This window comes from Lissotriton helveticus, unplaced genomic scaffold (genome assembly GCF_964261635.1).
Source record: "Lissotriton helveticus unplaced genomic scaffold, aLisHel1.1 SCAFFOLD_610, whole genome shotgun sequence".
Classification (NCBI taxonomy): Eukaryota; Metazoa; Chordata; class Amphibia; order Caudata; family Salamandridae; genus Lissotriton; species Lissotriton helveticus.
The window spans coordinates 172,992-317,170 of NW_027611815.1; the positions used below are offsets into that span (position 1 = coordinate 172,992).

Below are 144,179 nucleotides of genomic sequence, written 5' to 3' on the forward strand. Positions count from 1 at the left end.
GCCCCCACCCTGAGCTACTCCTGAGCCGAAGCTCAGCCCTCCACACTCGACGAGTGCTGCGTGGGGCCCTTTGGCACGATTTGGCTCAACGCGTTGGCCCGGTCACTTGCCAGCTGGCTTGTGGTCCCTGTGCCGACGAACTACAAAAGAAGACTCGTGATTCTGGTTGCTCCAGATCCACACCAGCTCCCCTGAAAGGGAGCTCCGACTCTGACCTTCCTGGTCCGAGTGAGACGCCATCTTCCAATCCCGCGTGGATTGCTCTTACCAAGGCTTGTTTGCTCCAAACCGGAAGCCGACTGCACCGACGGTGAGAGCCTGCGTGGGACAGATCGTGACCTGCTCCTGGACGTCGCAGATGCCCCAGAGCCCACGTGACAGCGAAGAGAAGCGCCTCGACGACCACCTGATTGCGCCCGACATTGCCTGGTTCCGTCTTGGTTCCACCCTGGTCACTGCTGAGTGACCCAGACTCTGTCCCCTCTGCTTTCAGGTACTCTACAACTTGAGTCCACCTTTGGACTCCACCGGACACTTCGTCTTCACCCTGCCTGCAGCCCTTTCAGCTTCAAGCACCAAGAGCCTGCGTGTCAAAACCCGACGCCACTTCGACCCTGGGCACCCACTTCCTGTGGGTGAGGTAACTTTGCTCCGCCGGTGTTCCCACACTGGTGCACACCTCTAGGGTCTGTGTGTTAAGTTTTGTTCCTCTAGGTTCAGCGGAAGTGTCCTTAAACTTTAACTATTTGACTTTTACGCACCATTGGTTAACATTGGTGCATGCGTGCGCTTTCCGCACATCTCCCGAATCCCGAGGGCCATTCCCGACTTCAGCATTGCTTGTCCTGACTGCTCCCAGCGATTCCCTAGGCCCTAGGCCTAACCACTGTTCGAGTGGCCTCTCTTATACCACTTGTTTAGTATATGGTTTGAGTGGCCCCCTGCCCTCATCCATAATTGTGCAACTTTGTATGTTTAAACAGTGCTTTTGATTTAACGCTTGTGCTCCTTTATTCATAAAGAATACTGGGGATTGTTTTTAGTAATAAACACATATATTTTTATAATATATACTTGTGTGGTGTCCTTTCATTTGGTATTACAGGATTGTATGTGGTAAAACAGCTCGCTTAACACGACCTCTTAAGTTAAGCCTTTAGGCTGCTTAGTCCATGCTACCACTAGGATAGCTTGTCTAATAAGGTTGACTTACAACCAGACACCATAAGGGGATTGTTTGGTCAGGTAGTAGGTGGTTCCAGAATTGGAAACATCCCCTACCAGGCCAACTTCTCACATTGGTGAGCAGCGGTGCGGATTTGAGCTTGCTGTTGTTTTACCATTGCAATCTTTATATCAAATTGAAAGATCACATCAAGTACCTCTAGGTACATATAAAATCAAAAGCTTAGCATATTAAGTTCTACTGAACTTAGTAGTTGTAGGTTGAAGGGAGTAGCACACCCCTGACTACAACTCACTAGCAAGGTCCAGTAGGAAAACACTTAGTGTAGGTAAGTGCACCACTTACACCTCACTAGTAACCATGTCCGACACAGGAAAGGCCTCAGGGTCTAGTCCTGTGACAGTTGACCCTACCCAGGCAACTTCTGGATATGACAAACTAACCCGCAGAGACTTGATTGTCTTGTGCAAAGCAAGAGGGTTAAAAAGGGGCAGAAGCCCCACCTGCCTGACCCTGATAGAACTCCTAGAACAGGATGACTTAGAGAGGGCAAAAGCAGCTTCCCTAGATACAGGAACTGGAGGGAACCCCCCTGCAGTTGATCCCCCTGAAGAGGAGGATGATGATGACTTGGATGAGGACTCAGATGCTGGGGACTTAGAAGTACAGGATCAGGGTAGCCAGGTTCCAGTTGGTAGGCTTAGCCAGGCCAACTTGGACCTACTGGGAAATGGAGAGGGCCAGCACCTCCCCAGATCCCAACAAATGATTCTCCCAGGCAACAGAAGAGTGAGATCTCCCTCAGGAGACTCTCATCTTTCTAGTGCCTCCAGGGAATCACAGAGAGACATGAATGCTTCTCAAAAGTTAGAGCATAGGGCCAGAATGAGGGCTGTCAAACTCCAGATAGAGAGGGAGGAGGTAGCCTTGGCTCAAGCTAGACTTGCCTTGGCAAGAGAGCAGAAATTAAGTGGCTTAGATGTCACTGGTGGCAGCAATTTTCCAAGAGAAAAAGACAGGGCCTATGACAATAGAAACCTGACCAAGATTGTGCCCCCCTTTAAAGAAGGGGATGACATCCACAAATGGATGACTGCTCTTGAGAGAGCCTGCATGGTACAGCAGGTTCCTGAGAACCAGTGGGCTGCAATTTTGTGGTACTCCTTTTCTGAGAAAGGGAGAGACAGGCTCCTCACAGTTAGACCTGAGGATGCCAAAAACTACTCTGTTTTGAAGAGTGCTCTCATTGAAGGGTATGGCCTAACCACTGAGCAATACAGGTTGTTGTTCAGAGACACCCAGAAAGCACAGACTCAAGACTGGACTGATTTTGTGGAGTGTGCCACTAAGGCTTTGGAGGGTTGGTTACAGGGAAGTAAAGTTTCAGACTATACAGGATTGTACAATCTTATGATGAGAGAACAGATCCTTAATAACTGTACAAACCAGCTGTTGCATCAATACCTTATTGACTCTGATCTGACCTCTCCCCAAGAATTGGGAAAGAAGGCAGACAAATGGGTCAGAACAAGGATTAAGCAGAAACCCCAGAACCAAGGTGGTGACCAGAAGAAAACAGACCAGAAGGGTGGTAATCAGAATCAGAAAGATAAAGAAAAAGACCAGAAGTCTTCAGGCCCCCAAACTAATAGTAAGGAGGGTGGTTCCCAAAATGGTAACAAGAAGAAGAAGAACAAAGGTCCAAAGACACCTTGGTGTAATACCTGCAAATCAGTTTCACACTGGGGCAGTGAGTGCACCAAGGCAAATCCAGTTCCCACCACTACAGCTCCTAAAGCAACTGCAACCCCAAGTACAGTAAGCAGTGGTGGAACACAGTCCAAGGGTGTAGCTGGGTTGACCCTGGGTATTGAAGTAGGATCTGGCCTAGTCAGAGTCCCTACACAGGCAGTTCTCCTGTATGATGTGGACATTGAGTTGCCCACTGCAGTAAGCCCCACTAACCTGGGCAAATACAGGCAGACTCCCTTAATAAATGAGAAACTGGCTCAAGCCTACAGGGACACATGTGCTAGTGTCACCATGGTGACCCCTGGCTTTGTGGACCCTGGACAGATTGTACTAGGAGAGAGCTACCTAGTAACCAATGCAAGCAACTCCACTACCTCCCATAGTGTGGCAGTTGTGAACTTCTCCTGGGGAGGGGTTGATGGCCTAAAGAAAGTTGTGGTGAGTGCAGACCTACCAGTAGACTGTCTGTTAGGCAATGACCTTGAAAGCTCAGCATGGTCAGAAGTGGAGTACAGGACTCATGCAGAAATGCTAGGGATTTCAGAGCATGTCCTTGCCATGACAAGGGCTCAGGCTAAGAAGTGCCTTCCTGAACCAGTGGTGGATCTTGAGACAATAGACCAGCCACAACCCAAGAGAAGGAGCAAGAGAGGAAAGGCCTCGCCTTCCACCTTGCCCCAGGTTGAGGATCAGGTTTCAGAGGAAACTGATTCTGCAGTCCAAGAGGAGACTGTCTCTGAGGAGCTTGAACCTGACCAGGTTGAGTTTCTGGGGACAGGGGGACCCTCAAGGGCAGACCTGAGGCAGGCTCAATTAGATTGCCCTTCCCTTGAACCCCTCAGACAGCAGGCTGCTGCTGAGGCTGCTGGGGATGCCCAAGGTACCCATACTGTGTATTGGGATGAGGGACTCCTTTACTCAGAGGCTAGAGCCCCCAAGCCTGGCATGACCAGGAGGTTGGTGATACCTCTGCAGTTTAGGGGATTCCTCCTTACCTTGGCCCATGATATTCCCCTTGCAGGACACTTAGGCCAGAACAAGACGTGGGACAGGCTTGTTCCACACTTTCACTGGCCTCACATGTCAGAGGATGTCAAGGAGTTTTGTCGCTCCTGTGTCACTTGCCAAGCCAGTGGTAAGTCAGGTGGCACAACAAAGGCCCCCCTAATACCACTACCTGTGGTGGGGGTCCCCTTTGAGAGAGTTGGAATTGATATTGTGGGTCCAATGGACCCCCAAACAGCATCTGGGAACAGATTCATACTGGTGGTAGTGGATCATGCCACCAGGTACCCAGAGGCTATTCCCCTAAGGACCACCACAGCACCTGTGGTGGCAAAAGCCCTCATTGCAGTTTTCTCAAGAGTGGGCTTTCCTAAGGAGGTACTATCAGATAGAGGGACAAATTTTATGTCCAGCTATCTCAAAGCAATGTGGAAGGAATGTGGAGTAAACTACAAGTTTACCACCCCATATCATCCACAATGCAATGGGCTTGTGGAGAGATTTAACAAGACCCTTAAAGGCATGATAAAAGGATTACCAGAGAAGCTCAGGCGGAAATGGGACATTCTTTTACCCTGCCTGCTCTTTGCTTACAGAGAGGTCCCACAGAAGGGGGTTGGCTACAGCCCTTTTGAACTTTTGTTTGGCCACCCTGTGAGAGGTCCATTGTGTTTGGTGAAGGAAGGATGGGAGTTACCTCTCAAAAAGCCCAAACTTGACATAGTGGACTATGTACTTGGTCTCCGCTCCAGGATGGCTGAGTACATGGAAAGAGCATCCAAAAACCTGGAGGCCAGCCAAGAATTGCAGAAAGCTTGGCATGACCAAAAGGCTGTACTGGTAGAGTTCCAACCAGGACAGAAGGTATGGGTACTGGAGCCAGTGGCTCCAGCAGCACTCCAAGACAAATGGAGTGGACCCTATCCTATTATTGAGAAGAAAGGGGAAGTCACCTACTTGGTAGACTTTGGAACACCCAGGAGCCCTCACAGGGTAATCCATGTGAATCGCTTGAAAGCATTTGTAGACAGGGAGGACATGAGCTTGCTCATGGCCACAGATGGGGAACAGGAGGAAGAGAGTGACCCTCTCCCAGACCTGCTTTCCCAGAACCCTGATGATGGTTCAGTTGATGGAGTAGCCTTGGCAGGCAGCCTCACTGACCAGCAACAGAGGGACTGCAGACAAGTTTTGCAGGCTCACAGGCAAATGTTTTCACTCACACCCAGCCAAACTGACTGGTGTACCCATGTTGTGGACACTGGTGACAGTCTGCCTGTCAAGAATAAGATCTACAGGCAACCTGATCATGTCAGGGATTGCATCAAGGCTGAGGTGCAAAAGATGTTGGAGCTTGGAGTGATTGAGCCATCAGAGAGCCCATGGGCCAGCCCAGTAGTCCTGGTGCCAAAACCTCATACCCAAGATGGTAAGAGAGAAATGAGGTTTTGCGTGGATTACAGGGGTCTCAATGCTGTCACTAGGACAGATGCTCACCCCATTCCAAGAGCAGATGAGCTCATTGACAGATTGGCTTCTGCCAAGTTTCTGAGCACATTTGATCTGACAGCTGGCTACTGGCAAATCAGACTAGCTGAGGAGTCAAAAGCCAAAACAGCATTCTCTACCCCTAGTGGACATTATCAGTTTGTGGTAATGCCCTTTGGTTTGAAGAATGCACCTGCCACTTTTCAAAGGTTGGTGAACCAAGTCCTTACTGGGTTGGATGACTTTTGTGCAGCTTATCTGGATGATATTGCTGTCTTTAGCTCCACCTGGGAGGATCACCTGATCCACCTGAAGAAAGTTTTGGAGGCCCTGCAAAAGGCAGGCCTGACTATCAAGGCCACAAAGTGCCAGATAGGGCAGAGTAAGGTTGTATACCTGGGCCACCTAGTAGGTGGAGGCCAGGTTCAGCCACTGGAAAGCAAAATCCAGGCCATACAGGACTGGGCTCCTCCAGTTACCCAGACACAAGTCAGAGCCTTCTTGGGCCTGACTGGGTATTACAGAAAGTTTGTGAAAAACTATGGGTCTATAGTGACACCATTAAATGACTTGACATCCAAGAAGATGCCAAAAAAGGTTCAGTGGACAGTTAGCTGTCAGAAGGCATTTGAAGACCTGAAGAAGGCCATGTGCTCTGCACCTATCCTAAAGAGTCCTGACTACTCCAAACAGTTCATTGTTCAGACAGATGCTTCTGAGTTGGGGGTGGGAGCTGTACTCTCACAACTTAATCAAGATGGTCAAGACCAGCCAATTGCTTTCATTAGCAGGAGGCTAACCCCAAGAGAAAAACGTTGGTCAGCCATTGAGAGGGAGGCCTTTGCTGTGGTTTGGGCATTAAAGAAGTTGAGGTCCTACTTGTTTGGAACTCACTTCCTAGTGCAAACAGACCATAAGCCCCTCTTATGGCTTAATCAGATGAAGGGTGAAAATCCCAAACTGCTCAGGTGGTCCATTTCCCTACAGGGGATGGACTTTACAGTGGAGCACCGCCCAGGGACTGACCATGGTAATGCAGATGGTCTCTCCAGGTACTTCCACTTAGAACATGAAGACTTATCTGGTCAAGGTTAGTTTAATGTCCCTGCGTTTGGGGGGGGGTTGTGTAGGAGAGTAGGGTCTGCTATCCTATGGTCACCCCAAATTTTTGCTTTTTGCTTCACTGGTTTTCGACTACTGAGGCTGTGGGCCTGCTGATCAGACCCCCAGCCTGCTGTTCTCTCACTAAATTAATGACACATGTGCTATAGGCACATACCAATTGGAACTGGACTCCTTGTCAGCCCCTGTAGAATGCACTATAGGTGCACAGGGCACAGGAGCCACTAAGGCCTACCAGGGGCTGCAGCATATCTTTTGCCACCCCTGGCTGGTTCTTAAATTGACACAACTGGCTGATCACTCAGCTGGGGTAAGGTGGTGTACACACCCCTTGCTTAGATATAGTATACCTATGTCTAACCCTATATCTGGACACATGTAAACCTGTGAGCCACTCCTATAGACAGGCCTCACCAATCCTGGAGGCTGGGTGCATGGTTTTTATGTGAGATGGAGCTCTAGCATGAGCTGAGCCTGTCTGCAGCCGTCGGGAACAAATCCCTAAGCTGTTTCAGGATAATGCCATACCATATACTATTAAGTGCCTTATAATCCTCGCGGTTATTTAGCAACTCTGGTTTGGCTTTATCAAAACATGTCGTGTAAGGTGTCATACGCTTTGGAATACCATCCCCTCGCCAGTTCTGGCGACGGGGATGGCATTCCACCCCTCTAGAGGGGTAAGACATGTTACTTCACTTTAATGCGGTTGATTTCTCCAAAGGCCTTAAGATCCCCAAAATGGATGCCTCTGCCACAGACAAATGTCTGGACCCCTGGAGCTGACCGAAACCCAGTCAAGGGGGTCCTGGACAAAGGGTTTCCTGTCACAGGAGGGTGTCACCGCCCTCCAGACAGGAGATAGTGTATTGTAGCAGGGAGGTTTGAAAGAAACCAGACACTGCCTGGGGCGCACAAGGCTGCCCCTTGCATAATCCGGCCAAACCGGTTCTGGGGCACTCCAGCCCTCGTGCCAGGGCGGCCTGGATCAAAGGAAGGGGGTGTATCCACCCACTTCCTGGGTCCCACCCATAGGAGGGGACCTAGCAGGTAATCACGCCCACCAGATTCGAATAAGAGTGGGAGCAGTGCCAATGCACATCAGATTTCCTGGAAGAAACATTTGAAACGATATTCTGGACCCTTCGCCCTCCATCTCAACGTGGAAGCCCGAAGAATCTCCCTTGTGGTCAAGGAGTGACCACCCTGCAGCAGCAGGCACCATCCAGCCCTCGACGTCTACTTGGTTGCAGTTCCCGCCGGAACTCGAGCGACTGAGATCAACGAGATCAAGCCTGCCCAGCTTCTAACAGCCCGATCCACAGTCCCTGCAAAGCTGAGACCCGTGGAGGCGACCGGAAGCGTGGGGCACGCCATCTTGAAGTGACCACGAGACGCTGACCGTGCAGCCCACGAGTGACCCTCGAAGCTGTACACCGGGGTTTGAGAAGCCCCCACCCTGAGCTACTCCTGAGCCGAAGCTCAGCCCTCCACACTCGACGAGTGCTGCGTGGGGCCCTTTGGCACGATTTGGCTCAACGCGTTGGCCCGGTCACTTGCCAGCTGGCTTGTGGTCCCTGTGCCGACGAACTACAAAAGAAGACTCGTGATTCTGGTTGCTCCAGATCCACACCAGCTCCCCTGAAAGGGAGCTCCGACTCTGACCTTCCTGGTCCGAGTGAGACGCCATCTTCCAATCCCGCGTGGATTGCTCTTACCAAGGCTTGTTTGCTCCAAACCGGAAGCCGACTGCACCGACGGTGAGAGCCTGCGTGGGACAGATCGTGACCTGCTCCTGGACGTCGCAGATGCCCCAGAGCCCACGTGACAGCGAAGAGAAGCGCCTCGACGACCACCTGATTGCGCCCGACATTGCCTGGTTCCGTCTTGGTTCCACCCTGGTCACTGCTGAGTGACCCAGACTCTGTCCCCTCTGCTTTCAGGTACTCTACAACTTGAGTCCACCTTTGGACTCCACCGGACACTTCGTCTTCACCCTGCCTGCAGCCCTTTCAGCTTCAAGCACCAAGAGCCTGCGTGTCAAAACCCGACGCCACTTCGACCCTGGGCACCCACTTCCTGTGGGTGAGGTAACTTTGCTCCGCCGGTGTTCCCACACTGGTGCACACCTCTAGGGTCTGTGTGTTAAGTTTTGTTCCTCTAGGTTCAGCGGAAGTGTCCTTAAACTTTAACTATTTGACTTTTACGCACCATTGGTTAACATTGGTGCATGCGTGCGCTTTCCGCACATCTCCCGAATCCCGAGGGCCATTCCCGACTTCAGCATTGCTTGTCCTGACTGCTCCCAGCGATTCCCTAGGCCCTAGGCCTAACCACTGTTCGAGTGGCCTCTCTTATACCACTTGTTTAGTATATGGTTTGAGTGGCCCCCTGCCCTCATCCATAATTGTGCAACTTTGTATGTTTAAACAGTGCTTTTGATTTAACGCTTGTGCTCCTTTATTCATAAAGAATACTGGGGATTGTTTTTAGTAATAAACACATATATTTTTATAATATATACTTGTGTGGTGTCCTTTCATTTGGTATTACAGGATTGTATGTGGTAAAACAGCTCGCTTAACACGACCTCTTAAGTTAAGCCTTTAGGCTGCTTAGTCCATGCTACCACTAGGATAGCTTGTCTAATAAGGTTGACTTACAACCAGACACCATAAGGGGATTGTTTGGTCAGGTAGTAGGTGGTTCCAGAATTGGAAACATCCCCTACCAGGCCAACTTCTCACAGTGTGTGTCTGGAGGTGTGAGAGAGATGGAGAGAGTGTGTGTGTATGTCGTGTGCGAGTGTGTGCATGTGAGAGAGATAGAGAGAGGTAGAGTGTGTGTGTGGTGAGTGTGAGAGAGAAAAAGGGAGCAAGAGTGTGTTGTGTGTGTGTGTTTGGGTGAGTGGTGTGTGTGTGTGTGTGTGAAAAAGAGAGAGAGAGCATGTGTGTGTGTGTTTGTAGGTGTGTATGTGTTGTGTGTATTTGTCTGAGAGTGTGTGAGTGTGTGTGTGTGAGTGAGAGTGTGTTGTGTGTGTTAGAGAGAGATGAAGAATGTGTGTGTCTTGGTGTGATTGTGAGGGAGTGTGTGTGTGTGCGAGAGAGGGAGAGTGTGTGTATGTGTGTGTGAGAGAGAGAGAGATTCAGGGAGAGCGAGAGTGTGTGTGTTGTGTGTGAGAGAGAGGGAGAGAGAGAGAGTGTGTGTGTGTGTGTGTGTGAGAAAGAGAGAGAGTGTGTGTTTGTGTTTGTAGGTGTGTATGTGTTGTGTGTATGTGTCTGAGAGAGAGTGTGTTGTGTGTGTGTGTTTGGGTGTGTGTTGTGTGTGTGCGTGAGAGAGACAGAGGAGAGAGAGTGTGCGGTGTGTGTGTGTGTCTGAGAGAGAGTGTGTGAGTGTGTGTGTGAGGAAGAGTGTGGTGTGTGTATGTGTGTGTGTGAGAGAGAGGGACAGAGGGAGAGCGAGAGAGTGTGTGTTGTGTGTGAGAGAGAGAGAGTGTGTGTGTGTGTGTGTGTGTGTGTTTGTGTGTGTGTGTGTGTGTGTGTGTGTGTGTGCACTCTTCTGGCACTAACCTCTTCAAGGCGCTCTCTGTTCTCCAGGATGGGTGAATGCTCCCTGACTGGCTCTTGCTGTGGTGACCTGGCCTCTCTTCTAAGCACCAGTGAGTCTCTCTCAGAGCTGGACCTGAGCGACAACGACTTCAAGGACTCTGGAGTGAAGCAGCTGTGTGAGGGGCTGACAGACCCAGGCTGTAAACTACGGAAGCTGGAGTGAGTAGGCTGTGGTGTTGCCAGAATACACCAATCATGTGCTCTGTGTGAAGTCCACACACCTCTCCCTCTCTGTAAACTCTGGTTCAACCTCCCTCATTTCACATGGGTCCCTCGCTGAGCCAGGCTCCGCCTTTCTTCTCAAGCATAGTGGAGGCCAGCTCTGGACCCCAGCCAAGAACACTGCAAGGATTCGCAGTGCCTTCGCTGAGCCAAGCTCCGCCTTTCATCCCAAGCATTGTGGAGGCCAGCTCTGGACCTCAGCCAAGAACAGTGCAAGGATTCTCAGTGCCTTCGCTGAGCCAGGCTCCGCCTTTCATCCCAAGAATTGTGGAGGCCAGCTCTGGACCCCCAGCCAAGAACAGTGCAATGATTCTCAGTGCCCTCGCTGAGCCAGGCTCCGCCTTTCATCCCAAGCGTAGTGGAGGCCAACTCTGGACCCCCAGCCAAGAACAGTGCAAGGATTCTCAGTGCCTTCGCTGAGCCAGGCTCTGCCTTTCATCCCAAGCATTGTGGAGGCCAGCTCTGGACCCCCAGCCAAGAACAGTGCAAGGATTCGCAGTGCCAAAGACAAACTAGGTACTTGCTTTCAGGAACACTCAGCATACACTGAAAACAATCGAGCCCTTTTTCAGTTATTAGGGCTCATCACTAGATGTCGCCCTGAACCTGCTACCTTATTTTACCTGCTCCAGGTGTGCCATTATGAGGCAGCACCTCTGCTCATTTGTAAAAGTTGAGCAGACTCATGCATGACATTGACAGCCTTTCTGTTTTTTTATCCAACAAAGGTGTGGGGAGCCTTTTACCTCATATGGTATCACAGGAAGAGTTCATGTGACCTTTGATCCTAATAATATCTAAGAAAGTGACATCAGTGAAGTGATAGATAACTAGAATAAGTGTAAGATTCATAACAAAAACGAAAGCTGATAATCACCCATTTTAGTTGCCACCCTCATATAAAAAAGGGAGCTTTCATAATACACCAGAGCTGTAGTCATGTTATGCCAGGTACGCAGGGTGCAGTAATGCTATGCGCAGCACAGCCGCGTGTGCCCAGCTTCAGCTGTGTTTGCCCTGGTACAAATGTCAGATGCCCAGATTCAGCCGTACAAATCTAAGGACAGCCTCACATGTCCTTACTGCCCAAGCTCAGCCTCAAAGACCCAAAAGTCACCTCAAATCAGCCAGCAGCCACCTCATGTGCCTAATAACACCTTTAAATGCCCAGGCATAACCACCACATACCTAGGTACAGCCACCACATGCCCAGGTACAGCCACCACATCCCCAGGCACAGCCACTACATGCCCAGGTACAGCAAATGCATTCCCAGGTACAGCCACCACATGCCCAGGTACACCCACCACATGCCAAGGCACAGCCACCACATGCCAAGGCACAGCCACCACATGCCTAGGTACAGCCACCACATCCCCAGGGACATCCACCACATGTCCATGTACAGCCACCATATGCCCAAGTACAGCCACCACATGCCCAAGTACAGCCACCATATGCCCAAGTACAGCCACCATATGCCCAAGTACAGCCACCACATGCCATGGTACAGCCACCACATGCCCTGGTACAGCCACCATATGCCCAAGTACAGTTCAAGTTCAAGTTCAAGTTAGATCATTTATATAGCGCACTACTCACCCAGAGGGTCTCAAGGCGCTTGGGGATGGGGTTCATTATTTGTCGAATAGCCAGGTTTTAAGTTCTTTTCTGAATGAGATGTGGTTTTGAGTAAGGCGGAGGTGAGAGGGGAGTGAGTTCCAGGTCTTGGCAGCCAGGAAGGAGAAGGATCTGCCACCCATGGTGGATTTTCGGATGCGCGGGACTGTGGCGAGGGCTTGATTAGACGATCTTAGTTGACGGGTGGGTTTGTAGAAGGATAGTCGAGTGTTGAGGCATTCGGGTCCTAGGTTGTAGAGGGCCTTGTGTGCGTGGGTGAGAAGACGGAACGTGATTCTTTTGTTGACGGGAAGCCAGTGGAGGTCCTTTAGGTGTCCGGTGATGTGATCTCGGCGAGGGATGTCCAATATGAGTCTCGCTGATGAGTTTTGGATGCGTTGGAGTTTTTTCTGTAGTTTTGCTGTGATTCCGGCGTATAGTGTGTTAGCATAATCCAGCCGACTCGTGACCAGTGCGTGGGTCACAGTCTTTCTTGTTTCGAGGGGGATCCAGCGGAAGATCTTTTTGAGGATGCGAAGTACGTTGAAGCAGGAGGATGAGACTGCGTTGATTTGTCTGGACATCGAGAGAGAGGAGTCTAGGATGAAGCCAAGGTTACGTGCGTGGTCTGTGGGAGTGGGTGCTGTGCCCAGGGCGGAAGGCCACCAGGAGTCGTCCCAGGCAGAGGGTGAGGATCCTAGGATGAGCACTTCAGTTTTGTCTGAATTGAGTTTTAGGCGGCTCTGTTTCATCCATTCGGCTACTTCTTTCATGCCTTCGTGAAGATTGGTTTTGGCGGTGTTCGGGTCTTTGGTGAGGGAAAGGATTGATTAATTGGGTGTCGTCGGCGTAAGAGATGATGTTGAGGTTGTGTTGGCGTGCGATGGATGCGAGTGGGCTCATGTAAACGTTAAAGAGGGTGGGACTGAGTGATGATCCTTGTGGTACTCCGCATATGACTTCTGTGGCTTCTGAGTTGAATGGAGGAAGTCGGACTCTTTGAGTTCTCCCGGCTAGGAACGAAATGATCCAGTCCAAAGCTTTTCCTTGTATGCCGATGTTGCTGAGGCGTTGTATAAGGGTGCTATGGCAGACGGTGTCGAAAGCGGCGGAAAGGTCGAGTAGAATGAGGGCTGCAGTTTCTCTGTTATCCTGTAGTGTTTGGATGTCGTCAGTCGCTGCAATGAGGGCGGTTTCGGTGCTGTGTTTGGCTCGAAATCCGGATTGAGATGGATCGAGGGAGTTGTTGGATTCAAGGAAGGTGGCGAGCTGGCTGTTGACGGCTTTCTCAATGACTTTGGCAGGGAATGGGAGGAGGGATATGGGTCGGTAGTTTTTAAGTTCAGAGGGGTCTGCTGTGGGTTTCTTCAAGAGGGCGCTGAGTTTGGCGTGTTTCCAGCTTTCTGGAAAGGAGGCAGAGTTGAACGAGCAGTTGATGACATCGCGAAGATGGGGTGCGATGATGGAGACAGCTTTGTTGAAGATGTGGTGGGGGCAGGGGTCGGTTGGCGAGCCAGAGTGGATTGAGTTCATTAGGCGGATGGTGTCTTCAGTGGTTATTGTGTTCCATGCGCTAAGGTAGTTAGTTGGTGAAGTGGTATCTGAGGGGTGTGGGGAGGGTTGATCGTTGGGAGTGTTCTCGATGCTGTTGTGGATGTCAGCGATTTTGTTGTGGAAGAAGGAGGATAACGCGTCGCAGAGGTCTTGGGAGGGGGTGATGTCGTTAGATGCTGCGGTGGGGTTGGTGAATTCTTTGACGATGTTGAAAAGTTCCTTGCTGTTGTGGGTGTTGTTGTCGAGACGATCCTTGAATGCTGATTTCTTGGCGGATCGAATCAGTTGGTGGTGGTTGCGGGTGGCTGCCTTGAGGGTGGCCATGTTGTCGGTGGTTGGGTTTTTTCTCCATGTTTTCTCCAGGGTGCGGCATAGTTTCTTGGATTTTTTGAGATCATCATTGAACCAGGAAGCCTTTTTGCTGGCTGATTTTATCTGGTGCTTTTTCAGGGGTGCTAATTCGTCAGCACTGTGGGTGATCCATTGCTTGAGATCGGTGGCCGCTTGGTTAGGGTCCAATGAGGGGGTTGGAGGATTTTGGTTGAGTGATGATAGGAGTTGGTCGGAGGTGATTTTGTTCCAGTTTCTCAGAGGAATGGGTTGTGGTCGGTTGTTGTTCAGGGTGGTTTTGTAGCTGAAGTGAACACAGCTGTGGTCCGTCCAATGGAGAACTGTGGTGCGATCGAAGGAAATGTGCTTGCTGGAGGTGAAGATAAGGTCGAGCGTGTGTCCGGCAACATGAGTGGGGGTGTCAACAAGTTGTTTGAGTCCGAGATTGGCCATGTTTTCCAGCAGGGTGGAGGTGTTGCTGTCGTGTTTGTTTTCAAGGTGGAAGTTGAGGTCTCCCAGCAGAATGTAGTTCTCTGAGGTGAGGGCATGTGGGCTGACGAAGTCGGTGATGTCCTCACTGAATTGAGTGCGGGTTCCTGGAGGCCTGTAGATGAGGGTGCCTCTAAGTGTGGTCCTGGGGTCGGTGTGGATCTGAAAGTGGAGATGTTCGGCGGTTGCGAGATTGTCGTCGGAGCTGGTCGTGATTTTGATGGTGTTCCTATGGGTGATGGCGATGCCTCCTCCTGTTTGGTTGGAGCGGTCTTTGCGGATAATCTTGTAGTCGTCCGGTATGGCTATGGTGATGTCGGGTGCAGATGATGTGTTCATCCATGTTTCTGTAAGGAAGGCGATGTCCGGTGACGCGGTGTCGAGTAGGTCCCAGAGTTCGGTAGCGTGTTTGTGGACCGAGCGGGTGTTAAGCAGGATGCACTTCAGGCGGTTAGAGTCGGAGCTGTGTATGGAGGAAGTGGATTTGGTGAAGGTTCTGAAGCAGTTAAACTTGCAGGAGAGGCAGGCGAATGGGCCGTGGGTACGTCCAGGGGTGGCTTCGCAGCATTGTGTTGTGCGTCCGGGGTTGAGGGCGAGGAGAGTAGCGGCATCGTATGTGAGTCTAGTGGGCTGGGTACGGCAGGGGGCAGGGGGCAGGGGGTCTGGCGCTGGGCGCGGTCCAGGCGCGGACGGGCGTAGACGGGCTTACCTTTGGCGCACCTTCGGCGCGCAAGGGGCGCGATCGCTGCACGTGAATGATGCGCGCTATAACATCTGTCATATATGGATAGTGGAGGGGGCGGGGCGAGGGAGGGTCAGCTGGGAGGCGGGCGGGCTGTGGAGGACGGGCTCTGAGTAAACAACACTGAAGATGGCGGCCAGAAACGAAACTAGAGGTAGGCTGGGTCACAAATGGTTAGCAAGGCTGAGATAGTGTGCCTTGGTAGCGCGATGACAATCTGCACAATAAACAGGCAATGCAGCATAAACAGTACAGCACAAATATCCCCAGTTAATGCGAGCGCGAGTCAAAGCGCCGTGTAATATAATGTTAAAGCGCTATAAATGTTCTTCAAGTCGCCAGTGGCACTCGCACTCTAGCGCTATGTGATTAAGGGGCAGCAGTATCAATGCGATAGTAGGAAGAACAGGAGCGCCGATAACGATACCAGTCAGGAGCTGTGGTGAAGGGAGCGACCGCTTCTGAAAGCGTCAGGGTGGTCACAGCGCTTATGGGTCTGGGAGCAGGCTGTGTAGTCCGTGGGAGGGAGGGTCAGCTGGGAGGCGGGGCGGGCTGTGGAGGACGGGCTCTGAGTAAACAACACTGAAGATGGCGGCCAGAAACGAAACTAGAGGTAGGCTGGGTCACAAATGGTTAGCAAGGCTGAGATAGTGTGCCTTGGTAGCGCGATGACAATCTGCACAATAAACAGGCAATGCAGCATAAACAGTACAGCACAAATATCCCCAGTTAATGCGAGCGCGAGTCAAAGCGCCGTGTAATATAATGTTAAAGCGCTATAAATGTTCTTCAAGTCGCCAGTGGCACTCGCACTCTAGCGCTATGTGATTAAGGGGCAGCAGTATCAATGCGATAGTAGGAAGCACAGGAGCGCCGATAACGATACCAGTCAGGAGCTGTGGTGAAGGGAGCGACCGCTTCTGAAAGCGTCAGGGTGGTCAAGTACAGCCACCCCATGCCCAAGTACAGCCACCACATGCCCTGATACAGCCACCACATGCCCTGGTACAGGCACCACATGCCCTGGCACATCAACCACATGCCAAGTACTGCCACCACATGCCCAAGCCCAGCCTCCACATCCCAAGGCACAGCCACCACATACCTAGGTACAGCCACCACATGCCCAAGTACAGTTACCACATGCCTAGGCTCAGCCACCACATGCCTGGCTACAGTCACCACATGCCAAGGTACAGCCACCACATGCCCAGGTACAGCCACCACATGCCAAGGTACACCCACCACATGCCCAGGCTCAGCCACCCCATGCCGAGGTACAGCCACCACATGCCCAGGTACACCCCCCACATGCCCAGGTACACCCCCCACATGCCCAGGTACACCCACCACATGCCCAGGTACAGCCACCACATGCCCAGGTACAGCCACCACATGCCAAGGTACAGCCACCACATGCCCAGGTACAGCCACCACATGCCCAGGTACAGCCACTACATGCCCAGGTACAGCCACCACATGCCCAAGCACAGCCCCACATGCCAATGTACAGCAAATACATTACCGGGTACAGCCACCACATCTCCAGGCACAGCCACCACATACCTAGGTACACCCACCACATGCCCAAGTACAGCCAACACATGCTGAAGTACACCCACCACATGCCCAGGTAGAGCCACCACATGCCTAGGTACAGCCACCACATGCCCAGGTACAGCCACCACATGCCAGGTACAGCCACCACATGCCCTGGTACTGCCACCACATGCCGAGGTACAGCACCACATGCCCAGGTAGAGCCACCTCATGCAGTGGTATATCCACAACTGTCAAACTGCAGCCACCACATGCCCGGGTACAGCCGCCATGTGCACAGGTTTATCCACCACATGCCCACGTACAGCCACCACATGCCCAAGTACTGCCTCCACATGCCCAAGTACTGCCTCCACATGCCCAGGTACAGCCACCACATGCCCATGTACAGCCACCACATGCCCATGTACAGCTACCACATGCCGAGCTACAGCCACCACATGCCCAGGTACAGCCACCAAATGCCCAAGTACAGCCACTGCATGCCTAAGTACAGCCACCACATGCCTGGCTACAGTCACCACATGCCAAGGTACAGCCACCACATGCCCAGGTACAGCCACCACATGCCTGGCTACAGTCACCACATGCCCAGGTACAGCCACCACATGCCCAGGTACAGCCACCACATACCTAGGTACAGCCACCACATGCCAAGGTACACCCACCACATGCCCAAGTACAGCTACCACATGCTCAGGCTCAGCCACCACATGCCCAGGTACAGCCACCACATGCCCAGGCACAGCCACCACATGCCCAAGTACTGCCTCCACATGCCAAGGTACAGCCACCACATGCCCAGGTACAGCCACCACATGCCCAGGTACAGCCACCAAATGCCTAAGTACAGCCACTGCATGCCTAAGTACAGCCACCACATGCCTGGCTACAGTCACCACATGCCAAGGTACAGCCACCACATGCCCAGGTACAGCCACCACATGCCTGGCTACAGTCACCACATGCCAAGGTACAGCCACCACATGCCCAGGTACAGCCCCCACATGCCCAGGTACAGCCACCACATGCCCATGTACAGCCACCACATGCCCATGTACAGCTACCACATGCCGAGCTACAGCCACCACATGCCCAGGTACAGCCACCAAATGCCCAAGTACAGCCACTGCATGCCTAAGTACAGCCACCACATGCCTAGCTACAGTCACCACATGCCAAGGTACAGCCACCACATGCCCAGGTATAGCCACCACATGCCAAGGTACAGCCACCACATGCCCAGGCTCAGCCACGCCATGCCGAGGTACAGCCACCACTTTCCCAGGCTCAGCCACCCCATGCTGAGGTACAGCCACCACATGCCCAGGCACAGCCACCACATGATGAGGTATAGCCACTTCATGCCAGGCACAGCCACCCCATGCCGAGGTACATCCACCACATGCCCAGGCACAGCCACCACATGCTGAGGTACTGCCACCACATGCCCAATTACAGCCACCACATGTCCACGTACAGGCACCTCATGCCAAAGCACAGCCACCACATGCCCAAGTACAGCCACCACATGCCCAGGTACAGCCACCACATGCCCAGGTACAGCCACCACATGCGCAGGTACAGCCACCACATGCCAAGGTACAGCCACCACATGCCCAGATACAGCCACCATATGCCCAAGTACAGCCACCACATGCCATGGTACAGCCACCACATGCCCAGGTACAGCCACCACATCTCCAGGCACATCCACCACATACCTAGGTACACCCACCACATGCCCAAGTACAGCCACCACATGCTGAAGTACACCCACCACATGCCCAGGTAGAGCACCAAATGCCCAGGTACAGCCACATGCCCAGGTACAGCCACTACATGCCAAGGTACAGCCACCACATGCCGAGGTACAGCCACCACATGCCCAGGTACTGCCACCACATGCCCTGGTACTGCCACCACATGCCGAGGTACAGCCACCACATGCCCAGGTACTGCCACCACATGCCCTGGTACTGCCACCACATGCACTGGTACAGCCACCACAAGCCCAAGTGCAGGCACCAAATGCCCAAGTACATTCACCACTGCCAAGCTGCAGCCACCACATGCCCAGGTAAAGCCGCCAAATGCCTAAGTACAGCCACTGCATGCCTAAGTACAGCCACCACATGCCTGGCTACAGTCACCACATGCCAAGGTACAGCCACCACATGCCCAGGTACAGCCACCACATGCCTGGCTACAGTCACCACATGCCAAGGTACAGCCACCACATGCCCAGGTACAGCCACCAAATGCCCAAGTACAGCCACTGCATGCCTAAGTACAGCCACCACATGCCTAGCTACAGTCACCACATGCCAAGGTACAGCCACCACATGCCCAGGTATAGCCACCACATGCCAAGGTACAGCCACCACATGCCCAGGCTCAGCCACGCCATGCCGAGGTACAGCCACCACTTTCCCAGGCTCAGCCACCCCATGCTGAGGTACAGCCACCACATGCCCAGGCACAGCCACCACATGATGAGGTATAGCCACTTCATGCCAGGCACAGCCACCCCATGCCGAGGTACATCCACCACATGCCCAGGCACAGCCACCACATGCTGAGGTACTGCCACCACATGCCCAATTACAGCCACCACATGTCCACGTACAGGCACCTCATGCCAAAGCACAGCCACCACATGCCCAAGTACAGCCACCACATGCCCAGGTACAGCCACCACATGCCCAGGTACAGCCACCACATGCCCAGATACAGCCACCACATGCGCAGGTACAGCCACCACATGCCAAGGTACAGCCACCACATGCCCAGATACAGCCACCATATGCCCAAGTACAGCCACCACATGCCATGGCACAGCCACCACATGCCCAGGTACAGCCACCACATCTCCAGGCACATCCACCACATACCTAGGTACACCCACCACATGCCCAAGTACAGCCACCACATGCTGAAGTACACCCACCACATGCCCAGGTAGAGCACCAAATGCCCAGGTACAGCCACATGCCCAGGTACAGCCACTACATGCCAAGGTACAGCCACCACATGCCGAGGTACAGCCACCACATGCCCAGGTACTGCCACCACATGCCCTGGTACTGCCACCACATGCCGAGGTACAGCCACCACATGCCCAGGTACTGCCAGCACATGCCCTGGTACTGCCACCACATGCACTGGTACAGCCACCACAAGCCCAAGTGCAGCCACCAAATGCCCAAGTACATTCACCACTGCCAAGCTGCAGCCACCACATGCCCAGGTACAGCCGCCACGTGCACAGGTTTAGCCACCACATGCCCACTTACAGCCACCGCATGCCCAAGTATAGCCACCACATGCCCAGGTACAGCCACCACATGCCCAGGTACAGCCACCACATGCCCAGGTACTGCCTCCACATGCCCAAGTACAGACACCACATGCCCAGGCACAGCCACCACATGCCCAAGTAGTGCCTCCACATGCCCAAGTACAGACACCACATGCCCAATTACAGCCACCACTTTCCCAAGTACACCCACCACATGCTAAAGCACAGCCGCTACATGCCGAGGTACAGCCACCACATGCCCATGTACAGCCATCACATGCCCATGTACAGCCACCACATGCCCAAGTACAGCCACCACATGCCCATATACAGCTACCACATGCCGAGCTACAGCCACCACATGCCCAGGTACAGCCACCAAATGCCCAAGTACAGCCACCAAATGCCCAAGTGCAGCCACCACATGCCAAAGTACAGCCACCACATGCTGAGGTACTGCCACCACATGCTAAGGTACAGCCACCACATGCCCAGGTACAGCCACCACATGCCAAGGTATACCCACCACATGCCCAGGCTCAGCCACCCCATGCCGAGGTACAGCCACCACATGCCCAGGCACAGCCACCACATGCCCAGGCACAGCCACCACATGCTAAGGTACTGCCACCACATGCTAAGGTACAGCCACCACATGTCCAATTACAGCCACCACTTTCCCAAGTACATCCACCACATGCTAAAGCACAGCCACTACATGCCCAGGTACAGCCACCACATTCCCAGGTACAGCCACCACATGCCCACATGCCCAACTACAACCACCACATGCCCAAGTACATCCACCACATGCTAAAGCACAGCCACTACATGCCCAGGTACAGCCACCACATGCCCAAGTACAGCCACCACATGCCCAAGTACATCCACCACATGCTAAAGCACAGCCACTACATGCCCAGGTACAGCCACCACATGCCCAAGTACATCCACCACATGCCCAGGTACATCCACCACATGCCCAGGTACAGCCACCACATGCCCAGGCACAGCCACCACATGCCCTGGTACATCCACCACATGTACAGATACAGCAATAAAGGGCCTGGCACAATCTCAAATCATGACGCTTTGCTCCAAATGCAAAGCAAAAGACACATAAATGATGGTCGGAATAGGGACCAAATTAAACATTCACCCCCAGTCTAGAGATTGGTGTTAAATCCATCATCATTCTTTTGCTCACCATTCCACCCCAGTTTAGACACAGCCATATGCAAATCATTTTTGACCCTTTTTATTATGGGAACAGTCTAGCCCAAACTGTCAATCCAGGTTCCCCTGTACTGGAAACAACCATCCTGGAATTGGTTTCGGTGTATCACCCCTCATCAGCCAGGCTAGATTGAATCTAGTGGCAGAGTGAGCACGGGACCCCCGTCTGGGCATGCCCGGCGCACTTAGTGTGAGGAAGCCAAAGACACACAAAAGATGGATGGAATGCAGAACAAATCAAACATTCACCGCCAGTCGAGATCTGCGTTGAATACTTTGTTATTTTGCTCGCCATGCCACCCTAATTTAGACCCAGCCAAACACAGCAAAGGCAGCCTTAATGCCCAACTACATCCTCACAATCCCACATGCCAAGGCACAGCCTCCTTTGCTTTCTTTCAAATATATTACAGATTTTTTATATGGGGCAATTTTCAGCAATTACTTGGCTTCTTGTCACTTTCATGGCGCTATCAAATACTTCATACAGCATTGGATGCCGAGCCGTGACCTCCATGTGCCCAGGAGGAACCTAGGATGCCAATGGGTAGCCTCGTACACCCAGTGCAGCTTCCTAAGCGCAGCCATGGCCTCCCCTGCTACGGTGCGGCCCCAGCTCTCCTCTGAAACCAAGCTGGCCTCATAGGTTTGGTGCAGCCTTGTAATGTGCAGAGGCAGCCTCACATGCCCAGCAGCACAGAGCCCAGTCAAAGCCTCAAATGCCCAGCAGCAGAGAGCCCTGTCAAAGCCTTAAATGCCCAGAAGCACAGAGCCCTGTCAAAGCCTCAAATGCCCAGCAGCACAGAGCCCTGTGAAAGCCTCAAATGCCCAGCAGCACTGAACCCTGTGAAAGCCTCAAATGCCCAGCAGCACAGAGCCCTGTGAAAGCCTCACATGCCCAGCAGCACAGAGCCCTGTGAAAGCCTCAAATGCCCAGCAGCACAGAGCCCTGTGAAAGCCTCAAATGCCCAGCAGCACACAGCCCTGTGAAAGCCTCAAATGCCCAGCAGCACAGAGCCCTGTGAAAGCCTCACATGCCCAGCAGCACCGAGCCCTGTGAAAGCCTCAAATGCCCAGCAGCACAGAGCCCTGTGAAAGCCTCAAATGCCCAGCAGCACTGAGCCCTGTGAAAGCCTCACATGCCCAGCAGCACAGAGCCCTGTGAAAGCCTCAAATGCCCAGCAGCACTGAGCCCTGTGAAAGCCTCAAATGCCCAGCAGCACAGAGCCCTGTGAAAGCCTCACATGCCCAGCAGCACCGAGCCCTGTCAAAGCCTCAAATGCCCAGCAGCACAGAGCCCTGTGAAAGCCTAACATGCCCAGCAGCACAGAGCCCTGTCAAAGCCTCAAATGCCCAGCAGCACTGAGCCCTGTGAAAGCCTCAAATGCCCAGCAGCACCGAGCCCTGTGAAAGCCTCACATACCCAGCAGCACAGAGCCCTGTCAAAGCCTCAAATGCCCAGCAGCACAGAGCCCTGTGAAAGCCTCAAATGCCCAGCAGCACAGAGCCCTGTCAAAGCCTCAAATGCCCAGCAGCACAGAGCCCTGTGAAAGCCTCAAATGCCCAGCAGCACTGAGCCCTGTGAAAGCCTCAAATGCCCAGCAGCACAGAGCCCTGTGAAAGCCTCACATGCCCAGCAGCACCGAGCCCTGTCAAAGCCTCAAATGCCCAGCAGCACAGAGCCCTGTGAAAGCCTCACATGCCCAGCAGCACAGAGCCCTGTCAAAGCCTCAAATGCCCAGCAGCACTGAGCCCTGTGAAAGCCTCAAATGCCCAGCAGCACCGAGCCCTGTGAAAGCCTCACATACCCAGCAGCACAGAGCCCTGTCAAAGCCTCAAATGCCCAGCAGCACAGAGCCCTGTGAAAGCCTCAAATGCCCAGCAGCACAGAGCCCTGTGAAAGCCTCACATGCCCAGCAGCACTGACCCCTGTGAAAGCCTCACATGCCCAGCAGCACAGAGCCCTGTCAAAGCCTCAAATGCCCAGCAGCACAGAGCCCTTTGAAAGCCTCAAATGCCCAGCAGCACAGAGCCCTGTCAAAGCCTCAAATGCCCCGCAGCACTGAGCCCTGTCAAAGCCTCAAATGCCCAGCAGCACAGAACCCTGTGAAAGCCTCACATGCCCAGCAGCACATAGCCCTGTCAAAGCCTCAAATGCCCAGCAGCACTGAGCCCTGTGAAAGCCTCACATGCCCAGCAGCACAGAGCCCTGTCAAAGCCTCAAATGCCCAGCAGCACTGAGCCCTGTGAAAGCCTCAAATGCTCAGCAGTACAGAGCCCTGTGAAAGCCTCAAATGCCCAGCAGCACTGAGCCCTGTGAAAGCCTCACATGCCCAGCAGCACAGAGCCCTGTGAAAGCCTCAAATGCCCAGCAGCACTAAGCCCTGTGAAAGCCTCAAATGCCCAGCAGCACAGAGCCCTGGGAAAGCCTCTCATGCCCAGCAGCACCGAGCCCTGTGAAAGCCTCAAATGCCCAGCAGCACAGAGCCCTTTGAAAGCCTCAAATGCCCAGCAGCACAGAGCCCTGTGAAAGCCTCAAATGCCCAGCAGCACTGAGCCCTGTGAAAGCCTCAAATGCCCAGCAGCACAGAGCCCTGTGAAAGCCTCACATGCCCAGCAGCACCGAGCCCTGTCAAAGCCTCAAATGCCCAGCAGCACAGAGCCCTGTCAAAGCCTCAAATGCCCAGCAGCACAGAGCCCTGTGAAAGCCTCACATGCCCAGCAGCACAGAGCCCTGTCAAAGCCTCAAATGCCCAGCAGCACAGAGCCCTGTCAAAGCCTCAAATGCCCAGCAGCACAGAGCCCTGTCAAAGCCTCACATGCCCAGCAGCACTGAGCCCTGTGAAAGCCTCAAATGCCCAGCAGCACAGAGCCCTTTGAAAGCCTCACATACCCAGCAGCACAGAGCCCTGTCAAAGCCTCAAATGCCCAGCAGCACAGAGCCCTGTGAAAGCCTCACATGCCCAGCAGCACAGAGCCCTGTGAAAGCCTCACATGCCCAGCAGCACTGAGCCCTGTGAAAGCCTCAAATGCCCAGCAGCACTGAGCCCTGTGAAAGCCTCACATGCCCAGCAGCACAGAGCCCTGTCAAAGCCTCAAATGCCCAGCAGCACTGAGCCCTGTGAAAGCCTCAAATGCTCAGCAGTACAGAGCCCTGTGAAAGCCTCAAATGCCCAGCAGCACTGAGCCCTGTGAAAGCCTCACATGCCCAGCAGCATAGAGCCCTGTGAAAGCCTCAAATGCCCAGCAGCACTGAGCCCTGTGAAAGCCTCAAATGCCCAGCAGCACAGAGCCCTTTGAAAGCCTCACATACCCAGCAGCACAGAGCCCTGTCAAAGCCTCAAATGCCCAGCAGCACAGAGCCCTGTCAAAGCCTCACATGCCCAGCAGCACAGAGCCCTGTGAAAGCCTCACATGCCCAGCAGCACTGAGCCCTGTGAAAGCCTCAAATGCCCAGCAGCACTGAGCCCTGTGAAAGCCTCACATGCCCAGCAGCACAGAGCCCTGTCAAAGCCTCAAATGCCCAGCAGCACTGAGCCCTGTGAAAGCCTCAAATGCTCAGCAGTACAGAGCCCTGTGAAAGCCTCAAATGCCCAGCAGCACTGAGCCCTGTGAAAGCCTCACATGCCCAGCAGCACAGAGCCCTGTGAAAGCCTCAAATGCCCAGCAGCACTGAGCCCTGTGAAAGCCTCAAATGCCCAGCAGCACAGAGCCCTGGGAAAGCCTCTCATGCCCAGCAGCACAGAGCCCTGTGAAAGCCTCAAATGCCCCGCAGCACTGAGCCCTGTCAAAGCCTCAAATGCCCAGCAGCACAGAACCCTGTGAAAGCCTCAAATGCCCAGCAGCACAGAGCCCTGTCAAAGCCTCAAATGCCCAGCAGCACGGAGCCCTGTCAAAGCCTCAAATGCCCAGCAGCACTGAGCCCTGTGAAAGCCTCACATGCCCAGCAGCACAGAGCCCTGTCAAAGCCTCAAATGCCCAGCAGCACTGAGCCCTGTGAAAGCCTCAAACAACCTGTTCTACCTCACCAATGTATGGGTATAACCACATATACCCTGGACGGGAACTACCTTCAATGCCCCAGCAGCCTCCTCACTTACAGTACAACAGAGTGCACTGGATCAGGCTCTATTCACCAGTGCGGCCACAGCTCACAAGTGTCTGCACTTTGGAACAATAAATGCAAAGGACCGATGGACAGGACTGGAGCCATGCGAGTCCCAAAGGACAGGGGCACGAGAACAAATGAAGAAAAACTTTGCAGGACAGTATTCAAAGTCAAAACCATAAAGGCCTAGTCAATCATTACAGAAGCCATAAAATAATTAGTTAATCAGATTTAAATCAGCATCAAAAATATACATAAAGATAAAGCCAATTGCGAGATGTCATAGCATACGTGAATTAGTCGTTACCAAATATAGTTCAATGATGAACTATCATAAATCGACTCAGTTTATAAGCCATAGAAGAGCAATCGACAAGAGGCACAACATCTATTCTGCCTCAGAGGAAACAGATAAAGTCTTGAGAAAGTTTCACACAAGTCAAAGAAAAGTCTTTAAGCATAAATCAAATAAACAGACTATCATTGAATCTGCCTTCTTAGAAATCAGCGAAAGGCCTGGCGCACATCCTAGAAAGGGCACATTTTATAGTTTCAGAAAAGTGAGAAACAACACACTCTGTGAAGTGGTATCTTAGGGCTGTACTAACAAAGAGACATGACTTAAAGCAATGAACATTGTAGAAATTGTGCCACATAAAGTAAGTTACTTTAGGAAACGCGTAAATCATTGAAAAATGTTAAATACTGTTACCCTACAAACAAATTAAACTATTGAAGCAAACTAAACAATAAGCCAAATAAAAATAACGAAATTCAGTTGTGGCTTTTGCAGCAACAGCCTTGTATGTTGCAACATACAAGAGCATCTGAACACGGCTCCCTTCTAAGGCACACAAATAAATACATGGCTTCCTCCTAAGGCACACAAATAAATACATGTTATTCAGTACAAGAAAACAACACCGTGAAATGAATCCTATTGCAACTATTTGAAAAAAAGGAAAAACACAGAACAGAAACATGCACGTAAGAAACTAGTTTGTGCAATTTTAAAATCTACACTTTCTTCAGCAACTTTGAAATGGATGTCATCACTCACTCTCCCAATGGCTGTGTATGGGCAAGGGAGGATTGTGAGACAGTGTCACAGGTTGTGATGTGTGTGGTGTGTTGTTGGAGGTACTCTGGTACCAGACCCATGCTTTCCCAGCACTGACCTAACCTAGTTCCACTTGCTGTGCCACATCCTGCCTTCTAGTGGGTGGGCCAGAATGATATTGTAAAGAATATAACATTGTTCTTTTCCACATCAAGCACCTCTTGCCATACATTCCAGTATCACACATGTGTCCCTCGTGGGGCTCCTATGAGGCCAGTGTTGCCACTTTTTGTTCCAGAGTTACGCTATCCACATCTTGCTATTTATTGGGGCTAGAGGTCGGGCAGTGAGTGAAGTGTTGTTAAAGATGGCCCTGTTTGTTCCAAGCTTGTTGCCCTCTGACCCCTGAGACCAGTGATAGCAAGAGTCAGCAGCAAGCAGGAGCCCGAGCCCCTGAAAACCCCTAAGTGATATCCATAACAAGCACGAATTCCAACTGGAAGGTTGACCGGCCTGGGAAGAAGCAGCATCCACCAGGCATGGGGGTCAGAAAGGATGGCCGCCCATGGAGGTCATTGGCTCATAGTGAGCGCCAGCCCGCCTCCTCGCACGGAGAGAGATGTCTAGTTACTTACAGGACATGAGGGAGACCATTCACCCAACACCAGTTGGGATTCCCCCCCATCAGTGGGGGGGGGGGGGCTGAAGACCCCACTTCCTTCTTTCCCTTAGGAGGGCGGGTGGTTCTGACTTCCAGGAGGCCTCAGCTGCCGGCAGTATCTGGAGTTGGGGAATAGACTGTTGTGAATGAGAGGAGGAGAGGATTATGAGAGAGTGTCACACGTTGTGATGTGTGTGGTGTGTTGTGTCTCCTGCAGGTTAATGCGCTGCTCCCTCACCGGCTCCTGTTGTGAAGATATCGCCTCAGCACTGCTCATAAACCGGTCTCTAAAGGAGCTGGACCTGACCAGTAATGAGCTGGGGGACTCTGGAGTGAGACACCTGTCTGAGGGGCTGAAACATCCAGATTGCGGCCTCCAGAAGCTCCGGTAGGTGGCAGAGTCTGACCACATTGTAGGAGAGTAGGGTCTGCTCCCTATGGTTACCCCCACTTTTTGCTGTGAGTCACTAGTTTTTCAACTTTAGTCTGGCTGTGGCCCTGCTAATCAGGACCACAGCCTAGCTGTTCTCTCTCTAAATTGATACCATGTACTTTAGGTACATACCAGGGGCCTTATTTATGAAGGACTTGCGCCACCGGTGCGTCACTTTTTCCCATGTTAAAAGTGACGCACCGGCGGCGCAAGTCCTTCATAAATAAGGCCCCAGATTGGTTACTGGGTCACCCTTGTGAGCCCCTGTTAGGTACCCAGAGCATAGGTGCACCCAAGGCCTACCAGGGCCTGCAGCATGTATTATGCCACCCCTGGTTAGCCTTCCAAACTGACACCACAGGTCTGCAATTGCAGCCTGGGTAAGGTGGTGTAATGACTCCATACTTAGATACAGTATACCTATATCCATATATATATATATATATATATATATATATATATATATATATATATATATATATATATATATATATATATTACCTACTGGCGGTCGCCAGTAGGTATATATAGTTAGGATTTTTTCTCTATGGGTTTTTTGAAAATTCTATGTCTAATAACTTTGGCGTTTGTGGACGGAATTGGCTGAAATTTTCAGGAAAATGGCACATTTTGTTTCTGAGCAGCCCCTGAAAATTTTGGGGGGGTTCGTCAAGGGGGGGCCGAGAAAAAAGGGGGGTCCCAAAACGCGTTTTTCCCATGTTAATTTCCATAGGGCGGTTGGCCTCACTTTTAGCCCGAACGGCTGAATGGATTTGCACGAAACTTGGCAAAATTGTAGGGACTGGTAGCCCGATGTGCCTTTTGTAGGTCTCAATATATGTGCTCCAGTGGATTTTGAGAAATTAACGTTTAAAAAAAGATATATATCTGTAACAGCGGACTGGGCAGCGGCCCAGGACGCGTACTTGTCGCGCAACGGAGCTTTGTGAAGCGAAGCTGATTGGTTCTCCGGCGTCTGTCAACATTCCAAACAGTCCGTAGCGGCCGCCATCTTGTCTCTCGGTAGGATCGAGAGACAAGAGGAGGTCAAAACAAAGGGGGAAATAACTATAAGGGGGCATAGTAGATCCTCGCTGACCCCCTAGGTTTGATGTGGAGGTTTTAAAAGGGCCCCGCGGGGCAAAAAAAAATAATAATAATAATAATCGAACGGCTGAATGGATTTGCACGAAACTTGGCAAAATATTAGGGACTGGTAGCCCGATGTGCCTTTTGTAGGTCTCAATATATGTGCTTCAGTGGATTTTGAGAAATTAATGTTCAAAAAAAGATATATATCTGTAACAGCGGACTGGGCAGCGCTCCGCTACGCGTACTTTTCGCGCAACGGAGCTTTGTGAAGCGAAGCTGATTGGTTCTCCGGCGTCTGTCAACATTCCAAACAGTCCGTAGCGGCCGCCATCTTGTCTCTCGGTAGGATCGAGAGACAAGAGGAGGCCAAAGCGAAGGGGCAAATGACCATAAGGGGGCATAGTACATTGTCGCTCACCCCCTAGGTTTGATGTGGAGGTTTTAAAAGGGCCCCGCGGGGCAAAAAAAAATAAAAATAATAATAATCGAACAGCTGAATGGATTTGCACGAAACTTGGCAAAATTGTAGGGACTGGTAGCCCGATGTGCCTTTGCTAGATCTCAATATATGTGCTCCAGTGGATTTTGAGAAATTAACGTTCAAAAAAAGGTATATATCTGTAACAGCGCACCGCTTCGCGTACTTTTCGCGTTACGGAGCTTTGCGAAGCGAAGCTGATTGGCTCTCCGGTGTCTGTAAACATTCCAAACAGTCCGTAGCGGCCGCCATCTTGTCTCTCGGTAGGATCGAACAGCTGAATGGATTTGCACGAAACTTGGCAAAATTGTAGGGACTGGTAGCCCGATGTGCCTTTGCTAGGTCTCAATATATGTGCTTCAGTGCATTTTGAGAAATTAACGTTCAGAAACAAGATATATATCTGTAACAGCGCTCCGCTTCGCGGAGATAAAATTATATGTGTATTACCTAGCTGTTGCTAACACCAGTTGGCGACGGCTAGTAGAAGATAGCGACCATCTTGGGCCCCACTTTGCATGTGAGTGATATTTATCACTAATGACATGCAAAGTGGGCATGCCAAGATGTTAGCGACTGGAAACAGTCGCTAACATCGCTATCTCCTATTATCAACTTTTGGAAATATTCGAGATAAGGGCGAATATCTCCAAAAGCTACCACCTGCCCTGAGCAGTTCTTAGCCATGTTATCCAATGGGAGGTGGATAACATGGCTAAGAGCATTAGCTCGGTAATGCATGAATATCGCTGAGTTTTCAGCGATATTAATGCATTGCGGTCGTTTTTTATCGTATTTCCGATAAACCTTGATAATAGCAAGGTTTATCTGCGATAATTTCTGACGGTAAAAAAATCGTTGCTAAGCATCGTTAGGGATAAATATCGCTTAACTTTGGTAATATGCCCCAACGTCTGTTAACGTTCGATTCGAAGGAAATCAGGAAGTGTTGAAAAACATTGTCTGCGCCATCTTGTCTTTTTTCAAATGCCACACTTTTGTCGTGCACGGCAGCCATTTTAGATGCCTTGACCAGACCCACTCTGTGCACGCTGTCGATCCTTAGCATGGCTCCCCACCCTCGCAAGCATCTCCCCCAGGCAGTGGTCACCCCCGCTCTCTGTCTTATGCATGGGTAATAAACCTCCCCCATCTGCGCTGCTGTTCCCTGAGAATCACACCCTGTGCCCGCCCGACACCTCCCTTTCGCCCTATTCACTACCGCACCCTCTGACACTCCTTTTCCTCTGTGTCCGATTGTCCAGGCTGGTCCTAGGGTATCAGCTAGCCCTGCAGATGTAGTTTATGGCCACAGCTGTAAAGAATCACCCCTCTTCAAAGGAGTTATAGTAGATCAAGGCCCACACTCGATGAGATCCGTCACAGCAGAAGCGTTGCTATTATCTGAAAACCATCCTGTATTGTGATTGGGGAGGGGACCAAGCCTGAAGCGGAAGATTCCAGGGATGACTGTTTGTACATCAAAGTTTTTACAATTATGTGTCACATTAAAAATATATAGCACTCCGACAAAGTAGTAAGATTATAAAACTTTAATAATTTATAAATATATACAAGAAAACAAAAATAGTAATAACATATAAACATTTTTAGGGAAAAACAACGAAGTAGCGGTCGGCTGTGCGAATAGTCCCAACGCAGCACAACGTCCAGATTTCCGGCGTGGGGCGTCGCGGGGGGTGGGTCATCAGTAGCAAACTGTTGTGCGAATAGTTCCAAGGCAGCAGAACGCGCCGAAATCTAAATGACACGAAAGTGATGTCTAGTAAGTTGCCACCCAGCAAATAACGGCATGGGGCGTCGCGGGGGGTGGGTCATCAGTAGCAAACTGTTGCGCGAATAGTTCCAAGGCAGCAGAACGATGGCACCAAGGTGATGTCCAGTAAGTTGCCGCACTGGTTTTGGTATCCTACAATGCTGCTCCGAATAACGGCGTGGAGCGCCCCGGGGGAGGCGGCGTGAACGGGCCTCTCCCGGTGGAGTGTCATCTGTTGTAGTGGGGCGCCCCTTTACCGTTTCAGTTGCCATTCCGTCCGTTTTTGGTCCACTGTGTCAAAAGCCGCAATTCAGCTGAGTTGCGCCCACTCTTGCGGTGCAGCGATAGGCGGCTGTCACAGGACTCTCAAAATGGCGGCAGGCTGTTTCCTTTTTGGGCCTGGTCCATTGAAATGGCCCTGGGACACCTTGGAAATCGGACGCTTGTCTGCTAGGTCTTGGACCCCATTCTCGAAAGCGTCCCCTCCGCCTTGAGAATTCATCAAAAGTTTTGGGGGCTCCGACTCCTGCAGGCTTCTGGTGGGGAGCGGCTGCCATGATTGCTCGCGGAATGACCACGACGGAGCCACGAGATGGTGGTGCTCTCATGCTGACGCCAGCTTCAGTCTGAAACATCCAGAAACAAGGTGGGGCTTTCATCGTTTGGGAAAAAAAAAAAGTTTTCATCCTATGAAAAGTGTTGTTTTTAGGTCACATGATCAAGCCTTCCATCATTAGGAAACCAAAAGTAAAATGAACCAATGAAAAGTTTTATAAACAAGTCACATGACCTGTTATGCGGCATAGGGTATAAAATGCGGAGAAAATACGTTGGCACGTGAGGCGGCGTCAGTAGCGGACCGATGTGCGAATAGGCCGAAGGCAATACAACGCGCCAAGATCCGGATGGCACCGAGGTGGTGTCCAGCAAGTTGCAGCACTGGTGTGGCCATCCTACAATGCTGAAAGTCGGCGTGGGGCGCCCCGTTGGCCTGTGAGTTTGCGTCAGTAGCGGACCGATGTGCGAATAGGCCGAAGGCAGCACAACGCGCCAAGATCCGGATGGCACCGAGGTGGTGTCTAGTAAGTTGTCGCACTTCTGTGGCCATCCTACAATGTTGAAAGTCGGCGTGGGGCGCCCCGTTGGCCTGTGAGATGGCGTCAGTAGCGGACCGATGTGCGAATGGGGCCAAAGGCAGCGCAACAATATTTTCTGACTGACACCACAAGGCGCTGAGATGCCAAGATCCGGATGGCACCGAGGTGATGTCTAAGTTGCGGACTGATGTGCGAATGGGGCCAAAGGCAGCGTAACAATATTTTTTGTATGGAAGATACCACTAGGCGTTGAGATGCCAAGATTCGGATGGCACTGAGGTGATGTCTAGCAAGTTGGTGTGGTCATCCTACAATGCTGAAACTCGGCGTGGGTCGCCCCATTAGCCTGTGAGATGGCGTCAGTAGCGGACCGATGTGCGAATAGGCCGAAGGCAGCACAACGCGCCAAGATCCGGATGGCACCGAGGTGGTGTCTAGTAAGTTGCCGCACTGGTGTGGCTATCCAACAATGCTGAAAGTCGGCGTGGGGCGCCCCGTTGGCCTGTGAGTTTGCGTCAGTAGCGGACCGATGTGCGAATAGGCCGAAGGCAGCACAACGCGCCAAGATCCGGATGGCACCGAGGTGGTGTCTAGTAAGTTGCCGCACTGGTGTGGCCATCCAACAATGCTGAAAGTCGGCGTGGGGCGCCCCGTTGGCCTGTGAGTTTGCGTCAGTAGCGGACCGATGTGCGAATAGGCCGAAGGCAGCACAACGCGCCAAGATCCGGATGGCACCGAGGTGGTGTCTAGTAAGTTGCCGCACTGGTGTGGCCATCCTACAATGCTGAAAGTCGGCGTGGGGCGCCCCGTTGGCCTGTGAGTTTGCGTCAGTAGCGGACCGATGTGCGAATAGGCCGAAGGCAGCACAACGCGCCAAGATCCGGATGGCACCGAGGTGGTGTCTAGTAAGTTGCCGCACTGGTGTGGCCATCCTACAATGCTGAAAGTCGGCGTGGGGCGCCCCGTTGGTCTGTGAGATGGCGTCAGTAGCGGACCGATGTGCGAATGGGGCCAAAGGCAGCGCAACAATATTTTCTGATTTGAAGACACCACAAGGCGCTGAGATGCCAAGATCCGGATGGCACCGAGGTGGTGTCTAGCAAGTTGTGGCACTGGTGTGGCCATCGTACAATGGTAAAAGTCGGCGTGGGGCGCCCTGTTGGCCTGTGAGATGGTGTCAGTAGCGGACTGATGTGTGAATGGGGCCAAAGGCAGCGCAACAATATTTTCTACTATATTTTCGGAGTAGAAGACACCACAAGGCGCTGAGATGCCAAGATCCGGATGGCACCGAGGTGATGTCTAAGTTGCGGACTGATGTGCGAATGGGGCCAAAGGCAGCGTAACAATATTTTTTGTATGGAAGATACCACTAGGCGTTGAGATGCCAAGATTCGGATGGCACCGAGGTGATGTCTAGCAAGTTGCTGTACTGGTGTGGTCATCCTACAATGCTGAAACTCGGCGTGGGTCGCCCCATTAGCCTGTGAGATGGCGTCAGTAGCGGGCCGATGTGCGAATAGGCCGAAGGCAGCACAACGCGCCAAGATCCGGATGTCACCGTGGTGGTTTCATAGTTGAGAGGCACTTCATCTGCAGTGGGGCGCCGAGATCCGGATGGCACCGAGGTGATGTCTAGCAAGTTGCTGTACTGGTGTGGTCATTCTACAATGCTGAAAGTCGGCGTGGGTCGCCCCATTAGCCTGTGAGATGGCTGTTCTTTGGATTTGGGCCTGGTCCACTAAAATGGCCCTGGGACACCTTAGAACTCGGACGCTCGATTTTTTTTTCCTTTCCTGTACATGCAAAAAAAGGTAAATGCCCGGTATGTTACACGCTTCATCTGCCACGATGAACTCTCCAGAGGAACCGAAAAAAAATATAGTTGTGGTAACTATACCATGCATCGTCATATGGAGAGGTGGCACCAATTAATTATAGTGCTGCATAAAAGAGAGATTTGGAGGAGAACCCCTGACCTGCTAGTACATTCATCAAAGAAGTGGCACTGAGAGCTTCAGAGGCAAGGGAAACGGTCCCAAATATTTAGAAGAACTTTGGAAAGATTAAAATGACATGTTTAGATTGTGGTAAATTAATTTCATGTGGGCAGATGAGTGTTACTCTAATAAATACAGCATATGAACATCATCATAGTCGATGGTTGGTAGAGACATTTTGACTATATCCTGGACCTGCCCGTCCTCGCCCAAAATGGCGCCGGAATAAATGGGACTCGTAACTCCTTGTTGTGTACTGGTTGCAGAACCTTGAAATCACGAGATACGTATGCAGTTTTGAAGCACATGGCGGGCGGGGACGAGAATTGATTGAATATTTCGACATCCCTATTGATATTAAGTTCTGATGTGTTATTGATTACTGTACTGTTGAAAATTCGAATTAACGTCACCCATGGTACTTGCCCGCAAATGTATATCTAGATAATTTTATTGTAACTGGCCCTGTCGTATTTTAATTATAAAATGTACGTCCACCGATTCCGTAACTGTTAGATACCTTAGTTTTTGCAACCTAATGGCCCGCCCGTTACGTTCCTCTACAGTGTAAATGTCTATTCATCATATACGATTACAGTTTGCTCCGTGGCAGGCCCAGGTGGTTATAGGCTCGTATTTGTATAATGAAATTTTCACAATAAAGGTTTTTAAAAGAAAACATGGTAGTAGTGTATACATTGGTAAAGTTTTTAATAATAGTCACTGTTTTAGAATCATTAAAAGGCAAGTGAAATAAAGCAGACCAATTACATGAAGGGTAAAAGGTATAATACGAAGGAACGCAGTAAAGATAAATGGTCAAGGGCTGTTGGGTTTTCTATTCCTGCAACATAAAGTGATCGATAAGAATCTCATATTCAGGCGTATCGGCGACTAAGACAGCAGGTCGACCCTCTTTTGCTCAACGGCTCCGTCATGGGACGAAGAAAAGCTCTTTTTCTCGAAAAAAGAATATATTTTACTTGCAGGACAGTTGTAAAATTTCCGGGAAAGTACATTAGCCTGGAACATTATAACATATATTTAAGAGAAAATAATGTTCGGAAGTAATTAAAAGCGTAATTTTTAGGTGATATGACCAAGGCTTTCATCATTAGAATAAGAAAAGTAAAATGAACCAATGAAAAGTTTTATTAACAAGTCACATGACTTGTTATGCTTACGTTACGCGCTGCGCGCCCCGGATGACTTCCGGATGCGCTAACGCGGCGCGTCATATGACGCATTACGCGACAACGCAGGTCCAGAATATAGTCAAAATGTCTCCACCAACCAGCGGTCAAAACACAACCCCTTTCAGCAGGCTAAATAGTTCTGTTAAATGACAACAGAAGGGACAGGCAACAAGAACCATCAGTCAAAGAGGGGAGGGCTAGTTCTTCTCTACCGGGTTACATTGGGGCGCTACCGGAACTGATCGAATTGGTAGTCTACAGTGTTTCTGGATGTTTCAGACCGAAGCTGGGGTTAGCATGAGAGCAGCACCATTTCGTAGCTCCGTTGTGGCCATACCGCAACCAATCATGGCAGCCGCTCTTTATCGTTATTTTGGGCGGGGTGGGTGGCGGAGCCGAGCTGTTTTGCAGCCATCATTGTGTGGAGTTCAGTTCATCTCACTAGTTTTGTATTTGTCATGAGGGGTTGTTCCTAATGTTTCTATTTTAGCGAGGTCAAAAAGAGATCCCATTAGTGGCCTACTGATTTTGCTCGATTCCTTTTCTTTTTTTTTACACGATTTTTCGTTATCTGCAAAGACTAAACAGAGTATTGCGACTCTGTGTTTGTTTGTAAATAGAGAATGAACCAAAGAGAACTAATTCTAAAACAGTAAATACTTGGATAACAATCAATCAAATGGAGAGAGAAGCAGGCACGACGGATTACAACGGGGGCAAAGGCCTGCGTTAACTACCTTTCACTATCTGCAAAGAGAGAGTACTCCTAATAGAAATGAGGGGGGGGGGCACCATTCAAAGCAGATCAGTGTGCATAAACACGAAAATGTTTTCACTTACCACGTACTTGACATTCGACAGCTTATGATATTTGCTATTAAAAAACCATTGAAATTCACTGAAAAAACCATAGGTTATAGACCATATATAGTTAGGAATTAGCATTTACAAAACCTTGAAAATTCACTGAAAAAACCATAGGTTATAGACCATATATAGTTAGGAATTAGCATTTAAAAAACCTTATTTTACTCACACAAAACCATTGAAATTCCATATATAGTTAGTTGCACTAACTATATATCGCGCACCCGCAATCCACTGCTGATCATGTCACATATTACATCATTCATGACATGGTCAGTGACATCACTGATGACATCACTGATGACATCTCAAATGACATCACTGATGACATCACTGATGACATCTCATTTGACATCAATGACCACATCACTGATGATATCATTCATGTGACAATACAATGCATCTCCTCACATTTTAATATAACCTCTGTTTCACCCAGTGTTAAATACAGAGTATAATTTTTGAAACCATTGACACACCAATACTAGTTACTACATACGTACTCACTGATTCCTACGTCTACACACACATTCACTCATTCACCCATACAATCATTCATACATACAATCACTCATCTTTACAACACTATCATGTGCACTCATACACCTATACAGACACTCACACTCTGCCACTCATCTATGGAGTTACTCACACACCTAGTCAGTCCTGTAAAGAATCAATCACACTTCCATTTTCTTGTCTATACAGTTAAACATAGAGCACCTTACATTTTCAAACATATACTAACACATACTTACTTTCTTATACAATCATTGATACAAGTACACATTGATCTGCACAGAGTCACACACCTCCCAGCCAGCCACACACACACTCAGTCTCCCATACAAATACTTGGACAATCAATCAATAACCCATATAGTTAATCATATAGCTACTGATCAACACATGCAGCAGTTTACAGAACAACAGACATAATGATGCACAAATTAAGACAGTTTAGTCACTAACCCATGCACTCAGTGAGACACATTTAATCACTCACTCATACATTCAGTCATGCACCTACTAAATCCTTCGTCCAGACACTTATACATCTACTCATTCTTCAATATGTAAAACATATTTAAACTTTACAGAAACACACAGTCACTGGATGACGTCATCAGTGATCTCATCAGTGATGTCATTTGAGATGTCATCAGTGATGTCATCAGTGATGTCACTGACCATGTCATGAATGATGTAATATGTGACATGATCAGCAGTGGATTGCGGGTGCGCGATATATAGTTAGTGCAACTAACTATATATGGAATTTCAATGGTTTTGTGTGAGTAAAATAAGGTTTTTTAAATGCTAATTCCTAACTATATATGGTCTATAACCTATGTTTTTTTCAGTGAATATATATATATATATATATATTGCTTCGTCTCTTCTCACCACAATTCCTCATGGATGAAGTCACGGCACTGCAGCAGGTTAGTTTCAAGATATTTTATTTACACACCATGTGCAAATGAAAGTGCATCAAATAACGGTCTACGCGTTTCGGCTACTCCTAGCCTTCTACTGGACCATAGAGTCCTGTGGTCTAGACCCCATTTTTAAAGTGCTCAGTGCTAAGTACCCTTTTCCATTTCCTTGGTCATCTAGACCGACAACCCTGCACAGTTAATTATCGGCATGTTTGCACAGCCATTTTTGCAAGTCCATATTATTGTAAAGTACTCTGTTTCTAGTCAAGTTTGTCAAAACCAAATAATAGTATATACATATCTACAATCTTTTCAATTTGACATTTTAAGCATTCCAGGTCTATTTACACGTACTATTGCTCTTGCAAGTTCTAAGAACATTGTTCCTTTGAGGTACTGGGTTTTTAAGAACCGGCACAGAACCGGTAACCCAGCGGTGCCAGGGGATCAACACCCAGAGACCTCGGGTTCTCCTGAGTCAGACCTACAGAAACTCAGAGTCTTCCAGGTGAAGTCAAAGATTAGTTTATTGGCTGCAACCAAGGTAACAGGGTCCTAGAAGTACAACACGGGTATATTCTCAGGAGACTGCACACTTTCACGAAGTCAGGCTTCTCTTCTTATACATTATTTTCAGCCCTGGGCAAAACATTCCTTGAATTCGTGGTATTTCATTTATAGTTACTGATTACAAAAGAAAAGCAGAGTCATGATGACATGTACATATTTCACGTCGTGCTGCCCATAACAAATCATCCGGCAAGGCCCAACATTTCATCAGATATCGCTGGACCCCCAATAAAAACGGCCACCTCCCCATCATAAAGCAAGTGAAGAAAAGGAGTGGAGAAAAGATGTGAGCGAGATATGGCAGGTGTGCGCGCTGAAATGGTTTTATGGCTGGTTGAGCCTAGATGCTATCTTGCTCGGCCACTGGGAGGGAACTGACCTAACGAGTTCGGCCTGGGGCAATGGTTCTAACTTGTACTGGGGTCAGGGAGAAGTCGATTAAGGAGTATGTGTCCTTGTGGAATCAAATTCAACTGGATTAAGGCCTATGTAAAGGGCAACATGTAGCTAAGGGTTCAGAATGTAAATGACGATTTCGAGGTGAAATCGTCACTCGAATACGCCGAAAATACATGTACTTAATGTACTCGTCATTCTCGGTCTTTTGATACCAAATTCGTCCTATTTCGACAAAGTTTTTATTCTCGAGTCCAGTACTATTATATGAATCCAGATTTTTCAGAACCACAGACCCTCCTTTTGCCCTTACATAGGCAATTAATCTATCCTCATGTTAATCTGAGTCCAGATCTATATTTCTAAAGTCATTGAGATGTTGCTGCAACATCATTCTAGTGCTGAGTTCATTTCTTGACACAGGCTTCCTTACACATGATGTAGCACAGAGGCCACATATTGCAGGAGCACACTGTATGCATAGACAGAACAGGAAAAGAATGGCTAAGACCATCCCAATGACCATCAGAATTTTCCATCCCCAGGCAGATATCAGTTCCCAGAACCATCCCATTAACGACCAATCTCCTTTATCCACATGAATAGATTCGGAAATCTTATGCAGTTTGGAGATGGTCCTGTACACTGTTGGAGCATTATCTGGAATGAAAATGCAACAACTGGACTGGATCAATTTGCATACTCCACCTCGGTCCGCAAGTATTACATCCAAAGCGACCCGGTTCTGAAGGGTCATAAGTCGATCCGACTGGAGCTCAGCAGTCAGGTTACTAAGGGCACCAGCAGTTTCAATCACGGTGGATTCAACTACCCTTGTCAATTGCCTTATGTTCCTGCTGTTAGCCATGGCTCCCTAGAACGGCAGAAAACCCATTGCAAAGTCACCGAATTCTTGACCTGCAGTGCCTTCTTTACTCAAAACACCTCTAACTACCCTTGTCCGATGGTAATCCGCCGCTGCTGTGTAGGTGGGAGGTAACAGGAATGAAACAAAACATGAGCCCGTGAAGTCAGGGGGCAACCATGTATAGGCTCTATCATGGCAGATGAAATAAGTACCCTTAGCGGCTAAAAACGCAGGGGAAGTCTGAGATCCAAAAACATACGTTTCTGTACAGACACTCTTCCCTAGCTGAGCTCTGGGATTCTTGCCAATACCTTGCAGACATAGGTGACCTTGATGGGGTACGATCCAGATAGGGGACGATCTTTTGGCTTGCTGTTTCTCACTTAATGTAGTGCCATATCCGGTCACATTCCAACCTACATATGCAAGTATCTCATCATCCGGGGTATCTTCGTAAGAAGTTACTTCCTTGATCATGTCAACTATACCTTTGACTAGGGCGCTAGTCTTGAGGTTGTCTTTTACAGAACGTAGGGGTTGGATTTCTCGTGCATATATGAACATTGTCCTATATGCCCATACTGACCCATTGTGACTAAATGGCAGGACCAAATAGGGGATACCTCTATCCGTGGTGTGGGGCATGAGACCACACTCCCAACAGTTAGTTGTGTTCATTACAAGTTGGTGTTGGTGTAATAACTGAACGAAGGAGTTATTAATGAACTCTAATCTCCTATTTGATTCGTGGTCAGGCAAAGGGTGGAAAGAATGAGAGGAAACAGTAGGAGGAGGTATGGGTGATGTAGTGGGCGCAAATGTCACATGAAAAGAGAATAAAACATAGCTTATCAAAAAGACCATTACACTGAATAGCATAAAAATACACACTATTATAAAACTTTTCTTCGTCATCGTGTTAAAAAATATCTGCTTAAAGTTCATTTGTTTGGCAGGCCTCTCCACATCAGGAAACTCCATCCTCTCTAAGGTGCTGCCCGCGGTGGTAGGTTGTCTCTGCTAAAGGATGCTTCTGTCAGTCTAGGGCAGCTCCCTTGGACCAACCGGAACCAGCGACCTAACGTCGTCAGCTGCACCCAAAAGTCTTTAATCAACCGCGACCCTAGCAGCGGAACCCGGATGGCGGTTCGAAAAAAACCAAAAATAAGCAAGTTACCTAGATGGGAGAATCTGCACTTTCAAAAATAGGATTTGGGGAAGCACACATTTTTTATTAGTCCACAGGTTTTTCTCTCGGATCATGAAAGAAATCACTTTTACTTTAGTCTGTTTTTCTTGGACGTAAATTGTAGCGCCTTTTCCCGGGTACTGTCTGGTCCAGAAATAGTAGTTCAGGTTCCACAGAGTTCAATTGTTATGGTGGTGGCACAGTTTCTTGAAAAATGTTCTCACTTTCACAATCAGGATTAGCTTCTTTTACGCGTTCATAAGTTGTGCGCTCTGAGTCAGTGCCTCCTTTCCGGACCCATTGGTCATGTGGCAGAGGGAAGGGTATCTTCTTACAATGGATCCTGTGGACCCAATTGGCCTTCCCCTCCTGAAGGACTGTGCTATTTAAGGCCCAGCGGTGCCAGGGAACAACACCTATAACCTTCGTGGGATACCTGTTTCGGCGCACAAGTGACAGAGACACGGGAGACTTCCCTCGGCGTCAAAGATCAGAGTTTATTACTGCAGGGAGGCAAAAGTCACTAGAAGTACAACAGCGTGTAGGTTCTACGAGTCTGCTTTCTCTTGCATATGTGAGTCGCTCTCTTTTATACAAGGTTTTGCCATTGCACAACATGTGAACAAAAGGTTACATCTCAGTTCTCACAATAAACTTCAAAAGGGTCGCTCTCATGTTTTCAGAACCCCGGAACATAATCACAGTAATATTACCGGTTCCCAACTGTAAAAGCACATCTTCCCGTCGTTAGGCACATTCCACTTGAGTTGTAAATGAGCAAGAGAAAGAGACAAGAACAGCTGTTAGGAAGTCAGGCACACCTAGAGAAAAGAGTGTGGGGGTACTATTGGAAACATGATCATAGGATGAAAGAGCTTGATCCCAGCACATGCACGGCTGAAACAATAGGCCGGCATGGCAAGATTACCCTCAAGCTGAGCCATTTGCCTCTGCAGGGTCATTCCTCCGGTCATAAAGGCGCATGAAAGGAATATGCGCCTTCCGTATGGCTTGGGACCTAAAAGGGGTCATGAGGCGAACAGTTGCCTGCTCGCTGACTACGTGAGGGCAAGAAAGAAAATGGATACCGTATCTAAAATGGAACCCGAGGGTTCAGGTAAGAAACACGTAATTTAGGCGAACCGTGTTCAAGTAGTGCAGCGAAAACGCGTGCACTTACCGAACTCGCCATTTACGGTTCATAGATACCAAACTCGTCCATGTTCGGCAATGCCCAAAACACCGTAACGATTTTCACGGAACCTCAGACGCTCCTTTTGCCCTCATGTAGGCAAGCACTAGTCGAAATCAGAGTCGATCTCGATATTCATCAGATCGTTCAGGTGTTGCTGGAACATTATTCTATCCATCAATGCCTCTCTGGAAACAGATGGCCTTCTTATACACGTTGTAGCACAAAGGCCACATAAGGCAGGACCACACTGTACACAAAGACAACACGTGAACAGGAACGTCACAACAACCCCTATAATCATCAGAATCTTCCAACCCCAGGTCGACATCAGGCCCCAAAACCATCCTAGAAGCGTCCAATCTCCCTCGTCCACGTGTATGGACTCCGAGATTTTGTGCAACTTGGAGATGGCTTGATAAACCGTTGGAGCGTTATCAGGTATGAATATGCAGCAGCTCGAATGGATGACCTTACACACACCTCCTCTATCTGCTAGAACAATGTCTAGAACCATACGGTTCTGTAACGTCATAAGCCTATCCGCTTGAAGCTCTGCTGTCAAATTACCAAGGGCACTTGCGGTTATGTTAGCAGTTGACTCTACTACACGAGTTAACTCTCTCAGATTTCTGCTATTGACCATAGGGCCCCAAAACGGTAGGAACCCCTTAAAAAAGTCTCCTGCCTCTTGACCGGCAGTATCTTCTTTGCTAATAACACCTCTCTCAACTCTAGTTCTGTGATAATCTGAAGCAACAGTGAAAGTCGGAGGCAAGAGATTTGCAATATAGCAGGTACCCGAGAAGTCATGAGGTAACCACATATATGCTCGATCATAACATACAAAATAGGTACCCTTGGCAGTTAGGAAGACAGGGGAAGAGAGCATCGGTAGAACGTAAGTATCCACACAAGCGCTCTTCCCAAGCTGGGCTCTTGGATTTCGGCCACGACCTTGCAGACAAAAGTGGCCTAGGTGAGGTACAATCCAGATTGGAGATGAGCTTTTAAGCTGCCTATCACCCACTGATATACTATACTCAGCCTCACTAAGGTACTTATAGGCCTGCACTTCCTCCTCTGGGATAAGTGAAGTATCGAAAATGTCTCTATCTAGATCAGCAATCACTGTCGCCAGAGACTTATGGTATGGGCCTGGACCAAAGCTTGCTGAGCGTGGCTCTCGGTGGGGGTAGGAATCTAGTGCACTATGGAACATGATTTGGAATGCCCGAGCTGACCCTTGGGGGCTGTACGGAAGAACAAAATACGGGATACCCCTGTCCATGGTATGTGGCATTAGCCCACACACCCAACAATTTGTAGTATTTACCACCAACTGAATCTGATGATGAAGTTGCACAAAAGAATTGTTTCTGAATTCCGCACGTCTGACTTGCTCATGTTGGGGCAGTACGTGAAACGAATGTGGAGAAACAGTAGAGACAAAATTTAGATCGAGAGAAGGAGAGGTAGGTAAGGCAGAAGGCAGTAATGATTGTAAACCAAAATATACTCCACCCACCAGCAGCATAGAAACAGTTAGGAACAACATGAAAACCTGTAGCAAGAAACACTTTGTACGCAACACCTTATCTAATGCATATCTTTGCGCCGACATTTTCTCTCTTTTCGACAGCTTAGAAAATTCCATCCTCTAACGACCGTCCGCGACGTTCTTGACGCACTCCGTTCTGTGTAGCGATTATCAATTCCCAGGAGTTCCCAGAAATTGACAAAAGAAACCGACCTAGTGTCGATAACTGCTAAACAGAAGAAAGTACCCGCACGGCCCTACGGCCAACCCGGATGATAGGTTCTAGATAAATTGAACATTCAATTTACTATAAGGTTCTTGGCTGCACAAAAAAAAAATTATTTTATTAGTCTTTTGTGCGTGGGCGAAAAAAGTATCGGCTGCTCCCAGGGCGAGTCTGATCTTCAAATAGTGAATTGGATGGCAAATGAGTGTTCGATTATTCAGACAATTGTTCAGCACTCAGATTTTTCAAGGTTAATGGAACGGAAATTGTTTGAGGGGAATCAACAAGGGTGTCAGATATGGGCTGAGCTTCGCTGAACGGGACAAAAAGTTGTGGAGCGTCGGTCTCGGACGAGGAAAAACCCTTTTTTATCCAAGTATCCGCCGGCAAAGGAAGCAGGACTTTCTTGGTGTGGGTGGCATGCACCCATTGCTTCCGTCCCTCCAGCCGAACCGCCGTCCTTGTTGCCAGTAGCACCTGGAAGGGTCCCACAAACCTCGGCTCAAGGTTTCGTTTCCGTCCGAAATTACGGGTGAGGACCCAGCCCCCTGGTTGCAGCCGATGACCAGGACCCTCTGTTTGTGACGGCAGAGCCTCAAAGACCTGTTGATGAATCAAACTCAATTTAGCAGTCAGATCATGGAGATAATCAATCAGCATGGGATATTCTATTCTATCAAATTCTTTAGGCCTCGGGACTCCCCAAATATTAGCAGGACGGCCGAACACAATCTCATATGGGCTAAGCCCTACTCGAGAGTGCACAGTTGCCCTGGTCGATAAGAGAGCTAGAGGCAAAGCATCTGGCCATGATAAACCAGTTGTTGCCTGAATTTTTGCAAGTTTCAGTTTCAGGGTGCCATTGTATCCTTCCACCAAACCCGCTGACTGAGGATGATTAGCACTATGAAATTTCTGTACTATACCTAAACCACGACACACACTCTTCATCACACTTCCCACAAACTCACTTCCGTTGTCCGACCATACAATCCGAGGCATGCCGTATCTGGGGAAATACTCTTTGAGCAGAATTTTTGCTGTGGATAGGGCAGTATTATCCTTAAGGGGGTAAGCCTCAATCCATCTGGAGAAAGCACATACTACAACCAAAACATATTTCAAATTGTTGCATCTCTCCATATGGATGAAGTCCAACTGGATAACTTCGAAAGGGCATGTAGGAGGGGCAAAATGACCAGGTGGAGTGGGAGTGCCCTTACCGGGATTATACATCAAACACACCATACAATTCTTAATCACTCTCTCTGCACACTTAGTAATACCATCATTCTTCCATACAGGTGACAACAACTTGCATATGCCTTTTGCGCTTATGTGTGCTGTACCATGAGCCATTGTAACAACAGCGAGCACATATGCATCCGGTAACATCCATCTCTGTTTTTCGGACAAATCAACCCAACATCCATTCTCATCCAACTTCCCCGTGCTCTCTTTCCATTTAGTCTTTTCCGTCTCAGTGGCCTCATTCTGTATTCCCTTCACACTCTCAACTGTGTCTTCACACATACTAGTCTCCGTTGGCCATCTCACTGAACTCGTAACATACATTCGATTTGTCAGATCTTTAGCTGTCTCCTTAGCAATCTCGTCTGCAAACGCATTACCACGACCAACATCATCCGTCACTTTCCGATGCGCACTACATTTGATTATAGCCACCTGCTTAGGCAATGTAAGTGCATCTAGAAGGTCGTTCACAAGCTGTCCATGCTGAATCTTCGTGCCATGCGACGTCAAGAATCCTCTTTCTCTCCACAATCACCCAAAACTGTGCGCCACACCAAAAGCATACTGGCTGTCGGTAAACACATTCACCCGTTTTCCTCTGGACAACACACACGCTCTCGTCAAGGCGATCAGCTCAGCAGCCTGAGCCGAATTCTGATTCAATCTTGCAGCTTCTGCGACCGTACTCAATGTCACTACAGCATACGCGGTCGTCACATCACCATTCGGCAACTTAAAACAGGAACCATCCACATATAAAGTACCATCGGGATCTACCAATGGAGTATCTTTCAAGTCAATACGACCCTTTGTTTCCTCCTCAGTTCTCAGATAACAGTCATGTGGTGCTTCACCACTTGACTCCATGTTGATCGGTAACAATGTTGCTGGGTTCCACACATTACATCTTTTTATGCGTATGTGACTAGCCAGTAACGTCAACTCATACCCAGAAAACCTTGCGCTCGTCAAATGTTGAGTTTTCGTTCGGTTCAAGAGAGTGTCAACTGCATGTGGAACCATCACCGTAAGCATATTATCCATGACCAGACCTGCGGACTGTCGAATGGACGCCGCAGCTGCCGCTGTTGCTCTTAAACAACTCGGCAAAGCTCTAGCTACTGGGTCTAAGGTCGAAGAAAAATATGCGCATGGGCGCTGTTTGTCACCAAATTGTTGCGACAGAACACTCAACGCACAACCATCCCTCTTGTGAACGTACAGTGTAAACGGCTTACTGTAATCAGGAGTACCTAACACAGGAGCCGAACACAACGCATCACGTAATTCAGAGAAACTTTTCTGACACTCTTCAGTCCATGGCAAAGGAGTCGGAACATCCTTGCACGTGAGAGCTAACAATGGTTTCGCCAATAGTGAAAAATTTGGAATCCACTGTCTGCAGTATGACGTAATACCTAGAAAGGCATGTACATCTCTCTGAGTTTTTGGCACAGTCATTCGAGAAATCGCTGCAATTCTCTCTGGGGTCAACCTTCTCCCTTCTTTTGACAATAAGTGACCTAAGTAGGTTACTTCTTGGCAACAATATTGCAGCTTGGAAGGTGACACCTTGTGATGTAAGTCATGTAGATAGCGCAATAGTGATACTGTAGCCGTTTTGCAAATAGCCTCCGTATCAGCTGCCACTAATAGGTCGTCAACGTATTGAATCAAAGCCGCACCCGTCGGTAACACAAATGCATCCAGTTGACTTTTAAGTGCCTGGCTATAGATCGACGGACTTTCACAATAGCCTTGTGGTGCGCGTTTTAGTCTGAAACTGCGACCACCTAATGAAAATCCGAATAGGTCTCTGCTTTCCTCAGCGATCGGGATACTAAAGAAAGCATTCTTTAGGTCGATCACCGTGAACCAGGAGGCAGAAGCTGGAATCAGGGTCAACAAAGCCGTTATATCAGGGACCACGGGAAACTGTGGGATCACGATTTTATTCACTTCTCTCAAATCAATTATGAAACGATACACAGGGTGTTTAGATGGATCAGTGCGTTTTAAAATTGGTAGTACAGGACTATTACACATATTTCCTCGAGTTTCTTCAACGACATCCTTTTTGATCAGGTCCTGTACAATCGCTAATAGCGCCCGTTCTCCTTCAATGGAGATACGATTCTGTGGTATACGTGGCAGTCGCACATTTGGTCTCAGCTTGATCATATAAGGTGGGATGTCCAAGAGACCCACGTCATTGGGACCTGTGGCCCATAGAGACGCAGGAAGGGAGCTCAATTCCGGTGGAAATTTATCGATCGACAAGTACATAGGAGAGATTACTCTCCGACCTAATGTAAGCTCCACTCCTTCAGGGGAGCAATACAAAGTCGCATATAACCGTTTTAGCAAATCCAAGCCCAAAAGATTCTCACCACAACCAGTAGATAGAATCAATGGAGCCTCCAGCTCACGAGGGCCAATCGTAAGTGGCAAAGGGCTGGAAACAGGATTGCTAACAGGGGCGCCAGAGAATCCAACGGAAACATTTGTTAAGCCAGACAAAGGTGCGCCAGGGAGTTTCGAATGCTTGATGGAACTTTTCGTCGCACCAGTGTCTAACAGAAAAGGCTCAACTACGCCAGAAGTAGCTACTGCGACGTAAGGCCCACTCTGATCAACCGGAACTGATACTACTCCCTCTCTCTGTCGGTGGCTGTCCTAGTAATGATCGTTTGCAACAGTCTCATGTTCAACGTAGTAATCGTCCACATGATATTGTGTAGATCTAACTGACCCCGCATTTTCCTGGTCAAAACAATTATTCGCATTTGCTGACGTATTAGAGCGCTCAGTTTGATTTTGGGGGGTACCGCGGCCTCTACCTCGAGATGCTTGTTGAGGACCACCACGACTTCCACGTGCCGATACACCACTAAGTCGATCACGCAAAGCCGGACAATCATATTTTATATGTCCCTCTCTTCTACAATATGCGCACTGATTATACCCAAGCATAGATCTATAGTCAGAGGAATCAGATCGTGACTGCGTTCTGGAGGACTGTGACTGCGGCCTATACTGCTGTTGCGAATCATTTTGATTCGAACGTGGAGGATACGCTTGTTGCAACAAAACCTTCGTTTTAAGCTCTTTCGTTTTCTTGTCTGCACGATCACTTTCTTCCTTTTCCCTATTCTCATAGTATTGAGCCGTGGCTAATATCTGTGCGGTGGTTGAAACAGCCCATGCACTTTCTGAATTCTTCAATTTGTTGCATAGTTCAGGCAACAAATTCAATACAAACTTATCGACAAATAACCGCTGACCTCCCTCGGAGCCCATGTCCTGACCACTGTGGTCGACAAACGCTTCCTCAAACCTCGTAAAGAAATCCGAGACACTCTTGTCTTTCTTTTGCTTACAGGCTGATAATTTATCCCAGTTCACCTTCATCGCCGGCATGAGAGTCTTCATAAGTGTAATGATTTTCTGAGGTAAATCTAAAATTAACTGATCAGGCCTAGCCCCCCCAACTTGTAATCCATCAGCCGCTAATAGTGCTGCCCAATCACCACCTAACTCGTTTGCATGATTTGCTTGGCGAATTTTCGCCCAAACCGGTTGCGGTACGACATTACCAAACAGCATTTCGATGTCGGCAAGGTTCATAACAGAAGCGTCCACCAATTGGGATAACTCCTTATAGTAACCAGACGGATTCTTACGCGGATCAGGCAAAGATTGCTTCACTTGCAAAACTTCGGATCGTTTCCATGGGAGGTGTATCCAAACTCTTCGGAAATGCGGTAAAACCGGAGGGTGAGCTTGTGGATCACCTGGCACCCAAAGTGGCGGAACCTCTCGCATAGGATACTGACCAGGAGCCGCTTTCCAATTCTCAGAGTCGTCATCAAACGACACTCGAGAAGGCACTGTCGACCTATGGGCTAACAATCGTTCTAAGGCACGTCGTACATCTCCACCTACGATCATACCGTTCGAAAATTGACTCTGAAGTTCAATCATATCGGGCGGTACGGTATCTAAATCATCATTATACCATTGCTCCCTCAAAAAGTTACACATTTCTTCGAACACGAATCTCTGTGTAGGCTCATTAAACTAAGAAAACGTGTCGAAGACCACACGTGGAGGGTAATTAACAGGATGTCTTATCCACCTATGTGCCATTGTCACTAACGTCTCTCTCTCCCTTCCACCAGGGATTTGACTTCGTCTCTGAGAAGTTTCAGAAACACTGGGTGGTAGTATCGATCCAGATAGTGGTGAATAGAGCGTAGCAACAGTATTAGGAATACGGGTACGAGCAGAAGGAGAAGAAGGGAAAAGAACAGGAGCGACAATATTAGAAGTGAACGTAGGAACAGCAGAGACAGACGAGACAGTCGAAGTAGCAGAAACTAGCGGTTGAGGAGGTACAGGCAAAGGTGCAGTAGGAATAGGAACAGGTGGTGGGACAAACGTAGGATCAACAACGGGCTGACCAGCAGCCGCCGGAACAACAGGAGGGACAACAGGTGGAACGACAGGCGGGACTACTGGAGGAACTACAGGGGCTGTAGCACCCTGTGCATAAGGAGGTGGCGAGTTCATGAAATACGTTAACAGGGGATCCTCCTTCGGATCCTCCTCTTTCTTATCAGGACTAGTTGGTAAAACCGGATAACATTTGTCTATCCTCATGTGATGTAATCTAGTAGAAAATTCTATTTCTTTTTCTTCTTTATCTCGCTGACATTGTTGTACAACTTGCATTATTGGAACAAACCCTTCTCTTCGATCCTTTTTAAGCTGTTTGATTTCTTTCTGCTTGGCCTCTTTACGCCACAACCGAAAAGAATCAAACATAGCTGGCCTAGCTTTCTTTTTAAATAATTTAGCTTCAAGATTATCTAAAATCGTAAGTTCAAAACTTCCATGCGGTGGCCAACTAAGGACACCGTCTTTTTTCGTGTAACGGACCCAATATTTATTATAAATAATAGGACCCACACCATGTCGACTATAGAGCTCATATATCGGGGTTCCAACTGGAGGTATCGGACACGAGTCCTCCAACCGGGAATCCTTGTTGCAACATTTAAGAAAACCAAGAAATCCACTATGGCTAGGCATCGTGCACACTAACCTAGTATCAAACTTCAAGGGTTACCGAAGCACTAATTCTTCGTGGAAGACAAAACCCTCGGTTTTTGGCAATTGCAATTGTCAAATAACAACTAAGGACCAACAACTAAGAACCACAAATGCAATGGAACCATGCATACAACAAAGCTTAAAAAAGCTGCAACAACCACTAAGGACTGGGAGCGACCCACAAATACTTAACTGCGAGCTTCAATGGCGTCACCAGGAAGGCCCGTCTATCGTCTCGCTTGTACGAAAGGTCTACGCCGGGCGTCGAAAACAGGTCGACAGTCAGGGCATCGGTCCGTCGCAGCCGTCAGGAGGCGGGAATCTTCGCGGGAAAAATCTTCGGACCACTTATTTCGACAACAGGATCGATGAAGCGGGGTGCACCTTTTCCTCGGAGATTTCACACGAAGTTCCTCACAATCGTCAGGCTTTGGACCGGTACCGCCGATGTCGCCCCGAGTTGGGCGCCAACTGAAGGACTGTGCTATTTAAGGCCCAGCGGTGCCAGGGAACAACACCTATAACCTTCGTGGGATACCTGTTTCGGCGCACAAGTGACAGAGAAACGGGAGACTTCCCTCGGCGTCAAAGATCAGAGTTTATTACTGCAGGGAGGCAAAAGTCACTAGAAGTACAACAGCGTGTAGGTTCTACGAGTCTGCTTCCTCTTGCATATGTGAGTCGCTCTCTTTTATACAAGGTTTTGCCATTGCACAACATGTGAACAAAAGGTTACATCTCAGTTCTCACAATAAACTTCAAAAGGGTCGCTCTCATGTTTTCAGAACCCCGGAACATAATCACAGTAATATTACCGGTTCCCAACTGTAAAAGCACATCTTCCCGTCGTTAGGCACATTCCACTTGAGTTGTAAATGAGCAAGAGAAAGAGACAAGAACAGCTGTTAGGAAGTCAGGCACACCTAGAGAAAAGAGTGTGGGGGTACTATTGGAAACATGATCATAGGATGAAAGAGCTTGATCCCAGCACATGCACGGCTGAAACAATAGGCCGGCACGGCAAGATTACCCTCAAGCTGAGCCATTTGCCTCTGCAGTGTCATTCCTCCGGTCATAAAGGCGCATGAAAGGAATATGCGCCTTCCGTATGGCTTGGGACCTAAAAGGGGTCATGAGGCGAACAGTTGCCTGCTCGCTGACTACGTGAGGGCAAGAAAGAAAATGGATACCGTATCTAAAATGGAACCCGAGGGTTCAGGTAAGAAACACGTAATTTAGGCGAACCGTGTTCAAGTAGTGCAGCGAAAACGCGTGCACTTACCGACCTCGCCATTTACGGTTCATAGATACCAAACTCGTCCATGTTCGGCAATGCCCAAAACACCGTAACGATTTTCACGGAACCTCACTCCACCCTAACAGCCGACCTTGTAGACAGGAGGACGAGGTGAGGCCCGGTCCATCTGGGCTGGTCGTTTCTTGTTCTTTGAAAGTTGCGGACAAGCACCCAGGAACCGGGGTCAATGGAGTGACCCGGTGTCTCAGAGACCGGAGGCAAGGTGTTGTGGACCTGTTGGTATAAAACACGCAATTTAGCCGTCAATTCATACAAATAGTCAAGCAAAATGGGGTGTTGCAGCTCGCTAAACTTTGTGGGCCTAGGCACTCCCCATATGTTGGCTGGCCGACCAAAGATTATTTCATAGGGGCTGAGTTTCACTCGCGAATGCACAGTCATTCTGGTGGATAGGAGTGCTAAGGGTAGAGCGTCAGGCCATTTAAGAACTGTGCTCGCTTGGATTTTGGCCAATTTAAGTTTAAGCGTGCCATTGTAACATTCCACTAATCCAGCTGATTGGGGGTGATTTGCAGCGTGGAACTTCTGCCTAATGCCTAGCCCTTCACACACTCTTTTCATCACACGACCCACAAATTCACTTCCGTTGTCAGACCAGACCATTCTAGGCATTCCGAACCTGGGGAAGAACTCTTTCACAAGGGCTTTCGCTGTGGACAAGGCAGTATTGTCCCTTAGGGGATAGGCTTCTACCCATCTTGAGAAGGCACAAACAACCACGAGCACGTATTTTAAGTTGTTGCACCTCTCCATGTGTATGAAATCTAGCTGAAAAACCTCGAACGGATACCTAGGAGGTGCAAAATGACCAGCTGGAGTTGGGGTTCCCCTACCAGGATTGTGCTTCAGACATACCATGCAATTCTTGACAACATTCTCTGCACACTTGGGAATCCCTGAATTCTTCCACACTGGGGCCAACAACTCGCAAATCCCTTTTGCGTTGATATGGGCCATTCCATGAGCCATTGTAACCACTGCAGGCACATATGCATCGGGTAACAACCATCTCTGTTGCTCTGTCAATTCAATCCAACAACCATTTGCATCCATTTTCCCTGTACTTTCTCTCCACATGCTTAACTCTTCCTCCGTGGCCTCAGTTGGGATGGACTTTACACTTTCTATCGTGTTTTCACATATTCCAACATCACCAGTCCATCTTTCTGGGCTCACAACATACATTCGGCTCATCGTATTCTTTGCAGTTTCCTTAGCAGTTTCATCAGCGAATGCATTTCCACGACCAACATCATCAGTCACTTTCTTGTGAGCACTACATTTCACGATCGCTACTTTCAGGGGCAACGTCAGTGATTCAAGAAGCTCATTCACCAACTGACCTTGCTGAATCTTAGCTCCATGCGAAGTCAGGAACCCACGTTCTCTCCACAATCGTCCAAAACTGTGAGCCACTCCAAAAGCATACTGGCTGTCGGTATAGACAGTCACTTTCATTCCTTTAGATAACACACATGCTCTCGTCAGTGCCACGAGTTCAGCGGCTTGAGCTGAACCATGTGGTATTCGCGCAGTTTCAATGACTGTGTGCAAAGGTGTGACAGCATATGCTGTAGTCACGTTACCATTTGGGAGCATAAAGCATGAACCATCCACCCATAATGTACCATCATATTCAGCAAGAGGAGTGTCGAACAAATCAACTCTCCCTTTCGTCTCTTCCTCTGTTCGAAGGAAACAATCGTGCTGTTCTGAAGCATCCGATTCCTCTGCAATTGGTAACAATGTGGCTAGGTTCAAGGTACTGCACCTTTTTATGTGCACGTGGCTCGCTAGTAGCGTCAATTCGTAACTGGACAGTCGAGCACTAGTTAAGTGCTGTGTCTTGGTCCTATTTAACAATGTGTCTACTGCATCCGGGACCATCACGATTAGTGTATTATTCATTACTAGACCGGCAGACTGTCGAATAGAAACAGCTGCTGCTGCTGTGGCCCTTAAACAACTTGGCAATGCTCGTGCTACCGGATCCAAAGTTGTCTATCTCCGTATAACTGGGTCAGCACAGACAATGCACAGCCCTCCTTCTCGTGGACATATAATGTGAAAGGCTTACTGTAGTTGGGGTTACCTAACACAGGGGCCGAACATAATGCTGTGCGTAATTCGAGAAAAACTTTCTGACACTCATCAGACCAGTGAATGGGATTGGGTGTATTTTTACACGTTAGTGCCAACAAGGGTTTGGCTAATAACGAAAAATTTGGAATCCACTGTCTACAGTATGATGTAATGCCCAAGAAAGCGCGTACTTCTCTCTGTGTTCTTGGCACATTCAATTTTGCTATTGCCTGAATTCTTTCTGGGGTCAGTTTCCTTCCCTCCTTCGATAAGAGATGACCTAAGTAGGTCACTTCTTGTCGGCAATATTGAAGCTTGGGAAGTGACACCTTGTGATGCAGATCACATAGATGACGCAGTAATGTCAACGTCGCCATTTTACAAATTTTCTCAGTATCCGCAGCGATGAGCAAATCGTCCACGTACTGTACGAGAGTAGCACCTTTGGGCAGAACCATTGTGTCAAGTTGTGTTTTCAGAGCTTGACTGTATATTGAGGGGCTTTCACAGTAGCCCTGAGGAGCGCGTTTAAAGCGGAAGCTTCGACCTCCTAAACTAAAGGAAAAAATATCCCTGCTTTCCTCAGCAATCGGGATACTGAAGAAAGCATTCTTCAGGTCAATCACCGAAAACCAGGAGGCAGAGGCTGGAATCATAGTCAATAATGTTGTAATGTCGGGGACAACTGGGAATTGTGGCACCACTATCTTATTTACTTCTCTAAGATCAATCACGAATCTATACACAGGTGGCTGAGAAGGGTCAGTTCGTTTTAAAACAGGCAGAACAGGACTATTGCAAACATTGCCTCGTGTTTCTTCGATCACATCTTTTTCAATCAACTCGTAAACAATCGCTAGCAAAGCTTTTTCACCCTCATTGGATATTCTGTATTGGGGAATTCGTGGCATTCTGACATTCGACTTCAATGTTACAACATATGGTGGAATTTCTAAAAGACCTACATCATTTGGACCAGTAGCCCAAAGAATACCTGGGAGAAGTGCCAATTCTGCCGGAAGTGCATTTCTCGACAAATACATGGGAGAAACCACTTTCTTACCTAAAGTAAGTTGTACTCCTGAAGGAGAACAGTACAAAGTTGCATACAATCTTTTTAGCAAGTCTAATCCTAGCAAATTTTCACCACAACCTGTCGTCAAAATAAGGGGTGCTTCGAATTCACAAGGACCAACAGAAAGAGATAACGGGTCAGAAATCGGATTTCTAACCGGGGCGCCAGAAAAACCTACGGAAACGTTCATTTCGCCAGACAAAGGTGCGCCAGGGAGTTTGGAGTGCATAATAGAACTCTTTGTAGCACCAGTATCCAACAGAAAAGGTTCTGACACACCTGATGTAATCACCTCAACGTAAGGTCCACTCTGATCTACTGGAACTGAAACGACTCCCTCTCTTCGTCTATGGCTGTCCTAGCAATCCTCATTTTCCCACTGCTCATTTTCTGTGTAATACTCATCAACGTAGTATTGAGCTGTCCTGTCAGGTACGCTATTTTGCTGGTCAAACCTGTTCATAGAGTTTTGTGGCGGAAGGGGGCGCGCGTCCTGAGGGGCGTTTCCACGCCCTCTACCTCTAGGTGCTTGCTGACTGCCACGACCTCTAATACCAGGAACTCCATTCGTACGTTGTGGCAGGGCAGGACAGTTATATTTGTAATGACCCTCTTGTTTGCAATATAAACACTGGTTGGGACCTACGCGGTGTTGAGTGTAATCGAATCTTTGCAAGTTTCTCTGATATTGTTGAGGCTGCTGAAAAGTGTTCTGGTAGTGATTCTGACCATTATTATTTTGATTACCACCACCACGTGGCGGATAGGCTTGCTGTAGCAAAACCTTTGTTTTGAGTTCTCTAGTTTTCTTTTCTACTTTATCTTTCTCATCTTTGTCTCTATTCTCGTAGTACTGTGCGGTAGCCAATATCTGGGCTGAAGATGAGACTGCCCAAGAACTTTCCGAATCTTTCAATTTCCTACACAAATCTGGAAGCAGATTGTGCACAAATTTATCGACAAACAATCTCTGACCACCTTCCGTGGTCATATCTTGACCGCTATGGTCAATGAAAGTTTCTTCAAATCTGGTGAAGAAATCTGAAACAGTTTCCTCTTTCTTTTGCTTGCATGCAGATAACTTATCCCAATTTACGCGTATTGCAGGCATTATCGTTTTCATGTAATCTACTATTCTACCAGGTAGTTCTGCTATCAGAGGCTCAGGCTTGGCACCACCAACTTGCCGTGCATCTGCAGCAGTAATATTAGCCCACGTGTCACCTAATTCCTGGTCATGATCTACATGGCGAATTTTTCCCCATAAAGGCTGTGGAACAACGTTCCCGAATAACATATCGATATCGGCCAAATTCATTATACATGACCCAGCAGTTTGCGACAATTCTTTATAGTACCCTGCGGGATTTTTACGCGGATCTGGTAATGTTTGTTTAAGTGCTAAAACTTCAGCTCGCTTCCATGGGACATGTACCCACACACGGTGAAAGTGTGGCAGGACAGGTGGGACAGCTGTCGCGTCACCCTCCCTCCACTGTGGGGGAACCTCTCTCATAGGGTATTGTCGTGCCTTTTTCCTACTAGATGCACTAGATTCCGATGGTGACCCAGAACTGCTTCCCTTACTTCGATATGATAATAGCATTTCAACTGCTTTTTCCACATCGGGACCTACAATCATACCCTCTCCAAATTTAAATCGTACACGACACATCTCTTGTGGGATGCATTCTTGATCATTGTCTTCTAAATCCTCGCCAAGAAAGACACACATCTGTTCGAAAACATATCTCTGTGTCGCTGTTTCCCATTGATGGAAGACTTCCATGACAGACTGTACATCATATTTTGCAGTGTCCAGGACCCATTTCCGAGCTAAACTATTCAGGGAATCTCTCTCTTGATAATCAGGCAGTTGACTTCGCAACTGTCTTCTTCCTATGTTAGGGGTCGTAGCAGGCGACCCGAAAAGAGGTAAAAGAAGATTAGTAACAGTGCTGGCCATTTTCTGCCGAATGGAAGGTGAGACTGAAGGACAAACAGATGAAAAAACGGGGTGAGATAAGGCGGGGGTAGAGATGGCAGAAGAGGTATCAGGAATAATAGATGTGGTACTAGGCAGAATCGTAGAGGGGGCATTAGGAGATGTAAAAAGTACAGTAGGCAAAATCGTAGAAAACACAGGTGAAACAGAAGTGGTCGGTGGGCCTGGAGGAGGCTGCACCGAAGAAGTAGGAGCCAGCTGAAGAACAGCTGGTGGGTGCTGTGGAAGAGCGGGAGGCGCAGCTTGTGCAACTAAAGGTTGCGGGGGTGCTGTGGCATTCTGCGCATAGGGGGGTGGTGAAGTTAATAATTGCGACATTAATGGGTCTTTTTCACGCTCTTTTGCTGCCCCTTGCTGAAGAGACGGCAAAACTGGATAACACTTATCTATTGCCATTTTACGTTGCCTGTGCAACTGCTCATTTATCTGCTCTTCCTCATTATCTTTAAACAGTACAGCAGCTTGCATTACTGAAAGTCCCCCTTCTCTCTTATTTTTCTTAGCTAATTTAATTTCTTTTTGTTTGGCTTCTTTGCGCCATAAGCGGAAAGAGTCAAACATCGCCGGCCGGGCTTTCTTTTTGAAGAGTTTAACTTCAAGGTTGTCTAAGATTTCAGAATCAAAGCTACCATATTGGGGCCATTTTAAAACACAATTTTTCCTAGTGTATTTAATCCATACTTCGTTGTAAACGATGGGGCCTACCCCATGTTTAACATATAGCTAGTAAGTCGGAGTTCCAACTGGAGGAACCAGACATGAGTCCTCCAATCGGGAGTCCCTATTATTACTACCAAGACAAAACAAATTCCCAAGTCTAAGACTAGGCATCCTCGCTCTCTAGTCTAGTTCCAAAACTTCAAAGGATTTATCGATTACGATATTTCTTGTGAATACACGAGTCCTTCGGTTATGGTGCTTGCAAGAACCAATAAAAACCTTTTGTATCTCCAAGATACCACAAAGTAAGTCCAACTAAGGACTGGGAGACGCTCCACTTATACTTAACTGAAAAATATCGATGGCGTCACCAGAAGACTCGTCTCAGCGTTTCGCTCTACCGAAAACTTCAAGGGTCCAACATCAGGGCGATAGCCAGGGCAGCAGTCCTTGTAGCCGTTGTGAAGCGGGGAACCTCGCAGCAAAGACCTTCGGACCACGTCGACATGCAGGGGTCGATGAGGTGGGGGCCCTCCTCCGGAATTTCCACACGAAGCTCCTCACGATCTTCAGGCTGACTGGTACCACTGGAATCGCCCCAAACGTTGGGCGCCAATTGAGGTACTGGGTTTTTAAGAACCGGCACAGAACCGGTAACCCAGCGGTGCCAGGGGATCAACACCCAGAGACCTCGGGTTCTCCTGAGTCAGACCTACAGAAACTCAGAGTCTTCCAGGTGAAGTCAAAGATTAGTTTATTGGCTGCAACCAAGGTAACAGGGTCCTAGAAGTACAACACAGGTATATTCTCAGGAGACTGCACACTTTCCCGAAGTCAGGCTTCTCTTCTTATACATTATTTTCAGCCCTGGGCAAAACATTCCTTGAATTCGTGGTATTTCATTTATAGTTACTGATTACAAAAGAAAAGCAGAGTCATGATGACATGTACATATTTCACGTCGTGCTGCCCATAACAAATCATCCGGCAAGGCCCAACATTTCATCAGATATCGCTGGACCCCCAATAAAAACGGCCACCTCCCCATCATAAAGCAAGTGAAGAAAAGGAGTGGAGAAAAGATGTGAGCGAGATATGGCAGGTGTGCGCGCTGAAATGGTTTAATGGCTGGTTGAGTCTAGATGCTATCTTGCTCGGCCACTGGGAGGGAACTGACCTAACGAGTTCGGCCTGGGGCAATGGTTCTAACTTGTACTGGGGTCAGGGAGAAGTCGATTAAGGAGTATGTGTCCTTGTGGAATCAAATTCAACTGGATTAAGGCCTATGTAAAGGGCAACATGTAGCTAAGGGTTCAGAATGTAAATGACGATTTCGAGGTGAAATCGTCACTCGAATACGCCGAAAATACATGTACTTAATGTACTCGTCATTCTCGGTCTTTTGATACCAAATTCGTCCTATTTCGACGAAGTTTTTATTCTCGAGTCCAGTACTATTATATGAATCCAGATTTTTCAGAACCACACCTTCATTTATTCTGTGAAGTACACTTTCAAAATAAAGGTTTCTGAACACAATTATGTTACAACACATTCTTAAGGCCATTTTCTAACTCACTTCGTATGTATGTATGTACATTATTTACACTAAATTACAATCTATGCAAGAAAGTTTCTCTAAGATTATGTACATACTCATTCGTTTTTGATTTTTAGTATAATGGCACTCTAGGATTGGGTGATGTAGTTGACCCTTCAAGATTTATGTAAAGTACAAAACATAGATTAATTTTGATCATATCCTGACCACCCATTCATTTCATGTTGTTTCCATTATTGTCCTTTACCTAAGTAACAATGATTCATAATATTTCCGTATTGAACATGGGATGCTGTGAAAAGAAATATTTTTGAAAAAAGTTCAAACAATTCTTTCTTGGTGTGACAAGTTCTGGCTGATCCATTCTTTCAATGTCCAATTTCCATCACACCCATTTACACTATTTACACTGTTTTTTCTATGTTCTGTGAATCGGAGTTCTCATTTCCCCTGTTACTCCATTTTAAAGATGTACAAAAAGTTCCGCATCCAGATTGTGTCCAAATGGGACCTCTGTTCCCATGCCCAAAATCATCCTCGATTCCAGTTTTCGGAGTTGAAGAGTTCGATCTCCACCTCTCTCCGAAATTTTACTTAGTTTAATTCCTGAATATTTCAATAGGGCCGGGTTGCTCTGATGGTACTTGGCAAAATGTGTGGCCATCAGGTAGCTCGGGTCTTTGTTCTTGATTGCCCTCAGATGTTGCAATATTCTTAATTTCAATTTGTTGATCGTGCTCCCGATGTAAGATTTGTCACATGGACATTGTAGTTTGTAAACTACACATTTGGATTCACATGTAATGTGTTCCCTTATTTTCTCCATTTTGCCGTCTTTAAGTTTGTACTCTTTGATGTTCACGCCATGTTCGCAGGCTTTGCACTTATTGCACTTCCAAAACCCAGGAGCTGTTAGCCAGGTTCGTTTATCAGGTTCTCTTAACTCAAGGTGGCTTTGGGTTAAGATATCTCTTAAAGATGAGGTTTTCCAGTAAGCAATACTAGGGAAAGGTGTTAAATTCTTTTTTAAGGTATCGTCCAGAAGCAAGATTTTCCAGTGTTTTTGTAATGCCTTTTTCATTTCATTACTTTGGTTGTCAAAGTCCACGATTAATCTCGTCACTTCATTATCCTGATTGCTTCCCATGCTAAAATTGTTTTCAAACCTTTGCTTGTTTGGTATAAGCAGTTCCACTATGTTCTTTGTCATCATCCTCGATTTCGCGGAAGATATTACTTCTTCCGGGTATCCCCTCTCAAGGAATCGAAGACTCATTTTCATTATTTCCTCATCCAGATCTATGTGTTCAGAACAGTTTCTTTTTGCTCGAAGCATTTGGCCATATGGAATACTCCACTTCAGTTTTACAGGATGTCCGCTGTTTGCGTGGAGGATGCTATTACACGCTGTGGGTTTCCTATGGATTTTAGAGCATAGTTTTTCGTCCTTCACAAATATTTCTACATCCAAAAAGATGAGTTTTGTGGAGCTAATGCTTGAGGTGAAGTGTAGATTATAGTCGTTAACTTCCAGGGATTCAATAAATTGTGCTAATGAGCTGTTATCACCTTCCCATATGATGAACAAGTCATCTATAAAACGACACCAAAGTTTGATTCTGGATCCATTTGTGTTTTCCTCCTCTTTCTTCACCACCTCACTTTCCCACGCCCCCATCAGGAGGTTTGCATAGGTGGGCGCAAATGATGTCCCCATTGCGGTTCCCTGCTTTTGGAGATACATTTTCCCCAAAAACAGAAAAATGTTGTGTGTTAGACAGTAGTGAAGCATATCCATTAGCATTGCTGTATGTTCCAGAAGACTCACTGAGCGAGTTCCTAGTGCATCCCTTATGGATTTTAAGCCATCCTCGTGGCGTATTGAAGTATAAAGGGAGGCAACATCAATAGTTGCCATCAGATAAGTTGGTTTCCATTCACTTTCTGAGATTTTCTTAAGGAAATCCATTGTGTCCCTTAGAAAAGAGGGTAAAGCTATCACATAGTTAGAAAAATGTCAATAAATCTTGATGTTGATTCTAGCAATGACCCTATGGAGCTTACAATTGGTCTTCCTGGAGGTCGTACGAGGGATTTATGAACCTTAGGCAGGAAATATATTGTAGCAACAATTGGATTTTCTGTCTTTAAATAACAATACTCATCAAAATCGATTAGGCCCCTTTCTTTCCAACCCAACAGTAGGGAATGGTATTCATTAGTCCATTCTTCCATTGGACATGTTGTCAACTGTTCATAAAGTTCATGGTTATTGAGTTGCCTGTTGGCCTCCTCGATGTAGGATGATACATCTTGTACCACTAGGTTGCCACCTTTATCAGATGATTTAATTATGATTGTTGTATCGTTTTTTTAGTTCCGACATGGCTGTGTATTCTTGTGGTGAGAGATTTTGTCTCTTTTTCTTAACAGATTTATCCGCGATTTTGGTTATTTCTTCTACCATTATTTCATGGAACAAGTCCACCTTATTGCCCAGTGGTAGTTGTGGACAGAATCTTGAACTTCTTTTCAGGCCACTTTCACCTCCTAGATTTGTCGGTATACCCAGTGTGTCACAGAAGTCGACCTCCATTTGAGGTGAAATGGTATTGTCTTTTTGACTGGCTGAAGGAGTTTCCTTGATAGATGTTAAAGTTATCATGGCTGGTAGGTCCTTTTGTATGACAGTAGACATCGATGTTTTTGTCTTGGGGATATTTGTTTTCCGATGGTCTTTTTCTGCAAAGTATTTCTTCAATTTTACTTTGCGGCAAAATTTATATAGGTCAATGCGTGCGTTTGGTATGCTCATGTTTTTCGTGGGGCAGTATGAAAGACCTCTATTTAGCAGTTTTAGTTGTACATCTGATAATTTCCTGCTTGAAAGATTTATTACTATGTTGTCAGATGTCGTCATTTTCTTCATTGCTACTTTTGTTTTCCTTTGCCTCTTTTTGATTTGGCTCCTTTTTCCACCCCTTCTAGTTCTTGGTTTGCCGAGGGTTTCTTTGGTGGTTTCTGTTCCCTTCCCCACGCATTTGTTCTGCCTCTCCCTCTCTGTCGCGTGACCATGTGTTCCAACTGTATTTCCCCCCGAAAATCCAGGGGTGTACTGGTAGATTCTCCTTCAATTAAGCTCACTTCAGAGCTGTCCACTTCTTCAGTCGGTTCCGTTATTGTGTCCGTGTTCTTGTCCATTGCCACATGACTCCTCATGGTGTCGTATTTACGTGCGAACGTATATATTCGCCCATTCATGTAGTCCAACCGATCTCTGGTGAATTTGTTCGCCTTTCGTTTTTCTACCTCCATTTCATGTTTGGATACCTTCTTTTCCATGTTCTCAACGATTTCCTTGTTTTCTTCTGATGTGGGGATATCCGCGAGTTCAATTTCTAATGCCGTTATTATACTCGTGATTTTTTCAAGTTTTCTTTCGGCATGGATGATCAAAGTTCTCATTAACTTAAAGGAACATTAATTCATGTTGGTCTGCCATAGTTTGATAAGATCCACGTCTAGATCATTCACGGTGGGCATTATAAGGATTCTCAATCCTCGTGGAATTCTCTTGTATTCAATGTATTTTTCTAGAGTGTTTTTCTCCCACCATTTATTAATTTATATATATATATGCAAAAAAGAAGGAGAGAACTCTGGGTAGTTCTCCAGTTTAGGTGGAAAGCAGTTCCTGTTAGAGCACTCTCAACACCAGCGACACTCTAGATGTGCTCACCTCAAATGTCTGTTTTTCTCTCAAAGTTTTCAAGCTTAGGAGTAGCACAGTGCTATCCACGCCAAGATAGAAAATGACAAAGTCTTTTGCAATTTATACAGCAAAATCTTTAAGTATAGGACTAGTACAGTGCTATAAAAAGGGTTTTGTTTTGACTTAATACTGGGTGCTCCCTTGTGTCTGGACAAAGCTATTCTTCTCTGAAGAGCTCTAATTAGAGCTAAACACTGTGTCAGGGGTTGCTTTTACTCATTTCAGGTTGGCTTGAGTTGGTATTTTACCAATTCAAAGCTGTAATATTGTGCCTGGAGTGATAAATGGCTTTTGTAATTTTACAGCTCGGCAAGGACAGCACTGTACTTTTCCCAGTTCAAACTGGTTGCTGGGGCACTCAACCCTAGCTCTGGCATGAAACTGGACAAAGTGGAAGGGGTGTAACCCCCCCATCCCCAGGTCCTCCCATAGGTAGGACCCGGGAGTTAGTCCAACCCTTAAACTTTCTATAAGAATAGGATCTTAAGATTACCCCGGGCGAAACTCTGCAACATATATCTTGGACCTTCGACATTCCATATCGACTGGAAGACAGAAGAAATCTCCCTTGTGGTCAAGGAGTGACCATCCTGTCCAAACAGGCACCAACTGCATCTTTGATGGTCTGCATTTTCAAGGCTCCTGCTGGATCCCAAAGAATCTGTGACACAGGACATGGATGTCCAGACATCTCTGACATTGACCCAAGCTCCCAGCAAAGCTGAGACCTGTAGTGGACACAAGAGAGGTGGGACCGGAACTCCTGGACATCCTGCATTTTTGCAACTGCACCTATTTCCCGAGTTATCCCAAAGTTGTGCATTGGGGTATTTGAAGCCCCTGCCCGAGCACCTTTTGAACCAAAGCTTCGAGGCCCACACTCCACGAGTGTCCCGTGGGCCCACTTTGTGCATTTCAGCTTGAGGCCCCTTTGCGGTTCCTAGTCTGTTGGCTAGTGAACCTGCACGAAGGGCCATCTTTGATTTCTTGAGCCTTCCTGGTTGTTCCAGATGTGCTCTCATTCCTCTCCAAAAGAGGAGTCCCTCAGATCTTGCTGGTCTGCACTGAAGCCAATCTTGTTATCTTGCGTGGGTTGCTGTTGCCAAGGCTTGTTGGATCCAATCCGGATTCTGACGCTGCAGCACTTGACATCCTTCGTGGGACAGCTCGAATCCAGCCCCGCGTTGTCATCGACGCCTCCTGGTCCTCATGGTTGAAGAGTCAAGCTTCACCTCTTTCACCTGAAATCACCCGACATTGGCTGGCATCTTCCCATCACCATCCCGGTCACTGGCAAGTGACCCAGACTCTGTCTCTTCTGCTTTCAGGTTCTTCAGATCTCCGATCCACCCTTGGATCCACCCGGACACTTTTCCTCTGGTCGCCTGCAGCACTTCTTCGCAGCTCTCTATTGGAATCGACAACTAAACCCGACACCAAAGGACACCTATGCACCGGCTTACCTGGGTAAGGTAACACGAGTACTCCGGTGCTCCCGTGGGTCTTGACTCTTGAAGTGTCTAAGTCTAAAAGGGTTCCATCATAGTTAACCTAGAAGTGTCCTTAATCTTTAAAATTGTAACTTGTTTGCTTCTCATAGAAAGTCAATGGTGATCCGTGGCTGTGTTTAGACACTGCACGCGTCTCCCGTAGGCCTCCTGAATCCTAACCTTTGGTGGTTCCAGGTAGCCCCAGCGATTCCCTAGGCCCTAGGCTTACTTTCTAACTCTCACGTGGTTCTTATACCACTGTTTTAGTATATGGCTTGTGAGGCCCCTAGGGCATAACTTATACTGTTCAACTTATCGTATGCTAATTAATTTCCTTGTTTTGTACTATTACCTCTGACCTCATAAAGAGACCAGAGGGGTTGTGTTTAGATTAAATACATATATATTTGATATATACCTTGTGTGGTGTGCTTTCATTTGGTAATTCAAGAGATTATAATTGGTAAAATAACTTGCTTAACTCGCTTCTATGTCTTAACCTGAAGGCTGGTCTCCACAGCTACCACTAGGATAGCTTTCCGTGAGGATGACTTTACAACCTACCATCAATAAGGGTCGTTTGGACTGTGTTGGACTTGGCCCTTCTGGCAGGTTCACCCCTAGACTTTTTGCTTGTAATGGTGACCTGGTGATGGTGATTTTTGGGTCTCTGCGCACTTTTCCCTGTGTCCCAGAGTAAAAGTGCGTGCGTGTAGTATGGCTGGCAAGCCCTCCCATAGGAATGCATGGGGAATGTGTGTGTCCATGTTAGTTCCTGATGCGTGGGGAGTGCAGGCTCGAGTTTGGTATGTGTGAACTCGTGAGAGTGAATGCTGCACAATGGTATGTGCGGCTTGTGGGTGTCTACTGGGGAAGTGCCACTTCTAGACATGGCTATGTGTGTGCAGTGAGGGTGCTGGAGCGTGATTGGCTGGAGCTGACTGGCATGCCAGGCTCCAGGATGTCTGGATGGGTCTGCCCAGGAGTGAGTGGAGAGATCAGCATGAGTGATGTGTGGGTGGGCTGCACCTGGTTCCTGATGGGGCTGGGCTTTTCCCACACAATGCTGGCTCCGCCCCCCTGTGGTGCGTCTAACGACCCTAGCCTCCCCAGTGAATGAAAGGGGTGGTTGGGCCATCAAGGGTGCTCCAAAACCAGCTGCAACTGGTTTCCCCCCACCCTGCACCCTGAGACAAAGGATTTACCTGTATAAGAAGGGGCTGTGTCCCCTTACAATGTGTTCTCTTCCAGGAATCTGAGGGGGCTGCTGCTGTTGCTGGGCAGGAGGACCGCCACTTGGACTGTCTCCCTGCCTGGAGACCCAGTGAGCTGGCTCTGGGCCCAGCCTTGCCCCCTGCCTACCTAAGGATTTTGCTGGAACTCTGCCCTGCTGAGGGCACCTAGGAGCGCTGTGCTTGTGCTCCCAGCGCCTGGGAGCGCTTTGGACTTTCCCTGGAGCACCTGGAAGCGCTTGATTTCCCCTGTAGCGCTGAGGGAGCGCTTTATTTGCATCTAGTGCTGAGAGAGCGCTTTATTATCCTTTTAGCGCAGGGAGTGCTTTATTTTGTCTCTAGCGGCTGCCCATGCCGCATTTCGGGTGAGGAACCGCCGGAGCCCACCCGGCATTTACCCCGGTGATATGCCGCTGTTTTTATAATTTTCTAAGTTAACTCGAGGGAGCCCACCCCTCGGTTAATATTCCCCCGCCTGCAAGTGCCTGAAGCGGGCCGCCGCGCTGCCCGTGACGACCCGGAAGTGTTGTGCCGGCCGGCCAATCCCTGTGGGCCCGGGGGAGGTGGCCGGAAGTCCCGCCCCCGCAGCCGAGCAGCGAAGAGGGAAGCGCGGCCAGTGAGGCCCCGAAGAAGCAGCAAGCCGCCTGCATTGACGGTCCCGAGGCTCCCGAGCGAAGGGAGAGCCCCGGGAAGAGAGAACCGTCCCGCCAGCGAGACAGCCGGTGAGTGGGGCCGGGAGGGCGAGTGCAGGGAGGAGGGCGTCGGGGCACATTGCCGGTGCCCGCCCCTCCCCTGCAGTACACGGGCCTGAGAGGAGCACAGTAGTGTTCGAGCCCAGAGAGGCTCGTGGGGCATTCACCTTTGTGTTGAGTCCCCCGAGAGGGACTCCAACGTTCTGGGGCCATTTCCTTCGAGCCCACGAGGGGCCCCGGGGGCCTTATATTTACAAGCCTGCGAGGCTTGAGGCACCATTGGTTAGGAGAGCCCCGAGAGGCTCAGGCGCCACATTTGTTTTAGAGCCTGAGAGGCTCACAGCGCCCTATTCATTACTGGAGAGCCCCGAGAGGCTCCTGAGGGCCCCCATTGTTGTGTTTTTGAGCCCTGAGAGGCTCAGCAGCGCCCCATTTGTTTTAAGAGCCCATAGAGGTTCTTGAGGGCCACATTAATTTCTTAGAGCCCACGAGGGGCTCACGCGCATTATTGTTGGTTGAGCCAGAGAGGCTCAGGAGACAGTCAGTTGGGCAGAGCCTGCGAGGCTCCAGCGTTGGCCCCAGCCTTGTCTCACACAGCTGCCCAGCACTTTGTGGGCAGCTGCTACGTTTAGGCCCCCCTGACATTTGGACACAGGGCGTCCTAGCCCTAGAGAGGCCAGTTGGCCTAGGGACTGCCACAGGTGGTGGCTAATGTGCTTTTTGCGCTATTGTGTTTTCCTCCCCTGCACCTCTGAATGTGTTTTAATGCGTCATGTGCCTTGTTCTTACACCTCTGAATGTATTGTTGATGCATCATGTGTTTTCCTTCCTTACACCGCTGAATGTATGTGTTGGACCCGGCCTCGTGGCGTGGTCCCGCTCCTCCCCGCATGGCGGACCCGGGACAACCGTAACCTCTGTCCTCCCTGACGAAGCTACCTCTCCAACCCTCAACGAGAGCCGCCACTCCTGGCGACCACCGACTCTCCCCCTCAAGAACCCGGCGACCCCTGCTCGCCCCACTCTGCTGGACCAGACCATGCCCGGGCCACCCTCACAGGCCCCGACTCCATCTTGGACCCTCCACGTCCTGACCACGTGGCCCCGGCCCGACCTCGGTCGCGGCCCCAGCGAAGCCCCGACATCGAGGCACCAAGATCCGACCAGGTGGTAAAGCGGCCACTTGACAGATCGAGGAGGAGGGGAGTTTCGATGGCCCTCCAGCCGTCCCCGGACACCTGGTTTCGATCGCCCTCCGGCCTCCCTGGGCGCTGGCTCCACCCCCCTGCTGGGTGTCTGGGCGCTCTCATTCCGGCCCCTCTGACCCCCAGGCGCGAGGGTCCGGACATCAAAGGACTCCAGACCTATATCTGGGGCCGCTCTGGAATGGGTCGGCAGTTGTATCTTGTAGTCGAGAGCCCTGCTGACGCTGTCGCTGCTAACCCTGAGAAAACTCGCTGCTTTGAACCCTGAAACCTTCTTTGGAGTCCTGCTGGCGCTGCCACGGCCCAACCTCGCTGAAACCTTCTTTGGAGTCCTGCTGGCGCTGCCGTGGCCCAACCTCGCTGAAACCATCTTTGAAGCCCTGCTGGCGCTGCCGCGGCCCAACCTCGCTGAAACCATCTTTGGAGTCTTGCTGGCGCTGCCGCGGCCCAACCTCGCTGAAACCATCGTGAAGCCTGCTGGCGCTGCCGCGGCTCGACCTTGCTGGTCCTAAGACTGTCCCGCTACCCCTTTTCCCTTCCATTACCGAGACTCTGAGGATCCCTTGATCCGTTTGTACATATTACCGAGAGAACCGATCGCTACTATCGATAAAGAATCTAAGAAGTTATCCTCTTGTGTGGTGTCCCTTTGTAGTGGTGTGATTGCTCTGCTGTTATGATTCTAGGAGAGGAGCCTCACCCAGGAGGCCTCTCAACGGCGCTCGGCCAACTCCATACGGAGAGGTGGGACTCGGGGTGGTCAGTCAGACATCTTCTGCCCCCCAGGAACCACTTTTCTAACATTGGTGGCAGGCGGTGCGATCCGAGCCAACGCAAAGCGTACAGAGAGTGACTCACCCACTACTGCCAGAAACACACCGCTACCATGACGACCAAAGAAACCGGACCGACCACGGAGTTCCAGAAAGAACGATTAGAGGACTATAATCATAAAGAGTTGAAACAATTCTGCAAAGACCTGGGGCATCGCTACCACTGGACTAAGCACCAAGGAAGATCTCAAACTGGCCCTACAAGCATGGGTGGAGGCCGGAGCAACGCCACCCCAGGGCGAAGAAAACACGGTCCAATATGTGCACCGGGAAAACATTGCCACCGCAGCGGAGGAAAGAGATGCCAACGGAGACACGGGCCTCTCCCACGAAGACGCCCGAGAGCGAGAAAGGAGCCGGCTCCACGAATTGGAGCTCGCCCGACTCTGTCTGGACGGAGAACTGCAGCTAGCCGAGAATAAAATAGCCCTTGAGCAACTACGACTGCAAGGAGACCTAGAGGAGAAACGAAGGCAGAGAGACTTAGAGGAGAAGAGGCTCACGTTCGAGCACGAGCGTGGCTTAAAAGAACTTGAAATCAAAGCCAAAAATAGGGAGGCCAGCGCCTCCGAGAACCGGGGCCCGCCTCCCCCGACAGACAATAAGGTCCACATTCCCAAAGAGGTCGTCAAAGAGTATTACAAAAACGACGACATCCAATGTTAGAAGGGCCGATCTCAGAGGGCCAGGTTGTGCTCACCCGACCACCCCAGGACCCACCTCTCCCACAGATCTTGCCGAGTATTAACGTGAGGTCCCCACCGGGGAGAACTTCGAGTCTAGGATCGTACACACTGAGCTCACACCACACTTACGAACGGACACCACACCGTGGGTTGCAGTAACAAGTTCTTTATAAGCAGTAAAAGAAAGACACACTCTTATATACAAATGATCGAGGGATCACAAAGTCTTTGAGGATTCGGGAAGAGGGAAGCGGGACAGTCTTTAGCCTTTGGGCTAGTACGAGGCGTACCCTGTGCACAGCTCTCAATCCTCGAGCCTGGGGATACGGAAGGTGATGGCGGTACTGGCTGCTTCACTCACGTCGAGTCGGCTCGGTCATGATGGTGGTCTCGATGGTCCAGCCGGTCCAGAGTACTCCTCGAGCCGCGACGAGGTCAGCAGGGCTCGATCCGAAGAAGTTCATGAGGAGCCGCGACAGCGTCACCACGGCTCAGATGGAGATGTTTCTTGAAGAGCCGCGACAGCGTCAGCAGGGCTCCGATGGTTACGAGTTCTAGCTCGAGCCGCGACAGCGTCAGCAGGGCTCCGAGGTCTTAGAGAGGACGAGCCGCAACAGCGTCAGCAGGGCTCCGAGGTCTTAGAGAGGACGAGCCGCGACAGCGTCAGCAGGGCTCCGATGGTTACGAGTTCAAGCTCGAGCCGCGACAGCGTCAGCAGGGCTCAGGTGGTTCAGTTCCGTGTTGCGAAGACGGAGCCGCGACAGCGTCAGCAGGGCTCAGTGATTCAAGATGAGTTCTTCTTAGGGTCAGCCGCGATCAGATCAGCAGGGCTTCAGGTCCAAGATACAACTGCCCGCTAGTTGTCGAGCGGGCCCTGATATAGTCCATTGGCCCTTTGATGTCCAGACCCTCGCAGGCGGAGGTCTCATGCCTTGGGGGCTGGTCGTTGGCGAGGTCCGGCGGTTGGCTCTTTGATCCTTTGAAAAGATGAGTCCGGGAATTCCCAGACGCCCAGCAGGTCTTAAGTCAGCACTCAGGGAGGCCAGAGGTGCGATCGAAACTGGCCCACAGGGGAGGGCCAAAGGTGTGTGTGAGAAGTTGGCCTGATAGGGGATGTTTCCAATTCTGGAACCACCTGCTATCTGACCAAACAATCCCTTATGGTGTCTGGTTGTAAGTCAACCTTATTAGACAAGCTATCCTAGGGGTAGCATGGACTAAGCAGCCTAAAGGCTTAACTTAAGAGGTCGTGTTAAGCGAGCTGTTTTACCACATACAATCCTGTAATATCAAATGAAAGGACACCACACAAGTATATATTATAAAAATATATGTGTTTATTACTAAAAACAATCCCCAGTATTCTTTATGAATAAAGGGGCACAAGCGTTAAATCAAAAGCACTGTTTAAACATACAAGTTGCACAATTATGGATGAGGGCGGGGGGCCACTCAAACCATATACTAAACAAGTGGTATAAGAGATGCCACTCGAGCAGTGGTTAGGCCTAGGGCCTAGGGAATCGCTGGGAGCAGTCAGGACAAGCAATGCTGAAGTCGGGAATGGCCCTCGGGATTCGGGAGATGTGCGGAAAGCGCACGCATGCACCAATGTTAACCAATGGTGCGTAAAAGTCGTAAAGTTAGAGTTTAAGGACACTTCCGCTGAACCTAGAGGAACAAAACTTAACACACAGACCCTAGAGATGTGCACCAGTGTGGGAACACCGGCGGAGCAAAGTTACCTCACCCACAGGAAGTGGGTGCATAGGGTCGAAGTGGCGTCGGGTTTTGACACGCAGGCTCTTGGTGCTTGAAGCTGAAAGGGCTGCAGGCAGGGTGAAGATGAAGTGTCCGGTGGAGTCCAAGGGTGGACTCAAGTCGAAGAGTACCTGAAAGCAGAGGGGACAGAGTCTGGGTCACTCAGCAGTGACCAGGGTGGAACCAGGACGGAACCAGGCAATGTCGGGTGCAATCAGGTGGTCGTCGAGGAGCTTCTCTCCGCTGTCACGTGGGCTCTGGGGCATCTGCGACGTCCAGGAGCAGGTCACGATCTGTCCCACGCAGGCTCTCACCGTCGGTGCAGTCGGCTTCAAGTTTGGAGCAGATACCAGTCTCTCAGGGGAGGACGGAGGTGTCATCGAAACTGCCTGGCTTATCACACTCGGGGAGCCCTTTACCCCCCAGCCGGGACTGGCGTGCCTTTGGAGTCTGGGTTTCGCTGGGGCCGGGGTCACGCAAGGCCCAGGGAGTCAGGGATCTCGGGAAGGGAAAATGGCTGCCGGGCCTTGTGGGGCATGCAAGGTTAGGCGCTCGGAGCCGGGAGCGGGACGGGACATGCGGGCCTGGTCGTGGTTTACGGGGTCTGGGTGTACAGGTAGCAGGACGACCAGGGCGCGGGGTGCAGGCTACACTAATGGGGTGCTGCGCAAGGAACTTCAGGGTGCAGGGCAACGCTCACAGGGTACGGGGGAACAGTGGCGACCCACGCCACGAGGCCGGGTCCAACATCCAACAATGGTTTAAGGCCTACGAGGTAGCCATGGCCTCGCATCGAGTACCGCAAAAAGACTGGGGTGCCGGCTTGTGGGGGAAGTTTGTCAACGAAGGGAGAGATGCCCTGCTAGAGCTCCCCGATGCAGAAATGACATTGTATGAACACATGAAAACTGCCCTCCTTACGCGCTACGGACTCACCCCTGAGATGTACCGGCAGCGATTCCGAGACTGTAAGAAACTCCCCGGTACTACATGGGTGGAGTACGTAAACTTCTATAATAGAGCCCTAGAGGGGTGGATCAAAGGCAGCCAGGTCACCACCTACGAGCAGCTGTTCAACCTCATTGTATGGGAGCACCTCTCCAACAACTGCTTTATCGAACTCAGACAGCATCTCCTCGACAGCAAACTGACTGAGCCCCGGAAACTCGCCGTCGAAGCCAATCGATGGGTGAGCACCCGGGTCCCCCGGAGCCCGGTGTGAGACTACGGTTGAGGTCCCCCGGGGAACCACCGGCCACGAGGCGGCGGAGGAGGTCAGAACCGGACCAGGGACTTCCCCGCGGGGCTACCCCCGACCCCCACTTCGCCGTCCCTGGCCGGAAGAGGGGCCCCCCCAGCACGGCCGGGGCCATGCCCGAACGTTACCTGTCACCGATGCCAGCGGCCTGGTCACTATGCTAATGACCCCCTCTGCCCAATGAACCAACGACCCGGCTCCACCGGCCCTCCGAACCGCCAGATCGCGGCCGCCGCCCTGGGAGAAGAGAGGGGTGAAGAAGAGACCTACGACCACGTCGAGACCGAGTGGGAGCCCGCCGCCATGGCCCTAGTATGCCTGGAGAGAGGGACATGATTACCCGAGCCCCGATCCGGGGCAACACTCAAAAGTACCGCCAATGGGTCACAATTAATGGACACCGGGCGGAAGCCCTCCGCGACACCGGAGCCAGCGTGACGGCCGTCCGAGGCCACTTGGTGACCCCTGACCAAATCCTACCCAATGTGTTGTGCCCAGTCAAATCAGCAGACAGCTCCGAGAGCCTGTGCCAAATGGCCCGTATTCCCTTCGAGTGGGGAGGGGTGTCGGGCATACTGAAAGTGACTGTCCGAGATGATGCCCCCGTGGACTGCCTCCTCGGGAACGACCTTGAAAGTTCCCCCAGGGCCCACGTCGAGCGGAGAGAGCATCTGGGGGTGCTAGGCCTTCCCGAGTGGGTCTGTGCGACCACCCGCTCCATATCCGCCCCAGCCTCCGCCCCGACGGCGGACGCCCCGACAGAGGAACCAGAATGGCCCGCGCCTCCGCCACCCGCCGTAGCAGAGGACGCCGAGCCAGAGCCCGAGCACCTGGGGCCCCCCGGGGGAGAAATCGCTGAACTCAGCAACATCCCGGAACTGGCCCAATGGCGCCAAGAAGGTGGCCCTACCCGAGAACAGTTCCGGCAGGAGCAGAAAACCTGTCTCTCCCTCGAGGGAATACGACAGCAAGCCTGTCTCTCCCTCGAGGGAATACGACAGCAAGCTGCCACTCAAGCCGCCGGAGAACCATCGGGGTCCCACTGGGTCTATTGGGACCATGATCTCCTATACAGTGAGCAAAAGATTGCCGAACAGGGGGCCGGCCGGGTGCTGGTCGTTCCCCTCCGATTCAGAGACTTCCTCCTGAACCTGGCACACGATGTACCTCTCGCTGGGCACCTGGGGCAGGACAAAACATACAGCCGCCTGGTGACCCATTTCTACTGGCCGAAGATGAAGCACGATGTGAGCAATCACTGCCGGACTTGCCCCACCTGCCAAGCCAGCGGGAAGAGTGGAGGGAAGCACAAGGCCCCCCTCCAGCCCTTTCCCGTCGTCAACACCCCCTTCGAGCGGGTGGAAATCGACATTGTGGGGTCCCTGGAGCCTCGCACCTCCCAAGGACACCGGTTCATTCTCGTCCTGGTGGACCATGCCACCCGCTATCCCGAAGCCATCCCTCTCCGAACTGTGACGGCTCCCGTGGTGGGCCGGGCGCTGATGGGGATATTCTCCAGGGGGGGGTTCCCTCGAGAGGTCGTAAGTGACCGGGGTACGAACTTTATTTCTCGTTACATGAAGTCCTTGTGGCAACAGTGCGGGGGTCACATATAAATTTACGACCCCCTAGCCCCCCCAAGGGAATGGGTTGGTAGAACGCTTCAACCGAACTCTTAAGGGGATGATCATGGGCCTAGAGGAGCCCCTGCGACGCCAGTGGGACGTGCTGCTGCCCTGCATCCTCTTCGCCTACCGGGAAGTCCGGAAGAAATCCCTGGGGTTCAGCCCCTTCAAACTGTTGTACGGACACCCCGTCCGGGGTCCCCTCAGCCTAGTCAAGGAAGGCTGGGAGGTGGCTGTCCGAGATGCTCCCCCCGACGTCTACAGATACCGCCTGACCCTCCGAAATCAGACTCGGAAGTTCCGAGCCTTGGCCGAAGCCAACCTCGAGGCCAGCCAGGAGGAGATGAAACGCTGGTATGACCAAAACGCCTCTTCCGTTGAGTTCGAGCCGGGCCAACAGGTCTGGGTCATGTCCCCGGTCGAACCATGTGCCCTCCAGGACAAGTGGACGGGACCTTTCAAGGTGGTGGAGCGCAAGATCCCTGTCACTTACCTGGTGGACATGAAATCCCCCAGGAACCCCCTCCGGGTCCTCCACACCAACCGGCTCAAGCCTCACTTTGTCCGAACAGAGCTTAGCCTGCTGATGGCTACGGATGGCGGGGCCGAAGACGACTCCGAGCCTCTACCAGACCTCCTGAGCGCCACCGAGAAGGATGGCTCCGTCGAGGGGGTCACCCTCTCCTCCGCCCTGTCCCCAGAACAGCACCAGGACTGCCGCACCTTGTTGGGACAATTCGCAGACTTATTTTCCCTCACCCCCGGAGTCACCCGGTGGTGCGTACACGATGTCGACATCGGGGACAGCCAACCAGTGCGGCACCGGGCCTACAGAGTTCCCGACCGAGTCCGGACCTGCATCCAATCCGAGGTCTCCAAGATGCTGGCCTTGGGGGTAGTCGAGCCCTCGGATAGTCCTTGGGCCAGTCCTGTCGTCCTGGTCCCCAAGGCCGCCACCCCTGGCGCCACCCCGGAACTAAGGTTTTGTGTCGACTACCGGGCGTTGAACGCCGTCACCCGGACCGATGCTCATCCCATTCCCCGGGCCGATGAACTGATCTACTGCCTGGGGGCCGCCCGCTACCTGAGCACCTTCGACCTCACCGCCGGCTACTGGCAGATTGGACTTACACCGGGCGCCCAGGAGCGCTCCGCTTTCTCAACGCCCGATGGCCACTACCACTTCAGAGTGATGCCCTTCGGGATGAAGAACGCCCCAGCAACGTTCCAGAGACTAGTGAATAAAGTGCTGGCGGGGCTAGAAGAGTTCAGCGCCGCCTACCTGGACGATATCGCGGTGTACAGCCTCCACTGGGCCGAGCACCTCAAGCACCTCTGGGAGGTCCTGGCGGCCCTCCGACGGGCCGGACTGACAATAAAAGCCAGCAAGTGCCAGATAGGCAAGGTTCCGTGACCTATCTGGGACATCAAGTGGGGAGCGGCCAGGTGGCTCCCCTCCAACCCAAGATCAATGCCATCATGGCCTGGGAGCCCCCGGTCACCCAGACAGCAGTCAGAGCCTTCCTGGGGCTCACTGGGTATTATCGGTGCTTCGTGAAGAACTATGGGAGCATTGTTGGCCCCCTCACCGAACTCACCTCCAAAAGACAGCCCCAGAAGGTGCACTGGACACCCGAGTGTCAGGCCGCCTTTGAAGCCCTAAAGACAGCAATGTGTACCGCCCCCGTGCTCCAAGCCCCCGACTACAGCCGTAAATTCACAGTGCAGACCGATGCCTCGGAGCACGGTGTCGGGGCGGTCCTTTCCCAACTCAACACCGAAGGAATTGATCAGCCTGTGGCCTTCCTCAGTCGACGTCTGCTGGCCCGAGAACAACGCTGGAGCACCATTGAGCGCGAGGCCTTCGCCATGGTGTGGGCCCTCAAGAAACTCCGGCCCTATCTCTCCGGCACCCACTTCCGGGTGCAGACCGACCACCGGCCCTTGCGGTGGTTGATGCAGATGCGAGGAGAAAACCCCAAGTTGCTGCGATGGTCCATCTCCCTCCAAGGGATGGACTTCACTGTGGAGCATCACCCCGGCAACGACCACGCCAACGCCGACGGCCTGTCCCGCTTCTTCCGCCTCGACGAGGAGAACCCCCAAGAAGATGGGTGACTCTCCCCGCCTTCAGCTGGGCGGGACGTGTGTTGGACCCGGCCTCGTGGCGTGGTCCCGCTCCTCCCCGCATGGTGGACCCGGGACAGCCGTAAGCCTCTGTCCTCCCCGACGAAGCTACCTCTCCAACCCTCAACGAGAGCCGCCACTCCTGGTGACCACCAGCTCTCCCCCTCAAGAACCCGGCGACCCCTGCTCGCCCCACTCTGCTGGACCAGACCCTGCCCGGGCCACCCTCACAGGCCCCGACTCCATCTTGGACCCTCCACGTCCTGACCACGTGGCCCCGGCCCGACCTCGGCCGCGGCCCCAGCGAAGCCCCGACATCGAGGCACCAAGATCCGACCAGGTGGTAAAGCGGCCACTTGACAGATCAAGGAGGAGGGGAGTTTCGATGGCCCTCCAGCCGTCCCCGGAAGCCTGGTTTCGATCGCCCTCTGGCCTCCCTGGGCGCTGGCTCCACCCCCCTGCTGGGTGTCTGGGCGCTCTCATCCCGGCCCCTCTGACCCCCGATGGTCCGGACATCAAAGGACTCCAGACCTATATCTGGGGCCGCTCTGGAATGGTTCGGCAGTTGTATCTTGGAGTCGAGAGCCCTGCTGACGCTGTCGCGGCTAACCCTGAGAAAACTTGCTGTTTTGAACCCTGAAACCTTCTTTGGAGTCCTGCTGGCGCTGCCGCGGCCCAACCTCGCTGAAACCTTCTTTGGAGCCCTGCTGGCGCTGCCGCGGCCCAACCTCGCTGAAACCATCTTTGGAGTCCTGCTGGCGCTGCCGCGGCCCAAACTCGCTGAAACCATCGTGAAGCCTGCTGGCGCTGCCGCGGCCCGACCTTGCTGGTCCTAAGACTGTCCCGCTACCCCATTTCCCTTCCATTACCGAGACTCTGAGGATCCCTCGATCCGTTTGTACATATTACCGAGAGAACCGATCGCTACTATCGATAAAGAATCTAAGAAGTTATCCTCTTGTGTGGTGTCCCTTTGTAGTGGTGTGATTGCTCTGCTGTTATGATTCTAGGAGAGGAGCCTCACCCAGGAGGCCTCTCAACGGCGCTCGGCCAACTCCATACGGAGAGGTGGGACTCGGGGTGGTCAGTCAGACATCTTCTGCCCCCCCAGGAACCGCTTTTCTAACAGTATGTTTATGCATCATGTGTTATGTGCTGACACCCCTACAGGTATTGTGATACTTAGGTGGTTCTTTTTCTCCTAGTGCAGGTGGTGCTAGTGAGGTCCTGGTTACCAGTAGTTACTGGTTGTGTGCTACAGTGATTTTACATTCCATGTTCTAAGCTCTAAAAGTGCTGATTCCTGACAGTGGTCCAGGTGGCCCTGTCTTGTACATATCCCCTGTAAATACTGCCCGTGCCTCTGGCACATTGTAAAGTGTGTGTTTTTATCTGATGTGTTTTGGTGTAATACAAAGGCTATTTTTATATAACCTTGTGTGGAGTTTCCTTTGTGGTGGGCCCTGGGAGTTGTTGCTGGGGTGTGTGCGCAAATACTTAACTCACATCGCCTCCAAGTTTAGCCTTGCTGCTCGCGCCACGTTACCTAGAGGGTGAGCAGGGGTTATCGTGGCGTGTAACTCCCTTGCCCTGACTTTGGAGTGGTGGTCTCTGACTGACTTTGGCATAAGCCGTGGCCAGCCGGGGATCCCATTTCTAACATTGGCGGCAGCGGTGGGATAAGGATTTGTGTTTGCGTTGTACCACAGTGGCAACTGGCCGCACTACAAAACTCTGCATTTTAGATAACCACATTTTTGGGGATTATTGTTTTTTTGAAGTTTCATTATTTTCTTCTCCTGAAGGTATCTTTGTGTAATTGCGTCAAGTACATTTTCCCCCGCCCTGCGCCCAGAGTCAGTACCTGTGTCACGTGTGGTCAGGTTGAGGAATCAGGGGTGGTAGAAACTGACTTACCAGTCCGAGGGGAGGGTTGTGTGTGGATGAATGGTGTGTGGCACTAGACAAGTGAGTGTGAGTTCTCTAGGGTATAGAGCTTGCTGATACCTTTGTGAATTGTGTACTCCTGTTAAGCTCAGACCCCTAGGTTCCCTGTGTAATCTTTTCACCAGAACGTCTGCCAGAATGGAGCTTGTTTTTGATTTCAATGATCTAGCCTCATACGGTGTGTGGGAGCTGAGAAGGTTCTGTGAAGAGAGAGGCAAAGGGGCGGATCAGTCAGGCTGGTTTGCACTTAGGAGATGCATGGTCAAATGGCAAGAGGATCAATGGGATCTTGAGCGCAGTGAGGAAAGGGCCCGGGCCTCACACCAGGAGGGTAGTGGGTCTGTGGGGAGCCCTGAAGATTCAGAAGAGGAGGGAGAAGATGTCAGTACCTGGATGCCAGTAGAGAGCGAGGACCCCATAGATAGGGAGTCCCTTGCTGGGTCCAGCGCAGGAGGCAGCGCCTCATCCCTTTCCCTGTCCCCAGAGGAGTGGGAGCATAGGAGGAAAGAAAGGGAGCACCAGCTGGCTTTAGAGAAGCTCAGGTTAGAGCATGCCCTGGCTATGGCGCAGCTGGAGGTTAAGAAGCAACAGCTAGAGACTGAGAGGGTCTTAGCGCAGGAAAGGATAGAGGAGGCTGAGAGGGCCTTGGCCAGGGAGAAGATAGCCCTAGAAGGTAGACTATCCCCTCCGCGTAATTGTGATTTTCTGGATTCCCCAGGGAGGGTTGAGTCCAGTGGTGGCAGCTATCTAGACTTCAGTGCAGGAAGTCCCAGTCCCAGTTCCCAACGTATGGTACCTTGTTCCCAAGAGGAGGAGAACAGGGTGAAGTTCAGGAACCTTAGGAAACCACCCCACCAGAAGTGGAAGTATTTTGTGGATGACTGTTCTGATGCAATGTGGGATTGGCTGACGGCTAACTCGGACGATGAGGTGGACGGAGTGAATATGTTTCTCAAAGAGCAGTTGCTCAGTGTTTGTTGTCCAGAGTTGCGCCAGCACCTGTTGAAGTCTGAGCACTTTAGTCCTTGGGCGCTTGCAGAGGAAGCAGCGCGCTGGGAAAGTGCTAGAGGTTCTCGAGAGTCATTGGTGAGTGACTCCAAAAGTAGTGGTTCAGGTATCTTCCAGCCCAATTTGGTGGAAGAGGCTCAGTGTAGCCCAGCTAGGTCCCAGGATAGCGAGGAGGGTGTAGGGGCTCACTGCCTGGCTCAGTGGAGCAGGAGTGAGGGGGAGACCGAGGGTCCCCAGACGCCCGAAACCCTACCTCAGGACTTGGATGGTTTCTGTAGGGAACACCAGGTTGGGGACCTAGGCTGTTCTGTTAGTCCAGTTGAGGAGGATCTCCTAGTGAGTAGAGGACCTGGAGCGTCTGTAACCAGAGCTTCTGTGGTTCTAGAGTCTGGCAGTACCGCTCCGGTAGGGAGGGTACAGGAGTCCAGCGTGAGGAGTGTTTGGGGATGAGTTTCCCAGTGGATGCACCAGTGGACCAGGGACTAGCCAGTGGGGATAGATCTTCTTGGGGGGGCCCGGGTGGCACCACTTCTGGTCTGGGGGATCGTCACGCACTGTCAGGTGGACAGGGGACGGAAGATCTGCGCCAGACAGACAGTCACACAACATATGTGTCATTTGTTAGCCTCAGGGGGATGGTGTGTGAATCCCCAGAGGTCCTGGAGTGCCAGGCAATTGTTCCACCAAAGGTTTTAGACCAGAGGTTGGGAGGCCAGGTTCAGGATCAGCCTGACCTGAAGGGTAGGACGACTGTAACCAGTGTCCTGACCGGTTCTTCTTCCAGAGGAACTTCTCCAGTTGGGAGAGGGCAGACCTCTGGAAGGGGGTACAGAGAGTGGGAGAGCCCACCTCTGACCCCGGTGCAACCTGAGGGGTTAAACCCTGGGTTGGAGTGTCGTTGTAAGGGTACCCCTCGCAGGAGGAGGAGGAACCCTAGAAGAAGAGGTAAGGGGAGGAGAGCCTTCCCTGACACTCCTGGTCCGCCTGAGGTTGTAGACCCTAGGCTGGAGAACCAGTGGCAGTCTAGTCCTGTCTTGCAGACAGGAAGAGTGGAGAATGGCTACTATGTGCCAGGGATTACTACCCCCCGCTCTGCGAATAGGCAAGGATCGGTGGCACCTGGGTGGCCCAGGGCCTGGTCCTGGCCGCGGACAGCTCGGGAGTACCAGTGGGGTAGCCCAGTTGGTCCAGACAGTGGTTTTAGAAGGAATCCCATGTGTTCACCGTGGCGTAGAACAGGAGGGTGTCCCTGCAGTTGCGGGCCCGCGTCCGTGTTCTATCGCCCCAAGCAGGGAAGTCCATCACGGTGGTAATTGGTCTACCCTGCGTTTTGGCTGGAAGGGGGCTGTGTTGGACTTTGCCCTTCTGGTAGGTTCACCCCTAGACTTTTTGCTTGTAATGGTGACCTGGTGATGGTGATTTTTGGGTCTCTGCACACTTTTCCCTGTGTCCCAGAGTAAAAGTGCGTGCGTGTAGTATGGCTGGCCTGCCCTCCCATAGGAATGCATGGGGAACGTGTGTGTCCATGTTAGTTCCTGATGCGTGGGGAGTGCAGGCTCGAGTTTGGTATGTGTGAACTCGTGAGAGTGAATGCTGCACAATGGTATGTGCGGCTTGTGGGTGTCTAGTGGGGAAGTGCCACTTCTAGACATGGCTATGTGTGTGCAGTGAGGGTGCTGGAGCGTGATTGGCTGGAGCTGGCTGGCATGCCAGGCTCCAGGATGTCTGGATGGGTCTGCCCAGGAGTGAGTGGAGAGATCAGCATGAGTGATGTGTGGGTGGGCTGCACCTGGTTCCTGATGGGGCTGGGCTTTTCCCACACAATGCTGGCTCCGCCCCCCTGTGGTGCGTCTAACGACCCTAGCCTCCCCAGTGAATGAAAGGGGTGGTTGGGCCATCAAGGGTGCTCCAAAACCAGCTGCCACTGGTTTCCCCCCACCCTGCACCCTGAGACAAAGGATTTACCTGTATAAGAAGGGGCTGTGTCCCCTTACAATTTGTTCTCTTCCAGGATCCTGAGGGGGCTGCTGCTGTTGCTGGGCAGGAGGACCGCCACTTGGACTGTCTTCCTGCCTGGAGACCCAGTGAGCTGGCTCTGGGCCCAGCCTTGCCCCCTGCCTACCTAAGGACTTTGCTGGAACTCTGCCCTGCTGAGGGCACCTAGGAGCGCTGTGCTTGTGCTCCCAGCGCCTGGGAGCGCTTTGGACTTTCCCTGGAGCGCCTGGAAGCGCTTGATTTCCCCTGTAGCGCTGAGGGAGCGCTTTTTTTGCATCTTGCGCTGACAAACGCTTTATTATCCTTTTAGCGCAGGGAGCGCTTTATTTTGTCTCTAGCGGCTGCCCACGCCGCATTTCGAGTGAGGAACCGCCGGTGCCCAGCCGGCATTTACCCCGGTGATATGCCGCTGTTTTTATAATTTTCTAAGTTAACTCGAGGGAGCCTACCCCTCGGTTAATTATTCCCCTGCCTGCAAGTGCCTGAAGCGGGCCGCCGCGCTGCCCGCGATGACCCGGAAGTGTTGTGCCGGCCGGCCAATCCCTGCGCGGCCCGGGGGAGGCGGCTGGAAGTCCCGCCCCCGCAGCCGAGCAGCGAAGAGGGAAGCGCCGCCAGTGAGGCCCCGAAGAAGCAGGAAGCCGCCTGCATTGACGGTCCCGAGGCTCCCGAGCGAAGGGAGAGCCCCGGGAAGAGAGAACCGTCCCGCCAGCGAGACAGCCGGTGAGTGGGGCCGGGAGGGCGAGTGCAGGGAGGAGGGCGTCGGGGCACTTTGCCGGTGCCCGCCCCTCCCCTGCAGTACACAGGCCTGAGAGGAGCACAGTAGTGTTTGAACCCAGAGAGGCTCGTGGGGCATTCACCTTTGTGTTGAGTCCCCCGAGAGGGACTCCAACGTTCTGGGGCCATTTCCTTCAAGCCCACGAGGGGCCCCGGGGGCCTTATATTTACAAGCCTGCGAGGCTCGAGGCACCATTGGTTAGGAGAGCCCCGAGAGGCTCAGGCGCCACATTTGTTTTAGAGCCTGAGAGGCTCACAGCGCCCTATTCGTTACTGGAGAGCCCCGAGAGGCTCCTGAGGGCCCCCATTGTTGTGTTCTTGAGCCCTGAGAGGCTCAGCAGCGCCCCATTTGTTTTAAGAACCCAGAGAGGTTCTTGAGGGCCACATTAATTTCTTAGAGCCCACGAGGGGCTCAGGCGCATTATTGTTGGTTGAGCCAGAGAGGCTCAGGAGACAGTCAGTTGGGCAGAGCCTGCGAGGCTCCAGCGTTGGCCCCAGCCTTGTCTCACACAGCTGCCCAGCACTTTGTGGGCAGCTGCTACATTTAGGCCCCCCTGACATTTGGACACAGGGCGTCCTAGCCCTAGAGAGGCCAGTTGGCCTAGGGACTGCCACAGGTGGTGGCTAATGTGCTTTTTGCGCTATTGTGTTTTCCTCCCCTGCACCTCTGAATGTGTTTTAATGCGTCATGTGCCTTGTTCTTACACCTCTGAATGTATTGTTGATGCATCATGTGTTTTCCTTCCTTACACCACTGAATGTATGTTTATGTATCATGTGTTATGTGCTGACACCCCTACAGGTATTGTGATACTTAGGTGGTTGTTTTTCTCCTAGTGCAGGTGGTACTAGTGAGGTCCTGGTTACCAGTAGTTACTGGTTGTGTGCTACAGTGATTTTACATTCCATGTTCTAAGTTCTAAAAGTGCTGATTCCTGACAGTGGTCCAGGTGGCCCTGTCTTGTATATATCCCCTGTAAATTCTGCCCGTGCCTCTGGCACATTGTAAAGTGTGTGTTTTTATCTGATGTGTTTTGGTGTAATACAAAGGCTATTTTTATATAACCTTGTGTGGAGTTTCCTTTGTGGTGGGCCCTGGGAGTTGTTGCTGGGGTGCGTGCACAAATACTTAACTCACATCGCCTCCAAGTTTAGCCTTGCTGCTCGTGCCACGTTACCTAGAGGGTGAGCAGGGGTTATCTTGGCGTGTAACTCCCTTGCCCTGACTTAGGAGTGGTGGTCTCTGACTGACTTTGACGCAAGCCCTGGCCAGCCCGGGATCCCATTTCTAACAAACTGGTGCAAGGTGCCCACTAGAATAGTGGACATCATATACCAGGCCAACTTCTCACACACATTGATATTGATATTGATATTGAAATGTATTTGTAGAGCGCTCGTACGCCCGGGGGCTTCATGGCGCTATAGACAGGAACACAACGCGTCAATCAGGGGAAGCATAGAGGAACTCATCAGAACGCTTGGGAAAAGAGCCATGTTTTGAGGGAGTGTCTGAAACTGAAAATGTTATTGCAAGTTTTGAGATGGAGGGGAAGAGAGTTCCAGAAGGTGGCTGCAAGGTGGTCAAAGCAGCAACCTCCGAGACGTTTCCTCTTGTAAGGGGGGACAATCAGAAGGAATTTGTGCATGGAGCGGAGATTCCGGGGGGGATCGTATTTTTTAAACAGGTCTCTGATGAATAGAGGGCCAGAGTGATGTAAGGACTTAAATAAAATACACCCGGTTTTAAAAGCTACCCGTTGCTCAACAGGCAGCCAGTGTAGCTGTTTGAGGCCTAATCTAACAGACTGCCTTTTAGGTAAGTTGAGAATAAGTCTGGCTGCCTGGTTCTGAATCAGCTGGAGACGTTTTAGCTCTCCGACCTGGAGCCCAAGGTAGAGACTATTGGAAAAATCCAGTCTGGACAGAACCAGGGAGATGACAATCTGTGTAAGCGCCTCCAGGGAGAAAAAACGAGCAATTTTCTTGATTTTCTTCAACTGAAATAAGCTGGAGGACACCACTGCCCCGACCTGCCTTTTCAGAGAGAGATCTTCACTAAGAAAAATTCCTAGGCTCTTGACTGAGGGCGACTTAGATGGTGGGGCTCCCATGCTGGCTGGCCAGAAACCAGGGTTCCAACTAAGTACACTCTGCCCAGGCAAGACCAGCTCAGTCTTGCCTGGGTTGAGTTTCAGGTGACTGCAGCTCATCCAACTCAGGATATGAGACATGGTGTTTTGAAACTCTACCACTGAGTTCTCGGTGTTTAAAGGAAAGATGAGCTGCAAGTCATCTGCGTAGTTGAAGATGGTTACTCTGGCATTCCTGAGAGAGTACAGCAGGGGGTGTAGATATAAATTAAAAAGCAAAGGTGACAGGGATGAACCCTGAGGGACTCCGCAGGTAGTAGGAATGGTGGGGGCAGTAAAGGAACCCAGTCTCACAGATTGGGTGCGGCCAGTAATAAATGAGCGAATCCAGCTCAGCGCAGAGCCCCTGAGGCCAGCCTGTTCGACACGGTTGACCAAGATGGTATAGTCAACCGTGTCGAATGCAGCCGATAGGTCTAGTAGCACCAGAGCCTGATGGATCCCCTCGTCGGCATTCCACCTCAGAGTGTTCTGAACTGAGACAGTGACTGCTTCAGTAGAATGATAAGGGCGGAAGCCAGCCTGATTAGGCGCAAGATACTGTGATTCTTCCAGAAATTGGGAGATGCTGTCACAGACATGGGCCTCCAGTAGTTTGACACAGTACGGCAGCAGAGATATGGGCCTGTAGTTAAGTGGGTCCAATGGATTAGCCCCAGCTTTTTTTAACAAAGGAATGAGAAGAGCTTTTTTAAAGTTATCAGGGACCAGACCCTGTGAAAGAGATCCGTTCATCATGGAGAGCATGCTCTCAGGGATGGCGGTTCCCACTTCTCGCAAAATATATGGGGGGCAGATGTCCTCAGGGGAACCAGATTTGACTTTAAGAAGGAGTTTAAATAAGCAGGCAGTGTCAATGGGGGGGAGAAATTCCAGGGTAGAAGGATTATAATAGATATCGGCCAGAAGAGGGGGAAGCGAAATGGTGGGAATACTTTGCTTTATGGCGCAGATCTTATTGAAAAAAAAAAGTATTTAGTGTGTTGCAGAGGTCCTGGGTGGGAGTCACAGCTAAGGAGGTTCTGTCGCTGCCACTAAGACTCTCCACAATGTTGAACAAATCTCTAGATTTGTTGCGTGATTGGAGGATTTTTTCAGAAAAGTAGTCGGTTTTGTGTTTCTGAATGAGTTTCTGGTACTCCTTTCGCGCCCTACAGTAATCGGCCTTATCAGGTTCTGAGTACGCAATTCGCCACTTCCGCTCCTTTTGACGAACTTGCAGCTTTAGAGCTTTCAGATGAGGTGTAAACCACCTGTGAGCGTCATGGGTGCGGGAGCGGGGAAAGTTGGAGCAGGGGGCGTGAACATCAGCTGCCTGAAGTAGCCAGCTAGAAAAGGCTTCTTCAATCCCTTCAATATCCTGATCTAAAAGGGGAAGGGATGAAGTTAAGGTGTCAATAAAGGCAGGGAGGTCAGCATGCTTCCAGAATCTGACTTTCCCTCCTTGCTGAAATGGCTGTTTCCTGCTCTCGGTGATAGTAATAGAGAAATCAATCAGAAAATGGTCCGACCAAATGCAAGGGGTGATGGAATTAATAATAAGAGGGATATTCTGTGACCAAATTTGGTCAAGGCTGTGTCCTTTTTCGTGGGTAGGGAGGTGTATCTGTTGGATAAGATTCATATCTGAAAGAGTTTCCTTCAGTACAGCTGCCTGCCCAACCAACTCAGTAGAGTTCATCCAAAGGTTAAAGTCGCCCAGCAACACAATTTTCTTATGACTAATTATCAAAGGGGCCAGATGTTCTGCTAAAGATACAGCGAATGTGGGCATGCTTTGGGGAGGACGGTAAATGAGGACCATGAGCAGAGATCCACTGTTAGTATCCATCCTGAAGATCATACTATCCGATCCTGTAAGATCGAAGGACGGAAGAAGGGAGAAGATATGGGTTTTGAGAATGATCGCAGCAACTCCTCCGCCCCTTTTATTAGCAGGTCTATCCTCATGCAAAATGTAGTAGTTGGAAGGAACTGCTGCCAAAATGTCGGGTAGGGAGTCGGCGTTCAACCAGGTCTCCGTAAGGAGTAGAATATCCGGTTGCTCGGCCTGAAGTAAGAGAAATATGTCCATATGGTGTTTCACCATGGACCTGGTGTTTAGGTAATAACATTTGAAAATTGTCTCAGCCCCAGGCGGGGGTACAAAAGCAGTAGAAGGGTTGGGACGCGTGGGAATTTCGGCCATAAACTTAGGAATCAATATACCATGGGTAGCGGCGCGCTTTAGAACATGCGCGGGTAAGGCGGGCCCCGTGCTGTCTAAGGGTCGGAGTTGTAGCAGATCAGGGGAGGAATAGGAAAGTATTTGACCAGGGGTTCTAGCCCCGGGCCCCGGTCTGCCGCGGACGGGCGCAGACGGGCTTGACTTGTGCGCGACTTCGGAGCGCATTCGTCGCGCCCGCTGCGCTCGTCCTCTGCGCTCCGGAAAACACATTGGTTTTGTAGCCTCTGTCTCGGGGGAACTAGACCGCTAGATCCGGTCCAGCCCTACCCAAGATGGCGGCTCGCCTCACCCTCCACGCAAACGGCACCAGCCGCGATGGAACAGGGCGGGCTGCAGTAAATAAATCAGTGCGTTTAGGTAAGAAGTTTTAAACAATAAATGTCACAATAAAAAAATCAGTTTTTAAAATTTTCAAAGCGCTGGCGCCGCAATCGCGCCAGAGCACCAACAATTGCTGTCCTTTACTGCGCGTTATTTTAGTATAGCACAGGGTTCCAAAGAGAGCCAGGCAGCTGCCACCAGCCTAGCGTTCTCGGCGAGCTCTGTGCCGGGGGTTGTTTTGTAGCCTCTGTCTCGGGGGAACTAGACCGCTAGATCCGGTCCAGCCCTACCCAAGATGGCAGCTCGCCTCACCCTCCACGCAAACGGCACCAGCCGCGATGGAACAGGGCGGGCTGCAGTAAATAAATCAGTGCGTTTAGGTAAGAAGTTTTAAACAATAAATGTCACAATAAAAAATTCAGTTTTTAAAATTTTCAAAGCGCTGGCGCCGCAATCGCGCCAGAGCACCAACAATTGCTGTCCTTTACTGCGCGTTATTTTAGTATAGCACAGGGTTCCAAAGAGAGCCAGGCAGCTGCCACCAGCCTAGCGTTCACATGTCCTTGTCCTGCCAGAGCCTCAGCCTTCAGACCTTCTGCCACTTCTCATTGTAGACTGAACATAATGCATAGTGTGCTGAGCATGGACTAGTTAACTCCTCCTTTACCAGGTCTCACTGTCCCACGCCCTGCCCCCATGCTCAGGCACATGGTCCTGTAGGGCACTGGTAGCACAGTGTGCTGAGCATTGAATAGTTAACCCTCCTTTACTAGTCCCACTGTCCCACGACCTTCTTTACTATGCTTTGAGCTGCTTTTCATTGTGTGAATCTGCTGTTGAACTTTGAAAGATTGGAACCTTTCTTGGGTCTTTGGTGGTTCCTGAGTAATTGTAGTTTCAATTTTTTGATCACCGAAGACCAGCTAACCACCACCCTCACCCGGAGCCCACCCGCCAACCTCACCGACCCCTACACCCCCGCACACAACCTCAGACAGTGGATCGCTGACTGCGCCAACACCTTCGCCCCGATCAAGAAACCCTCCATAAGTCACCCCAGCAAGAAAGCCAGCTGGTTCACTGAAGACCTCCAGGCCTCCAAGCAAACCTGCCGAAAACTTGAGAAGAAATGGCATCGTGAACGGACACCGGACAGCCATGCAGCCCACAAGAACGCCACCCGCAGACACCATCACCTCATCAGATCCACCAAAAAGGCCTCCTCCTACGATCCTTGTTTCCGGTCCTGGGAAGACATGGTTTTCCAGTTCGGGCAGGACTGTTTCCATGAGGCACTGGGTCGGACTGATTTGCATACGGCTATGTCTGAACTGGGGTGGCGGAGTGAGCTAAAGAGTGGTGATGGATTAAACCCAGATCAGTTGACTGGGGGTGAGTGTTTGATTTGCTCAAACGCTCCGTCCATCATCCCCTTATGTATTGCCTCCTTCAAAGACTGCCTAGACAACAATGCACACAACAGCAAAGAGCTCTTCAACATCATGAAGGAACTCTACAAACCCCAGCTCCAACACCAACGACATCCCACCCTCGCAAGGCCTGTGCGACTCCCTTGCCACCTTCTTCTATCGCAAGAATGCAGACATCCACGGCAGCTTCAACTCCACGACCGCCCCGACAACCACTGAGACCTCCGCCCTCACGGCCACCATCCGCAACGACCCCCTGCTCTCCTGAACCAACGTAAACGACGACAACACCATCAAAATCATGAACACCATCCACTCCGGATCTCCGTCAGACCCTTGCCCACACCACATCTTCAACAAAGCCAGCACCAGGGAGGAGCCTAGCTCGCGAGCGTGATGGTCGCCTTTTAGCTCGGCTCCCGCAGCCCTCCGGCCTGATCGTATATCCTGTATCATATCCTGTCCGGAGACGACACATTATCGGAGAATTGGAGACGGAACACCTCACTTGTACTTACCGTTTGGCCCGGAGGTTTCGACGTGCAGCGGTTCCTAAGTTGTGCCCTCCGCAAGACCGGGGCCTCCGTGAACCCTAGACCGGGACCTAGCCTGTGGGATCCGACGACTGTCGGCCCCGGTCGAGAGAGTGAACCAATGATGAGAGCCGTTGTGCGAACATCCCGGCGATCCTGATCCGGGCCTGCCCTGGTGGCCGCGAGGCTGATGTGGGGGCGAAGCACCGGGGACTGATTCTGTGAGGGGGTCCCCCCCGCCGCTGCTGTGTCCGGCGGCCCTGGACCTCTTCGCCCGGACTCTGCTTGTTTGGGGCGCCGGTGCTGGTGTAGGCGGAGACCCGCATTGGGCAGACATCCTTTCTGCACCAAGGCTGCCATTGCTGGGAGCCCCCCGGAGTTCTGTAAAGTCCTACATTTTTTAACTGTTTTTGAGAGTCGCGGAGGGTGGCGACTGGGCTGCCTTCGCGAAATGGCGGCCGACCATCTGGAACTTGTATCGCCTCGTGGCGGCGGGCTTGGGTTGCCTGATGGCGCGGGGGTCTGGTATGGTGAGCCGGAGCTTACACTCAGAGATATCCTGGAAGCTCTGCGATCCCTGCGCGCATTCCTGGCCCCCGATGTCCCCGGGAGCCCGCCACGATCTGCCGCCATTTTGAGCAGCCGTTTCTTCTTGCCTCCCTCTTGTGTCAGAGACTCCATTGCCTCGCCCCCCTCGACTGCTGCAAGTGTTGCTGCCGCAGATCGCCGATCATTTTGTGTGCCGGTGACTTTGGAACTCCCTGCTTTTCGAGGTTCTGACCCCGGGGACTTGGACATTGTGCAGCGGCCCTGTTCGGCTGGGATGCCCGGAAATATTGGTGGACTGCCGCCTGCGCCTGCTCCGATGGCCTCGCATTTGTCTATTACAGAGAACCCCTCGCTTTCCCGAACGGCGGAACTGATCTCCTGCTCTTCATCACCCGTGCTGCGATTGCTGATGCTTATAAACTCTCTACTCGGACTTTTGCTCACTTGCGTATCGATTGACCCCCCTTGTCTACATGGCAGAATTTTTTTTTTTCGATTGTGTGCTGGTTTTGTATTGAGTAGCTCACTTTACATTGTCATGTGGTGGGTGGGATTTGTTGTTCGGAGGGGCTGGGGGTGATATGCGTAACTCCTGGGGATTATTGCGGTACGACTTCGTGGCGCGATTGTTTGTACCCATTGCGAGGTGTGAGGTCCTCTCCTCTGTAAGTTTTATGGCGCTTGAAATGGTGTCGTCCTGGTCTGTTTTTTTGCTGCGATGGTCTGGTTGGGCGGAGGGCTGCGGCCGACCGTATTGATTTCTGTTCTCATGCTCCTCCCTCCTGTTTTCTTTCTTTATGTTTCTGTTTCTTTTTGTCTCGTTCTTCTCTCTTTCTTTCTTGCTATATTTCGGGTTCTGGTTTAGGGCGACAGGCACGCTGTCTGAAGGGTAGGCCATAGCCTTCTACAGGGGTGCAGGGTGGGTTGGGTTCTATTTGTTGTTTGTTTTATGGTTCTATGGCCCTTTTGTGTCTCTTTATAGTAATGCCGCGTCTGTCCTTGCATCCCGTGGTATGTTTGGGGTGGGGTGTGTGGCTTCGTCGATCCTCCTCTTCTGGGTTGGTTACTTTTCGTCTCGATTGCTGTACCCTCCTTGTTACGGATGCTCCTGTTCTCTCCTGTACTCTCGCCACGGGATGCCTGTTTCGGCGTGGTCTTCTTTCTTTCGTTTTTGTGTTTCATTTCCTTTTCTCGTTTTTCCGCTTTGCCCTCCTCCCCTCCCCCTCCTTTCCCCCTCTCTCCCCTTTTCCTCCCCCCCCCTTTTTTTCCTAGAGGTCACTATGACGGGTTAGTTTTGATGTAATGTTTGTCCGATCCCTCTGTCCGGGCTCGGCTGCGGTTTGGGTGGTGGCATGTGAAGATGATAATGAACACGTGTAGATTATGTCTAAAATGTCCCTGTCTCCCGGTGTGTATTGTGTTGCCTCTCCTGTATTACGGCCCCATGCCCCCCTTATTGTCGCTGAGGATGGTTTTGGGAATTCGGACACCTCTATATTGAAAGTGAGCCTATCGTACTCCTCATCCCCATATTATAAAATTAACCTTTTTTACTCCTGTTTTTTGGCCGTCTGGTTCCTAGGTGTTTTCTCCCTTTTTTTATGATTGTTTTGCCGCTGCTTTTTGTTGATTGAATCTGTACTGTTTGCCTTGGAACCTTTGACCGCTTTACATATTGATGCCGGCCGATTTGGTTGTAGGCCTAGACTTGTATATCCTTTTGATGCTAATAAAGGTTTAAAAAAAAAAAAAAAAACAAAGCCAGCACCACCATTGCACCCCATCCCTGGAAAGCCATCAACATATCCTTCGAGACAGCGACCTTGCCAGAGAGCTGGAAGCACGCCGAGATCAACGCCTTACTCAAAAAACCCAAGGCTGACCCCAAGGACCTCAAGAACTTCCAGCCCAACTCCCTGCTCCGCTTCCTGGCGAAGGTCATCGAGAAGTCCGTCAACAGACAACTGACCCGCTACCTCGAGGAAAACAGCATCCTGGACCTGTCCCAGTCCAGGTTCCGCAGCAACCACAGCACCGAAACTGCCCTCATCGCTGCCACCGATGACATCAGAGCCCTGCCAAACAACAGAGAAACCGCTGCCCTCATCCTCCTGGACCTGTGAGCTGCCTTCGACACGGTCTGCCACCGCACCCTAAGTACATGCCTCCATGACGCTGGGATGCAAGAGAAGGCCCTGGACTGGACCACCTCTTTCCTCTCCGGCAGAACCCAGAGCGGCCGCTGTAGGAGAGTAGGGTCTGCAATCCTATGGTCACCCCAGATTTTTGCTTTTTGCTTCACTGGTTTACGACTTTCCCTGGCTGTGGGCCTGCTAATCAGACCCACAGCCTAGCTGTTCTCTCTCTAAATTGACATCCATGTACTTTAGGTGCATTTACCAATTGGTACTGGGCCACCTTATCAGTCCCTGTACAGTGTACCTTAGGTACCCAGGGCATAGGCGTACCCAGGGCCTACCAGGGGCTGAAGCATGTATTATGCAACCCCTGGCTGGCCATCTAAACAGACACAACTGGCTGGCAAGACAGCTGGGGCAAGGTGGTGTAATCACCCTTTGCTATAGATATAGTATACCTATATCTAACCTTAAAATGGACACATATATTCCTATCAGTCACTCCTATGGCAGGCCTTATCAATCCTGAAGGCAGAGTGCTTGGAATTATGTGAGATGGTGCTCTGGCATGAGCTGAGCCCGTCTGCAGCTTGCAGAACCAAGTCCTAATAGCTGTTCCATGATAACGCTATACCATATACTCTTAAGTGCATTATAATCCTCGCGGTTGAATGCTAACTTTGGTATAGCATTATCAAAACATGTCGAGTAAGGTGTCATACGAATTGGAATACTACCCCCTTGCCAATTCTGGTGACGGGGGTAGCATTCCACCCTTTTAGAGGGACACGACATGTATGTAACTGTGAACCCCGGTTAAAGTTAACTCGAGCCTGAGCATCACAAAATGGATGCTGCCACCACAGACACAAGTCTGACCTCCTGCTGCTGGGAGTCCTTCCAGCAAGGGAGGCCTGGACAAAGGGTTTCCTGCCTTGGGAGGTGCTAGCACCACCCCAGACAGGATTTTGTGTATTAGGTAGGACAGGCCTGAAAGGAATGAGACATGCCTGGGGCACACAAGGTGCCCTGTGCATACACCGGTTCAAACCAGTTGCTGGGGCACCCCTGCCCCAGCTCTGGCGCGAAACCGGACAAAGGATAGGGGGTGTAACCACCCCCCTTCCTGGTCCCACCCATGGGAGGGACCTAGTCATTAGTGCAGCCCCCTTTAGGAGAATAAAGGTAGGAGCTGGTCCCATTCCAAATTAGATTATCCTGAACAACTTTACAAGAAGAAACTCTGGACTTCGACGTTCTGCTCCACAGAAGACTGAAGAATCTCCCTTGTGGGCAAGGAGTGTCCACCCTGCAACTGCAGGCACCATCAAGCGTCCTAGCGGTTCACTTTGTCGTCCTTCCTGCCGGAACCAGACTTCAGAGCCCGACGAGATCCGGACTTCCAGACCTCTCCGACCTCAACCTACATCTGCAGCACAGCTGAGATCCGTGGGTGCGACGAGACACGTGGGACCGGCCATCTTGAAGAAACTGCACTTCGCTTCCAGCGCGACTTCAGAGGCATCCTCGAGAAAGTCCTTTGGGGATTGAGAAGCCCCAGCCCCGAGCAGCTCCTGCACCGAAGACCAGCCCCCCAGCATCCACGAGATCTGCGTGGGGCCCTTTTGCTTGATTGCTGCTCGACGCGTTGTCTGGCCACTTGCCGGCTGGCTAGTGGCCTCCTAGACGACGATCTTTGAAATCTTCACTGCTGGTATGGTTGCTGGTTGCTCCAGACTGCCCCTTGCTTCCTTCCAAAAGAGAAGTACCCGGACCCTCCTGGTCCGCACCAGACGCAGTTTCCACTCACCGCGTGGGTTGCCTTTGCCAAGGTAAATCCGGATCCGACACCGCCGACAGCGAGAGCCTGCATGGGACAGATCGTGCCTCCATCCTGGTCGTCGAAGACACCTCCTGGTCCACGTGGCTGCAGAGATAAGCGTCTACTCTCACCTGATCGCGACAACAGCTCCTGGTTCCCTCCTAGTTCCACACCGGTCACTGGCTAGTGACTTTGAACACTGTCCCCTCTGCTTTCAGGTCCTCTTCTTCCTCGATCCACCCGTGGATCATACCGGACATCTTCCACTTGGTCGCCTGCAGCATCTTTCTTCAAGGCTCCATAGACTTCGACGCGGAAACCCGACACACTTTGACACCTATGCACCCGCAGCCCGTGGGTGAGGTAACGAGAGCATTTCGGTGCTCAAGGGTAGATTAACTCTCCTAGTGTCCATATTTCCAGTCGTTTTAGTCCTAGATAGTAAAGACTGTTCGTACTTACCTTTTTAGTAAACTGTACTGTCCATTGACTTTATTCCACATCCCGCGTGTGAGTTCACACTCTGCACACGCGTCCCGTGGCCCTCCTATTACTTACCTGAGGTTAGGATAGTGTAGTCCCAGCGAACCTACAGCCTCTGGACAGCTCCACTCCTATCGATTTCCTTATACCATTTACTTAGTATATGGTTTGTCGTGCCCCTAGGGCACCATTGTAATTTTGTGCAACTTATCGTATTTTTCCTAAGAGATTGTCATGTGCTTAGCCCTCTGACCTCATAAAGAGTTCAGAGGTGTTTGTTATAAATAAATATACTGTTTATTTTCATAACAACCTGTGTGGTGTCCTTTCATCTGGTATTCAAGGGGTTATATGTGGTAAAACAGCTGGCTTCACATGCCAAAAGAGTTTAGCCTAAGACTGCTTTGTCCATCCTACCATTAGGATAGCTGGTCTATAAGGTTGACTTACAACCAATCACCATGAGGGTTGTTTGGACTGATACAAGGTGATCACTAGAACTAGTGAGCATCATATATCAGGCCAACTTCTCACAGCCGCCTCCCCCTTTCTGCTCCGAAACCACCAAGATCATATTAGCGTACCCCAAGGCCCATTCCTCAGCCCAATACTATTCAACATCTACATTGCACCGCTCGGCCACGTCACCCGACTGCACGACCTCAACATCATCTCCTACGCCGACAACACCCAGCTGATCCTCTCCCTCACCAAGAACCCCCACACTGCCAAAACCAACCTCCACGAAGGAATGAAAGCCGTCACCAAGTGCATGAAGACCAGCCGACTGAAGCTAAACTCGGACAAGACGGAAGTCCTCATTCTCGGATCCACCCCCTCAGTCTAGGAAGACTCCTGGTGGCTGATCGCACTGGGAACAGCTCCAACATCCACCAACCACACAAGCAACCTAGGGTTCATCCTTGACTCTACCCTCTCCATGACAAAGCAGGTCAACGCCGTCTCGTCCTCCTGCTTCAACACCCTCCACATGCTCTGCAAGATCTAAAGGTGGATCCCCACCCAATCAAGAGGAACAGTCACCCAGGCCCTGGTCAGCAGCAGGTTGGGCTACGGAAACGCCTTCTACGGAGGAGCCTCGGCCCAACTCCTGAAATGATTTCAACGCATTCAGAACGCCTCTGCACACCTGATCCTCGACATCCCTCGGTGCAGCCACATCACACCCCACCTGAGAGACCTGTCCTGGTTCCCCTTCAACAAGAGAATCACCTTCAAGATCCTTATCCACGCTCACTAGGCACTCCGCAACACCAGACCAACATACCTTAACAGACCACTCAGCTTCTACACCCCCAGCCGCCAGCTCCACTCAGCCGACCTCGCCCACGTCACAGTCCCCCACATCCGAAGATCAACCTCCGGCGGCAGATCATTCTCCCACCTCACCGCCAAGACCTGGAACACCCTCCCCATCCCCCTACGGCAGACCCAGGACCTACTAACCGTCAGAAGACTCCTCAAGACCTGGCTATTCGAACAATAGCAGCTTTCCTTAGTTTCCTAAGGTGGTTAGGGTTGCGTAGGTGGTACTTACCGCTTACCAGTGGTTACGGGTTGTGTGCTTTATTTTCTATTTTGTGCTACAGTTACATGTTCTATGTGCTAATTATTATTCCTACAAGTGCTAATTCTACCAAGTACTAAATCTAAAAGTGCATATTCCTGACAGTGGTCCATGTGGCCCTGTCCCATGTATATAATCCCCTGTAAATTCTGCCCGTGCCTGTTGGCACATTGTAAAGTGTGTGTTTTTATCTAATGTGTTTAGCTATAATACAAAGGCTATTTTTATATATAACTTTGTGTGGAGTTTCCTTTGTGGTGGGCCTTGGGTGTTGTTGCTGGGGGCATGCGCAAATACTTAACTTACATAGCCTCCGGGATAAGCCTTACTGCTCGTGCCACGTTGCCTAGAGGGCGAGCAGGGGTTATCTTTGGCGTGTAACTCCCTTGCCCTGATAGAGTGGTGGATTCTGCCTGGCTTTGGCGCAAGCCTCAGCCAACTGGAAATCCCATTTCTAACATGTGTACATTGTTTATTTTCTATAATAGTGTCAGGGTAAATCATTTTATCCATGTCATCATTTAAGCTCGGGCAGAGTGAATTTCCAGGCCACCCAAGGCCATATTATGAGATTGTTTTTCAGGGTTATTTCGCTTGGCTTTCGTTTCCTTCACCATTGGCCGGAAGTTCTTGGGGGTGATAATATTTGGACTGAGTCCATGTCAAGTACGCTGTATCTGTTACTATTTGGAAAACCCATATCCAGACCGTAGCCCTCGAAGTCTGGTCTATTTCTGGCATAATTTACTCCTGGGCTCCCCTCCAAAGTTATTCCCTGTGTAACATAATTTGTTCCGTGTGTTTTAGAACTATAGAAGTTGGTAAGATCAAATGGCTGTATTCTTGTTTTCGACATGTGGAACCACCCGCCACAAATATGTTTAACAGCTTGTGTATCTTTAAAGTTTATAATGATACAATCCCCTGGGATGTTTTTCCTGCTCCTTCCCACCCAGCTGACTCTCCGTACAAAGAAGATCTTGCAATGGATGTGTGGGGGAAGGGGTTAATTGGCATTAAGCCAATGTATGGTTTTATTTTTCAGTTCTGCAAACGATTCTGACGTACCTTTCCCCAATTCAGGGACCCCTGCCAGATCAATAACATAAGGAATTGATTCAGGGGGCAGATCTATAATCGGCAACAAACATCCTAGATCATCAGTTGTACCAATTATATTCCCACTCTCCTGCAAGGTTTTAGTTGTACCCCCACCCACCGTATAATTGGTAGCGCTGTTTCTCTTGGGTATGTCAGTTTTTCCTTGAGCGTTTTTGGCATTCTTGGGGCACAGTTCACCTTCGGCATTACTCCGTGATATCCCTTTCATTAGATCAGGTGCGGGTATCTGGGGCGTGGAAATTGGCGCCAGGGCAATCCTTGTGTCATTTTGTGAGGGAAGTTTATCTTGGGTCACTGTTGGTATTATCGGATGTAGCTTTTCGTAAAGCTCAAGATTCGATAAAGTAAGATGCTCAAGTTTCTTTAATCTTTCTTCAATGAGCTTTAATCTATCCGTGATGGGCCGGATAGAAGATGTTAAAATTTCACCAACTTTTACCCAAAAACCCTCATCCAGAACCACCGGAGGACCAGCAGACATAATAATATGAGGAGTGCTTGTTCTCTGTACGTATGTTTCGGGGGTAATTTGTACAGCAGATGGTAGAATGTCATTGTTATCTTTGGCTGCTTTTTGTTGTCTTCCCCTTTTGGCGACCACCACCTTCCCCTTTTTAGCTATTGCTCCTGATGTATGTCCTGACAAAGATGGAGTGACCCCTGTTTCAGCCTGCGTTTGCGCACGGGTGGATACCCCTTCAGGCAAGATAATCACAGTGTCAATGTTACTTAAAGTCTGTGACTTGGCAGTTCCACCAACCATAGTACTCGTGATATCTGCAGTTGTTGAGTCGCTATTCAGACTTATGGCTACTCAGTCATTGATGGCATTAATGTTTGTGCTTCCTTCCGGGGTGACAGACAGTGCAATGTTACCCAAGGAAGACCGTTTAGTATAGGCCGGGTCTAGGGAGATGCGGCGCTCTGTTAGATCAATTTCACGGGCTAAGACCGAGGCAGCTCTTACAATAAATTAATCTAATGTACCTGCCACAGAACCTCCAGGTATAGCATTCTTCCCTCTTCCTGAGCGACCAGCCATTACAGGTTTATGCAGTTACTACGACAAGGTATAAATGCAGTTAAATGCACTTACTGTTTTTATTCAGTCTCCGATGTAAGAGGGGTGGCTCAGCCCAGCCTCTCCAGCCTTGAACGGGCTCAAACGGGCCAGCCCTTGGCCCGGGCTTCGCCCCGCGCTCGTCCCGCGAGACGCGGGGCGTGAGCAGATATTATAGGCTGTAGGCAGGTAAGGGAGGAGCCCAGGTGCTTTTTGGCTCAGGGCACTTGGGAGTCGAAGTCCACAGCTTCCCTCAGGTCCCAGAATCAGCACGACATCCGCTGCGAGCGGCTCCCGCGAAGGGGCGGCCGCGAGCGGTTTTGAAGCAGCAGGTGAGGGAGGAGCCCAGGTGCTTGTTGGCTCAGGGCACTTGGGAGTCGAAGTCACAGCTTCCCACAGGTCCCAGAATCAGCACAACATCTGCTGCAAGATGGTCAGGTGCCACCATTGATCTCATGTCCCGTGGGCTTGAATTTGGGTTAACTCTGCATATAGCAGAGAGCTTTGAACTGGACTCACTTTTCAACCAGAAGCAATGAGGAGAGTGGAGGTGGAGGCACTCTTAGGAAGGTGGAACAGTAATTTGGCTGCCGCATTGTGGGCTACATGGAGTCGCTTAAGTGAGACCTTAGGGAATTCCAGATAAAGCTTGTTATCATAATCCAACCTGGACAAACTCAGTGGCAGTACTACTGTCCGTGGGGCAGAGACGGTTCAACACCAGAGGATGTTTCTTAGAAATCTCATAACGCCAAAGCAGGTGGAGGCAACTTCAGTGATCTGATGGTTCATTGAAAGCTTTTCATCAAGCCAGAAGCCTATGTTCTTATCTACAGAGACTGGAGTCAGAGAAGTACTAAGAACATCTGGACCCAGATGTGGTGTTCAGAGTTGAGGTTGATTGCCCACCATCAGAACTTCAGTCTTATCCCTCTTCAATTTGAGAGAATTGTTGTTCATCCGAGTGGCCACTTTCATAAGGCAGGTATTTAAAACATCAGGACTGCGTTTTTCCTTAGTGTTAAGAAAAACACTAATACCATACTAATAAAAACACAATAATAGTATCATTTGGGGTGATGCCTCAGCAACAAAAGAGTTCTAAAGTCTTTTGGTTTGCTCTTGAGTATTCATGTTTAACTGCCTTGCAGTAAATAAGACTGTGTTATGTGTGCAAATTAGAAAGATCTGTCTAAATTATACTGGTGAGTGGGCATTCATTGGATAAAATAACTGTGCCTACATCCTGGGGTGACTGGTGAATGGGCATTGATTGAGTGTAATAACCACCTACATCATGGAGGGACTGGCATTTATTGGGTGTATTAACCACCTACATTCTGGGGTGACTGGTGACTGGGCATTGATTGAGTGTAATAACCACATACATCCTGGGGTGACTGGCATTGATTGTGTGTGATAACCGCATACATCCTGGAGGGACTGGACATTGATTAGTTGTGGAAACTTTGCCTAATTCATGGAGGTACTGTGCATTAATTGGGTGTGATATCTTTTCCTACATACTGGAGTAACTGGTGACTGTGCATTGATTGGGTGTGATAACTTTGTCTACATCCTGGGGTGACTGGGCATTGACTGGGTGTAATAACTGCCTACATCCTGGAGGGATTGGGCATTGATTAGTTGTGAAAACGTTGCCTACATCCTAGGTTGACTGGGCATTGATTGGGTGTGGTAACTTTCCCGATATCCTGGAGTAACTGGTGACTGGGTATTGATTGGGTGTGGTAACTTTCCCGACATCCTGGGGTAACTGGTGACTGGGCACTGATTGGGTGTGATAACTTTGCCTACATCCTGGGGTGACTGGCATTGATTGGGTGTGATAACTTTGCCTACATCCTGGGGTGACTGGCATTGATGCCCACATCCTGGGGTGACGGGCATTGATTGGGTGTAATAACCGCCTACATCGTGGTGGGACTGGGCATTCATTAGTCGTGAAAACTGCCTAATCCCTGGAGGGACTGGGCATTGATTGGGTGTGATAACTTTGACTACATGCTGGAGTGACTGAGCATTGACTGGGTGTGATACGGGAGAGGCTCCTGGCTCCAGAGCGCAGAGCTCACGGTTCGATTCCCGGCTCCAGCGGCAGCACAGATCAGCACTATGTGACTCTGGGCAATAGCTCACTTAATCTCCAGAGGGCCCCCAGCACCTTGACACCCTTAGGGGTGAGTAGTTTGTGCTTTACAAATACTGGATTTATTTATTAATTTATAAATGCCTACATCCGGGAGTGACTGGGCGTTGATTAGCTGTGATAACTTTGCCAACATACTGGGGTGACTGGGCATTGATTGAGTGTAATAACTTTCCCTACATCCTTGAGTAACTGATGACTGGGCATTGTTTGGGTGTGATGACTTTGCTTGCATCCTGGAGGGACTGGCATTGGTTAGCTGTGATAGCTGCCTAAATCTTGGAGTAACCACCCAGGTAAGTCGTGTAGAGTCAAGAGTACAAAGGAAGTACTAATAGTACAGTAGTACCACAGGCCCTGAGGCAGCAGTGTCTGTAGCAAGCAAACTTTGGCGGTTCACGACAGGCCTTCAACACACTTGGCTTGCCTCCTGTGTTTTCCCCATCTTCTCCTCCACACAGTGTCTTAATTTCACAAGCAGACACCACTCGCAGGCCCACGTGTTGAGCAGTAGGAGAGGACACCTGGACAAGATGCTTACTCTACTGAATCCAGTCTGAAGGACAGCACTGGGTGGTCCTCTTCTGTAACTTTGCCTTTTCTATTGCAGAATCATAAACTGTTCCCTGACGGGCTCCTGTTGTCAGATTCTCTCCTTAGCTCTCAGGACAAACCAAAGTCTCCTCCACCTCCACATGGGGCTCAACAAGTTAGAGGACTCTGGGATGGAAGAGCTGTGTGACGGCCTCAAGTCTCCAAGCTGCAGGATACAGACCCTGATGTAAGTGGTGCCTTTGTGCTGTGGTCATGTGTGAAGGAAGGTCCTCTCTGGGTCCTCCCAGTCCTAGTCGAAAGGGTGGTGGTGGAGGTACCAGTGCACAACATGTGCCCAGTGATTAATCACTGTCACTTCTCCAAACCTAGCAGTGAATCTGATACTTGACCATAGGCCTCCATAGAGACCATCAACAATCTCCACAAGAAGAGTCATGGGTGGCCACGCCCCCTTGGATTCTAAGTCCTCCCCAGATAGATAGACCATTTCCACTGATTGCACCTGTTCCACAGGATGTACTGGTCGTGGAGTATGCAATGTAACACACTCTTGACAGTGCTGTTAAGAAGTCCACACTACATACCACCCATGTGTGGTGTGTTTACATGGTGTGTGTTTTTGTGTGTAAGTGCGTTCTGTGCTCTAATGCGATTTGTTGTTGGTGAGACGTTGGACTTAACAAATTGTGATGTTTGTTGTACTTTTTGTAGCGTAAGTTGTTTTTGATAAATAAAGCTATATCACTTCTCAACAATGTGCACCCAGCTTTAAAAATACCCTAAAGTATACTATGTTGTTTTGGAATGCAAGTGGCTTGGAGCTGATGCCACTGTTCGCCTCTACTTTTGGGGATGGAACAGTTGTGGTGCGTTTTATTTCCTGACACAAACTCCCTGCATAAGTCACTCACATACGGCCTGCTTGGAGAGCCTGTGTGGCAGGAACTGGCCTAAACATATCCAAATAGGGGTTTATTTTTCAGTGTTGTTGAGTGTGTGGTGATGCACCATTCACAAGTCCTGGGTCAGGTAATTGTACTGTGTTTGTTTGAGAAATGAACTGCCTGGGTCCAATACAGTCATCTGAAAGTGATGATACCTTAGATGTGAGTGGTGGAACATACCTGCCACACATCCATGCGTGTGTCAGTGTATAACGTGCAGGTGGCTTGACTTAGGATACTGGTTGGCTGCAACCATCTGGGATTCCCCAGTTTTAGTTCTTTGTCTTTTGCAGGAGTGGATGTTCTCCTTCTCTGCATCTTACTTTAGTTATTATTATCTTTCCATGCTTCCTGTGTCTTCTGCAGGTTGTGCGTGAGTTCCCATGCTGCTTTCTTAGTCTTCTGTAAGTTGTTTAAGTCTCCACTCATTGCTTTCTTTGTCTTCTGCAGGTTGTGTCTGAGGTCCCTCGCTGCTCTCTTTGTCTTCTCTGAGTTGTAGATGTCTCCAGGCACTGGGTTCTTTGTCTTCTGCAAGTTGTGCCTGTGTTCTGTCACTGCCTTTTTTGTCTTCTGTAAGTTGTACCTGAGGTGCCTCGCTGCTTTCTTTGTCTTCTGTAAGTTGTGGATGTCTCCACTCACTGGTTTCTTTGTCTTCTGCTGCTTGTACCTGAGGTCCCTCGTTGCTCTCTTTGTCTTCTGTAAGTTGTGGATGTCTCCACTCATTGGTTTCTTTGTCTTCTGCAAGCTGTACCGGAGTTCTCTCACTGGTTTCTTTGTCTTCTGTAAGTTGTCCATGAGGTCCCTTGCTGCTTTCTTTGTCTTCTGTAAGTTGTGGATGTCTCCACTCACTGGTTTCTTTGTCTTCTGCAAGCTGTACCGGAGTTCTCTCACTGGTTTCTTTGTCTTCTGTAAGTTGTTGTCAGGGTGGGGCTGGGGTAGGATGGACACCACGACCCGGGGTTACCTGAATAATCTGTGTTTATTGACAGCTACAATTGTTTCAGTGGGTCAAGAGAGTAGAAATGCATATAGTTCGGCAAACAGTCAAATAGGTACTGTTCCTTCCTGACTTGGGCTCCTGCTTCTTGAGTTCCCGTCTCGGCTCTCCCTCCGGTTCTTCTCGGGTCTGATGTGGCTCAGGAAAGAAAGAAACAAACAGCCGTATTACTGGCTGGTCCGGGGTCAAGGCATGTGAGGGGGCAGGGGAGTGAGGGGTCACCAGGGTTCCACCACCGATTCAGGTTGCTAAATCACAGTGACGCTGGAAACTTTACACGGCCCGTGACCACCCTCTTCCTACCCCGTCCCACCCCGTGAACTAAACAGCCCTTGGAATCGCCCTCGTACCTTGTGCAGCCACACTTCTCCCCTGGAAGTGTGGCAGGGCGGCTCGTGGGACCGTTGGCCTCCTGGCTTGTCGAGTCTCTGCTCCGGCAAAACCTGCAGTGGCGCGATGGTCCTTCCGTCTTCTTCTTCTTTGGCGTTCTCCTCCTCGTGGGTCAGCTTCTCGCCTGGAGATTCCGCGCTGGTGGATGAGAACGGGACTTCCTTAAACGCCCCTAGCGCCCATGATTGGTTCAGGGCCAATGACGATCTCCTTCCTGATTGGTGGAGCGTCGGGACCGCCAGGGAACTTCCCCCTGACGTCAAGAAAGGCTGGTCCGGTGACGGGATCAGCGAAGGTGGAGCCGAGGACACCCAGGAAACGTCCAAGGGATCCTGCGGACGGGGCGGAAAGGGATAGACGTTAACAGGTACCCCGCGCCCGTCCGTGATAGAGAGCATGTCCTCGTGACAGTTGTACATGAGGTCCCTCGCTGCTTTCTTTGTCTTCTGTAAGTTGTGGATGTCTCCACTCACTGGTTTCTTTGTCTTCTGCAAGCTGTACCTGAGTTCTCTCACTGGTTTCTTTGTCTTCTGCTGGTTGTACCTGAGGTCCCTTGCTGCTCTCCTTGTCTTCTGTAAGTTGTGGATGTCTCCACTCACTGGTTTCTTTGTCTTCTGAAAGTTGTGAATGAGTTCCCTCACTGCTTTCTTTGTCTTTTGTAAGTTATGGATGTCTCCACTCACTGGTTTCTTTGTCTTGTGCAATTTGGACCTGAGTTTTCTCACTGCTTTCTTTGTCTTCTGTAAGTTGTACCTGAGGTCCCTCACTGCTCTCTTTGTCTTCTGTAAGTTGTGGATGTCTTCACTCACTGGTTTCTTTGAGTTCTGCATGTTGTACCTGAGTTCTCTCACACATTTCATTGTCTTCTGCTGGTTGTGTCTGAGGTCCCTCGCTGCTCTCTTTGTCTTCTTTGAATTGTGGATGTCTCCACTCACTGGTTTCTTTGTCTTCTACTGGTTGTGCCTGAGTTTCCTCTCTGTTCTCTTTGACTTCTGTAAGTTGTGGATGTCTCCACTCACTGATTTCTTTGTCTTCTGCTGGTTGTGTCTGAGGCCCCTCGCTGCTCTCTTTGTCTTCTGTAAATTGTGGATGTCTTCACTCACTGGTTTCTTTGTCTTCTGCAAGTTGTGCGTGAGTTCCCTCACTGCTTTCTTTGTCTTCTGTAAGTTGTGGATGTCTTCACTCACTTGTTTTTTTGTCTTCTGCTGGTTTTACCTGAGGTTCCTCACTGCTCTCTATATCTTCTGTAAGTTGTTGATGTTTCCACTCACTGGTTTCTTTGTCTTCTGAAAGTTGTGGATGTCTCCACTCACTGGATTCTTTTTCTTCTGCAGATTGTGTCTGAGTTCCCTCACTGCTTTCTTTGTATTCTGTAAGCTGTGGATGTCTCCACTCACTGTTTTTTTTTGTTCTGCAGGCTCTTCATGTGCAACCTTACTGCTTTGTCCTGTACAGCCCTCTCCTCTGTTCTCAGTACCAGTTCTTATCTCCAGGAGCTGGATTTGAGTGGTAATGAACTGGGAGATCTCGGGGTGAGCCGGCTGTGCCAAGGACTGAAACACTCGGGTTGCAAACTACGGAAACTGGAGTAAGCATCTACTAATACTGGAACTAATTTACTCCATCAGTTACCACTCAACCTTGATATGATCTACTCTGTTTTCTTTCAACCATCTTTTCTGCCTCCTTTCCTCCCTCTCTTAATTTTCCCCATTCTTTCCTTCCTTCTCTGTCTACTTACCTCGCCACACAGACTCACATATCTCTGAGTGGGCATCGTCTCGTTGTTGCTAAGCTTCGAGCATCAGATGTCCAAGGACCTTCACACGTGATGCTGGACAGTTTGGGCCAGACTTTTTAAGGTTTTCCAATACCCTGCACCACATGGGGGGGGGCGTACGGGCGACATAAATCTTTAGTGAGATCAACCGTGGAGTAACGCAATGTAGTGCAAATTGTTGTGTCACATTACTCTGCCCTGGGGAGGCATTCCATGGGTGGAGCATGGGTGTTCCCTCTCATCCACCCATCGATTTTGACCCATTCCCAGATTTACCATCAGTGGTAGACCTGGGAATGCAACAGAGTAGTAAGTCTCCCCAGGATAGGCGTAACAAGGTGAAATATGTTTATTTCTTCTCATGTTTTCCTTTTTCTATGTGTTCTGCATCCTGCTGCTCACATAGAAAGAGGAAAATGCCTCTGAGGATTGTATTTTGGTGCATGATTACCTGCGTTGCTGCTAGGCAGCCATAAGTGCGCCAGCGCTAGGAAAGGACAGAAATATGTGGTACAATGTTAAATGCAGCCCATCCTGTCCTTTCCCTTTCACACAGCACAGCAAGGTGTGCTGAATTTTGGTAAATATGGCTGACAGCATCTCATATTGAGAACGTGCAGCAGTCATGTGCTTGTAAAAGCGTCCACAGGGCGGCACTGTGCATCGCTCATGATCACGTGCTTGTAAAAGCGTCCACAGGGCGGCACTGTGCATCGCTCATGATCACGTGCTTGTAAAAGCGTCCACGGGGTGGCACTGTGCATCACTAATGATCACGTGCTTGTAAAAGTGTCCACAGGGTGGCACTGCGCACCACTCATGATCATGTGCTTGTACATGCACCCACATGCCCGCTGTAGTCCTTGGAGGATTGGAGGCTCTGCTGAGATATCTGCAGGCTCTCACAGTAACTCTAGCATCTCCTTCTGAGTTGGGTTTCTCTTCCCAGTTGCTTCTTCTCTTCCTCCTTCTATGACCTTCCATTTGAACTGTCCTGGTTGGTTGCAGGTGTTGTTTACTTGGTCCCACTTGTTAGTGAACTGGTCCTAAATAGATATAACTTAAACATTGAGAGGGAGTGAAACCTTGCCTGGTAGAAATGGATGGCAGCTGCTTATGGGTGGGGTTTTGAGTGAGTTTTCTTCCAGGGACTTAGAAGGCCAATGGTTTGATCTCTCAGTTGTAAGGCACAGGTGTGGTGTACCTAGAGGTAAGCGAGCCAACAAATAAACAGGAAGAGCCAATCCAATGGTCCAAATCGGCTCTAAGAGCCCGTGCATGAGCTGAGTCCTGACAATAGTTGCCACATAATTTATGCAACCAACATGATGTAACAATATGAAAAAATCTCTTACAATTTTAGAAATTGCAGAAGCACTTCACAATAGTACATTATATTATATCACTGCATTGAAAGCTAATTATTACAATTATAATTTAAAAAATTAAAATAACCATGGAGCAGCATTATATTCTATTAAATCAAACACACAACGTTTTTCTAAATGACACATGTTCAACTCACATATGCGAAGGAAATTGCTTATGTGATAGCAAATTAAAAAGAGACTGTGAGAAATAAATATTTCCCCGGGATCACATAATTTAATCATGTGGGGTAGTCTGGGTTGATTCCATGTTGTCTGGTTTCATGTTGTGTAATTCAGCCAATGGATGGCTATTTTGTTATCTCCCTTTTCACCTTAAAAATGTATGCTTTATTTTTAATTCTTAGATCATGAGGTTAGAGAGTGTTGGCAGTGAGAAGGCATATTAAAGCTTAGCTTGTTTTGGGCTCGAGGGTCTAAAAGGACCTCGAGCCGAGCCAGACCTCTGTCTTGAGCCTTTAGTGGCTCGCCCACCTCTATGTGTAACTAGTAACCAGGCGGCCTGCCTTCTGCAGCAGAAGAAGCAATGTGAGCCGGTGGGAATAAGTGCATCAGTCATAGATTGCCCAGGGTGGCACTGAGGTGGCAAAAGCTCAGTGTAGACTTTAAGGAAAAATAGGGCGTAGACACGTCCTCTAATGGATTTCAGTTTGAAGGAGGGGTCTGTAGTCTTTAATTTACCACAAGCATACTCTCTGGACCCCAGGACCAGACTGTGTCCCTCGGGGAGGCCTGTGTTCCAATAGCGTTGCCTGATCCGCTGCAGTTCTTGGTCTAACAGTTCTTCTTCTCTGTCTCTTGCAGTATAAGTGAGGGTTCCCTCACAGGTGTGTGCTGTGAAGACCTCTCCTCAGTTCTCACTGTAAACCAGTCCCTTGTGGAGCTCATCTTAAGTCAGAATGCACTGTCTGACGCTGGAGTGCAGCAGCTGTGTGAAGGACTGAGGCATCAAAACTGCACCCTACGCACAATCTGGTAAGCACAGCCTCTGACTAGGCTATTTATATAAGCCAGAGCTGAGGACCGGTGGGGGCTCAGGCGATGAGATTTAGAAATGGGAACTATGTATATTAAGGATCTTTATCACTGAGGGGATCTGAGTGACATCAGGCCCAACCACTGTAATAACCACTCTAATAACGTAGAGTTATCTCAAGTAACTATAGTTCACGCCCTCGACATGCACTGCCAATTACCCCACATATTACACCACTCATGACATCTTCTATGACATCATTGATAATATCACTGTAACGTCTGCAGAAACATTATTGATGTGAAAACTGTGCAATGCGGGGGCACGAGCTATAGATACTTGAAATAACTGTAACCATAACAGCTGAATTTCTATGGTTTTGTGCGTGTGTGTGTGTGTTATGTATTTATTTAAGTAATTAGCATTAATGTTCATATTACATTATGCAGATTTGTGTCCAGTGGGAGGAGCCTGATATAGGCTATGTCTGTGTTATTTTTTACAGATTAGTTTACTGATGCTTGTCTTTCTGTTTGAGGGCCTCTGCAGGATGCTGTACAATGACCTGTCCTCACTCACCCACACATCCATTGACCTCCGCAGGTTGGACAGCTGCACCCTCACAGCCTCCTGCTGTCGCGATGTCTCCTCTGTTCTTTCCTCTAACCGGTCTCTGACAGAGCTTCACTTGGCTGATAATAAACTGGGGGACTCTGGAGTGCAGCAGATATTCACAGGACTGAAACACCCAGACTGCAGGATACAGAAGCTCTGGTAAGGATGCTGCTGGCCCCTGTGTTGGCGCCTTCATCAAGGACAGGCTGTGCAGATTGCGTGGGTATTGCCAGTGTGTGGAAGAGCACAGAGACCCCTCAGATACCCCTATGTGTTGTGCCCCTTCAGCTGTGGCGGCCATGTCGGGATTTGCAAGACGTGACTCATACTGCAGCATCTACCTACCTGGTAGGACCACCTTCATTCTGGTCCCAGGATCCTTTTTCTCTGCACCCAGTGAATCACTGACAGAATATCAGAAAGAGAAACATCGTGTGGACAAAATATTGTGTGAAATATATCAAGGTCCAAAATATCGGGAAGGAAAGTGCAAATAGGCAAGTATAGATTTACTATTCCTAACTCCTCATCTACGCACCTTGAAGATATATATATATTCACAGAAAAAACCATAGGTTATAGACCATATATAGTTAGGAATTAGCATTTACAAAACCTTGAAAATTCACTGAAAAAACCATAGGTTATAGACCATATATAGTTAGGAATTAGCATTTAGAAAACCTTATTTTACTCACACAAAACCATTGAAATTCCATATATAGTTAGTTGCACTAACTATATATCGCGCACCTGCAATCCACTGCTGATGATGTCACATATTACATCATTCATGACATGGTCAGTGACATCACTGATGACATCACTGATGACATCTCAAATGACATCACTGATGACATCACTGATGACATCTCATTTGACATTACTGATCACATCACTGATGACATCATTCATGTGATGATACAATGAACCTCTTCAGACTCTAATATAACCTTAGATACACTCAGTGTAAACAGACACTCACAGACTGTCACTCATCCATGGAGTTACTCACACACCTAGTCAGTCTTGCAAAGAATCAATCACACCTCGATTTCCTCAACTATATAGTTATACACACCTTACTTATTGGAACATATAATAACACATATTTACTCTGTTATACAATCCCTGATACAAGTTCACAATAATCCATACAGCCACTCACACATTCACTGGCTCTTATGCACAGTTATTTATATATGTCAACTATCACATGTACTGTGTTTTACATATGTACTTACTTTGACATGTAGCACTGAGATATCCATTCACTCACCAATACACTCATGCACACAGTCAACCGCCCATACAGATGTTTCCACATGCACTTTTGAACCCATACATCTAGTGAATCAACTGCTCACACATCTATGCACAGAGTCATACACCTCCCAGACACCCACACACACACTCAGTCTCCCATACAAATACTTGGGCAACTAATCAATAACCCATATAGTTAGTCATATAGCTAATGATCAACACATGCATCAGATTACAAAACAACAGACACAATGATGCACAATTTAAAACAGTTTAGTCACTAACCCATGCACTCAGTGAGACACATTTAATCACTCACTTATACAGTCAGTCATGCACCTACTAAATCCTTCATCCAGACACTTATACATCCACTCATTCTTCAATATGTAAGACATATTTTAACTTTACAGAAGCATACAGTCACTGGATGTTGTCATCAGTGATGTCATCAGTGATGTCATTTGAGATGTCATCAGTGATGTCATCAGTGATGTCACTGACCATGTCATGAATGATGTAATATGTGACATCATCAGCAGTGGATTGCAGGTGCGCGATATATAGTTAGTGCAACTAACTATATATGGAATTTCAATGGTTTTGTGTGAGTAAAATAAGGTTTTCTAAATGCTAATTCCTAACTATATATGGTCTATAACCTATGGTTTTTTCAGTGAATTTTCAAGGTTTTGTAAATGCTAATTCCTAACTATATATGGTCTATAACCTATGCTTTTTTCTGTGAATTTCATTGGTTTTTTAACAGCTAATATCTGTAGCTGTAAAATGTATTCTTCTTGAAATCCAAAAATATATTTTATATGTTTATGAATAATTTTTTTTTAAAATATTTTTTTTTCTTCGTTCCCGCTTCGCGAATCGGGAAGCTTCCCGTTAGCTGACCTTGATGCCGCGAAATAGACCGCGAGCCGGTAAACGTTTCTTTACCGCAAGTGCCGCGTTAGAAAACAACATCGTGACGCCTCCCGTCCGCATGACGTTCCACGTTGTCGCGTGATACGTCATATGACGTGCTACGTTAGCGAACTGGTACGCGAAGCGAGTGCCAAAGCGCAGGTTTCTGGAAGCAAACCGGGAGGCCCTGCAAAGCGCTTAACGTAAACACAGCAAGTCATGTGACTTGGTAATAACACTTTTCATTGGTTCATTTCACTTTTGGTTTCCTAATGATGTAAGACTAGGTCATATAATCTAAAATGAACACTTTTGATTGGTTGAGAACTCTTGTTTTTCCCAAATGATGAAAATCCCTCCTTCTTTCCTCACTCTGACTTTCATCATTGTGAGAGAAAGACCCTTTGTGATCACTGAGCAATGGCTTCTTTAGTAGCTTCAGCTGGTGCTTCCCCACCACCTCCACCACATCCAAGGAAGAGTGGACCACCTGCTCAAGTTGTAATTCAACAAGAAGAAGAAGAAGAGGAACAGGAGGACGAGCACGAAGAGAGGCAGTTTTTGCCTGAGCAGCCCAAGACGTCTCACCGGAAAGAAAACTTCATTTGGCAATTTTTTAAAATTCCCAAAGGTCAGAAAAAAGTAAATGCAAGATACGTAACTTGCCTTATATGTCAAGATAGACTGTCCAGAGGGACCGACAAAAAATACAGTTTCGGAAACTACACAATGCATCGCCATATGACTAGGTGGCATCCTAACAACTACAGTGCTGCACAGTTTCGGAACGACCTAGATAATCTCCCTATTATGGCCAGAAGATCTGTTGTACCGGAAGTAACGGGACCAGAGGGCAGGGAGATGGTGCCAAATATACAAATGAGATTTGGTGAAGTAAAACACACCTGCGTATTTTGCGATGGATTCATTTCCTACGGAGAAAGAAGCATCACTCTGATCAACAGAGCTATTGACTATCATATGCAAGTTTGTCCGAAACGCCCAAAATAATAAATACTTCTTTTTTTTGTTTTGTTGCTCCTGTTGAGCCCTTTACAATGAATCGTTTTCATTGCCCCCTCCAAGAAAAACCCCAAAAAATATAAAACTGTTCCGAAAAATTCAAAAACAGTAAAAAAATGTTCAGAAAAATAAAAAAAAAAGTTCTTTTCAGAACTACCTCCCCGTTATTAAAAAATTGGTACAATATTTGGAACTGTGCCAACCTCTATTTCTCTTAGTTCGCTTCCTAGTTCGCTCGCTGGTACGCGAACTGGAAGCGAACCAAAAACAGTAAGTATAAGGGAAGGAAACACACACTTATGTTAAAAGAAAGACAGCTATAGGGGAGTAAACTAGAGATACTATTACCCATAATCCACTACTGATGATGTCACATATTACATCATTCATGACATGCTCAGTGACATCATCAGCAGAGGATTGCGGGTTTTTTGGCAACATGCCTTATCCACGGTTTAATAACGCTGCCTTTTGCTTTATATAAGTTTTCAAATTGTATGAAATATATACCAATAGGTCTTTATGAACCTTTAGGTAGTGCTTTTGTTCATGAGGTCTGGTCGCTTCCATACACATACAGATGTTTCAAAGATGATCAAGAAGTTTATCTGAATGGAGAGGAATGCACTGAGACGCCAGATCATTCACTAATGTGTAGGCACATACAGTTACACGATTCATGCAACAAACACCGACCAAATATGGCTTGCGTGTTGCAAGGCACGCCAGTTCCTGCTATCATCCCCACGTTCAAGTTGTTGGAAAATGGTAGTTATTTGATGCTCAATAATGAAGATTGTTCTGAGTTAATTAAAAGTATTCCTTTTATCGTAACAGTAAGTGAACGGGTTATTTGCTGCAGAAATGTTCTATTTCCTCCCACACATGAACATAGGGAGTTTTCAATCTGGCCACAAATACCAACCTTGGGACACGTTTCAACGGCATGACAAGAATAAGAGCTCTTTTGTCTCAGAGAGAGGTGGCCTTGAGTTCGGCCCGTGAAACTTTCGTACTTCACATAGCGAACACCCGTACACAGGTTTGCCTTTCAATTTCAGCAACATGTTTCCGACTATCTTTAACGCATCCTCCACAAAATCCCTGGCACACTTTTTTAAAGTTGTTACCAGTGGTCTCGTGACTTCATTTGAGAAAATCTTTGGAGTCATCCCTGCTCCCTTTCGTTGTATTTTCTGCACTCTGGTTCGTGGATTGGCATTTTTACTTGCATTACCAGCGGACGCTCTTGTGCTTTTTTACATTTTTAAATATGGATGTCCCTCCTATGCAACCTCCGACCCTGCAGCTGCTGACACTGTTCCGCAATCGCATGCTAGAATATTATGGCACAATGCCGTTGGCGATATTAAGCACGGCATATGGATTATCTTTTCGGTTCTCCTACTTCACCTGTGTCCAGCCTGTATTTCACTGCCTGACCTGTGATTTCGATTGGGCCATTGATTTGTGTCTCTGCGGACCGGTTTCTCCTGACGTCGACTTTAATCAGCTGATGACTCCTATCATTACTCACGAGTTGATTTGTCCTGGCGAAAGGATTATGGCTGTGGCATTGATGCATGGACTACTTGGTCCCTGGAATTTACTGGCGGCAGCACAGTCTTTCTTGGAACACAGCTTTCTTGAAAACCCACCGAGCTGTCCTCTGATGGTGATAGAGGATCCGGTGCTGGGAGAGCACGTATGTTCTTTTCCGCTTTTAAATTGGATGGCTGAACTGTTTTCGGATGAAGACGGTGACTTCCTATTGGAGGCTGTTGCAGCTTATTTTGCATACACAGTTATGTCATAGACCTTTTTCATGTTTGATATGCTGAGTACTAGCATTTCATTGACAATTCATTGACTTATTTGTCAAGTTTTTATTATTTACCTTGCCTATTGGCTTAAGACTCGATAAAGTACTTGGCTGTTTTATTTTTCTTTAGCATTGAATTTTCCTAGTTTTTAATGCTTTACCTTGCGGACCGTCCACATATAAACTTGCAATCTGCTCTCATGAGATGGCACTTCTATTATCTTATTCAGTTCGTTTCCGGATCATGAGGAGGTGTCATCTAGGTCCTGGATATCTTTACACCGTGTTAAGTTAGCATGGGCTCATTACCGGTTTAAACGCCATTTTTCCTTTTTTGCAACTTCTGCACACGACACTTAGTTGTTGCTTTAGCTTTCCACCTAGTAGTTCATCGTGGTTTACATGAGAATAATATGTTATTGGTCTACTATCTGCTTTACTTGTTAAACTATATCTGTACAGCGAGTGCTAAAGTTTCAAGAACAACACGATACAGAATTGTTATGAGGTCTGATCTCCATGACTTCATACTCATAACATAAGTGCAACTTCTGCCAATTCTGGGCATGAGGCGGGTTTTATATTGCTTTGCCGAACACACATACACAACAGTTGATGCGGTTCACATGAAGAGAGAGCTGGTGTATGCTGATGTGATTCCTTCAAATCTAAGACACTAAAGTATGGACACGCCCTAAACCAACACAAAGAGACCTTCTTAGCAAATAATATAATATGTGTATTAGGGAGGGTGAGATATAAGCAGCCGCGGGCCGTGGAGGGAGTTACGATGGGGCAGGGAGGCGGGGAGGGGGAGAAGCAGGGTGGAGCCCTCTCTACCTTGCCCCTCCCCCTCCCCGCCTCCCTGCCCCACCGTAACTCCCTCCACGGCCCGCGGCTGCTTATAAGTGTTGCTAACTCTTATTCATTTACAGCATGTTAACATACTGTCACCATTCGCTTTTTATGTACTAGTAACTATGCTGGTAATTTTGCTACTGATAATATGTGTACTTGTATTCTCCACCCTGCTTCTCCCCCTCCCCGCCTCCCTGCCTCACCGTAACTCCCTCCACGGCCCGCGGCTGCTTATAAGTGTTGCTAACTCTTATTCATTTACAGCATGTTAACATACTATCACCATTCACTTTTTATGTACTAGTAACTATGCTGGTAATTTTGCTACTGATAATATGTGTACTTTTATTATCTAAGGTACTACGCCTGAGAAGACGGCATTAGTAAATAAACATTTCAAATACACATGTGTTCTTCTTAACTCCATGTTCTGGTTTCTAAGAAATATATAACGACCGACTGTTCATGAGTTCCACGTATCCTGAGGTACTATAAGTTCATATTCTGGATTGTCTAAACATTGAGAGTTTGTTGTATCCAATGTGACACTGTACCTAGCTTGCTAAATAGTTTTTGATTACTAACGTGAGTTTTGGGACACCCTAATTCGCCGAGGTTCCAATCCTCTGTCCACAGTTCTGTGTGAGAACAGAAACCCTGCGACAGGGGCACCCCCGACCCTTGCTGGAGCTTCATCACACTTGCGATACAACTCCAGCAATGCGCCACCTTTACGGCACAGATACATCACGCATCTGTGCTGTTTTTGCCCCATGATGCGCCGCATTGTAAATGCAGCACACCATAGGTGACGGAACAGCGGCACAGAATGACTAACACATCCCTGGTGATGCGCCAGTCATCATAAATCTATCCCTATGCTTCTTATCTTGTTAGAGATGAACCGCCATATGTATCATCAAAGTTATTTGCATTTCCTAAATAGCGAACTTTAAGGAATAAATAGCGATTCTTTACCATTCCTAGTTTGCGATGAGCTATTTGCTAATTAGCCGAATGTAGCCCAATGAAGCCCAATGTAGCCCAATGTAGCCCAAAGATGGCCGCCAGACACACAAAAAAACAAATGTAGCCCAAATATCAGCCAGATGTAGCCCAACTATAGCCCAGTGACAGAATGACCAATCAGCTTCGCAAACCTCCGTTACGCGAAGCGGAGCGCTGTTACAGATATATATCTTTTTTTGAACGTTAATTTCTCAAAATCCACTGGAGCACATATATTGAGACCTAGCAAAGGCACATCGGGCTACCAGTCCCTAATATTTTGCCAAGTTTCGTGCAAATCCATTCAGCCGTTCAATTATTATTTTTATTTTTTTTTTTTGCCCCGCGGGGCCCTTTTAAAACCTCCACATCAAACCTAGGGGGTCAGCGAGGATCTACTATGCCCCCTTATAGTTATTTCCCCCTTTGTTTTGACCTCCTCTTGTCTCTCGATCCTACCGAGAGACAAGATGGCGGCCGCTACGGACTGTTTGGAATGTTGACAGACGCCGGAGAACCAATCAGCTTCGCTTCACAAAGCTCCGTTGCGCGAAAAGTCCGCGAACCAGAGCGCTAACCGGTCCGCTGTTACAGATATATATCTTTTTTTAAACGTTAATTTCTCAAAATCCACTGGAGCACATATATTGAGACCTACAAAAGGCACATCGGGCTACCAGTCCCTACAATTTTGCCAAGTTTCGTGCAAATCCATTCAGCCGTTCGGGCTAAAAGTGAGGCCAACCGCCCTATGGAAAACTCAATGTTAAAAACACGTTTTGGGACCCCCCTTTTTTCTCGGCCCCCACTGGACGAACCCCCCCCAAATTTTCAAGGGCTGCTCAGAAACAAAATGTGCCATTTTCCTGAAAATTTCAGCCAATTCCGTCCACAAACGCCAAAGTTATTAGACATAGAATTTTCAAAAAACCCATAGAGAAAAAATCCTAACTATATATACCTACTGGCGACCGCCAGTAGGTAATATATCGTCACTGTACTAATACGTGAAGTTATATAAAGTAAAACTTTGCTTATCTATAGAAACTTACCTTCACAATATTTCTGTCTGCGATATTCTTGACACAACACTTTGGCACACGCTAGTTCTGTTTCCGATATTCTGTCTCAGCACCCCACCCAGTTATGCACCTCTGATCTCAGTTATCTACCTGTGCATGCACTTACACAAGGAGTGCAGCTCCCAGGCCGGCAGTAAAGTGAAACAAGGTTGCTGGACAGCTCTGACCTATAGGCCACACCTGCATGTTCATCCACTCCGTCCACTCCCAAACCTTGCAGGCCATGATCTAATGATGCTTCTCTCTTTTGTGATGTTTCCTCTGTATGTTCTGTTCATTTGGCCCTTCAAATCTTTGATGAACCTTTGTACATAGTTTTTCTATCAATTCAACGTGATGTGTAGAAGTTGAGTGTGATGGTTTAATGTCTTCTGGCTCAGGGGTGCCATATAAGACTATTTTAAATATATAAAGAAATATCTCCCTGATTGGAGCATGTCAGACCTCTGTGTTACACAGATGTCTCCATGGCACTCCCTCACAGTAATAAGCCACCACAGGGCCACTCCCAGGTTTAACTCCATCTCATCAAATCTCAGATTGCCCCACGCCATCAGATATTTGGAACTGGGGGTTTTCGGAGACATAAAGTTGCCACACACAAGCCTTGTATACGAACTAGCCATACATCAGGACCACAACCAATGCTTAATTTGTAACATTGACTCCTATCGGCCTTTTGGCCCATAGGAATCAATGGGAATTGCGAAAATTAACTTAAGAATTCGGTATTCATTTGGGATTCGGTAAAAATTGCGATTTTTACCGAATCACAAATGAATACCGAAAATAATGATGCATAGCATTTTGCACTTCTTAATTTGCGATTCCTTATTTTTCGCAAATTAGGAAGTGCAAAATGTCACAATTATGCATGTGGGCCATTGCCCCTGCCAGAGCCACCAATGACCGCACCAACACAACTACTAACCATCAGGTTCCTACAAGTGGGACAACTGGACTATTTCAGGTCTTTAAAGCTATAAGAATGGTTTGGGCGGCAGGTAATAGTCAAGATGAACCTCTTCATTCTCCAAGCTCCTGTGCTCTGTACACTCGAGCCGAGGTGGGCCTCGCCAGCCATGATCGGCTCATGCTTTGATGTCAGTAGACAAGCTTTTTGCAGGTAAAGTCACCTTTCTACTTAAGAACAACAAACACTTTACCTTAAGAAGTTTCTTAAACTATAGATTGTTTATTATTCGTTCTAGAATGTTGTATCTTTCCCCGTGTCCTTGCAGGGCTCACCCATGTCAGCGCAGACAGGCTTACCAGGGGCGCGCCAACGGCTCGGACCCTGAGTGGTGGGGTCCCTATACGGACTTTGGTGCCCCCCGATTGGACCCGCCTCTAATACATTTGAGCTCACAGATAGAAATAAGGCTGCACTATCCCCAATAAGAATGACACTCACGGGTCAAAGTTTTGAAGGGTTATGTAAGGAGTAATGAAGCCGAATAATACCTTAGATAGGGTATCGATGAAGTTAGCATCAAGGCAAGAACAAAGAACTCAATAAAGTTCAATGGAAAATCCAGCAAAGATTCGCCTTCTAAGAAGAGGGAATCGGTGCCTTGCAAATAAAGGAAAAACATGTCCTTTTATTGGACTTTGGACAAAGGATTTCAGACATTACTACAGAGTACAAGATTCTCAGGATGTGCACTAATGGGAAACAAGCAAGAAAAAGCAATTTACCTCAGAATACATTAGAAGATTCTCTTATAATTCTATTACATAAAATTCAGAGGCTCCTCAAGTCTATTCAGGTCATGTGTGTTGGAACACTGTATACCACCCGGTCTGGGACAGCCAGGCTCTCCTTGATTAGGTGCATTACAATCAGAAGACTGGGAAGGTTCCCGTCTTCCAGTGCAGAGCTCACAATTTTTTTATTGTAGCAGGAAAACAGAAATGATCACGTGGGGTATTGTAACATAATTTCAAAATCGAAGAAAGCACAAATTCAGTTCATATTAGCGCATGCTTGATTTCGAATACATTAGACGCTATGGAAAGGGAAAACAGATTCATCACACTCAACAGTTCTTTTATCAGCTCCAAGAAGCCCTAGGGGATGTAGGAGCACTTTTTAAAGTCTAACATAACAAAGCTCTGTACATCCGCCTGTCTGCTTTTGATATATTGATGGATGAAGACTAACTGAAAATCAAGGGAGGCAAACAACTGATCCAGCCAAGCTCTGCTAGTCCTTCTGGGTCAATGTGTCACCTCAATCACCAAGGTCAAAGGCCTACTACCCAACTTTGACCTGAAAACAATTCTCAACCACTAGACTGGTCCTGTGTCGAACACATCCTACTGCCGACTGCACCTGCTGTGCGTTGCTGCACCTTTGATTCCATCCCTTGGACCCCTCTTACTTTCTTGCTCCAGTCCTGCTTTCTGAGACCCAAAACATCCCCATACAAAAATATATTGACCAAAATATTGATGTAAAAAATATCTACATCCTATACTTATAATGGTAAGTACAAAAATATCAGAAACAAAATATCGATGTCATCAATATAGTTGTACAAAATATCGTTTTATATGTATATATAGTTAGGATTTTTTCTCTATGGGATTTTTGAAAATTCTATGTCTAATAACTTTGGCGTTTGTGGACGGAATTGGCTGAAATTTTCAGGAAAATGGCACATTTTGTTTCTGAGCAGCCCCTGAAAATTGGGGGGGGGGGGTTCGTCCAGGGGGGGTCGAGAAAAAAGGGGGGTCCCAAAACGGGTTTTTAACATTGAGTTTTCCATAGGGCGGTTGGCCTCACTTTTAGCCCGAACGGCTGAATGGATTTGCACGAAACTTGGCAAAATTGTAGGGACTGGTAGCCCGATGTGCCTTTTGTAGGTCTCAATATATGTGCTTCAGTGGATTTTGAGAAATTAACGTTCAAAAAAAGATATATATCTGTAACAGCGGACCGGGAAGCGCTCCGGTTCGCGGACTTTTCGCGCAACGGAGCTTTGTGAAGCGAAGCTGATTGGTTCTCCGGCGTCTGTAAACATTCCAAACAGTCCGTAGCGGCCGCCATCTTGTCTCTCGGTAGGATCGAGAGACAAGAGGAGGCCAAAGCGAAGGGGCAAATGACCATAAGGGGGCATAGTAGATCCTCGCTGACCCCCTAGGTTTGATGTGGAGGTTTTAAAAGTGCCCCGCGGGGCAAAAAAAAAAAATAATAATAATAATCGAACGGCTGAATGGATTTGCACGAAACTTGGTAAAATATTAGGGACTGGTAGCCCGATGTGCCTTTGCTAGGTCTCAATATATGTGCTCCAGTGGATTTTGAGAAATTAACGTTCAAAAAAAGATATATATCTGTAACAGCGCTCCGCTTCGCGTAACGGAGGTTTGCGAAGCTGATTGGTCATTCTGTCACTGGGCTATAGTTGGGCTACATCTGGCTGATATTTGGGCTACATTTGTTTTTTTTGTCTCTGGCGGCCATCTTTGGGCTACATTGGGCTACATTGGGCTTCATTGGGCTTCATTGGGCTACATTGGGCTACATTTGGGCTCCAACATATATATAGGCCAATGTAGCCCAATATATATTTTTCAAAGTTAATTTTCGTAAAAACCACTGGAGCATATATCTTGAGACATAGCAAAGGCACATCGGGCTACCAGTCCCTACAATTTTGCCAAGTTTCGTGGAAATCCATTCAGCCGTTCGAGCTAAAAGTGAGTCCAACCGCCCTATGGAAATGAAGGAAATGAATGGGTAATTTGTAATTAGCAAATAGCTCATCGCAAACTTAGAATGGTAAAGAATCGCTATTTATTCCTTAAAGTTCACTATTTAGGAAATGCAAAAAACTTTGATGATACATATGGCGGTTCATCTCGAACAAGATAAGAAGTATAGGGATAGATTTATGATGACTGGCGCATCACCAGGGATGTGTTAGTCATTCTGTGCCGCTGTTCCGTCACCTATGGTGTGCTGCATTTACAATGCAGTATAACATATAGACTCCAATAAGTACTATATCTCAGAGTTTTTCAGTGCCCAGCCGGGCCTGAATTTTTAATTTCAAGTATAAAGAATTTGTATGTTGGCCAGACTTCACAGAAGGTAAAAACAAGGATCTGCCAACACAGGAGCCGCATCCGCTGCCAAACTCCTAATGCCCCACTTGTGGATCACTTTACTGACGCCAAACACAAGGAAGACGAATTCCGCTGGACCATACTAAAGTCATTGAAGTTACCGGCGAGAGGTGGTAACATGAGCCAACTGCTCAACCATGAGGAACTCAAATGCATCATCCTCCTGGACACGATCCAGAATGGACTTAATCGTACTGAGGATTGGGCTGGCTTACTCTGAAAAAATAGACTTGGTTCTTCTGAACTTTCTTTCGATCACAGAGTCATACTGGCAGCAATAATGAATCAGTGAAGGAATTATTATTTGGGCTGAAAATGTCACTACCATCTCCCTTTGTCTAAGGTCCACTGCACAAAGCTCACAGTACTGGAGTTTACAGTTCAGAACTATTGTGCGAATTAATACCATCCATTATGTGCTATTCAAATGTTTAATGACATGACTTAATTTTAAATGTAAATAGTTTTGATATTGTTTCTAAAAGTCACGAAACATGCATGAAGGTGAGCACTTAGACACGTCGCTAGCATATATTATACCGTTCCAAGATGGCCGCCACAGAATTATGCGCCTGACTGCTTTTATTTAAACATCTCACACCGGCCGGAACTTTACTTCCGGATTGCTGAGAAGTCGGCTCGCTGCCATTGTGCACGCCGGGTTGGAATCTGCTCGACTGTAGAGCAAAGCAGTATTCTCTGCAATTGAAAGGTAAGAGCGCTCTCATGCTCCCCTTGCCTCGTCAGCTCCGTTTCTTAATATATTATAACAAGTAATCCTCGTTTTTTACAGAGTGCGCAAATCGTAACTCTGCCCCCACAATACCCAATTCATTTATATCTGCGGCATGGATGGATTTTAAAGACTGATGCCAGTTTGTCCATCAAATAGACACGTAGGTAACTTTTTTGCAATTTATTCCACCACCAGGCACGCCTAAACGGCCCACCACGATACTTATTTGCTTCTTTAATCCCCAGGCATTGTACCTCAAACTCGCTGCAAGGCAGTTATTCGTGCTCTGCAAGGTTGATGCTTACCGAGTCTCAACGGAGGTAACTTTAGGCACTTAGTCCACTGGTTTATCACTATACAAACGGCTCAGCACGTTTTTGACCCGCGCCTTTAATCCTTAGGCAATGTACACTACGTTCACTCCAACTCGATACTAAAGAGTAATCCTTGCGCCATAAGGTATGTTTAACATTCGACTATTACGTTCACACGGCAAATACGCTAGCTCCATTTTTGAACTCGCCACGAGTGCTTCACTGCCTGTATGCACAAGCGGTAAACACTTTCAAGTATATAATTTGACACCTTCACTTCACTTACACTCACAAGATTGCGCCGCTGTCCGCTGTCACACAGTGTGTCTGCATGAGGCCATTATTCACTCGCCACGGGTTGCCTTCATGATTGGTCCGCCCAATTGTTGGTCGTCCTGGGCATGTACAGCAAGAAATATTGTCTGAATGTAAAAAGTCCTGAACTAAGTGCGTTATATGTAAAAAGAATTCTTTTTCTTTCCTCCCACTTTTTACTTTAAACAGGCTTATGACAAAAGTTCTTACAGGCAATAAATTAGAAAGTCCTGATGATGATCCCAGTTCAATAGGAGCCGGGGGATCGAAACGCCGTCGACACTTTTTGACAATTCTGTAACCTGTCTATTATGTTAATTTTGTTACAGTTATTGTTTGTCCTAATTTGCTTGTGAATTGTTATTAATGATGCAAGGGACAGTTGGCTCCCATGTTCTTTTTGCCTGAACTTCTTTGCTTCCTCTTTGTTTACCCCTATCTTTCCTTCCTCGAACGTTGTTCGAATGTACTTTGGATAGGTGCAGGCTTGTACCCTATCAACTCCTAAATCAGACCCTGTGGTCTTTGTAAAAAATTCTTTATACTTGAAATTAAAAATTCAGGCCCGGCTGGGCACTGAAAAACTCTGAGATATAGTACTTATTGGAGTCTATATGTTATACTGTACTGATAAAATCTTTTTCTAAGGACCACTGTTTTCCTTAATAATCTATTGCCCAAGGTCCTTGGTATTTCTTTGGGTTCCCTTGTTTTTTGAAAAGCATTTACAATGCGGCGCATCATGGGGCAAAAACAGCACAGATGCGTGATGTATCTGTGCCGTAAAGGTGGCGCATTGCTGGAGTTGTATCGCAAGTGTGATGAAGCTCCAGCAAGGGTCGGGGGTGCCCCTGTCGCAGGGTTTCTGTTCTCACACAGAACTGTGGACAGAGGATTGGAACCTCGGCGAATTAGGGTGCCCCAAAACTCACCTTAGTAATCAAAAACCCCTTAGCTAGCTAGGTACAGTGTCACATTGGATATAACAAACTCTCAATGTTTAGACAATCCAGAATATGAACTTATAGTACCTCAGGATACGTGGAACTCATGAACAGTCGGTCGTTATATATTTCTTAGAAACCAGAACATGGAGTTAAGAAGAACACATGTGTATTTGAAATGTTTATTTACTAATGCCGTCTTCTCAGGCGTAGTATCTTAGATAATACAAGTACACATATTATCAGTAGCAAAATTACCAGCATAGTTACTAGTGCATAAAAAGCGAATGGTGACAGTATGTTAACATGCTGTAAATGAATAAGAGTTATCAACACTTATAAGCAGCCACGGGCCGTGGAGGGAGTTACGGTGGGGCAGGGAGGCGGGAAGGGGGAGGGGCAGGGTGGAGAGGGCTCCACCCTGCCCCTCCCCCTCCCCGCCTCCCTGCCCCACCGTAACTCCCTCCACGGCCCGCGGCTGCTTATATCTCACCCTCCCTAATACACATATTATATTATTTGCTAAGAAGGTCTGTTTGTGTTGGTTTAGGGCGTGCCCATACTTTAGTGTCTTAGATTTGAAGGAATCACATCAGCATACACCAGCTCTTTCTTCATGTGAACCGCATCAACTGTTGTGTATGTGTGTTCGGCAAAGCAATATAAAACCCGCCTCATGCCCAGAATTGGCAGAAGCTGCACTTATGTTATGAGTATGAAGTCGTGCAGATCAGACCTCATAACAATTCTGTATCGTGTTGTTCTTGAAACTTCAGCACTCGCTGTACAGATATAGTTTAACAAGCAAAGCAGATAGTAGAGCAATAACATATTATTCTCATGTAAACCACGATGAACTACTAGGTTGAAAGCTAAAGCAACAACTTAGTGTCGTGTGCAGAAGTTGCAAAAAAGGAAAAATGGCGTTTAAACCGGTAATGAGCCCATGCTAACTTAACACGGTGTAAACATATCCAGGACCTAGATGACACCTCCCCATGATCCGGAAACAAACTGAATAAGATAATAGAAGTGCCATCTCATGAGAGCAGATTGCAACTTTATATGTGGACGGTCCGCAAGGTAAAACATTAAAAACTAGGAAAATTTAATGCTAAAGAAAAATAAAACAGCCAAGTACTTTATCGAGTCTTAAGCCAATAGGCAAGCTAAATAATAAAAACTTGACAAATAAGTCAATGAATTGTCAATGAAATGCTAGTACTCAGCATATCAAACATGAAAAAGGTCTATGACATAACTGTGTATGCAAAATAAGCTGCAACAGCCTCCAATAGGAAGTCACCGTTTTCATCCGAAAAGAGTTCAGCCATCCAATTTAAAAGCGGAAAAGAACATACGTGCTCTCCCAGCACCGGATCCTCTATCACCATCAGAGGACAGCTCGGTGGGTTTTCAAGAAAGCTCTGTTCCAAGAAAGACTGTGTTGCCGCCAGTAAATTCAAGGGACCAATTAGTCCATGCATCAATGCCACAGCCATAATCCTTTCGCCAGGACAAACCAACTCGTGAGTAATGATAGGAGTCATCAGCTGATTAAAGTCGACGTCAGGAGAAACCGGTCCGCAGAGACACAAATCAATGGCCCAATCGAAATCACAGGTCAGGCAGTGAAATACAGGCTGGACACAGGTGAAGTAGGAGAATCGAAAAGATAATCCATATGCCGTGCTTAATATCGCCAACGGCATTGTGCCATAATATTCTAGCATGCGATTGCGGAACAGTGTCAGCAGCTGCAGGGCGGGAGCTTGCACAGGAGGGACATCCATATTTAAAAATGTAAAAAAGCACAAGAGCGTCCGCTGGTAATGCAAGTAAAAATGGCAATCCACGAAGCACAGTGGAGAAAATGGAATGAAAGAAAGCAGGGATGACTCCAAAGATTTTCTCAAATTAAGTCACGAGACCACTGGTAACAACTTTAAAAAAGTGCGCCAGGGCCTTTGTGGAGGGCGCGTTAAAGATAGTCCGAACCATCTTGCTGAAATGCAAAGGCGAATCAGTATTGAAAAGGGTCTGCACCTCTGTACGGGTGTTCGCTATGTGAAGCACGAAAGTTTCACGGGCCGAACTCAAGGCCACCTCTCTCTGAGACAAAAGAGCTCTTATTCTTGCCATGCCGTTGAAATCTGCTCCCAAGGTTGGTATTTGTGGCCAGATTGAAAACTCCCTATGTTCATGTGTGGGAGGAAATAGAACATTTTTGCAGCAAATAACCCGTTCACTTACTGTTACGATAAAAGGAATACTTTTAATTAACCCAGAACAATCTTCATTATTGAGCATCAAATAACTACCATTTTCCAACAACTTGAACGTGGGGATGATAGCAGGAACTGGCGTGCCTTGCAACACGCAAGCCATATTTGGTCGGTGTTTGTTGCATGAACCGTGTAACTGTATGTGCCTACACATTAGTGAATGATCTGGCGTCTCAGTGCATTCCTCTCCATTCAGATAAACTTCTTGATCATCTTTGAAACATCTGTATGTGTATGGAAGCGACCAGACCTCATGAAGAAAAGCACTACCTAAAGGTTCATAACGACCTATTGGTATATATTTCATACAATTTGAAAACTTATATAAAGCAAAAGGCAGCGTTATTAAACCGTGGATAAGGCACGTTGCCAAAAAACCCGCAATCCTCTGCTGATGATGTCACTGAGCATGTCATGAATGATGTAATATGTGACATCATCAGCAGTGGATTACGGGCGAACTGGGAAGCGTACTACGAGAAATAGAGGTTGGCACAGTTCCAAATATTGTACCAATCTTTTAATAACGGGGAGGTAGTTCTGAAAAGAACTTTTTTTTTATTGTTTTTGTTGTTTTATATTTTTTTTATTATTTTTCTGAACATTTTTTTACTTTTTTTGAATTTTTCTGAACAGTTTTATATTTTTTTGGGTTTTTCTTGCAGGGGGCAATGAAAACGATTCATTGTAAAGGGCTCAACAGGAGCAACAAAACAAAAAAAAAGTATTTATTATTTGGGGCGTTTCGTACAAACTTGCATATGATAGTCAATAGCTCTGTTGATCAGAGTGATGCTTCTTTCTCCGTAGCAAATGAATCCACTGCAATGTACGCAGACTTGTTTTACTTCATGAAATCTTGTTTGAATATTTGGCACCATCTCCCTGCCCTCTGGTCCCGTTACTTCCGGTACAACAGATCTTCTGGCCATAATAGGGAGATTATCTAGGTCGTTACGAAACTGTGCAGCACTGTAGTTGTTAGGATGCCACCTAGTCATATGGCGATGCATTGTGTAGTTTCCGAAACTGTATTTTTTGTCGGTCCCTCTGGACAGTCTATCTTGACATATAAGGCAAGTTACGTATCTTGCATTTACTTTTTTCTGACCTTTGGGAATTTTAAAAAATTGCCAAATGAAGTTTTCTTTCCGGTGAGACGTCCTGGGCTCCTCAGGCAAAAAGTGCCTCTCTTCGTGCTCGTCGTCCTGTTCTTCTTCTTCCTCTTCTTGCTGAATTATAACTTGAGCAGGTGGTCCACTCTTCCTTGGAGGTGGTGGAGGTGGTGGGGAAGCACCAGCTGAAGCTACTAAAGAAGCCATTGCTCACTGGTAACAAAGGGTCTTTCTCTCACAATGATGAAAGTCAGAGTGAGGAAAGAAGGAGGGATTTTCATCATTTGGGAAAAACAATAGTTCTCAACCAATGAAAAGTGTTCATTTTAGATTATATGACCTAGTCTTACATCATTAGGAAACCAAAAGTGAAATGAACCAATGAAAAGTGTTATTACCAAGTCACATGACCTGCTGTGTTTACGTTAAGCGCTTTGCAGGGCCTCCCGCTTTGCTTCCAGAAACCTGTGCTTTGCGACTCGGTAAGCGTACCAGTTCGCTAACGTAGCACGTCATATGACGTATCACGCGACAACGTGAAACGTCATGCGGACGGGAGGCGTCACGATGTTGTTTTCTAACGCGGCAGTTGCGGTAAAGAAACGTTTACCGGCTCGCGGTCTATTTCGCGGCATCAAGGTCAGCTAACGGGAAGCTTCCCGATTCGCGAAGCGGGAACGAAGAAAAAAAAAATATTTTTTAAAAAAATTATTAATAAACATATAAAATATATTTTTGGATTTAAAGAAGAATACATTTTACAGCTACAGATATTAGCTGTTAAAAAACCAATGAAATTCACTGAAAAAACCATAGGTTATAGACCATATATAGTTAGGAATTAGCATTTACAAAACCTTGAAAATCACTGAAAAAACCATAGGTTATAGACCATATATAGTTAGGAATTAGCATTTAGAAAACCTTATTTTACTCACACAAAACCATTGAAATTCCATATATAGTTAGTTGCACTAACTATATATCGCGCACCCGCAATCCACTGCTGATGATGTCACATATTACATCATTCATGACATGGTCAGTGACATCACTGATGACATCACTGATGACATCTCAAATGACATCACTGATGACATCACTGATGACATCTCATTTGACATCAATGACCACATCACTGATGATATCATTCATGTGACAATACAATGCATCTCCTCACATTTTAATATAACCTCTGTTTCACCCAGTGTTAAATACAGAGTATAATTTCTGAAACCATTGACACACCAATACTAGTTACTACATACGCACTCACTGATTCCTATGTCTACACACACATTCACTCATTCACCCATACAATCATTCATACACACAATCACTCATCTTTACAACACTATCATATGCACTCATACACCAATACAGACACTCACAGTCTGCCACTCATCCATGGAGTTACTCACACACCTAGTCAGTCCTGTAAAGAATCAATGACACTTCCATTTTCTTGTCTATACAGTTAAACATAGAGCACCTTACATTTTCAAACATATACTAACACACACTTACCTTCTTATACAATCATTGATACAAGTACACATTGATCTGCACAGAGTCACACACCTCCCAGCCAGCCACACACACACTCAGTCTCCCATACAAATACTTGGACAATCAATCAGTAACCCATATAGTTAATCATATAGCTACTGATCAACAAATGCAGCAGTTTACAGAACAACAGACATAATGATGCACAAATTAAGACAGTTTAGTCACTAACCCATGCACTCAGTGAGACACATTTAATCACTCACTCATACATTCAGTCATGCACCTACTAAATCCTTTGTCCAGACACTTATACTTGCACTCATTCTTCAATATGTAAGACACATTTTAACTTTACAGAAACATACAGTCACTGGATGTTGTCATCAGTGATGTCATCAGTGATGTCATTTGAGATGTCATCAGTGATGTCATCAGTGATGTCACTGACCATGTCATGAATGATGTAATATGTGACATCATCAGCAGTGGATTGCGGGTGCGCGATATATAGTTAGTGCAACTAACTATATATGAAATTTCAATGGTTTTGTGTGAGTAAAATAAGGTTTTCTAAATGCTAATTCCTAACTATATATGGTCTATAACCTATGGTTTTTTCAGTGACTCTTCAAGGTTTTGTAAATGCTAATTCCTAACTATATATGGTCTATAACCTATGGTTTTTTCAGTGAATATATATATATATATATATATATATATATATATATATATATATATATATATATATTCACTGAAAAAACCATAGGTTTCAGGCCTTATATAGTTAGGAATTAGCATTTAAAAACCTTTGAAATTCACTGAAAAAAACATAGGTTTCAGGAGTTATATAGTTAGGAATTAGCTTTTAAAAAACCTTTTTAAATTCACTAAAAAAACTATAAGTTTTAGTGGTGTTATAGTTAGCTGGACATTTTACTCATACAAAACCATTGAAATTGCTCCTATATAGTTAGTTGTACTAACTATATTTCGCGCACCCGCAATCCACTGCTGATGATGTCACATATTAGATCATTCATGACATGGTCAGTGACATCACTGATGACATCATCCAGTGAATGTGGTTTGCTTCGTTATTTAAATATGCATTATATAGATAGCAATTTGCATTGAAGAATAAGTGGATATATATAAATAAATATTTGGATGGAGGATTTAGTAGCAGTGTAATTGACTGTTTACTTGACCAATTTATAATGTCTCACTAAATACGGTGGATAGTGACTAAACTGTGTGAATATCTGTATCACTTTGTCAGTTGTTGTGTAAACTGATTCTACAGTTGGTTACTAGCTATGTGAAAGTCTATATTAGTTATTGATTAGTTAACTGAGTATTTGTATGGGAGTGTGAAAGTGTGTGTGGTTCGGTGGGGGGTGTGTGACTGTCCAAAGATGTGTGAATAGTTGATTCAGTAGATATATGAAGTTAAAACTACATGTTCTAACAGTTTGGGTGAGGGAATCTCTTTATGGGTGTGGTGATGAGCAATTAGATTTCTCAAAGGTACAGGTCCAACAAACTAGAAAAATAAAAGGCAGTGTATGTGTCAGTTGTTGTATATAAATAAGTATACATAAGACACAATGATTGTGTGAGTCACTGTATGGATGACTGTATACTTGTAATAATGATTTTATAATTCACTAAGTATGACTTACTATCTAAATGAATAGAAGAAGTGGTGTTTGTATAAGTGTTTTGCTAAGTAAATATGTAAGTATTATCCATTGTTTGCATAAGTGAGTAGGATGACTTCATATGTGAATAGGATGCGTGCTGTTGTTTAATGTCGATATAGATGTATAAGTATTTTTGATAGTGTTCTATTGTTCATTGACAGCATGTATGAGTGAATCCATAGGTAAGTGATTAGATGTGTGTATACATCTATGAATCACTGAGTGGATTTTTAGATACTTGTATTGCTGTGACAATGGATTTAAATATGATACTCTGTATTTTACAAAGAGTGATGAAAAATTGTAATAGTGTATGAAAAGGTGTATGTGATTGTCACGTGGATGATGTCATCAGTGATGTCATTTGAGATGTCATCAGTGATGTCACTGACCATGTCATGAATTATCTAATATGTGACATCATCAGCAGTGGATTGCGGGTGCGCGAAATATAGTTAGTACAACTAACTATATAGGAGCAATTTCAATGGTTTTGTATGAGTAAAATGTCCAGCCAACTATAACACCACTAAAACTTATAGTTTTTTGAGTGAATTTAAAAAGGTTTTTTAAAAGCTAATTCCTAACTATATAACTCCTGAAACCTATGGTTTTTTCAGTGAATTTCAAAGGTTTTTTAAATGCTAATTCCTAACTATATAAGGCCTGAAACCTATGGTTTTTTCAGTGAATTTCAAAGGTTTTTTTAAATGCTAATTCCTAACTATATAAGGCCTGAAACATATGGTTTTTTCAGTGAATTTCAAAGGTTTTTTAAATGCTAATTCCTAACTATATAAGGCCTGAAACGTATGGTTTTTTCAGTGAATTCGCAAGGTTTTTTAAATGCTAATTCCTAACTATATAAGGCCTGAAACCTATGGTTTTTTCATTGAATTCGCAAGGTTTTTTAAATGCTAATTCTATTAGCGGATAACGTTTTTATATATTAAAACGTTTTTTAAATCTCAAATGCCTGCTTTGCTAACAGAGTTTTTAAGCACAGGCTCTTTTGTCTCTGGTGGCCATCTTGGGAGACTGCATATCAGAATTTTTTTAATGAAATATAAGAGGATTTGAGAAGTCACTCAAAATGTGCCATCAGTGATGTCACTGACCATGTCATGAATGATGTAATATGTGACATCATCAGCAGTGGATTGCGGGTGCGCGATATATAGTTAGTGCAACTAACTATATATGGAATTTCATTGGTTTTATGTCAATAAAATGTCCAGCTAACTATATATGGTCTCTAACCTATGGTTTTTTCAGTGAATTTTCAAGGTTTTGTAAATGCAAATTCCTAACTATATATGGTCTATAACCTATGGTTTTTTCAGTGAATTTCATTGGTTTTTTAAAAGCTAATATCTATAGCTGTAAAATATATTCTTTATTACGTGACGTATCACGTAGCCATGTGAGACGCCTCATGACGCGCCGCATAACCGTGACGTATCGGCTCTGCAGCGCAAACAAAACCCGTAACGTAAGCGTGCCGGAGCACGCTTACAGATATATATATATTTTTTAACCTTAATTAGACAAAATCCACACGTGCACATATCTTGAGGCCTTGCAAAGGCACATCAAACAAACAGTCCCTACAATTTTGCCAAGTTTGCTGGAAATCTATTCCCTTAATTTTTTTTTTACTGTTTCTCTTGGTTTTCGCCATAGCAAAGGCACGTCGGGCAAACCATATCTACAATTTTGCCAAGTTTCATGTAAATCTATTCAGCCGTTCGAGCTAAAAGTGAGTCCAACCGCCCTATGGAAAAATGAATGGGAAAAACGCGTTTTGGGACCCCCCTTTTTTCTCGGCCCCCCCCTTGACGAAACCCCCCCAAATTTTCAGGGGCTGCTCAGACACAAAATGTGCCATTTTCCTGAAAATTTCAGCCAATTCCGTCCACAAACGCCAAAGGTATTAGACATAGAATTTTCAGAAATCCCATAGAGAAAAAATCCTAACTATATATACCCACTGGCTATCGCCAGTAGGTAATATACATATATAAACATATATAATCTGCATATCTATATAAATATAAATGCATGCATACATATACATATATGCATACATATGCATGTTATTTACATGAAAGTTTTAAAAACACTAATAAAAGCAAAGCTAAAAAGCCACCTCATTACAAACAGAATGGCTTTAACTTAAACGAGGGCGAGATCTATTGCATTTTCAATGCTTGTTTACTTTGGTTCTATCAAGAAGGCATTCAGATGTGTCACACATTTGCCATAAATTCTTAATGTTAGCACTCTAGTTGCTCATTAGATCACTGTAGTAAAGCTAGTGCTCACCAGGGAAGTCTGCTGCTAATCATGGTTTGCAGGCATTTTCCCGCATTTTTTATCCCGCAGTCTTTCAGTCCGCATACCATTATCCCGCAAGGTCATTGACCTCGCATACCATTATCCCGCATTTTTTCAAAACGCATGTGCATTTATCGCGCATGCCTTTACAAAGAATTACGTTTTAAAGGCATGTATGGTAAATGCATTTGCGTTGTGAAAACCACGATGACGAGAGAGGTAAGTGGGTTTGTGTTAATTTTTTCGTGGGTTAGTGATTGTGTAGTGTAGTGTAGTGTAGTGTTGTGTAGTGTAGTGTTGTGTTAGTGTAGTGTAGAGTTGTGGTGGTTGTTTAGTGTAGGGTCATGCTGGGGGTAGTGTTTTAGGGTTTAGGGTTGTGTTGTAGTGTTTGCGTAGTGTAGGGTCATGCTGGGGGTAGTGTTTTAGGGTTTAGGGTAGTGTTGTAGTGTTTGCGTAGTGTAGGGTCATGCTGGGGGTAGTGTTTTAGGGTTTAGGGTTGTGTTGTAGTGTTTGCGTAGTGTAGGGTCATGCTGGGGCTAGTGTTTTAGGGTTTAGGGTAGTGTAGTGTTTGCGTAGTGTAGGGTCATGCTGGGGTGTAGTGTTTTAGGGTTTTGGGTAGTGTTGTAGTGTTTGCGTAGTGTAGGGTCATGCTGGGGGTAGTGTTTTAGGGTTTTGGGTAGTGTTGTAGTGTTTGCGTAGTGTAGGGTCATGCTGGGGGTAGTGTTTTAGGGTTTTGGGTAGTGTTGTAGTGTTTGCGTAGTGTAGGGTCATGCTGGGGGGTAGTGTTTTAGGGTTTTGAGTAGTGTTGTAGTGTTTGCATAGTGTAGGGTCATGCTGGGGGTAGTGTTTTAGGGTTTTGGGTAGTGTTGTAGTGTTTGCGTAGTGTAGGGTCATGCTGGGGGTAGTGTTTTAGGGTTTAGGGTAGTGTTGTAGTGTTTGCATAGTGTAGGGTCATGCTGGGGGTAGTGTTTTAGGGTTTAGGGTAGTGTTGTAGTGTTTGCGTAGTGTAGGGTCATGCTGGGGGTAGTGTTTTAGGGTTTAGGGTAGTGTTGTAGTGTTTGCGTAGTGTAGGGTCATGCTGGGGGTAGTGTTTTAGGGTTTAGGGTAGTGTTGTAGTGTTTGCGTAGTGTAGGGTCATGCTGGGGGTAGTGTTTTAGGGTTTAGGGTAGTTTTGTAGTGTTTGCGTAGTGTAGGGTCATGCTGGGGTGTAGTGTTTTAGGGTTTTGGGTAGTGTTGTAGTGTTTGCGTAGTGTAGGGTCATGCTGGGGTAGTGTTTTAGGGTTTAGGGTAGTGTTGTAGTGTTTGCGTAGTGTAGGGTCATGCTGGGGTGTAGTGTTTTAGGGTTTTGGGTAGTGTTGTAGTGTTTGCGTAGTGTAGGGTCATGCTGGGGGTAGTGTTTTAGGGTTTAGGGTAGTGTTGTAGTGTTTGCGTAGTGTAGGGTCATGCTGGGGGTAGTGTTTTAGGGTTTAGGGTTGTGTTGTAGTGTTTGCGTAGTGTAGGGTCATGCTGGGGGTAGTGTTTTAGGGTTTAGGGTTGTGTTGTAGTGTTTGTGTAGTGTAGGGTCATGCTGGGGGTAGTGTTTTAGGGTTTAGGGTAGTGTTGTAGTGTTTGCGTAGTGTAGGGTCATGCTGGGGTGTAGTGTTTTAGGGTTTTGGGTAGTGTTGTAGTGTTTGCGTAGTGTAGGGTCATGCTGGGGGTAGTGTTTTAGGGTTTAGGGTAGTGTTGTAGTGTTTGTGTAGTGTAGGGTCATGCTGGGGGTAGTGTTTTAGGGTTTAGGGTAGTGTTGTACTGTTTGTGTAGTGTAGGGTCATGCTGGGGGTAGTGTTTTAGGGTTTAGGGTAGTTTAGTTGTTTAGTGTATGCTAAAGGCATATTCGTTCTAAAAGTTTTCGTTATTTTAATTTTTCGGCCTAATAGTACATGCAGGATTTTTTTTGCGGACTGATGGTATGCGGGATTTCGTCATATATTCGCTAATCATACTTTCTATGGCAAAATGAACCCCCTCATTTTGTTTATTTTTAAATTAAATGTTTTAAGAGTTACCACTTTATTCCAATCAAGATGGCTTCAGGTGTGCCATACCTTTGTAATAAGTAGGACTGTTAGCACTCTAGTTGTTCTTTAGAACACTCTGGGACATTCTGTCATTGGGCTATAGTTGGGCTACATCTGGCTGATATTTGGGCTACATTTGTTTGTTTTGTCTCTGGTGGCCATCTTTGGGCTACATTGGGCTACATTGGGCTACATTGGGCTACATTTGGGCTCCAACATATATATAGCCCAATGTAGCCCAATATATATTTTTCAAAGTTAATTTTCGTAAAAACCACTGGAGCCTATATCTTGAGACATAGCAAAGGCACATCGGGCTACCAGGCCCTACAATTTTGCCAAGTTTGGTGTAAATCCATTCAGCCGTTCAGGCTAAAAGTGAGGCCAACCGCCCTATGGAAAATTGCATGGGAAAAACACGTTTTGGGACCCCCCTTTTTTCTCGGCCCCCCCCTTGACGAAACCCCCCCAAATTTTCAGGGGCTGCTCAGAAACAAAATGTTCCATTTTCCTGAATATTTCAGCCAATTCTGTCCTCAAACGCCAAAGTTATTCGACATAGAATTTTCAAAAATCCCATAGGAAAAAAATCCTAACTATATATACCTACTGGCTATCGCCAGTAGGTAAAATATATATATATATATATATATATATATATATATATGTATGTATGTATGTATATATATATATATATATTACCTACTGGCGGTCGCCAGTAGGTATATATAGTTAGGATTTTTTCTCTATGGGATTTTTGAAAATTCTATGTCTAATAACTTTGGCGTTTGTGGACGGAATTGGCTGAAATTTTCAGGAAATTGGCACATTTTGTTTCTGAGCAGCCCCTGAAAATTGGGGGGGGGGGGGTTCGTCCAGGGGGGGTCGAGAAAAAAGGGGGGTCCCAAAACGTGTTTTTAACATTGAGTTTTCCATAGGGCGGTTGGCCTCACTTTTAGCCCGAACGGCTGAATGGATTTGCACGAAACTTGGCAAAATTGTAGGGACTGGTAGCCCGATGTGCCTTTTGTAGGTCTCAATATATGTGCTTCAGTGGATTTTGAGAAATTAACGTTCAAAAAAAGATATATATCTGTAACAGCGGACCGGGAAGCGCTCCGGTTCGCGGACTTTTCGCGCAACGGAGCTTTGTGAAGCGAAGCTGATTGGTTCTCCGGCATCTGTAAACATTCCAAACAGTCCGTAGCGGCCGCCATCTTGTCTCTCGGTAGGATCGAGAGACAAGAGGAGGCCAAAGCGAAGGGGCAAATGACCATAAGGGGGCATAGTAGATCCTCGCTGACCCCCTAGGTTTGATGTGGAGGTTTTAAAAGGGCCCCGCGGGGCAAAAAAAAAAAATAATAATAATAATCGAACGGCTGAATGGATTTGCACGAAACTTGGCAAAATATTAGGGACTGGTAGCCCGATTTGCCTTTGCTAGGTCTCAATATATGTGCTCCAGTGGATTTTGAGAAATTAACGTTCAAAAAAAGATATATATCTGTAACAGCGCTCCGCTTCGCGTACTTTTCGTGTTACGGAGCTTTGCGAAGCTGATTGGTTCTCCGGCGTCTGTCAACATTCCAAACAGTCCGTAGCGGCCGCCATCTTGTCTCTCGGTAGGATTGAGAGACAAGAGGAGGCCAAAGCGAAGGGGGAAATGACCATAAGGGGGCATAGTAGATTCTTCCTGACCTCTTAGGTTTGATGTACCATTTTGCCAAGTTTGGTGTAATTCCGTTCAGCCATTCAGGCTGTAGACGTATGTAAATGTCCTATGGAAAATTGCATGGGGAAAACACATTTGAAAGTGTTGAAATTTAGAACCAATTAAAATGTTACTTTGGTTTTGTATTTGTGTGTGATGAAAGTTAATTGGTTATGTATATATGTCAAATGAGAGGAAACCACAGCCATTTTGTGATACTACTGTCTGAGGTACATTTGTGAGGAATTGTTGGTGGTGAATTTCTGGTGTTTGATTTACACAGTACTAACACTTTTCCTACTTTTAAAAAGGTGAGTTGTTAATTTGTAAGGGGAACTATGTTGTACACTTGAAGATAATTTGAAAAAAAATTTCTGTTATTTATTTGCAGTCCTTCTGTTATACTAAATACTTGATAAAGTTAGTTTTATATTATGTATTACTAAAAACGATAAATGAAAGTGATTATTTTTTTCTGCAATTTACAGGAAGCAATTTCAAAATAAAATGGCTCACAATGAAGAGACCGTGGCAATTTCTTTTGAATTGTCCACTACATTGATTGAAATTCAGAGCACCAATAATGAAATATTGTCACAAGGAGGAGATGACTTGTATGATTCCATTAGATTGATTGAAATGGACAGCACCAATAATGAAATATTGTCACAAGGAGATGACTTGAATGATTCCACTACATTGATTGAAATGGACAGCACCAATAATGAAATATTGTCACAAGGAGGAGATGACTTGAATGATTCCACTACATTGATTGAAATTGAGAGCACCAATAATGAAATATTGTCACGAGGAGATGACTTGAATGATTCCACTACATTGATTGAAATTGACAGCACCAATAATGAAATATTGTCACAAGGAGGAGATGACTTGAATGATTTTTTTGATCAATCTGTTGATGGCGAATTTATCGAATGTTTGGAGGCCATAGAGTTAGAAGAATTATCATTGCAGACTTTTCATGAGGAAATTGCTGATGAGGACATGGTACTAGTTCTTTCAAATTTAGAAAATTCTGAAGAATAAATTTATATTTAGAAATCAAAAATTGTTTGAGACAATATTCATTTTTATTTTTAATTTATGAGGTTGTAGCGAAGTGATTGTAGTATAAAAGGAGACTTATAGTATAGAGTGCAACATTTTTATGTTACATGGTAAGTTTACTCATATTTACTTCCCTTCTGCCACTATATTATCTCCAATGTGTATTTGACATCTCTTCTTCATCTCCGGCCTCCTTTCTCTCACTGTGTGTCTCCGATGCATCTTATCGCTGCTATTTTGTGTAATTACAGAAGAGAGTAAAATAAAATAGTTCGGAACGTGAAAAGGGGGCAAAGTAGAGTACCCCTCACCCCCTAGGCCTTTTTAGGCGGTCCCAAAAGGATCAGTTTCTGCTTTCCTGAGAGATTATGGTATGAGTTCCATATACCACAATAATTTGCATTACAACATGCAAGATATCTATCTCCTATTACCAACTTTTGGAGATATTTGCGCTAAGCGCGAATATCTCCAAAAAGTAACACCTGCCCTGAGCAGTTCTTAGCCATGTTATCCAATGAGAGGTGGATAACATGGCTAAGAGCATTAGCTCGGTAATGCATGAATATCGCTGACTTTTTAGCGATATTCATGCATTGCGGCCGTTTATTATCGCATTTGCGATAAACCTTGATAATAGCAAGGTTTATCTTCGATAATTTCTGACGATGCTTAGCGGTAAAAAAATTCGTTGGTAAGCATCGTTAGCGATAAATATCGCTTAACTTTGGTAATATGCACCAACGTCTGTTAACGTTCGATTGGAAGGAAATGAGGAAGTGTTGAAAAACATTGTCTGCGCCATCTTGCCTTTTTTGAAATGCCACACTTTTGTCATGCACGGCAGCCATTTTAGATGCCTTGAGCAGACCCACTCTCTGCACGGTGTCGATTCATAGCATGGCTCCCCACCCTCGCAAGCATCTTCCCCAGGCACTGGTCACCCCCGCTGTCTGTCTTATGCATCGGCAATAAACCTCCCCCCATCTGCGCTGCTCTTCCCTGAAAATCACACTCTGTGCCCGCCCGACACCTCCCTTTCGCCCTATTCACTACCGCACCCTCTGACACTCCTCTTCCTCTGTGTCCGATTGTCCAGGCTATCAGCTAGCCCTGCAGATGTAGTTTATGGCTCCAGCTGTAAAGAATCACCCCTCTTCAAAGGAGTTATAGTAGATCAAGGCCCACACCCGATGAGATCCGTCATACCACACGTGTTCCTACTATCTGAAAACCATCCTGTATTGTGATTGGGGAGGGGACCGAGCCTGAAGCGGAAGATTCTAGGAATGACTCTTTGTACATCAAAGTTTTTACAATTATGTGTCACATAAAAAATATATAGCACTCCAACAAAGTAGTAGGAATATAAAACTTCAATAACATATAAATATATACAACAAAACAAAAACAGTAAAAACATTTAAACAACGAAGAGACCGTGGCAATTTCTTTTGAATTATCCACTACATTTATTGAAATTGACAGCACCAACAATGAAATGATCTCACAAGGAGGAGATGACTTGAATGATTTTTTTGATCAATCTCTTGATGGCGAATTTATCGAATGTTTGGAGACCATAGAGTTACAAGAATCATCATTGCAGACTTTTCATGAGGAAATTCCTGATGAGATGATTGAAGAGGAAATTCCTGATGAGGACATGTTATTAGTTCTTTCAAATTATGAAAATTCAGAAGATGTTGCCTGGGGGTGGGTCGTCAGTAGCAGTCTGTTGTGCGAATAGTTCCAAGGCAGCAGAACGCGCTGAAATCTAGATGGCACGAAAGTGATGTCTAGTAAGTTGCCGCCCAGCAAATAACGGCGTGGGGCGCCGCGGGGGTGAGTGAGTCCAGTAGGCACCACAGCTATTCTTACCGGCATTGCAGAATTACTGCTGGGGACAATGCCTGTGCTGTAGCAGGGTCACAGCAGAAACAAAAAGGATTCTGTTGAAGATGTTGTTGGTTTTCAATTTGAAAACAGTTCTGGTGTCAACTGCTATGCTAATGTAGTGGTTAATGTTTTGTTTTCTCTAGAAAATGTAAAAGAGGGGGAGGCAGTCCAAAGTTCCGTTAAAAGGGCAAAGGAAAGGATCGGTGGTTTGAACTATCAGTCAAAAAGGGGAGGGGGTGCAACAATTTTTCCTACCGGGTCACACTGTGCTTTCACCGGAACTGAGGTCTGCAGGATTCTAGTAATTCAAAGTGAGGCTGGCGCCAGCATGGGAGCGCCGACGTCCCGCGGATACAGTTTCGTCACTCCACGGGCGATCATGGCAGTCATTCCCCATCGGGGGTCGGAGACTCCCGCGGCTCCTCTAGAATCTTCAAGGTCGTGGAGGACTACGGTGGTGGAGTCAACCAGTGACCGGGCCATTTCTTTATGCTGGGCCCGCTCTTGCCAGGTCGACCGCCATTTTGAGAGTTCGGTAGCTACTGGCGATCGCGGGGTCAAATGAGCGGACGGGCTCCACCCTGCCGGGCGAGACGTTGCATTATGGCTACAGTGGAAGAACCCTTTTCCGGGCGCCTGGAGCGCTGAGGGTGCAGCTGGGAAGCCTCCACCTGGGGAGGCGGGAGAGGCCTGTTCGCACCGTCTCTCCCTCCCAGTGCACCCCACGGCGTCTCGCTTGACATTTGTTATGGCCGGACCAGGCGATGAGGACGAGGGGGGGGGGGTCGGAGGCATGTGCAAGACATCCCCCCCCCAGTGTTGTCGCAGCCATTATTCAAGAAAGAAGAAGTGTCCCGTCCGTCTTCGGGCCAGGCTTCCGGTAGATGTCGGCCGGACGCCCCTGGCTCTGGCCCCATGAACGGGTTTCTTGGTTTATCAGCTGCAGCCGGATCCCGTCGGCCTCGGCCCCCCGACCGTTGGTGGCCGGACCGGAAGAGCATGTGGCGGGACTACCTGCAACTCTCAAGGGCCACCGCGGCCAGACTGGGAGAGAGAGGGGAGGGTCGAGGAGACATTCCCCCCCCCTGCAACTGTTCAGCGTTGTAAAGGCAATCCCCTGGCCGGGTCCCGCTGGCCTCGGCCTCTCCTCCGGCTACACCCTACGTTAGGATCTCCTGGCCGAGGCGTGGCAGCAGGACCCACCTTATATGGGCTGCTCCCGGCTGGGCATAGCCGCAACCCTGCCCCACCTTGGTAGTTTCCAGAGTGGGGGCGGATGTTCTACTGACTTGCATTTTCCCTAGTCTATCGATTTTTTTGGCGTGGCAGGCGGTGGGACAGCGAGGGGTGATTTGGTTTCTCTTACTGTTTTTCTGGTCTCTCACCACTGGCATATTTTAACGTTTTCTTGTTTCTAGGACATTAATAGGTTTTATCATTACGTTATGTTATCGTTTCTTTGTTCGTTGTTTAATAAAAGTTCATGTTCATCAGTGGCCTACTGATTTTCGTTTTCCTATTCTTTTCTTTCCAGGTTGTTTCATGCTAAAGTTTCTATTAACAGGATACAGTGATCACTTCGTTATTATTGCATATGTCCTTTTCACTAGGGGTGCTCTCTGGTCGGGCCAGATGACCTATCTCTAGTAAATGGTCCGGGTCAAACAGGTGCATCAATCAGTGGGGAGTAGATAGGCATGACAGATTACAACGGGGGAGAAAGGTCCGCATTACGTACCCTTTCACTACTTGCAAAGATTTTCCTACGTTTATTTGCAAACCGGGAATACCTCCAAAAAGAACTAATTCCCAAACAGTCAATGTTCGGACAATCAATCAATCAATGAGGAATGAAATAGGTACGACGTGTTAAAGGCTTGCGTTACCTACCCTTCACTATCTGCAAAGGGAGAGAGAATATTCCTATTCTTCCTCGTTTGCAGGCAGAGAAGATCCTTAAGAGAACCAACTTCGAACAATTCAATGCTCGATTCAAACAATCAACAAGGGGTACTGTGACCACAAATGAACGCCGCTTATGTACATACACATTGCTATTTTCAACAGGTTGTTCCTAATGTTTCTATTTTAGCGAGGTCAAAAAGAGATCCCATTAGTGGCCTACTGATTTTGCTCGATTCCTTTTGTTTTTTTACACGATTTTTCGCTATCTGCAAAGACTAAACAGAGTATTGCGACTCTGTGCTTGTTTGTAAATAGAGAATGAACCAAAGAGAACAATCAATCAAATGGAGAGAGAAGCAGGCACGACGGATTACAACGGGGGCAAAGGCCTGCGTTAACTACCCTTCACTATCTGCAAAGAGAGAGTACTCCTAATAGAAATGAGGGGTGGGGAGCAGCATTCAAAGCAGATCAGTGTGCATAAACACGAAAATGTTTTTACTTACCACGTACTTGACATTCGACAGTTTATGATATTTGCTATTAAAAAACCATTGAAATTCACTGAAAAAACCATAGGTTATAGACCATATATAGTTAGGAATTAGCATTTACAAAACCTTGAAAATTCACTGAAAAAAACATAGGTTATAGACCATATATAGTTAGGAATTAGCATTTAAAAAACCTTATTTTACTCACACAAAACCATTGAAATTCCATATATAGTTAGTTGCACTAACTATATATCGCGCACCCGCAATCCACTGCTGATCATGTCACATATTACATCATTCATGACATGGTCAGTGACATCACTGATGACATCAATGATGACATCTCATTTGACATCATTCTTGTGCTAATACGATAAACCTCTTAGATACACTCAGTGTATACAGACACTCACACACTGTCACTCATCCATGGAGTTACTCACACACCTAGTCAGTCATGCAAAGAAACAATCTCACCTCCATTTCTTCAACTATACAGTTATACACACCTTACTTATTCAAACATATACTAACACATATTTACTCTCTTATACAATCCCTGATACAAGTTCACAATGATCCATACAACCACTCACATATTCAGTGGCTCTCATGCACAGTTATTTATATATGCCAACTCTCACATGTACTGTGTTTTACATATGTACTTACTATGACATGTAGCATTGAGATATCCGTTCACTCATCAATACACTCATGCACACAGTCAACTGCCCATGTAGCTGTTTCCACATGCACTCTTGAACTCATACACCTAGTGAATCAACTGCTCACACATCTATGCACAGAGTCACACACCTCCCAGCCACCCCTACACAAACTCAATCTCCCATACAAATACTTGGGCAACCAATCAATAACACATATAGCCTCTCGTATAGCTAATGATCAACACATGCAGCAGTTTACATCACAACAGACATAATAATGCACAAATTAAGACAGTTTAGTCACTAACCCATGCATTCAGTGAGACACATTTAATCACTCACTCATACAGTCAGTCACGCACCTACTAAATCCTTCATCCAGACACTTATACATCCACTCATTCTTCAATATGTAAGACATATTTTAACTTTACAGAAACATACAGTCACTGGATGTTGTCATCAGTGATGTCATCAGTGATGTCATTTGAGATGTCATCAGTGATGTCATCAGTGATGTCACTGACCATGTCATGAATGATGTAATATGTGACATGATCAGCAGTGGATTGCGGGTGCGCGATATATAGTTAGTGCAACTAACTATAACCCAGCTACTACTAACCCCCCTGACTCCCTAGGTTTGATGTGGGGGCCATAAAAGGGCCCTGCGGGGCAAAAACATTTTTTATATTTTTTTCGATTTTCGCGGGGGGAGAGCCCGGTACGCGTACCCTGGGGAAAAAGAATGACAGAGTTTTTAAAAAATGTACCATTTTTTTTATAAATTGGAGGTAGTCCTAAAAAGAACTGTTTTTTGTATTCTTTTTTGTTGTTTTATTTTTTTTATTGTTTTTTTGAACATTTTTTACTTTTCTTGGCTTTTATGAACAATTTTATATTTTTTTGTAATTTTTATGGGGACAAACAAAAAACAGGGAATTGTAAACGGCTCAACTGGAGCAAAAAAATTCAGGAAAAATTTAAGGTTTCTTTTTGCAGGTGTGGTTGTCTCCAGCACGGTTGATCAGTTTGATACTTTGTTCTCCATAGGAAATTGTAGTCCCGCAAAATATACAAATTATTTTATAATCTCCAAACTGGGGTTGGATATTTGGGACCATCTCCCTTGTCTCTGGACCTGATGGAGTGGGTTGTCTTTTGGAGGTGCTGGGAGATTGGGGAGGGTTTCTTGTCAGTTTTCTGACCTCTGCCGCAGAATAGTTGTTTGGGTGCCTGCGTTGCATATGGCGAATCATTGTATTGTTGCCAAATGAATACTTTTTGGCAGGGTTCCCCCTGGAAAGTACAGTGCCACAGATGAGACATGTCAGTTTTGGAGCATTTACTTTCTTTTGTCCCCTTGGGAATTTAAAAAAATCCCACACAAAGTGCTCCTTCGGTTTATAGGGGATATTATCTTCAGGCAGGAACTGCCTCTCCTCCTCCTCCTCTTCCTCCTCCTCCTCTTCTTCTTCACCACCACTGTGGTGTTGTGGTGGTCCGTGTGGTGGTGGTTGAGATGCTCCTGCTGCTGCTGCTACTGTAGCCATTTCTCACTTACTACAAACAAACAGGTCTTCCTCAGTCAAAGCACAAAGTGAGAATGAGGAAAAAAGGTGGGGGCTTTCATCATTTGGAAAAAAAAACTGTTCTGAACCAATAAAAAGTGTTATTTTCAGGTCACATGACCCGACGCGCTTACGCTACGCGCCCCGGGGCGCGCCCGGGGGAGCTTACGTAGCGCGATCGTTTGCGCTCGGGTGCTTCTGGGTGCACCATAAGACGCATCACGCGGCTACGCGATACGTCACGATGATGTTTTCGTTCGCGGCAATAGCGCTAACGGGACGCTCACCGGTATGCGCACCGGGGCGCGCCGCAAGACTGCGCTTACCTGTGCGCTCACCGGTACGCGCACCGGGAGCGCTCCAGAGAAGAAAAAAAATAAAATAAACATGAACAATATACATAAAAAATAGTATTACATAAATATGCAATATAGGATTCATTATAAAAAATATTATATTTCATGGCTATAGAAATTTGCTATTAAAAAACCTTTGATATTCACTGACAATTTGAGATTTAAAAAACGTTTTAATATATAAAAACGTTATCCGCTAATAGAATTAGCATTTACAAAACCTATGAAATTCACTGAAAAAACCATAGGTTTCACACCAGTTATAGTTAGGAATTAGCATTTAAAAAACCTATTAAATTCACTGAAAAAACCATAGGTTTGACACCAGTTATTCCCACGTTATAGTTAGTTGGACTCACTATAACTTGCGCGTGCAATGCACTGCTGATGACGTCACATATTACATCACTCATGACATGGTCTGTGACATCACTCATGACATCACTGATGACACCATCCTTGTGACAGAGTGACAGACCTCCTTTCAGTGTATTGTAACCCTTGAAACACATATTCAAAAATAGAAACAAACATTTTCAAAAAAATGGAGATACCCATACCAGTTACTACAAACAATTCAGTAATTCCACCATCTATATACACATCCACTCATTCACCAACTGTTCTATAAAGTCACTCATACATATACTCACTCATCATATGTAGTGATACACCTATACATCCTGTTACACACCGACAGTCATCCAAAAGTTACTCACACACATACTCACACATGCAAATAAACTATTGAACATCCATTTATTTGCTTATACAGCTATACACACACTACCACCTTACTTCTAAGGAAACTTACACATACTTACTCTCTTAAACAATCACTTATAGAAACACATACTTATTTAAACAGGAACTCTTACAATCTCTTACTCTCACATAACTCATTTATACTTCAATATTCACATATACTAGATTAAAACATATGTATTTCCTGATAAAGACACTAGTGAGATAGGCATTCACTCACTAACACACTCATATACACACTCATCCACCCATACAGTCCTGCACATATGCTGTCTTCAAAACACATACAAACAGTGAGTCAGTCATTCATGCATCTATGTGCTAAGTAATACCCCCACCAAACCATACAGACACTCATACTGATACTAAAAAAACATCTAATAACCCATATACACACACATGTAGCTACTCACCAACCCATGCAGCCACTTATACACAAAGTAAAACACTAATATATATTTAAATATTTAAACATTACTCACTAATATATGTATTCACTAAGATACACTTAATAAGCCAGTTAACCAATCAATTAAAAAAAAACATCCATTTAGACACTTATTTAAACATTTATTCTTCCATCGACCTTTACATATACATATATAAAACATATTTATTTTTCAGAAAGACACACATTCACTGCATGGTGTCATCAGTGAGGTCATGAGTGATGTCACTGACCATGTCATGAGTGATGTAATATGTGACGTCATCAGCAGTGCATTCCACGCGCAAGTTATAGTGAGTCCAACTAACTATAACGTGGGAATTTCAATGGTTTTATGTCAGTAAAATTTCCAGCTAACTATAACTGGTGTCAAACCTATGGTTTTTTCAGTGAATATATATATATGTACCAATTTTGCTCCGGGGAACAAACGTGAGCCGCACTCTGTGTGGAGGTCAGAAAGCTTTATTTTTCGGCATTGTCCTGATATATTTCGGTCTATCCAGACCTTCGTCAGAGGACCGCCGCTGCATCACGGGACCCCAAAACGTGACCGCATTCAGCTCTCGCCGTTTTCAGTCCTGTTCCTGAAGCCCCCTAGTGGATTCTTTGATGGTAGGGAAACGCGCATGCTGGTACTTGTGGTCCGTTGGGGTAACAATGATCCTCCCCTCCAGTGGGTGATGTATTTGCTGCAGCCTCCACAAACCCCTAGCAAGCAGCCTTTTGTGTTGCGGGGGAGCCAAGCCAAAGTCCAGTTCTTGGTGGCTGCTAGCTACCCAGATTGCTTTCGCAGGAAAAAGGTTTTGGTCCAATTTATGGGCAATATGCTGGCGCTCTTGTCGGCGGTGCTGAGCTCTTAGGCAGAACCACGCCTATTTAATTGTACCAATTTTGCTCCGGGGAACAAACGTGAGCCGCACTCAGTGTGGAGGTCAGAAAGCTTTATTTTTCGGCATTGTCCTGATATATTTCGGTCTATCCAGACCTTCGTCAGAGGACCGCCGCTGCATCACGGGACCCCAAAACGTGACCGCAGTCAGCTCTCGGCGTTTTCAGTCCTGTTCCTGAAGCCCCCTAGTGGATTCTTTGATGGTAGGGAAGCGCGCATGCTGGTACTTGTGGTCCGTTGGGGTAACAATGTTCCTCCCCTCCAGTGGGTGATGTATTTGCTGCAGCCTCCACAAACCCCTAGCAAGCAGCCTTTTGTGTTGCGGGGAGCCAAGCCAAAGTCCAGTCCTTGGCGGCTGCCAGCTACCCAGATTGCTTTCGCAGGTAAAAGGTTTCGGTCCAATTTATGGGCAATATGCTGGTGCTCTTGTCGGCGGTGCTGAGCTCTTAGGCAGAACAACGCCTATTTAATTGTACCAATTTTGCTCCGGGGAACAAACATGAGCCGCACTCTGTGTGGAGGTCAGAAACATTTATTTTTCTCGGCATTGTCCTGATATATTTCGGTCTATCCAGACCTTCATCAGAGGACCGCCGCTGCATCACGGGACCCCAAAACGTGACCGCATTCAGCTCTCGGCGTTTTCAGTCCTGTTCCTGAAGCCCCCTAGTGGATTCTTTGATGGTAGGGAAACGCGCATGCTGGTATTTGTGGTCCGTTGGGGTAACAATGTTCCTCCCCTCCAATGCTGTTTTGGGGGTTTCGTCAAGTGGGGGCTGAGAAAAAAGGGGGGTCCCAAAACGTGTTTTCCCCATGTTATTTTCCATAGGACGTTTAGACA

General features: G+C 47.8%; 1 protein-coding gene across 1 annotated transcript; it reads left to right on the top strand.

Annotated features, from left to right (window-relative positions):
- The first annotated feature begins 10,150 nt into the window (after window positions 1-10,150).
- On the top strand, window positions 10,151-106,286 carry LOC144806683 (ribonuclease inhibitor-like). Its single transcript, XM_078672990.1, has 6 exons — window positions 10,151-10,320; window positions 27,262-27,432; window positions 99,089-99,259; window positions 102,782-102,952; window positions 105,337-105,507; window positions 106,112-106,286. Exons 1-6 carry the CDS (start codon window positions 10,151-10,153, stop codon window positions 106,284-106,286), a joined length of 1,029 nt encoding a protein of 342 aa, XP_078529116.1.
- Window positions 106,287-144,179: the final 37,893 nt, after the last annotated feature.

Bases quoted from the DNA above. Each gene is read 5' to 3' on its own strand.
- LOC144806683 (XM_078672990.1), top strand. From the start codon at position 10,151: ATGGGTGAATGCTCCCTGACTGGCTCTTGCTGTGGTGACCTGGCCTCT. The intron at 27,433-99,088 runs GTAGGTGGCAGA...TTTCTATTGCAG, and splicing joins TGCGGCCTCCAGAAGCTCCG to AATCATAAACTGTTCCCTGA. The intron at 105,508-106,111 runs GTAAGCACAGCC...TGACCTCCGCAG, and splicing joins TGCACCCTACGCACAATCTG to GTTGGACAGCTGCACCCTCA.